General features: G+C 48.6%; 6 protein-coding genes across 7 annotated transcripts; 4 read left to right on the plus strand and 2 right to left on the minus strand.

Moving 5' to 3' along the window:
• Positions 1-15,247: 15,247 nt before the first annotated feature.
• On the plus strand, positions 15,248-24,569 carry nceh1a (neutral cholesterol ester hydrolase 1a). 2 transcript variants are annotated; one of them, XM_084450983.1, is made up of 5 exons: positions 15,248-15,468; positions 18,064-18,304; positions 18,549-18,618; positions 20,369-20,540; positions 23,237-24,569. In XM_084450983.1, the coding sequence occupies exons 1-5, from the start codon at positions 15,328-15,330 to the stop codon at positions 23,858-23,860; spliced, it is 1,248 nt and encodes a 415-aa protein (XP_084307109.1). In that variant the 5' UTR covers positions 15,248-15,327; the 3' UTR covers positions 23,861-24,569. The 2 variants fall into 2 exon arrangements, with proteins under 2 accessions (XP_084307109.1, XP_084307110.1); XM_084450984.1 differs by lacking the exon at positions 15,248-15,468 and adding an exon at positions 16,433-16,596.
• Positions 24,570-28,262: 3,693 nt separating this feature from the next.
• On the plus strand, positions 28,263-32,779 carry LOC311319699 (tumor necrosis factor ligand superfamily member 10-like; the record flags this gene model as incomplete). The annotated part of the gene is made up of 6 exons (XM_084451301.1): positions 28,263-28,387; positions 28,999-29,121; positions 29,347-29,389; positions 29,697-29,792; positions 30,824-31,053; positions 32,570-32,779. Exons 1-6 carry the CDS (start codon positions 28,271-28,273, stop codon positions 32,777-32,779), a joined length of 819 nt encoding a protein of 272 aa, XP_084307427.1. The 5' UTR covers positions 28,263-28,270.
• Positions 32,780-34,646: 1,867 nt separating this feature from the next.
• LOC311319630 (E3 ubiquitin-protein ligase MSL2-like) lies at positions 34,647-44,973 on the minus strand. The gene is made up of 3 exons (XM_084451210.1): positions 43,561-44,973; positions 40,449-41,842; positions 34,647-35,999 (listed from the first exon to the last, which is right to left on the minus strand). The coding sequence occupies exons 1-3, from the start codon at positions 43,700-43,702 to the stop codon at positions 35,688-35,690; spliced, it is 1,848 nt and encodes a 615-aa protein (XP_084307336.1). The 5' UTR covers positions 43,703-44,973; the 3' UTR covers positions 34,647-35,687.
• A 537-nt stretch (positions 44,974-45,510) lies between these two features.
• pccb (propionyl-CoA carboxylase subunit beta) lies at positions 45,511-49,960 on the plus strand. The gene is made up of 14 exons (XM_084450970.1): positions 45,511-45,753; positions 45,920-46,039; positions 46,144-46,212; positions 46,364-46,420; positions 46,606-46,719; positions 47,042-47,152; positions 47,563-47,671; positions 47,771-47,891; positions 48,020-48,101; positions 48,279-48,402; positions 48,631-48,839; positions 49,103-49,201; positions 49,319-49,418; positions 49,527-49,960. Exons 1-14 carry the CDS (start codon positions 45,520-45,522, stop codon positions 49,646-49,648), a joined length of 1,671 nt encoding a protein of 556 aa, XP_084307096.1. The 5' UTR covers positions 45,511-45,519; the 3' UTR covers positions 49,649-49,960.
• Positions 49,961-50,247: 287 nt separating this feature from the next.
• Positions 50,248-113,460, minus strand: stag1a (STAG1 cohesin complex component a). Its single transcript, XM_084451101.1, has 32 exons — positions 113,326-113,460; positions 77,656-77,909; positions 77,061-77,181; positions 76,447-76,599; positions 76,065-76,161; positions 74,683-74,759; positions 73,977-74,181; positions 73,009-73,160; positions 72,814-72,887; positions 72,234-72,357; positions 71,973-72,151; positions 69,365-69,472; positions 69,117-69,231; positions 68,856-68,973; positions 68,446-68,549; positions 68,017-68,109; positions 67,771-67,860; positions 67,467-67,670; positions 67,176-67,246; positions 66,809-66,977; positions 66,180-66,272; positions 58,152-58,326; positions 57,427-57,569; positions 57,207-57,308; positions 56,864-57,012; positions 56,233-56,361; positions 55,818-56,020; positions 55,407-55,572; positions 55,126-55,242; positions 52,130-52,244; positions 51,846-51,926; positions 50,248-51,524 (listed from the first exon to the last, which is right to left on the minus strand). The coding sequence occupies exons 2-32, from the start codon at positions 77,682-77,684 to the stop codon at positions 51,501-51,503; spliced, it is 3,780 nt and encodes a 1,259-aa protein (XP_084307227.1). The 5' UTR covers positions 77,685-77,909; positions 113,326-113,460; the 3' UTR covers positions 50,248-51,500.
• A 23,739-nt stretch (positions 113,461-137,199) lies between these two features.
• On the plus strand, positions 137,200-139,916 carry LOC311319425 (solute carrier family 35 member G2-like; the record flags this gene model as incomplete). Its single annotated transcript, XM_084450985.1, has 2 exons — positions 137,200-137,278; positions 138,537-139,916. The coding sequence occupies exon 2, from the start codon at positions 138,567-138,569 to the stop codon at positions 139,914-139,916; it is 1,350 nt and encodes a 449-aa protein (XP_084307111.1). The 5' UTR covers positions 137,200-137,278; positions 138,537-138,566.
• Positions 139,917-144,179: the final 4,263 nt, after the last annotated feature.

Raw genomic sequence — 144,179 nt, forward strand, 5'->3', positions numbered from 1 at the left:
GATGACCTGCCTACCTAGCCGTGTTATTTATGAGCATCCTGTTGGAGCAGGGAGCAAGCTGGCACATGAAACAGACAGGTGATGATCAGCATGGCTTACTTCTCTGGCTTGTCAAAAGATGCCTTAGTGAACACGTGTGTGTGTGTGTGTGTGTGTGTGTGTGTGTGTGTGTGTGTGTGTGTGTGTGTGTGTGTGTGTGTGTGTGTGCGCGCGCTAAGCAGCTCATCTTCAAAGTACAGGAATGGGAGCCAGAATGAAAGAGTGAGACCAATGAGGATCCCTCACACCAGTACCACCCAGAAACCCTGGACCCCTCACACCAGTACCACCGAGAACCCCTGGATCCCTCACACCAGTACCACCCAGAACCCCTGGACCCCTCAATCAATCAATCAATCAAAGCTTTATTTATATAGCGCATTTCATACCCAGAGGCAACACAATGCACTTTACAGAGAACAAGGGAGGTGGGCAGACATCCCACCCCTACATATTCCAGAGGGAAGCAAAAAAACAGTAATCACCCGGGGGCCAGATAAGTGAGCTGTAAAAATTCTTCCCTGACCCCTCTCAACGAGGCGATCGAGCAAGCTCCTGGAGTATGTTTGTCTACCGGCTAAGAACATTTATAGAGCAATAAATAACATTAAATTACATTTTCAGAGTAAGAGAGGCTAATAACATCATAGGAGAGACATAGCAAACATTGGTGTATGTCTGTGTGTGCATAAATGTGCCTGGGCCCAGATAGAGGCAGGGGTCAGGGGTAGGATCGGGGTAGGAAAAGGATACGGACCCGGGTTAGGGTGAGGGGAAGGGGATCTGAGCCCAGGACTGGTGTATGTCAGTGTGTGTGTGAGTGTGCCTGGGTCCAGGTAGAGGCAGGGGTCAGGGGTAGGGTGGGGGTAGGAAGAGGATACGGACCCGGGTTAGGGTGAGGGGAAGGGGGTACTGGGCCCAGGCCTAAGGCCGGAAGTGGACTGTTGTATGTCTGTGTGTACGTGTGTGTGTGTTAACTAATTTGCTACGACATCTGCAGCAGACACAGGGGTATCTATCGGACTCAGGGTGGTCTGCTGGCGACAGTGGGGCATCCACTGGACCTGGTTAGAAGATAGGAGGGAGAGAGAGAGGCACTAGGGAGAGGGGAGGCAGAACAGGGTTAGTAGCACACGCAGTGGCGATTTTAGCATGGCATTTCTGGAGGGGCAGTTTTATATTATGTCACCATCACAAGAACTAAAGGTAGCGAATTAGTCTACGGTAGGTACATCAGAGCAGAGGCTACAACACACAAAGATAACGACACATTAACACACGCAGAGTAGGCTAATTAGACCCATAAGAGAGCGCATGCCCGGTCCAGGGTTCTGAAAGTGACAAGTGTGCACCCATCAGACCTGGGCACTACGCATAACCTATTAGTACTCCACTTACTGTATATCACAGCCAAATAGTCTACTAGAGTGAAGGCGCACTGTCCACATTAGTCCCCCTCACACATCGTCTCAAAAATGCACCGAAAAATGCCTGGGTTCAGTGAGTTCGCTGACTCGTCGTGACCACGCAAAACCATTTCACACTTCCCACAGAGTTTAATAAAAGTGATCAGCCTCCCCAGAACATACCGATTCTCCTCGGTCTGTTTGTTGTGCTCCGCGATGGAACGGCGAAACGCATCAGAGCTGTGCCTGGACGTTGAGCTGCCCCAGTAAACCCAGCTTCATGGCACAGTTCAGATGGGACGCAGAGCTTTCATGCTTCGCGGTTCTTTCTGACAGATGTTTAATGTCTTTGAATCCAGACGATGCCCAAACAGAGTTTCCACCAAAAAGAATACAAGGGAAACCGAACAGCGCACTTTTCGAGGTGCTAGCAGTTAGCCACTTCTTTTTCTCAAACCATTCCTGTTTGAAGGTACGGGTTACCTTATCTCCAGCCTGGAGCAGCACCAATTCTTCTGGTCGTATGGCCCTAAACGTTTTATTTCCAGTTTCTCTTCAAGTTTCAATGTACTAAACCGCACATTCAACAAATAATCTACACTATTCATTGTTGCACCTGAAAACACTTTTAATCTCTACAAAACTTTAGCTAGCAGCATTGGCTAACGTAGATCGACAATGACCCAGTAGTTCAACTTTGATCAACGTTGTTTCATTATTCCCTGGCTAAACCTGTTGCCAGGTAGATTTCGTAGGGGCAGAGACTTTTCTGCCCCTCCACCCAATGAAATCTGCGTGATATTTTTTCACATTACTCCCGACCACATTGTCGCTATAGCAACAGTAGGGGAGAACGCTTCGGTGCCCCTCTGCCGAGTCAGAGCAGTCTGTGACACACTCATACAAAGGGAATTACTGCAAAACAGCACTATACATAGTGTCAGTCAGGTTTATTATATTTATACATGCTATTTTCACCACTGAATCACTATTTTGTATTAATTATAAATTAGATTTTTCCGAAACACAGTTGTAGGCTAAGATGCATCTTGCACAACAGCGCCCCACCTGGTGGGGCACTGCCCCACCTGCCCCTAATGTAAAATCGCCACTGAGCACACGGAACCATATATAGAGCAATACATTACGTCAAACTACATTTTCAGAGCAAGAAAGGCTAAGAGCATCATGGGAGAGGTGTGGCAAACACTAATGTGTGTCTGTGTGTGTGTGCGTGCCTGGGCCCAGATAGAGGCAGGGGTTGGGGTAGGGTGGGGGGTAGGAAAAGGATACGGACCCGGGTTAGGGTGAGGGGAAGGGGATCTGAGCCCAGGACTGGTGTATGTCAGTGTGTGTGAGTGTGCCTGGGTCCAGGTAGAGGCAGGGTCAGGGGTAGGGTGGGGGTAGGAAGAGGATACGGACCCGGGTTAGGGTGAGGGGTAGGGGGTACTGGGCCCAGGCCTAAAGCCGGAAGTGGACTGTTGTTTGTCTGTGTGTACGTGTGTGTGTGTTAACTAATTTGCTACGACATCTGCAGCAGACACAGGGGTATCTATCGGACTCAGGGTGGTCTGCTGGTGACAGTGGGGCATCCACTGGACCTGGTTAGAAGATAGGAGGGAGAGAGAGAGGCACTAGGGAGAGGGGAGGCAGAACAGGGTTAGTAGCACACAGAGCCATATATAGAGCAATACATTACGTCAAACTACATTTTCAGAGCAAGAAAGGATAAGAGCATCATGGGAGAGGTGTGGCAAACACTGATGTGTGTCTGTGTGTGTGTGCGTGCCTGGGCCCAGATAGAGGCAGGGGTTGGGGTAGGGTGGGGGGTAGGAAAAGGATACGGACCCGGGTTAGGGTGAGGGGGAGGGGATCTGGGCCCAGGACTGGTGTATGTCTGTATGTGTGTGAGCGTGAGTGTAGGTGTGCCTGGGTCCAGTTAGAGGCAGGGGTCGGGGGTAGGGTTGGGGGTGGGAAAAGGATACGGACCCGGGGTAGGGTGAGGGGAAAGGGAACTGGGCCCAGGTCCAGGCCTAAGCTGGATGTGGACTGGTGTGTGTCTGTGTGTACGTGTGTGTGTTAACTAAGTACTACAACATCCACAGCTGACACGGGGGTATCTATTGTCTGCGGGTGACAGTGGGGCATCTACTGGACCAATGTATACAGAGGATTCACAGGTAGGTTTGAGGCTGCCTTTCTGTGTCTCAAGTTCCTAGCTAGTGATTGTAGGCTAGGTCAAAAAGGTATGTCTTGAGGTCTCGCTTGAAGACCTCCGTTGTTTCGGCCCTTCTTAGGCACTCCGGTAGGGTGTTCCAGAGGTTGGGGGCATAGAAACTAAAAGCTGCCTCTCCGTGTTTCTTGGTCCTGGCTTTTGGAACTGTTAAAAGTTCAGTACCTGAGGATCTGAGTGATCTGTTGGGCATGTACTTAACAAGCATGTTTGAAATATATTCTGGTGAGTGATTGTGGAGAGATTTATAGACTAGTAGTAGTATTTTAAAGTCTATTCTAGAGTTGACTGGTAGCCAGTGTAGTGATTTTAAGGCTGGTGTGATGTGTGCCCTTCGTCTAGTCTTAGTGAGGACTCGTGCTGCAGCATTCTGTATCATTTGTAGCTTTGAGATTGCTTTCTTTGGTAGGCCTGATAGTAGAGCATTGCAGTAGTCCAGCCTGCTTGTGATGAAAGCATGCATTAATCTTTCGGTGTCAGCCTGAGAGAGAAAGGGTTGCACCGTGGCAATGTTCCCCTCACACCAGTACCACCCAGAACCCCTGGACCCCTCACACCAGTACCACCCAGAACCCCTGGACCCCTCACACCAGTACCACCCAGAACCCCTGGACCCCTCACACCAGTACCACCCAGAACCCCTGGATCCCAGAACAGATGAGCGCTCTTTGGACTGAGCAGAGCTGCAGACTCTAGGCCAGCTAAACCATCACCTATTTGGGAGGATCAGTCTCCATGGTAACTCAAGCTGATCATACAAACAGAGTCCGCTGTCCATCATCTCCACACACCCCTACTGCCTGAACACAGCCCTGTCATCAACACACACCCCTACTGCCTGAACACAGCCCTGTCATCAACACACACCCCTACTGCCTGAACACAGCCCTGTCATCAACACACACCCCTACTGCCTGAACACAGCTCTGTCATCAACACACACCCCTACTGCCTGAACACAGCCCTGTCATCAACACACACCCCTACTGTCTGAACACAGCCCTGTCATCTCCACACACCCCTACTGCCTGAACACAGCCCTGTCATCAACACACACCCCTACTGCCTGAACACAGCCCTGTCATCAACACACACCCCTACTGCCTGAACACAGCCCTGTCATCAACACACACCCCTACTGCCTGAACACAGCCCTGTCAGCTCCACACACCCCTACTGCCTGAACACAGCCCTGTCATCAACACACACCCCTACTGTCTGAACACAGCCCTGTGCCACTCCTCCATGCCCCCCTTCTCCTCCTCTCTCTCTCCCTCTCTCTCTCCCTCTCTCTCTCCCTCTCTCTCTCTCTCTCTCTCCCTCTCTCTCTCTCCCTCTCTCTCCCTGGTGCTGTGGTGGTTTTGGGGGGTTTCTCAAACTGGGTGTGGTACATACTGTACAGTGAAGTGAAAATACTGAAGTGATTATCTGTTGATCTCTTAAACACGTTTTCTGAAAATATCTATGTTCTTTTGCTAACTCTTTGAGACCTTCGACTTCTTTCAGATACAGAGATAGACGGTGTGTGTGTGTGTGTGTGTGTGTGTGTGTGTGAGACAGCGCGAGCATGTGTGAGAGAAATTGTGTGTGTGTGTGTGTGTGTGTGTATGTATTTAGGCATATGAGTGACAGATATAGAAGGAGGTGTAAAGCTGTTGAGAATGATATGACCTGCACATATGAATCCTCCTCACCCTTTTAACCTCCCTTTAGTCCCCCTGACTCTATGTCCTCTCCTCTCTCCTTCCCAGGGTGCATCTGGAAGCAATGAGCAGCCGTGCTCCATGCGTGGACCTGCTTCTTCCGGGCAGGAAGCCTGCTGTGTTGACTCTGCAGGCTGAAGACCACAGATTCACTCCAGCGCTTCACAAATACCACCCTTCTGAATGCACCAATCCACAGGGAGACATACATTCTCAGACAAAACCCCACCCACACACACACGCACACACACACACACACACGCACACACACACACACACGCACACACTATTTCTCTCACACGTGCTCGCTCTCTGTCTCACACACAAACACACACACACACACACATATACACGGTACAGTTGGTGTATGCACACACAGGCATAGGCCGTTGAGAAAGGAAAAACGGCATCTCTGGCTCATGAGTTTTTACTCATGTTAAGTGACTGTTAGCGATATTTCAGTCAGTGACACTGGAGAGCCCCCCCCCCCACCCCCACCCCAGACAGCCAGGAGACGCCTAGCCAAGACACACACACACAGGGGTGGGAGATGGGGGAAGGGGGGGCTGGGGGGGAGCTCCTAAATTTGGGCAGGAGGAGAAAATGGGAATGCGTCTTGAGTCTCACTGACGCCCATCTGGGAGTCACGGCTGACATCACCATCTACAAGCACCCCACAACACAGGCTGATCCTCTCTCTCTCTCTCTCTCTCACACACACACACACACACACACACACACACATATATACACACACTCTCCCTCACACACACACACACACACACACACACACACACACACATATATTTGGCCCTTGCTCGGCCCCCTGCTTGCAGAGATGATATTATTTTCTATTAAGGAGGGTTGATTTTTGAAAGATGTCAACACTGCCTTGATATCCTTGCTTCTTAAAAAAGGCAAGGATCCGACAGAGTGTGCTAGTTAGAGGCCCCTCCCACTCCAAAACGCTGGCTAGGCCCCTCCCACTCCTAAACGCTGGCTAGGCCCCTCCCACTCCTAAATGCTGGCTAGGCCCCTCTCACTCCTAAACGCTGGCTAGGCCCTTCTCACTCCTAAACGCTGGCTTAAAGATCTACGTGTTAGCTAGGCGCCTTCAAGTTCACATGACGAAACTAGTGCACAGCCATCAGACAGGCTTTATAAAATCCAAGCTGGCCGCTGACAATGTAAGGAGGCTCTTGCATGTCATAGATGGTGCTCAAAATCTACCTCCCAGCTGCAGTTCTCTCACTTGATGCGATGAAGGCCTTCGAGCGCCTAGAATGTCCCTTTTTGTGGTCGGTACTCTTGGCAATGGGGTTTGGCGTCCCTTTTACTGACCAGGTCAAGGTGTTACAGTGTATAATAACCCAGCAGCCATGGTGCTTACAGTCAAGGCATGCTCCCCAGGCAGGGCTGTCCTCTAAGTCCTTTGCTGTTGGCTCTGTCTCTCGAGCCGCTGGCGGTGACCATTCGTCAGTCACCCACGTTATCCCCAGTCTCTTCTATTAATGGAATGTTATATGCTGATGATGTGCTATTGTACATGGACAATGCCGTACAATGTATCCCACGAATACTGTCTATTTTTGATCGATATGGTCAGCTTTCTGGGTTTAAGATAAATTGGCAGAAATCTGCTTTGTTGCCGCTGAACCAAACCTTGGTTAAAACCTTTACATACATGGAGAGAGATGTTTGGCTCCGCCCAGCGGCCGCTGGCGGAGGGTATATTTTCGGTTGTGTGTATTATTTCGTTCGTTCATTCATTTGTTTTTTCATTCGTTCGGTCACATAGCAGGATTATACAAACTACCAGAGCGATTTTAATTAAACTCGGTGGAGGGGTGTAGCATGGGCCAAGTTAGAACACATTAACTTTTGGTGCAGATCAGAATTCACTGGACGGATACACAAATGAAAAGAAAAAAACCTTTGCAATACTTGGACCGGCTTCCTTCCCTTTATATCTACTTCTCCTGAAGAGTTTACTATAGTGCCGGTGGCCGAGCGGTAATGGACCAGTCTAGCAACACGTCGGCCCGGGTTCCACTTTTCATATCAACTCTTTTTTTCCTGTTTACGCCCAATATTGTCTTATGTTTCTATGCATGTAAAACAAAATCATATCTGACTCATGAAAAACAAATCAGATAAACACTGTATTAGGAAAAGTTACATTTTCCTGGATCCTGTGGTATGCGGCAGTGGCTAGTTGCAAAACTAGAATGGAGAAGTAAGACGCCTCCTTCCCTCCACTAGTCTGGGGGTCCACCTTGGGCAAGTGGTAGTACCCCCGCCCCCCTACCTGGGGTTACAGGCAAAAACCCTGATGACAAAACAACCTAAAGGAAAGAGACCCGGCCCGGAGGAAGCCCGGGGCCCTCGTCTGGAGCCAGGCCCAGACGGAGGGCCCGCATGCGAGCGCCTGGTGGCCGGGCTTACCACGGAGCCCGGCCGGGCCCAGCCCGAATAAGCAACGTGGAAGCACCATCTCCTCCTCCATCGTCCCGTGGACCCACCACCCGCGGGAGGAATTGTCGGGGTCGGGTGCGCTGCCAACTAGGTGGCGGTGAAGGCGGGGGACACCGACGGACCGGACCCGGGCGGCAAAGGCTGGCTCTGGGGACATGGAACGTGACCTCGCTGGGGGGGAAGGAGCCGGAGCTTGTGAGGGAGGTGGAGCGATACCAATTACACCTGGTGGGGCTAACCTCCACGCACAGCACCGGCGCCGGAACCAAACTCCTGGATAGGGGTTGGACCCTGTTCTTCTCCGGAGTTGCTCACGGTATGAGGCGTAAGGCAGGTGTGGCTATACTAGCTAGCCCCCAGCTGAGCGCCTCTGTGCTGGAGTTCACCCCAGTGGACGAGAGGGTCGCCTCCCTGCGCCTTAGGACTGTGGGGGGGGGGACTCTGACTGTGGTTTGTGCTTATGCACCGAACAGCAGTTCAGAGTACTCAGCCTTCCTGCAGACCCTGAGTGGAGTCCTTTTGGGGGCTCCTGCAGGGGACTCCAGTGTCCTACTGGGGGACTTCAATGCACACGTAGGCAATGATGGAGAAACTTGGAGGGGCGTGATTGGGAGGCATGGCCACCACGATCTGAACCCGAGTGGTGTTTTGTTGTTGGACTTCTGTGCTTACACATTCATGTCCATAACAAACACCATGTTCGAACACAAGGATGCCCACAAGTACACCTGGCATCAGAACACCTTAGGCCGAAGGTCGATGATCGATTTCGTTATCGTATCATCTGATCTGAGGCCATGCGTTTTGGACACTCGGGTAAAGAGAGGGGCAGAGCTGTCCACTGATCACCATCTGGTGGTGAGCTGGTTTCGATGGCGGGGGAAACTTCTGGACAGACCTGGAAAACCCAAGCGTGTAGTGAGGGTGAACTGGGAACGTCTGGAGGAAGAGCCTGTCCGGAGACATTTCAATTGCCACCTCCGGCGGAGCTTCTCAGGCATCCCTGTGGAGGTTGGGGACATCGAGCATGAGTGGTCGGTGTTCAAAGCCTCCATTGCTGAAGCTGCGGCTGGGAGCTGTGGCCTGAGGGCCATAGGTACCTCAAGGGGCGGTAACCCTCGGACACCGTGGTAGACAGCGGTGGTGAGGGAAGCCGTCCGACTGAAGAAGGAGGCCTTCCGGGTTATGTTAGCCCGGGAGACCCCAGAAACAGTTGCAGGGTATCGACTGGCCCGGAGGGCTGCGGCTTCGGCCGTGACCAAGGCAAAGCAGCGGGTGTGGGAGGAGTTCGGAGAAACCATGGAGAAGGACTTTCGGTCGGCACCAAAGTGTTTCTGGAAGACCATCAGACACCTCAGGAAGGGAAAGCGGGGGACCATCCAAGCTGTATACAGCAAGGAGGGGACACTGCTGACCTCAACTGAGGAGGTTGTTGAGCGTTGGAAGGAGCACTTTGAGGAACTCCTGAACCCGACTAATCCACCCTCTACGATCGAGGCAGAGCCGGAAGATGATGGGGGGTCGTCAATGTCCTTGGAGGAGGTCACTGAGGTAGTCAAACAACTCCACAGTGGCAGAGCCCCAGGGACTGATGAGATCCGTCCAGAAATGCTGAAGGCGCTGGGTGTAGAGGGGCTGTCTTGGTTGACACGCCTCTGTAACATTGCGTGGAAGTCTGGGTCAGTGCCGAAGGAGTGGCAGACTGGGGTGGTGGTCCCAATATTCAAAAAAGGGGACCAGAGGGTGTGTGCGAATTATAGAGGCATCACATTACTCAGCCTCCCAGGGAAAGTTTACTCCAAGGTGCTGGAAAGGTGGGTCCGGCCGATAGTCGAACCTCAGATCGAAGAGGAACAATGCGGATTTCGTCCTGGTCGTGGAACTACCGACCAGCTCTTCACTCTCGCAAGGATCTTGGAGGGGGCGTGGGAGTTTGCCCAACCTGTCTACATGTGTTTTGTGGACTTGGAGAAGGCTTACGACCGGGTCCCCCGAGAGGTCTTGTGGAGGGTTATGCGGGAGTATGGGGTGAGGGGGTCCCTACTTAGGGCCATCCAATCCCTGTACACCCAGAGCGAGAGCTGTGTCCGGGTCCTCGGCAGTAAGTCGTCTTCCTTTCCGGTGGGTGTTGGCCTCCGCCAGGGCTGCGCTTTGTCACCAATCCTGTTTGTGATTTTCATGGACAGGATATCGAGGCGTAGCCGGGGGGAGGTGGGTTTGCAGTTCGGTGAGCTGGGGATCACGTCACTGCTTTTTGCAGATGATGTGGTCCTGATGGCATCAGCTGCCTGCGACCTCCAGCACTCTCTGGATAGGTTCGCAACTGAGTGTGAAGCGGCTGGGATGAGAATAAGCACTTCTAAATCTGAGGCCATGGTTCTCAGCAGGAAACCGGTGGCCTGTCTGCTCCGAGTAGGAAATGAGTCCTTACCCCAAGTGAAGGAGTTCAAGTATCTGGGGGTCTTGTTCACGAGTGAGGGAACCATGGAGAGGGAGTTTGGCCGGAGAATCGGAGCAGCTGGTGCGGTTCTGCAGTCGCTTTACCGCACTGTTGTGACGAAAAGAGAGCTGAGCCAAAAGGCAAAGCTCTCGATCTACCGGTCTATCTTCGTCCCCACCCTCACCTATGGTCATGAAGGATGGGTCATGACCGAAAGAACGAGATCACGGATACAAGCGGCCGAAATGAGTTTTCTCTGGAGGGTGGCTGGGGTCTCCCTGAGAGATCGGGTGAGAAGTTCAGTCATCCGGGAGAGACTCGGAGTAGAGCCGCTGCTCCTTTGCGTCGAAAGGAGCCAGTTGAGGTGGTTCGGGCATCTAGTGAGGATGCCTCCTGGGCGCCTCCCTAGGGAGGTGTTCCAGGCGTGTCCGGCTGGGAGGAGGCCGCGGGGTAGACCCAGGACTAGGTGGCGGGACTACATCTCCGCACTGGCCTGTGAGCGGCTAAAGATTCCCCAGGCAGAGCTGGTTGATGCTGCTAGGGAAAGGGATGTCTGGGGCCCCCTGCTGGAGCTGCTGCCTCCGCGACCCGACCCTGGATAAGCGGATGAAGATGATGATGATGATGTGGTATTAGCCTCCATATAAATCATAAGCTACCTGCACATCTGGGCTGAGGTTTTGCCCCTTGAGTGTCAGCTTTCACTAACTATGTGTTCTTTTTTATTTGAGTGTTGAAGCAAACGAAAAAAAAACAGTATTATCCGTCACATAGCAGGATTATACAAAAACTACCAGAGCGATTGGAACATCCCACAAACTATTTTCTACTAAATGCACTCTGATATAAAAAAAAACAGGGACAGTCAAACACTGATGCTTTCTTATCTATTTTTTTTTTATTGTTATCAACTTACACATTCATGCGCGGAAACCTGTGCTCTGAGAACACTTTCTAGTCTTTACTTCTTCTGATAGGCTTATGCATTGCCTGGTAGCCGAGCGGTTAAGGCGTTAGTCTCATTAATTTTTATTGCGGGTTCGAGCCGCGAGGAAGATTTTTCTTTAGAGAACGTTGGCTCTTTACAATGAGGAATCGTCAGCTTTAGATATCATCTTAGATATCAACTTTATTTATTTGCTGTTTAAGCAACCAATATAAGCTTATGTTTCTATGCATGTAAAACAAAATAATATCTGAGGATTACACAAAAACTACCAGAACGATTTTCATGAAACTCGTTGGATGGGTGTAGCATAAGCCAACTTCAAACCCATCCAAAAGACATGGACACTGGGCTAGTGCCCCTCGACCCCTCCCAGAGACATGGACACTGGGCTAGTGCCCCTCTACCCCTCCCAGAGGCATGGACACTGGGCTAATGCCCTTCTACCCCTCCCAGAGACATGGACACTGGGCTAGTGCCCCTCTAACCCTCCCAGAGGCATGGACACTGGGCTAGGGCCCCTCTACCCCTCCCAGAGACATGGACACTGGGCTAGTGCCCCTCTACCCCTCCCAGAGACATGGACACTGGGCTAGAGCTCTACCCCTCCGAGAGGCATGGACACTGGGCTAGTGCCCCTCTACCCCTCCCAGAGGCATGGACACTGGGCTAGTGCCCCTCTACCCCTCCCAGAGGCATGGACACTGGGCTAGTGCCCCTCTACCCCTCCCAGAGACATGGACACTGGGTTAGTGCCCCTCTACCCCTCCCAGAGGCATGGACACTGGGCTAGGGCCCCTCTACCCCTCCCAGAGACATGGACACTGGGTTAGTGCATGTCCTTTTTACCCCCCAGAGGTTGAACACTGGACTTAATTTCTGTATGTAGTTTTGTAACGTATGTCTTCTGTTATTGTCTATAATGGCTGATTGAAAAAATTACACAAGTACACAAGTATGTTCAGTTGTGTTCATACATGACCACCTCACCACCACCCACCACACCACTATCAGTTACCCCACCTAAAAGCTTACTCTTCAATGATGCAAGTGTGCTATATTTATAATGAGGAGAGAGTTTAACCATTTCAACTTGATGACACCAACAAAATGCATTAATGGGCAGAGCCCTGTGCTCTCTGAGCACCGTTTCTAGTTTTCCTTCGATTCAGACAATGGTTAAACATAACTATGGTAAGGGTTAGGGTTAGGGTTGGGTTAGGGTTACAGTGGAGGTCAGCTTTAAGGGCTAATGGTGTTCCTTTGCAAAGTCCTCTAGCGCCACACCTGATGCATAACATTCTACACACCACTAGAGGGTAGAGTGGTCTTGTTTGCAAATTTGACTAGTACATTTCACAACACGCTTACAGACCCCTGGCATTGGATGCGATATGGAGGGCCGATATCCCAGATCTGGATCCGGAGTTTGATTGGGATGAAGTTTGGTCCAACATACCAATCCCTTCTAGGAGTCCTGACCATCAGCACATACATTATAATTTTATACTTAGAGTTTACCTCACACCCAGGAAGCTCTGTTTAATGAACACAATTGCTGATCCGAGCTGCACTCTATGTGATGTGAAGGCTGATGGTACTTATTTACATATGTTCTGGGAATGTCCTTCAATGGTCATGTCCTCCAATGGTCAGATTCTGGGAGATTGTTACCTCTAACCGTTCAGAGTTATACTAACGTGCCTCACTCACCTGTTACACTCATTGTAAAGGACATGTCTGGCCTGGGCTTACCCTTGATCAAAAGGCCTGCAGTATTAGCCGGGCTCACAGCGACGAAGCGCTGGAAGCCTCCCCATCGCTCTCACGTAGGTCTGGGTTCACATCTAGACAGACAGCCTGGGCGCATGGGGCGAAGGAGCCAATGACAGAGATGTGGATTTCACTCTCTGTGAACCTCAAAAGCTTATTAGGATAACTGTCTAAAGGGGGGTAGTCTGGAGTGGGGGATGGGGGGTGTCACTTTTTTCTTTTTTTGGGGGGGGGGGGGGTGGGTCTTGTGATGTTTTGTATTGTATTGTATGCACTGTTATTGATTGTACTATTTGCTTAATAAAATAAAAATGTGCTAACAAAAAAACACATACATTCAGGTCCTTGTGGCGGGTAGTGAGGGCGGAGCCGGAGGAGAGTGCTGATTTGACGTGGTCCAGTGGCGCTCGTCTCTGTTTGGGAAAAGCAAGGTGGGAGAGGGGGGGCAGATCCTCATCAGTCTCTGCTTGTTTACATTTCCACTGGACCTCTCCAGGGATGGACAGATTAAAACTACAGCATAGGAAGAGATTGGGAGAGAGAGGAGGAGAGAGGAGAGAGAGAAGGAGAGAGAGGGGAGAGAGAAGAGAATGGGGGGAGAGAGAGAGAGGAGAGAGGAGAACAGGGTGGGGAGAGAGAGAGAGAGAGAGAGAGAGAGAGAGAGGAGAACAGGGGAGAGAGGGAGCACAGGGGAGAGAGAGAGAACGGGGAGAGAGAGAATGGGGGGAGGGAGGGAGAGAGAGGAGAACGGGGGAGAGAGAATGAGGGGAGGGAGGGAGAGAGAGGAGAACGGGGGAGAGAGAGAATGAGGGGAGGGAGAGAGAGAGAGTCTAGATACAGAGCTGGCTGATGGGGTCTGTTAGGAGGGTTCAAGCAGCTGTAATTTTGGGGGTTGAAGTCCAGCCCAGATGCCCTATAGCCAGCTGGTGGCTAAATAAGACCATGTCCAGACTCCAGACAGCTGGACTCCAGACACACCCGTACGGTCCAGAACTCGTCCAGGAACAGAGCCCAGCCCAGTTCTACTGCTGACACAATCTCAGAAGATGCTATAGTCAGAACCTTTTGTAACAATGTAGAACCCTCTGAAAAATAATCCAACTAAAAATTTAAGAAAAAATAATCTGGACCTCAAGGGGTTTTTATTTGGCCACGCATGACACACACACACACACGTGAGTGAAGGCAACACAGCACACACACACACACACACACACACACACACACACACACACACACACACACACACACACACACACACACACACACACACATCTTCGGTGGTCGCAGGTGGAAATTGGTCCCTCCCACCCAGGCTCTCCTCCTCTAGGGGAACAGGGGGCAGCCATTGTTCAAGTGCTCAGTCCAGGTCCTGGTCAGGGGGACCGGACTGAAGAGCATCTGTTCTTCTGCATGTTTTTCGTATTGGGTTCTTTTGGGAGGAAACCCTTGCGAACACCGGGAGAACATGCAAACTCCACACAGAAAGGCCCGGAGACCTTTTTGCTGATTCACGTGAGCGATTTGGTTCAGTGTCTTGCTCAAGAACACTTCGGCACAATGCCAAGACCTGGGATCGAACCGGGGACCTTTTCAGGTCAGAACAACACATTATGGAGCTGAAAGGAATTCTACTGTATGTGGATCCGGTCTTCTATTGTTCTAAATAGTTCTACATAGCAGCAGGACCTTGTTTGAGTGAGTTCTGGTTGGAGTGATCTGGTGCCAGCCCTGCCAGATTTACAAATGGATCCCAGTCAAAGCCAGAGAGAGGTCATCAGTAGCCACTGACATCAAAGCCTGTTATTGACTCCACACAGCGCTCCAATTCCCACCGGTGTGCAGCCGACCTGGGCACCATTACATGACAGCTTAGCATAGCGGTTAAGGCGCTAATCAGCGACAGCGGCCCCGTCTGAGGCAGAGTGGAGTGTGTAGCCTATTCGCTGCGAGAGGAGCCCCCCTGGTTAAATAATAATACCCTTATTCCTGACAAATCCTGCAAGAATGATTTAGAAAGACGCCAGGATTACAGAGGGTCTCATAGTCTGCCCGGGGAAAAAGTGGATTTTTCTAAATGACGTGCCTTAGGGGCTACATCGATAAAAAGGCAAACAGCTCCCCTCGATGGCGATTCGGTTCAACTACAGCGTAACTGGAATGAACTACTCTACCCAGGCGCCCTGACCGCAGTGTGACTCGTGGGGTAATTTGTGGCCACAGCCACAACCTCTTGTGATTGTCATTGTCATCCTGGACGTCCGTGTGAGCTGTTCTTGCATTCGGACAGAGAGAACAGCCGAGCTGGAAACATGCAGCTGTCATCTGTCGCTGTCACGCTGGTATTCACGGTGGCCGTCGCTTATTACGTTTACGTGCCGTTACCTGCTGCGATCACGGAACAGTGGAAGTTGATGCTTCTGGATGCCGGGTTACGTTTCAACTTGCAAGTGGTGAGAAGACTGATGCTGTAGCCTACTCAGTAACTAACTACAGCTAGCCCTACTCAGGCGGGGGATGCGCTGATGCTGTCGCCGGGGCGCAGGTGCAGCAGCTGGACTGAACTCTTCCTCCGCACCGCCCAGCCGACTGCCCCTGTCTGACAGACCTGCGGCAGTTCAGTGGCTACGTTTCATTTACTAATTGTGAAACTAACGAGGAATTGAGTTAAAGTGTGTGTGCGCGCGCGTACGTGTGTAGCCACTCAGAAAATGTAAATTAATCTAACGTCTGAATGTTATGATTACGATTCATTGTAGTTCATCTGAACTTTCACCCACTTTCATAGCATTTTTCCTGCTCTCTATCAATCTCTATCTCTCTCTATCTCTGTCTCTAGATATTACATAACTAAGTTGACTAAACACAATATGTTGCAATGTTCGGCGAGAGTCACGGTCCTAACCATAGTAAATCATCTACTTTATAGGGTGAGAGGGCTATGTTCATATCAGGACAGACCAGACAGTCGTTGAAAGAGATGGGAAGCGAAAGGCTGGTGGCTGTTCCCTGTGTGTGTGTGTGTGTGTGTGTGTGTGTGTGTGTGTGTGTGTGTGTGTGTGTGTGTGTGTGTGTGTGTGTGTGTGTGTGTGTGTGTGTGCGTGTGTGTGTGGAATGGTGAACTCTGTGCTTACTTCTCCTCCCTGTCGCTTGGCCTCCATCCTGAAGTCCTTGTTGAAACTTGTGGGAGAGGTGAGGAGAGAGAGGAGGAGGGGAGAGGAGAGGAGGGGGGGGTGAGGAGAGGAGAGGAGAGGAGAGGAGAGGAGAGGAGAGGAGAGGAGAGGAGAGGAGAGCAGCGGTTTAGGAGGGGTGAGGGAGAGGTGACGAGAGAAGTGGAGGAGGGGAGAGGAGAGGAGGGGAGAGCAGCGGTTTAGGAGGGGTGAGGGAGAGGTGAGGAGGGAGAGGTGAGGAGGGGAGAGGAGAGCACGTTGCTACACAGCCCCTAGGAGGTCACAGACCAGACCACGTTCCAGCTCTCTGGGCCGGCTGCTGGAGCTCCTCTGCCCTGTCAAGGTCCCAGAGCTCCAGGGTGAGCGCTGTTCTGCGCCCGGGGAGCAGGCGACAGACAGACAAACACACAGGCAAGGCTAGTTTATTTGTTCAGCACATTTCAGCAACAAGGCAATTCAAAGTGCTTTTCAAAGTGCATTAAAAGCATCAAGACAAAGTGCAAGAAAAACATAAAAGGTCATATAAATTGAAACGTAAAAAAAATGACATTTAAAACAAAATGCAGGAAAAATAATATACAGGAATAAAAGTTACAGTGCAGTGTATGAATGAATAATTATTTGATTTAATAAAAAGCAGCAGCAAAAAGAAAAGTCTTCATTATTGATTTAAAAGAACTGAAGAACTAAAAGAAGAGTTGCAGCAGACCTGCAGTTTTCTGGAAGTTTGTTCCAGATATATGGAGCATACAAACTGAACGCTGCTTCTCCATGTTTTGTTTTAACTCTGGGGACAGAAAGCAGGCCTGTGCCAGATGACCTGAGAGGTCTGGATGGTTCATAACATAGCAGCAGATCAGAAATATATTTTGGCCCTAAACCATTCAGTGCTTTGAAAACCAACAGCAATTATTTGACAGACAGGAAGCCAGTGTAAGGACCTCAGAACTGGAGTGATGTGATCCACTTTCTTAGTCTTAGTGAGGACTCGAGCAGCAGCGTTCTGAATCAGCTGCAGCTGTCTGATCGCTTTTTTAGAGAGACCTGTAAACACACCATTACAGTACATTTCTCCAGATCCAGCTGAGGAGACATAAATCCTTTAATCCTTGATATATTCTTCAGGTGATAGTAGACTGACTTTGTAATTGTCTTAACGTGACTGTTGAAATTCAGGTCTGAGTCCATGACTACACCAAGATTTCTGACTTTATTTGTGGTTTTTAGCATTACTGATTGGAGCTGAGCGCTGACTTTTAATCGTTCTTCTTTGGCTTCAAAGACAATTATTTCAGTTTTATCTTTGTTTAGTTTAAGAAAGTTCTGGCACATCCAATTGTTGATTTGTTCAATGCACTTACTCAGCGCTTGTATGGGATTATTGACCCCTGGTGATAGGAGGGGACATCCTTCACTGGGTGATAGGGCAGTCGGACAGACAGACAGACAGACAGACAGACAGATGGACAGGCAGGTTTCTAGGTGACAGGACAAGCATATTTCCAAAGTGTTGTTGCCAAAGTCAGTAGCCTGAAACCAACATGTTTCTCAAGAGCCTAGACTAGTAGCATGTTTTTTATTGAACCCCCCCCCCTCCTCTAGACTAGTAGCATGTTTTTCATTGCCCCCCCCCCCCTCCTCTAGACTAGTAGCATGTTTTTCATTGACTCCCCCCTCCTCTAGACTAGTAGCATGTTTTTCATTGACTCCCCCCTCCTCTAGACTAGTAGCATGTTTTTCATTGACCCCCCCCTCCTCTAGACTAGTAGCATGTTTTTCATTGCCCCCCCCCCTCCTCTAGACTAGTAGCATGTTTTTCATTGCCCCCCCCCTCCTCTAGACTAGTAGCATGTTTTTCATTGCCCCCCCCTCCTCTAGGCTGACGTGGTGCAGGCGCTGGGTCTGGGTCACGCCATGCTGCTGGTCAGGGGCTTCACTGGGGGCATCGAGGACGCGGGGGAGCTGTTCGGCGCCTCCGTGGTGCCCGGCGGAGTGAGGATCAGCGACACGGTCTTCGACGGCGTCCCGGTCCGCGTGTACGAGCCCGCCAGGGGGGAGGGGCCGCTGAGGAGGGCGGTGCTGTTCTTTCACGGGGGGGGCTGGGCCCTGGGCAGCGCCAGTGAGTATGGCGGGAGGGGGGGGGTTGTTTGTTTGTTTATTTTGGATGGCTTTCAGGCTAATCTTTCAAAGATTTCAAAATATAAAACAAATGGCTGCCATGATATGTGTGTGTGTGTGTGTGTGTGTGTGTGTGTGTGTGTGTGTGTGTGTGTGTGTGTGTGTGTGTGTGTGTGTGTGCGCGTGTGTGAAATGTATTCATTCTGCACTCATAGCTCCGGTCTGTGTGTCTCCCTGTCTCGTAGAGAGAGGAAGCTATCACGTGTTGGCGAGGCAGCTCTCTGAGGACCTGAACGCTGTGGTCGTGTCCGTAGAGTAAGTGTGCTTGTCTCAGCTGTGTGTGTGTGTGTGTGGTGTGTGTGTGTGTGTGTTTGTCCGTAGAGTAAGTGTGCTTGTCTCAGCTGTGTGTGTGTGTGTGTGTATGTCCATAGAGTAAGTGTGCTTGTCTCAACTTCAGCTGCTCTCTGACATCAGGTCAATCTCAAGGCTGCTAATTGAGTTATGTGCGAGTTATGTGCGTGGCTGGCTTGTTTCTGTTCAGGACTGGTAGGATGGAAGCTAGTCATGCGACTAAAATAGCTGTGAATTGAAATTACATGAAATAATGTCTGATAAATTATGATAGGTCACATGGACACATCAGTTCCAATGCTTCCAATGCTAATCCTGCACAATAAGAGCGGGATAGCCAGTTAGATCATGAGCTCACAACAACTAGCAGCAGCTTCCATAACGTTAATGGTAGCGGTCAGTGGCTAAAGCAGTTACCCAGTTGTGGACAGTGTATCCCTCTCCAGGCTACCCACCGGAGAAGACTGTGTGTCTCTAGCCTACTTGGGCTGAGTTCTGTGGTCCATGGCGTGGATAGTGGCGTGGTGGCAAAACTCCGCCCCCTCGGACCTGAGTTGGTCGGCGACACTACATTGACCTCCGGACAATCTCTATGCACCCCCCAGTGAAGACCGTGTGTCTCTAGCTCATTCAGGGGCTTAGTTGTAGGGTCTGTGGCGTGGATAGTGGCGTGGATAGTGGCGTTGTGGCGAGACTCCGCACCCCTTGGGTCACAGCCGGTCGTGGACAGTAAAGTGACCTCCGGGCAATCTCCATTCACCCACCAGTGAAAATCGTGTGTCTCTAGCTCACTCAGGGGCTTAGTTGTGGGGTCTTTGGCGTGGATATTGGCGTGGTGACAAGACTCCGCCCCCTCGAGCCAACAGGGGAGGTTTCCCCTGTCCCCTCGAGGACAGTGTACTGCTCTCTGGGCCACCCACATGCACCCAACCGTGAAAACTGTGTCTTTAGCCAACCCTCAGGGGCTGAGATGTGGGGACCGTGGCGTGGATCGTGGCATGGTGGCGAGACTCCGCTCCCTCGGGTCAGAGGCGGTGGGGGGCAGGTCAGTGATTGCCAGGCCATCCCCATGCACCCCTCATTGGAGACCGTGTGTCTTTAGCCCACTCCGGGGCCGAGCAGTAGCTGTGGAGGTGTTGTATGGAAGTTGAGGTGAGAAGCAGTAGCAGTGAGAAGCAGTAGGTGTTTGTTATAAGTACTGCTAGAACTACACTCAACAAGGAACACAGTCTATCTAAGTCTGTTGCTGCCCTCCCATGGCCGAAAACGGTAAATTCAGTCTATCTGCCTCTTGTGGTAGCAACATAGAACTGCAGGCTCTGGGACCACTGCCTCTTGTGGTAGCAACATAGAACTGCAGGCTCTGGGACCACTGCCTCTTGTGGTAGCAAGATAGAACTGCAGGTCAACAACGGGACAGAGGAAGCCAGGGAGGGAGGGAGGGAGTGACAATCGGACATTTGCTATCATTGGTGCGCTGGCTTACAGCCACGCACAAAAATATCTCATTCTGATAAATTCATTTGTGTGTGTGTGTGTATGTGTGTGTGTGTGTGTGTGTGTGTGTGTGTGTGTGTGTGTGTGTGTGTGTGTATGTATGTATGGTGTGTGTGTGTATGTATGTGTGTGTGTGTGTGTGTGTGTGTGTGTGTGTGTGTGTGTGTGTATGTATGGTGTGTGTGTATGTGTGTATGGTGTGTGTGTATGTGTGTAGGTATCGTCTGGCTCCAAAGGTGCTGTTCCCCCAGCCCTACGAGGACTGCCTGACTGCTGCCAAGCACTTCCTGTCCCCGGGGGTTCTGGGTAGCTACTCCGTGGACCCTCAGCGAGTTGCTGTGTCTGGAGACAGCGCAGGAGGAAACCTGGCCGCAGCCGTGGCCCAGCAGGTACACACACACCATACACACACCACACACACACACACCACACACACACACCATACACACACACACACACACACACACACCATACACATCATATACACACACAACATGCACACACACAGTACACACTCAGTACACACTCCATACACACCATATACACACACACCACACACAATATACACACACACACACCATACATATCGGCGGTCACTCGTCTTCAAGTATGACTGTCCTCCCTCCTGGTCCTTGTGGGTCTTTAGATGGGCGTAGAGGCAAATCCTGGATCCGATTATTCTTGTGCAATGTGGGCAGGGGAAAGTGGTGGTAGTAGTGGGTTTGGGCTGGGCTTGCTTGGTGGAAGCTCTCTCCTTCCTGTGCTTGCGTTTTTCTTCTGCAGCCTGGTGGAGTTCTTCATTGTACAGTGCATCTCCCTCACGGACAGGGTTTCTCCAGGCCCCTACAGGGTCCATTGTCGTCTGCATACTGTAGCTCTGTGATGGATACGGTGGTGGTTCGACCTTTAACCCTGAAACAGTTGATATTAAAGAGATGCCCGTCGGTTCTGTACATAACTCCGACTCCCTGTGGCAGCCGTGTCCCTGTGAGATGGAGGAGATGGAGCAATGAAGATGGAAAACAGTGATGGGGCAATGACATATCCCTGCTTAACTCCTGTGTCGTTTCATCTCCAGAGCCAGTCAGTACAGTAGCAGACATGTTGTCATGCAGCAACTCGGATGTACTTTACAGGGCAGCCAATTTTTGCCAGGACAAGCCAGAGGGCCTGACGATTGACTGAGTCAAAAGCGAGGTGAGGTCTATGAAGGCCATGTATAATGGTTGACTGTGTTCCCGGCAGTTTTCTTGCAGCTGGCGAGCAACAAAGATCATGTCCATAGTGCCTCTGTTTGGGCGGAAACCATCCTGAGACTCAGGAAGAGTGCTTTCTGACAGGGGGGTGAGTCTATTGGCCAAGACACGAGCTAAGGCCTTCCCTATGGTGGCCAGGAGGGAAATACCACGGTAGTTTCCACAGTCTGCCTTGTCTCCCTTCTTAAAGAGGGATATGACTAAGGCATCCCTCAGCTGTGCAGGGATTTCTTCCTTCTCCCATATTTTGAGGAGCAGGGCATGGATGTGTTTGAGAAGATCAGGTCCACCTTCCTTCAGGACCTCTGCTGGGATGCCATCAGGCCCAGCAGCCTTGTTGTTTTTCATCGTCCGAACAGCATCATGCACCTCTTCCAGACTGAGTGGTTCTCCCATGCTCTCAACAATGGGCAGTTGAGGGAGTTGGTCCAGGGCCTCAAACTCAGGTGTGGTGTCCCTGTTCCGGAGCTCTTCATAGTGCTCTTTCCACCTGTTTGTTATTGCCTCCTTATCTTTCATCAGCGTGAGTCTATCTTTAGAGCGAAGGGGGGTTAGGCAACAGTGGCTGGGGCCGTATACCGCTCTTGTGGCTTTGAAGAAGCCTCTGGTGTCTCCAGAGTCAGCGAGCTGTTGGATCTCTAGAGTCTTTTGAATCCACCACTGGTTCTTCAATATCCTAACCTGCGATTGTACAGCTGCCTTCTCTTTGGCATGGGCTGCTCTATTAACCTTGCAGTTGATATTATTTTGCCAGGTGATGACAGTTTGCCGCTTTATGTCAATGAGCTGCTGGATTACGGTGTCGTTCTCATCAGTCTTGATGTCTCCGCTTTTTGTGACCTAGGATGGCTTTGCAGGAGTTTAGGTTGGTAGCAGAGAGGGCCTCCCAATGCTTTTAAATATCCTCAGGATACTGGTTGGGCAGCTCTGCGCTGAGGACTGCCTGGAGCTGGTGTTGGTAGGTGGTATCACCCAGTCGCTCGATGTTAAGCTTTGGGCGGATCTGTCTTTTCTGCCGCCTTCTTTTCCACATTAAACGGATAGACATGGTGGAGCGAATGAGGCGGTGGTCAGTCCAGCATTCATCAGCACTGGTCATTGCTCTCGTGCTGAGCACATTGCGGTGGTCTTTTGAGCAGACAATGACCTAGTCAATGAGGTGCCAGCGTTTAGAGCGAGGATGCATCCATGATGTCTTGAACTTGTTCTTTTGACAGAAAAGTGTGTTAGTGATGGCCAAGTTGTGTTCAGAACACTTTGTTAGTAGCAGTAAGCCATTGGAGTTTGGTGTTTCCAACCCCTTCTCTCCCCAGCGTGCCTCTCCATAAGGTCATGGCTTCGCACGACTCTAGCATTAAAGTCTCCAAGAAGGATTAACTTGTCCTCCTTGGGGACTTTGGATAGAATTTTGTCCAGGTCAGCATAGAAGGCCTCCTTTTCTTCCTCCTATGCATCAAGAGTTGGGGTGTAGGCACTAATAACAATGGCCTTCTGACTGCTTGCAAGCAACAGGCGTATGGTCATTAGGCGTTCGTTGATGCCCACAGGAAGTTCATAAAGGTGGTTGATGAGGGAGTTCTTAATGGCATCTCCATGCCGTGGATTCGTGGCTCATCAACAGGCTTTCCTTTCCAGAAGAAAGTATATCCGCCCTTTGCCTCCTTCAGCTGCCTTTCATCAGCCAGCCACACACCATACACACACACCATACAGTACACACGCCATACACACCATATACACACACACACACCATACAGTACACATGCCATACACAATATACACACACACACACACTCTCACTCTCTCTCTCTACCGCCCTCCCGTGTCAGATCTCTGTGGACGACAGTGTGAGCGTGAAGTTCAGAGTCCAGGCGCTGATCTACCCGGTGCTCCAGGCTCTGGACTTCAACACGCCGTCCTACCAGCAGAACCAGGCCGTGCCCGTCCTGTACCGCAGCCTGATGGTCCGCTTCTGGCTGCAGTACCTGGGCGCCGACCCCGCCCTGCTGCCCCTGCTGCTCGCCAACAACCACAGCGCTCCGGGCCAGCCGGCCATCACCCCGGACACACGGGCCCGGCTGGACTGGACCGCCCTGCTGGCGCCCCAACACAGGAAACAGTACCGGCCTGTGGTGGCGGTGGCGGCGGCGGCGCGGGCGGTGCTGGAGGAGGTTCCGGGGCTGCTGGACACGCGGGCGGCGCCGCTGCTGGCGGAGCCGGAGGTTCTGGCTCGAGGCCCGCGGGCCTACGTCCTGACCTGCGAGCACGACGTGCTGAGAGACGACGGCCTGATGTACGTGAGGCGCCTACGGGACGCCGGCGTCACGGCCGCCAGCGATCACTACGACGACGGTTTCCACGGCTGCCTGATCTTTGCGTTCTGGCCGGCGTACTTTGATGTCGGGAAGCGGGCGCTCAGGGGCTACATCAGCTGGTTACAGGAGAACCTCTAGAGTGTGTATGTGTGCATGTGTGTTCATGTGTGTGTGTGTGGGGGTAAGTGCGCGCATGGACTTTCTCTGGCACGCTGACGTGTGTTCCATCCTTGCAATGTGCCATTCCACACACACACACCAGGGGGCGCTTGCCACTATTCATTTTTTCCCATTGCCAAGTACATTCAGCTTTGTACATATAAAAGTTGCATGCTTGGTGTCTCAGTGAAAGTATAGTCTACTCTACTGAGGGGGGTCGCACACTTTCTAAATCCACAGTTCAGAGCTTGAGGTGTTTTGAAGCTCTTTTGGTGGATATTCTTAGAATGCTTTGAGCAGATCCACTATGGCGCAGTAACACTTTTGCGTTCAGCACTGGATTATGCTTTTAGTCACTTGTTTTAGAAAGGAGACTTGTGAATTCTGGCAAGCAGTAGTACACTGACTACCTACATTAAATGCAATTAGTCGCTTTGGATACAAGTGTCAGCTAAATGACTGTAATGTTATGTAATGTAATACTATACAGACAGCAGAGAGAGGCTTAGACTAAATGAACCGTAGATTATCATACCTTCTTATTGCATTGCCTGGTTTTTTTTCTGACTTTGTCGGTTCTTTTTCACTATTTTAATCATGTTTTCTCTATTTCCACTCATCACTATTTTATTCACCAATATTTTAATTAACTATTTACTTTCAAATAAAAGTGTACATTTTAAACCAAGTCAAAAATATGATGGGCCTATATGTCGGCTAGTAATCTAAAGTAGAAAAGCCCGCTCCACTCACACATTCAGCACCTGAACATGCTGACGACATGCATCATGGGTGGGGGGCGACAGGTTCACTGTGCACTTGTTTTTTTAGTGATCGATTATTTTATTGTCATAAAGAGAGATGAGAAGAAAGTGACAGTCATTCTGTGAAAGTGACACCCTTACAAAGCGTATTATTAATACTCCTGTCCACCCTTTAAACTTGGCTGTTAAGAACATGTTTTTAGTTAGGGGAACAGAGCCTCGACAGGTGCCTGGATTGCGGGTCGGGACCAGAGTGTTGGTCGTTTTGGGTCATGACCATCGTATGGTCACATCCCTCATCTCTCTGCAGATCTTCCTCTGCTCTGTGCTTCGTGTTTCAGATCCATTGGTCTTTGCTCAGGTTTTGTAGTCTTACAAAATAGTCATCGTGGACCTACAAGAGGTGTGTTAAAAGGAGTCCTATTATGCTCATTTTCAACAATTTAATATAAGTCTTTGGGGTCCCCAAAACATGTCTTTGAGTATTTTTAGAGCATGCCTCTATACCCCTCTGTTGACCACAAGATCAGATTGAGCGGATTGAGCGCTTTTTCATATGCAAATGAGCTCCGCTAAGAGTAAGTTGGCAGGCTAGAAAACGAGGGCTGTTGACGGCGCTGGTGATTGGAGGTATTCAGATGGGGGCGGAATTATTATAATAGGTCCCCGACTGTGACGTAAATTGACACGGGAGATTTGAATGGCTTTCTGGGACTGACTTTTTTTTTTCTAATGTTTTAATTTCGGCTGACCACAACAAAATGACTGGGTTGTTTCACTTCATACTTTGTGTGTTAGTAGGCCCATCAGAGACTCAAATGTATATGCACTGTTTTGCAAATGTGGACCCCTTTAATAAAATATGTTTCTGGAAGTCTCTCTCTGGTGACTGACTGCAGACAGACAGACAGACAGACAGACAGACTCTACACTGCTGGAGGCCAGGTCAGAGGTCAGAGAGAGGGAGAGGAACGGATGAGAGAAGAATAGAGAGGAGGAAGAAAGGGAGACGGGAGGAGGAACAACTAGAGACTAGGAAGGAAGAACAACTAGAGACTAGGAAGGAGGAACAACTAGAGACTAGGAAGGAGGAACAACTAGAGACTAGGAAGGAGGAACAACTAGAGACTAGGGTGGAAGAAGAAGCAGTCTCTCTCCAGACAGCTCATAAATTAATATGATGAAACGTGGAAACCCACACACACAGGGCCTCAGTGTTCAGATTCTGAAGTTCAAATCATGAATAAAAGAAAGCATTCACTGTGCAAGAGTGTGTTGAATTAAAGATGTTAAACTGATCATTAAATAAATAAAATAAATTGAAAGGCATCATATAGCTCTTGCTCATTATAACTTCAGATGGAGTATTTCACTTCCCAACTACAACCACAGTCACACCCAGGCCAGATCACACACTCATGCCCTGTCCTGGCCCTAACATCTGAGCGCAACACTCCCCCCTAGTGCTACGGTTCTGAATCAGCTGGCCCTGGTCATGGGGTGGTTAATTAGAGATTTACCATTTATAAACTGTTTCAACTTCACCTGATGGTCTGGTTAGAATCGCAGCCATATTCACGTTACTTACTCCGATCTCTTCAATTATACACAGTCACACACACAAAGTCACACACACACACACAGTCACACACACACACACACACAGTCACACACACACACACACACACACACACACACACACACACACACACACAGTCACACACCAACTGTTCTGCATCCCCATCATCGTCTTGATGTTGTGCTGAGGTTCGTCTGACCCACGTGACCAGTCAACATCTGTTAATATTAGAACCTGTCAACATCACACTCTGTTAATATCACACTGTTAACATCACACTCTGTCTGTTAACACCACACTGTTAACATCACAATCATCATAACCTGACTCTAAACATCACACTCTGATAACACCATAATCTTACTCTGCAAATCACTGTGTCTCTCTAAACATCACAGTCTGTCTCTTAAACAGGCGTCAAACTCAGTCTGTCTCTGTTTGTTTGAACACCCTGATGACGGCCAACTGGCTGAAACGTTCTTTTTAATATGCAGCCACTCTGAATAAAGGCTTTTTAAAGAGCCCCCGTGGTGCCAGGACACTTTCCCCTCTTTCCTGAGCACCTGTGGCACCACACCAGAAGCGCTCAACACATTTCTCTCCGACGTCAAACTCATTCTGGAAATGAAGGGAAATTCCGTGACTATATCAAAAGAGGAACGCCTGGATAACAGCGGATGAGGGGGGCTCTGCCTCCGCAGTGTGTCCTTAAAGGGAGCCTCCTCCTCTGTCTTCCACAGAACAAGCAAGCCAATGGCAGGCGGCCAAGCTCAGCACCTGAGGGGGAAAGCACCTCCCAGTAAGGCCCGAGCTGATTGGCTGACAGCGCCTCCCTGGGATTCCACACCCGGAGAAACAACATGTCAGAGGTGAATTTCTGTCCCGAAGCGGAAAGGAACTTGGTGTGACTCTTCAAAGAACTCCGCATTCCACAGGTCAAGTGTGTGTTTGTGTGTGCGTGTTTGTGTGTGTGTGCGCATGTGTTTGAGTGTGTGTGTATGTGCAAGTGTGTGTGTGTGAGAGAGTGTGTGTGTGTGTTGCCAGGATGGGACTTTGTCTCTCAGAGTATCGGCTTGCTCACCTGGGGCGAAACAGTAGTCAGGTATCTCCGCTCCTCTCTGACAGCTGTGGGAATGTAGTGTGTCACTAACCTGAACACTTACCTGAACACTCCACGTCCAGCCCGGGACGCCTAACCTCCCACAGCGCTCCTCACCCGGACCCGGGACCAGACCAGGCCGTCACCGCTCCAGGTCTGAGCGCAACGCTGAACAGGTCGCCTCAGTATACATCATGAGAACTCTTATTAACTTGGCACACAAACCTCCATTCTTCTCTTACCGTGTGAACGTGCTGCAAGAGGATGTGTGTGTGTGCGCGTCTGCTGTAACACAGGTCCTGGCTCCAAACCAGGGTCATATCCTACAGCTCAGAAGAATGTCCTGCTCACTCACGCCCCCCAGAGGAGAGGTGGGGCAGGTGGAGGAGAGGTAGAGGGGTTATTCCGAGGAGACAGGAGGAGTAAAAAACCCACTGACGGGAGAAGGATGAGGGAGAAGTGAGAGGCTGACAGCTGTCAGCACGTCCGCGGGCTCTGGAGGTCACGCTCAGCCCCGAGCAGAGCGACGTCAAATCTCCAGAAGACGACGCATAGTCTACAACTTATGACTATAGGCTCAGGCCAAGTGGAGACGAACAAGTCAAGATACCCCATTATGCAAAAAATATAACCTGTGCATGATATCTACATTGGCGTTCAATATCACATCGCTGTGTTGAATAGCCTATCCAGGTTTCAAAGGAGACCCCCGTTCAGTTTTCGTGCAAAGTGGGCAGAGCAACTACAGGCCTACCTCAAACTCTGATAGCGGGGATGGGACATGGGAGGTGTTGAAAGACATACTTTGTCTGCACTTCCTCTCCCTGCATTCACCATAAGCACTCCTCCAACTCCCCTCTCTACAGAGGCGCGACAGCAGCCGAGCGGACACGACCGACGAACTGCAGGATTTCCCCTTTCTGTGCGGATTATCGATTATCGGTAGCATGATGCCTGTCTCCATCTCTCAGCAATGCCTGGCTTTGATAATACTGGCAGCTGTACTAGTACAGACCATCGCAGTCGCCATCAGCTTCATGTACTTCAACAGCGTTCTGGCGACGGTAAGATTAGAAAAAAGGAGGCAATCGCAGCCGAAAACTACCTTTCGGCCGCTCTGAGACTTGATCAGTTGTGCTCAGATTTGGGGTTTGTCACACCGACGCTCGCGCACATTGCGAGTCAACTTTACAGAACTGTAAAAGAATGGAGTTGGTGTGCAGTCAACTAGTCCGCTGTCTACAGCTGCTGTTATTGATTTTGGATGCATGCGTCTGAATGAGTAAAATATGATGGCTGGTAGGCTACCATGATGACTGTGGCCATGCACGCCCTATATGTGAACAACGAGTTTGGATATGGAAAAATAAGCACCCTGAAAACAAAGGAGGGGAAAGTCCTCGTGACATTAAAACGTAGCCCCACTGGCTGGGCTACATACTTTACCGGGCTTAGCCTATTATCCAAACTTTGCTTATAAGATTACTCTAGCCTACTGTATCTGTAATTAGGCATAATTAGGCTAAGTCTCAATTATATTTGATATTAATGAACAGCCTAAAGAGTTATAAAGTTCACTTTGTTAAAAATGTATAGCCTTTTTTCTTGACATCTTTACTCGTGAGGTGTATTTCTTCTGAAGGTGGTAATTAACTCGTTATTAACTGTGTTGCAGACGCAGGGAAGCTTCTCTCGGAGTGTCTCGTGTCTCATGAACGCCGATCTGCGCCCTGCGGGGGAGGAAAGCAGCGACCCCTGCTGGCTGGTCACACGACAACTCCACTACCGCGTAGAGAAGGTAGACCAACACATACCTTTATACCTTACTGACCACAATCTGCCCTACATCCTACCTCCTACACCCTACCTCCTACACACACCTTTATACCTTACTGACCACAATCTGCCCTACATCCTACCTCCTACACCCTACCTCCTACACACACCTTTGTACCTTACTGACCACAATCTGAGCGTATTTGATGGGGTTTCTCATCTGTCTCTGTGTTGTGTTGACTTGCAGACCATGGCAGAGAGGTTTCAGAGGGCAGTAGCTGCAGTGACAAGTAAGCCATGGGCCATGATGACCTGACTGTGACCTTTCACAACTACCTGTCACAACTATGACCTGTCACTCAACTATGACCTGTCACAACTATGACCTGTCACTCAACTATGACCTGTCACAACTATGACCTGTCACTCAACTATGACATGTCACAACTAAGACCTGTCACAACTATGACCTGTCATACAACTATGACCTGTCACAACTAAGACCCGTCACAACTATGACCTGTCATAACCTCATAACTATGACCACCTGTTTACCTGACATGATGGTCATGATGAAGTCACCCTCTGTTCCCCCAGATAAGGTCTCCGGGGCGTTTCCCAGAGCCACCCCCCTCCCTGGAGTGGCTGCCCATGTGACCATCAGCGTCTCACCCCAACAGCAGACAGCGGAAAGTGAGGCCATTTCTAAACCTCGTCTACACCCCTAGCTCCTATCCTCAGCTCCTACTCCTCCTAGCTCCTATCCTCAGCTCCTAGCTCCTATCCTCAGCTCCTACTCCTCCTAGCTCCTGTCCTCAGCTCCTACTCCTCCTAGCTCCTATCTTCAGGTCCTACTCCTCCTAGCTCCTATCCTCAGCTCCTACTCCTCCTAGCTCCTACTCCTCCTAGCTCCTATCCTCAGCTCCTACTCCTCCTAGCTCCTATCTTCAGCCCTTACTCCCGTACACTAGTGCCAACTGCCGGGAGGGTCGTCCTGTAGATCTGAATAGACGTGTATTAGCGATGGTCCTGCACCTGAGCCATTACTGCTCACTAACCATCCTATGGTGTCAGATCTGTGAGGAAACAGAGTCAGAGGAGAGCCCCCCTGGCCTGTCTGTCTGAGGTCCAGCAGGTCTTCATTCCCTGCCTGTGTGTGCGTGTCTGCTGGGACCATCGCTAATTTGTCCTGCTTTTTGTTTTAAATGTCTATAGTGTCTTGCTTTTTGTTTTAATGCTTTTAATGTCTCATGTAAAGCACCTTGAATTGCCCTGTGGCTGAAATGTGCTATATAAATAAACTTGCCTTACCTGTAGAATAGCAGATGTGCAGAGTTTTAACATGGGGTTGGCTAGCTCCTACACCCTACATCCTATCCCCTACTTCCTACCCCTTGCATCCTACACTCTACCTCCTAGCTCCTACCCCCTACCTTCTACCCCGTACCTCCTCCCTGGCACTGTTCCCGCTGGCCCCGCCCCTCTCCCTGCGCTGCTCCTCCCTACTTCATCTTTGCTGTGTGGTTTGTATTTAACCAGGAAGAGAGAGTCCTGGCCAAGACACAAGTATTGTTGAGCATACTGTATAACCATTGTTGAGCATAAAAACAGCTTTTGTGTATACCTGTGTGTGTACTGTATGAATCTGTCTGACTACGTGCCCGTCTTCCCATGGTGTGCGTGTGCGTATGCGCGTGTGTGTGTGTGTGTGCATGCATGTGAAGGTTTCTCCAGCAGCAGCAGGGGGTTTCTGGGGGAGCGTGTCCGGGAGTGGGAGGGCGAGAGCGTCCTGTCCTTCCTCCTGAACGTGGAGCTGAGGGGCGGGGAGCTGCTGGTGCCGCGCGCCGGACTCTACTACATCTACGCTCAGACCTACTTCAGACTGCCCCCCGGTGGCGAGGAGGGGGAGGCCAGGGAGGAGGGGACGCAGCTGGTGCAGTATATCTACAAGAAGGTGAGATTCACTAGGATGTTTTCTCTAGGATGTTTTCACTAGGATGTTTTTTCTAGGATGTTTTCTATGGATCAAATCAAATCAAACTTTATTTATATAGCGCATTTCATACACAGAGGCAACACAATGCGCTTGACAGAGAGCAATGGGAGGGTGGGCATAGGTCCCACCCCTACATATTCCAGAGGGAAGCAAAAAAAAACAGTTTCACCTGGGGGCCAGAAAAGTGAGCTGTAAAAATTCTTCCCTGACCCCTCTCAACAAGACGATTGAGCAAGCTCCTGGAAAATGTTTGTCTATTGGCTAAGAACATATACAGGGCAGTAAACATGGGCTAAATACTTCATAAGAGAGACATGACTAACAGGAGAGTGCACTAATAGTTACAGAGAAGTTGCCTACATGGTAGGCCATTATGTGTTAGCTATCACTGTAGTCTCTAATATTATATTTGAGTGAATCATATAACAAAGCACAGTAAGCACTTAGCAGAACATGCTCATAGAGAATGCAGCAAAGCAGAGGTGGGGAAACAGAAAGCCGAGAGCCAAAGTTAAACCAGGCCAGGTCAAGCCTGGCTTATGTGTGTTGGCTGGCTTGTTTCTGTGCGGGACTGGTAGGACGGTAATGTCTGATAAATAAAGATGGGTCTTGTCACCTGGACACATCAGTTCCAATGCTTCCAATGCTAATCCAGCACAATAAGAGTGGGATAGCCAGTAAGCTCATGGCCTCACAACAACTAGCAGCAGCTTCCATAACATTAATGGTAGCGGTCAGTGGCTAAAGCAGTTACACTGATGATTTCTGTAATGTTAGCTATTTTGCTGCAATGGGTTCAACTTTTGTTTCTGGATAAAGGTCATGACTTGCTGTTTTGCACTTAGGAAGCAGTAAGGACACGGTGTCACAGTAATAATATTACTTTACTTTACGTGGTTTGTCTGTAGATGACGGAGGTCCTGGTCGTTTGTCTGTGTAGATGACGGAGGTCCTGGTCGTTTGTCTGTGTAGATGACGGAGGTCCTGGTCGTTTGTCTGTGTAGATGACGGAGGTCCTGGTCGTTTGTCTGTGTAGATGATGGAGGTCCTGGTCGTTTGTCTGTGTAGATGACGGAGGTCCTGGTCGTCTGTCTGTGTAGATGATGGAGGTCCTGGTCGTTTGTCTGTGTAGATGATGGAGGTCCTGGTCGTTTGTCTGTGTAGATGATGGAGGTCCTGGTCGTTTGTCTGTGTAGATGACGGAGGTCCTGGTCGTTTGTCTGTGTAGATGACGGAGGTCCTGGTGGTTTGTGTAGATGACGGAGGTCCTGGTGGTTTGTCTGTAGATGACGGAGGTCCTGGTGGTTTGTCTGTAGATGACGGAGGTCCTGGTGGTTTGTCTGTAGATGACGGAGGTCCTGGTTGTTTGTCTGTGTAGATGATGGAGGTCCTGGTCGTTTGTCTGTGTAGATGACGGAGGTCCTGGTTGTCTGTGTAGATGACGGAGGTCCTGGTTGTCTGTCTGTGTGTGTAGATGAGCTCGTACTCAGCTCCCATCCTGCTGATGAAGTCGTCCCGCACCGCCTGCTGGTTCCAGCGCCACGAACACGGGCTGTTCTCGCTCCACCAGGCCGGCACCGCCCACCTGCAGCCCGCCGACCGCCTCTTCCTCACCGTCAGCAACGCCAGCATTGTGGAGACGGACGGGCGGGCCAGCTACTTCGGGGCCTTCCTGGTGGGATAGGGAGGGCCCCCTCGGGAGATGGGAGAGAGGCGTCCAGGGCTGTGCCTGTGAGTGGAAGTGTGGACAGTGACAGAGGGAGGCGGGGTTACAGACAGGTGGGACCGACCGAGGCCCGGCCTGTTTGTGTTTCTGGAGCAGGTGTGAACTGACAGCAGAGATGATCCCCCTATAAAACGACCCGTTCTCCGCTACGGCCGGGGAAGGTTGGACGATACCCTCAGCGCTTACCCGTCATCCTCACACACGTCTGAATGGCGTGTGTAGGCTGTCATCCAGTAATGCTGTTCTTCTGTCTGAGCTGGAGGATGTTTTTGATAGGTCAGCGCACCAGGTTGAGGACTGCTTGTTTCAGGTGTGTGTGTGTGTGTGGGGATGTCCTAAGCTTGGACTAGGCAGTGGTGTACTGGGACTCCACATTATCATGACAATCATGTTCATCATCTGGAAATACTGTACTGTTGTTTTATAACTTATCTTTTATCTGCCTTGCAGTCCACATACTGTACTGTGTGTGTGTGTGTCCCACATAATGTGAATAAAGTACAAGTGTTCATATTTGTCAGAGAACAGCAGCTTTTCTTCCTCCTCTTTCTCAACCCCCACAAAGTGCCAGTTTGCCAGTCGGGACATGAGGTCAAAATCATTTTATTTCATTTCATGTTGCACTACATTGTTTCATAATGTGGCAGTGAATGTTTCATAAGACAATATAACCGGAGGCTCTATTGCGACAAGACAGAAAAAAATAACTGGACTGTAATCAGGGTTCAAGTAATGCCCAACAGATTCCCCCAGACAGGCTGGTTCACTCAGTCCTGCTGTCCTGACAGAGGAAGGTCTAGAGAAGGAAGATCCCCCAGACAGGCTGGTTCACTCAGTCCTGCTGTCCTGACAGAGGAAGGTCTAGAGAAGGAAGATCCCCCAGACAGGCTGGTTCACTCAGTACTGCTGTCCTGACAGAGGAAGGTCTAGAGAAGGAGGCCTCAGAGACGCACGTGTCCGTTCTACCCTGAACGCCCGGTGAAGCTCAAACACCACAGAAGTGACGGTCGTGCGCCGGCGCCACGCCCAGGGACGGCTCCGGGCTCTGGAACATTTTGAGCGCAGTGGCCAGGCTCGATACTACGAGTCATGTGACGCATTTGGGGGCAAAAATACTTTTCCCCATAGACATACATAGGGAATGAAATGGCTGTTTTTCCCATAGACATACGGTACATAAGGAATGACACAGCTGAGGAAAGGAACAAAAACTATTCTGGGTATCAGTCAGTCAAAAGCTGCTCTTCTAAATATCAAGTTTTAAATAATTGGGTCCATTTTTCTTTAGAAGCCACCAAGAGCCGGAGTTTCCAGACGTTTCTTTCTCCATGTATGTCTACAGCAGTGCCGCACTGCTCTATGGGAAAGAGGGAGAGGCGGAGCCAAAAAAAAACATACTGCGCATGTGCTGTGGTTTACAGGAAGTATGATCAAAATGTTTCACGCGCTGAGAGCAACTTTCATTGGAATGAATGGGCGGCCATCTTTCAATGCCACATAGTCTTTCAGAATGCTTCCATTTGCTGACACGTGTGTGACGCCACTGAGACCTCCTTCTGCTCGTTGGTCCAGACTCCGCCTACCACTTCCTGGCCTACGGATGGAGGACCAATCAGGTGTGTCCAAACACTCCTGCGTAACCGTAGGAACAGGTTGCCCATCGGAGTGAGACTTCTGCTGGCACAGTGACTCAGTAAACAAGAAGAGTAAACCATCTCTCCCTCCCTCCATCTCTCTCACCCCCCCTCCATCTTTCTCTCCCTCCCTCCATCTTTCTCTCCCTCCCTCCATGCTCCCAACCTTCTGTATTTGACCACCAGGACAGACAGACAGACAGACAGACAAACAGATAGACAGACAGACAAACAGATAGACAGACAGACAGGGCAGACAGTGTAACACCGACACAGACAGGCCCTCTCTGAGGTCTACGAGAGCTCCAAGGTGCTTGGCCAGAAACACATGTGAAACATCTCTATCGCTCCATATCAAAAATAAGCCTCTTTAAAGTGTTAGTCAGGGACTGGTCAGTAAGAGACTCAGGACTCAACACAGAGCGTCGTCTGGATAACAGCAACCCTCCTATCTATGGCTTCGGTTGATCTACCTGACTCAGTCTCCCCACCCGTCTCTCTCTCTCTCTCTCTCTCTCTCTCTCTCTCTCTCTCACTCACTCACTCACTCACTCACTCACTCACTCACTCACTCTCACACACTCACACTCACACACTCACACACACACACACACACACGCTGTCCCCGCCTCTCTATCTGGATGTCGATGAGTGACAACACTGTACACTATGCAGGTTGTGTGTGTGTGGGGAAGGGGGGTGGGGCTGTTCATGAGGATTCAGTGGTGCTATTGCTATAGTAACCAAGAAGGGTTCTGTTATTATTTGGCCAATCCGATTAAGTGCTCCCCCCCACCAACCCAACGTCACATGCTGTCCTCGAGTACCTGCAAGAACATCCACATGACACAGCTGTCATCTTACAATACCATTTCCTGAATGAACATCTGTGTGAATCCAGTCCCCGATTCATTAAGACAAAACCCCTCCCCTGGTCACCGGGCAAGAACACAAGAGAGGGACCGTGTTGAGAGGGACTGAACACAGATGAACGCTGCGCGCGGCTGCCCCGGGGGGACTGTGATCTGATGTCACAAACACAGGGCCGCTGGCTCCGTGACGCTCACAGCGTTCCGTACGCACGGTTCTACATTCCACACAGCGGAACAGGTTCTAGTAGGACAGGACAGGACAGACCTATAGCTGCCTTAGAATGACCCTCCCTGTGGAAGGGGCACGGAGACTGTCTCGTTCGCCGATGAAGGAGGAGGACCCGGAGCTACTTCCTGCGGTCAGCAGTGGAACCCGAGGTCCAGCGTGTCTTCGTAGGCGGGGCCCGGCGGGGGGCTGGGTGCGGACAGGAAGGCGGCGGCGCCGACGACGGGCGCCCCGGTGGCCGCCGCCATGTTGATGAGGGCGCCGGCATGGACGGCGCCGGGGGGCGGGCCCCGCAGGTGGGCGGCGGCGATGCTGGTGAGGTTGATGCCGAGCGTGAGGCGGGTCTGCTCCAGGGCCTTCTCCGGCACGGCGAACGCCTCCAGCTTCTTCTCCCCGTTGGCCATGTAGGAGTTCTGGCAGCCGCGGCAGATGCAGTCCAGACACGCCTGGGGAGGGACAGACGGGGGGGACAGACAGGAGGGACAGACGGGGGGGGACAGACGAGGGGAGACAGATGGGAGAGACAGACGGGAGGGACAGACGGGGGGGACAGACGGGGGGACAGACGGGAGGGACAGACGGGGGGGGGGCAGACAGGGGGGACAGAAGGGGGGGGGCAGACAGGGGGGACAGCCGGGGAGGGACAGCCGGGGGGGGGACAGACAGGGGGGACAGAGGTTAGATTCAGAACGCAGCCCTTTCCCAGGTGCTCAGAGCCACACACGCCGGGTTGAACAGCTGATCTCTTCCGCTCCGTTAAGCTGTTGAAGAACTGAACTGTACTGAAGTAGCACCCCAGTCAGACGCTTAACACCACAGGACCAAGCCCACAGACCAGGAGCGTTAGGGTCAAGACTAGTGATAAGTACTGTCCCTCGTATCATATCAAGAGCTGTTTAGGGACAAGACGATATCGTATCATATCAAGAGCTTTTTAGGGACAAGACTAGTGATTAATACTGTCCCTCATATCATATCAAAAGCTGTTTAAGGACAAGACTAGGTAAGGGATATTTACCTCGGGGCCGGGCAATATGCTGTTTCAATGCCCTAGCGGAGGGTGTTATCAGTAACCTTCTGCGAGTGTCATTGAAACAGCATATTACCCGGCCCCGAGGTAAATATTCCGCTTATTCAACTTCTTTTCAACTGAAAACATATAAAAACATAATTATGAAAACAAAATAAAAGTATTGCTCAAATATATTTGCTTTAAAAAGTGTAGGCTAGAAGTTGCTATGGCGCACCTCAATCAATGAACAGCAACGCATCTACTGCCTGTCTGAATTAGCCTACATCTCTTTGGATGTTTTCTTTTAATGTCAAATCAATAGTCAGTTTTTCATCCCTTGCCTCTGGCCTTTAGGCTCATCTGTGCCCCTCGTAACCCCAAGCAGCCATTCAATGCATTGCGTGACTTGCAAGGCTTTATGTTAGGCTTATTAGGCTATGAATAGCCTATTATTAGCCTATTAATAATAATAGCAGTAAAAATAGCATATTTCGTTTCTGCAGCCTGATGTTTTTTTGTCGGTGACCATTCTTTGGCTACAATAACGAGGGTCAATAACGAGGGTCAAGCGGTGTCCTACAGTGGTTACAGTGGTTTCTATAGCAACCGCAAGGCTGCGTCTGATCTCTTGATTACTCCGGGTCGGCGCATTAATCTACAGCTGTGCTTAAACATCGGGCGGGATATACAGAAATAATGTATCCCTCCCAGCCAATCAGAATCAAGCATTTACAAATGAAGTTGAATAATGATTAATACTGCCCCTCGTACCAGAAACATTACGAGACCTCCATCCCTGACCAGCTGTTCCGGGGGCCCGTGGGCGTCAACTAGGGATGAGACCGTATGGATTTTTGCGGTACGGTAGCTAGTTACACGGTAGGGTTTGCGGTATTTCATGGTATACGACATTTCACCTCCCCAACACACATAAAAAAACAAGTATTTTACTTTGAAGGAACTACAGTGCAACACATGATGGAAAATACACACTATTGTAATTAAGCTCAGTTTATTAATAGCAAGCTTATATTCAACTAGAAAGTACATTTCCTGGAGAAAATGTGAGGTGGGCTAGCTGCTGCAGTTGTATGTAACAGCTACTGCTAGAACTACTACGGACAAGGCAATCTCCATGCACCCACCGGCGAAGACTGTGCGTCTCTAGCCCAATCAGGGGCTGAGTTGTGGGGTCTGTGGTGTGGACAGTGGCATGGTGGTGAGACTCCGCCCCCTCAGGTCAGAGCTGGTCGAGGACAGTGTACCCCTCTCCGGGCCACCTACCCGCCCGCACCGGTGAAGACCATGTGTCTCTAGCCTACTCAGGGGCTGAGTTGTGGGGCCATGGCGTGGATAGTGGCGTGGGGGTGAGACTCCGCCCCCTCAGGTCAGAGCCAGTCAGGGACAGTGTAGCCCTCTCCGGGCCACCTACCTGACTCAACCGGTGAAGACCGTGTCTCTAGCCCACTCAGGGGCTGAGTTGTGGGGCCCGTGGCGTGGATAGTGGCGTGCTGGTTAGGCCCCACCCCCTTGGGTCACAGCTAGTCGGGGACAGTACAGTGACCTCTGGGCAATTTCAATGCATCCACCAATGAAGACTGTGTCTCTAGCCCACTCAGGGGTTGAGTTGTGGGGCCCGTGGCATGGATAGTGGCGTGGTGATGAGACTCCACCCCCTCAGGTCAGAGCCAGTCAGGGACAGTGTACCCCTCTCCGGGCCACCTACCTGACTCCACCATGAAGACGTCCGGGCAGTATCCTTGCACCCACTGGTGAAGACTGTGTGTCTCTAGCTCAATCAGGGGCTGAGTTGTGGGGTCTGTGGCGTGGTGGCAAGACCACCACGCCACCACGAAGAGAAAGAAAGAAAGAAAGAAAGAAGGATGGAAGGAAGGATGGAAGGATGGATGGAAGGAAGGATGGAAGGATGGATGGAAGGAAGGATGAAAGGAAGGAAGGAAGGAAGGAAGGAAGGAAGGAAGGATGGAAGGAAGGAAGGATGGATGGAAGGATGGAAGGAAGGAAGGAAGCAAGGAAGGAAGGAAGGATGGAAGGATGGATGGATGGAAGGATGGAAGGAAGGATGCAAGGAAGGAAGGAAGGATGCAAGGAAGGAAGGATGGATGGATGAAAGAAAGCAGGATGGATGGAAGAAAGAAATAAAGAAAGAAGGATGGATGGATGAAAGAAAGAAAGAAAGAAAGTAAGAAAGAAGGATGGATGGATGGATGAAAGAAAGAAAGAAAAAAAGAAAGAAAGAAAGAAGGATGGATGGATGGATGGATGGATGGATGAAAGAAAGAAAGAAAGAGAAAGAAGGAAGGAAGGAAGGAAGGAAAGAAGGAAGGATGGAAGGAAGGATGGAAGGAAGGAAGGAAGGAAGGAAGGAAGGAAGGAAGGAAGGAAGGAAAGATGGAAGGATGGATGGAAGGAAAGGAAAGGAAAGGAAGGAAGGAAAGAAGGATGGATGGAAGGAAGGATGGAAGGAAGGAAGGAAGGAAGGAAGGAAGGAAGGAAGGAAGGAAGGAAGGAAGGAAGGAAGGAAGGAAGGAAGGATGGAAGGAAGGATGGAAGGAAGGATGGATGGAAGGAAGGAAGGGAAGAAAGGATGGATGGAAGGAAGGAATGAATGAATATGAATGCTACCACAATAGTCATAAAAGGGTGCCTGTACAGAGAGCATGCACGTGTCCCCAAATTCAAATCCCAACTGACACTGTGAGCATCCTCTCATTCACTTCAATGGAAAGGCATGTTGGCTTCAGACAGCTCTCTCTCAAAAAGTATAAATGTCACAGCCTAGATATTGACACCGTAGGAATCCTGAGAAAATGCTGAACATTTTAGGATATGATATGTCCATGTAGCTTAAAAACTGTAGGCATGGCGACGTGTTAGAAAAAGGGTAAAAATGCAAAATTAGCAGCTCAAAAGGTAGAGTGTGGGCCCATACGTTTCAATGGGGAGCGCAGTTGCCGAACAAATCGTCATACAGCGAAAACTACAAGTCACACGGCTTAGATACTTATATTGTACGAATCAGCACAGTTATGGGAACGTTTCGATATATAATATGTGTATGAGCTGTTAAAACTGTAGGCATAGCGACAAGTTAGAAAAAGAGTAAAAATGCAAAATTAGCAGCTCAAAAGCTAGTGTTGCCATACGTTTCAATGAGGAGCGCAGTTGCCGAACAAATCGTCATACAGCGAAAACTATAAGTCATACGGCTTAGATACTTACATTGTACGAATCAGCACAGTTGTGTGAACATTTTGATGTATAATATGTGTGTGAGCTTTCATAACTGTAGGAGTGCCAGCAGTTTACAAAATGTGTGAATATTTTCAAAGCAACTGCTGCCACCACTCTAAAAACATAAAATTTCTGAACATTCCAAAAGCATTTCAAGCAGTTTCAATAGGACAAAAAAATTAAATTTCTTAAAAACTATAAAAAATATCAAAAATCTGAATGGATCCGTTCAAGAGCTGAACGTCATGAACATTTTAAAGTTTGAATGAAGTTTCTAGCACAAAGTATGAAGAACTAGTTAACGTCCAAAAAAGCGGGGAGAATAATAAAGAAAGAAAGAAATAGTGGGAATATCACAAGTTGGGCTAGCTTCTGCAAGCTAGCCCACCTAATTACAAAATTAACTGTTGCAAGCAACTTGAAATGTGAAGTTTCAGCAGCGCATTATTGTGTAATACCGTAAACGTAATACCGTAAACACAGGGAATGTCACGGTTCTAATACCGTGGACATTTTATACCGCGTTTCACGCTTTTACGGTATACCGTCTCATCCCTAGCGTCAACCTTTAACCTTTGGGGGAGGGGCATTCAACCTTTCGGGGAGGGGCACAGGAGTCGGAGCTCACCTTGCGGTTGGAGTAGCAGGGGCAGCGCTGCCCCCTGCAGGTCAACACCGAGGGGTTCTGGGTGGCCCTGCCGCATTTGCAGCCCTTCTTCTCGGCGGGCTTCTTGTAGAGGGGCTTGGCCGGGCTGGGGGGCAGCAGGCGCTGGTCCCTGGAGCGCTCCTTGGCCTTGGGGCCCCCGGCGCGGGGCTTGGGGTGGGGCCTCTTCGAGCCCTGGTCCGAGTGCTTCCTCGCAGCCTTGCTGGAGGCCGGCGGGGGGCGGGGCGGCGGCCGGGGGGGGCTGGGAGGACCCCCGTTGGAGAGGGCTGAGTAGGCGTGGGCCGGGGGGGCGGAAGCCGCCAGCGACGGGGCGGGGGGCTGCGCGCGAGGGGGCGGGGGAGGCGAGGGCGCCGGCGGGCCCTGCAGGATGCAGGAGATGGGGAGGGGCTGGACCCGCTCCCGGTCGCTCTCCGAGTGAGAGCGCTTTCGGCTGGGGCGGCCGGGCGGGGGCGCGGGGTGGCGTGCGACGGCCTGCGTCCTCTCCGGCGGCGCGTGTGCATGCGGCGGCCTGTCCGGCTGCAGGCGTGCGTGAGCGTGCGTCCTGTTGGGGTGTGTGTGCGCGTGGCCGAGCGTCCTGTCGGGGGGCGCGTGAGTGCGAGCGTGCGTCCGGTCGGCAGGCGTGTGTGAGTACGTGTGCGTCCTGTCGGGGTGTGTGTGCGCCCCTGCGCTGGGAGGAGGAGTTTCTAGAGTCTGTAGAACCTCCTCCACGCTGAGCAGCAGCACCTCCCCCTCCTCTGCCTCCCGGCTGGCCACGCCCTCCTCCCTGAAGGAGAACGTGGCGCCCTGAGCGAGGGCATGCGGGGGTCCGGCGGCCGGCCCCGGGTCCGGCTCCTCGGCGGCGGGGGGCTGCGGCGCGACCGTCTCCTCGGGGTCGCACACCTCCAGCTCCGGGGAGCTGGGCGCCGGCTCCTCCCCCCACGCGCCGTTGCAGCCCAGCGGCCCGTTGAGACACGAGGGGGCGGGGCCCGGCTCTGCCGGGGGAGGGGGGGCGACGAGGGCGGCCGGAGCAGAGGGGGGAGGCGGCTTCCGCTCCTCGGGGGCCGGGCTAGACTCCTCCTCCTTTTCCTCCTCCTCCTCCTCCTTGGACACCAGCATCTCCTCCAGCAGGGTCATGACCTCCGGAGACCCGCCCACCTGGCTGCTGATTCGCTGCAGCAGCGGGGGGCGGGTGATGTACAGGCAGAGCTGCCGGTAGCAGTCGACCAGCAAGGAGAGCTGCCGGTTCTCCTGGAAGCAGGAGTAGTCCTTGCACCAGCTGCACGACGGCTTCAGCAGCATCTTCTGGCCCTTGCAGCCCCGGCACACGTAGTGCTGACAGGAAGAGCTGGTGGGGGCCACGGGGTCCTGGAGCAGGTTACCTGAGGGGCACAGAGTCCAGTCAAATCAAACTTTATTTGTATAGCACATTTCAGAGAGCAATGGGGGGGAGGGTGGGCATAGGTCCTACCCCTACATCTTCCAGAGGGAAGCAAAAAAAACAGTTTCACCAGACAGAAAGGATGATTAAAAGAGCCACTCGTCCACACTGATCAGTCAACCAACCAACCAATCAATCAATCAATCGTCCATCCGTCCGTCTGACCACTGTGACCAGCCTCCATCATTGATCAACATCAGCAGGTCCTCCCACACTCCAGGGGTCATTTTGTAGAGAGACAAATGTTGAGGATACTGAGACGACACCACGCCCCCATAACATTCATGTTAAGTGATAGATTTGTGAATCCTAAACACAGCTGTCTGTTGTTTGAGCAGACTGTCTAGAGCAGAACAGACTGGCTAGAGTAGACTGGCTAGAGCAGAGCAGACTGGCTAGAGAAGACTGGGTATAGTAGACTGGCTAGAGCAGACTGGTTGGGCAGACTGGGTATAGTAGACTGGCTAGAGCAGACTGGGTAGAGTAGACTGGCTAGAGCAGACTGGGTAGAGTAGACTGGCTAGAGCAGACTGGGTATAGTAGACTGGCTAGAGCAGACTGGGTAGAGTAGACTGGCTAGAGCAGACTGGGTAGAGTAGACTGGCTAGAGCAGACGGTATAGTAGACTGGGTAGAGTAGACTGGGTAGAGTAGACTGTCTAGAGCAGACTGGGTATAGTAGACTGGCTAGAGCAGACTGGCTAGAGCAGACTGGCTATAGTAGACTGGCTAGAGCAGACTTGCTAGAGCAGACTGGGTATAGTAGACTGGCTAGAGCAGACTGGCTAGAGCAGACTGGCTAGAGTAGACTGGGTATAGTAGACTGGCTAGAGCAGACTGGGTAGAGTAGACTGGCTAGAGCAGAGCAGACTGGCTAGAGCAGACTGGGTAGAGTAGACTGGCTAGAGCAGACTGGGTATAGTAGACTGGCTAGAGCAGAGCAGACTGGCTAGAGCAGACTGGGTAGAGTAGACTGGCTAGAGCAGAGCAGAGACACACTTGCTTAGCAACGCAGGAGGACAGCTGCTGCTAAGGCTCAGCCTCGGTTGCCAAGGAGACCCGGCGGAACATGACACACGTGTCAGCAGCAGCAGTACCACATTACACACACACACACACACTGTCACTCACACACACACTGTCACTCTCACACACACACACACATACACACACACACACACTCACTCACTCACTCGCACTCACTCACATACACACACACACACTCACTCACATACATACACACACACTCACACTCACACACACACACACACACACACACACACTCACACTCACACTCACACTCACACTCACACTCACACACACACACACACACACACACACACACACTCACTCGCAAGCACACACACACAGCTCTGCTCGGTTGCTGGACTAGAACGAATGATACATTTCTAATTAACTGTTTGAGATGAGGTAGCCAAAGAACAAATCTTTCATCTTAGGCTGAGAAATAAAGCTGACTTATATTCTATTAGGCTACAATATGTTTAATATACATACAACTTGACTATCATGGCATTGTACGTATAATTGTGATTCAGTTATGCATGTAATTATATAGCAAATTCCATAGAGCATAGTGAACATTCGCCGACATTTCAGTTGCAACAATAAATATTTGTCAGGCAAGCATGTTACTCACCGCACACCAGGCAGGAGAGCGACTGGCGGAAGAAGGGCAGCAGCTTGTACATCTCCGCGAAGCTCTGCTGCTTCTGCGGGTCGCACTGCAGCACGGAGCGGCAGGCGGACACGTACAGAGCGGTGGCGTTCACTGGGTTCATATCGGCACCAAGCTCGACCAGGCCCGGAGGAAAACGCACACACCGAGCCAAGACACACACCCCCGCTCGTCCAGAGACGCTGCCTTGACTAAGTCTGGTCCCACGGAGCTCGGTCGATCGCCCAATTTGTCAATGAGCGTTCGATCAATAGCTTTCAAGCCCAGCAGCTAGCATACTGCCATCCTCCTCACCGCCGGATCAAACCGCCCGTATTCAGCTAGCCAGCTAGCTAGAGACAGAGAGCATCACCAATATGCATATGCTCTCCCTTCCTCCATAGTTGGAAATACGACTGAATGATCATGGTCTGTCGTCCGGCTATGTGAAGGAAGCTAGTTAGCTAGGGAAGCTAGTTAGCTAGCTGTTAGCTACTCCAAGTGCCGTTTCCAGCTTTAATCACTTCGATCTTTGATAGCTAGCTACTACTAGCTAGTGGCAACTGCTGCACCATCGTTATTACTGGTTAGCTATGTTAATTCGCTAAATCGCCCGTTCAAATGCCTTGCGTCGCCAGATTCTGTACTTGTCGCCAGGAGAACCTCACCAAACAGCGACATTCAGCAACGCTGAACTCCTGAGCCTGTTCAGATCAGGTCCGTCACCGGGGCCACGGGCGCGCGTGGGTGCCCGTCTTTGTCTCCGGCGGCGTGTGCAGGTGGACCAACATCCCGGCTCCTCCTGACTACAAAGCAACGGTCACACGGGTCTGATTATGGTTGAATATACAAGAGCACGCATGTTTACGTCTCCCATGGCCCAGCATAATAATTCAGAGACTTCATCTGATATTTACCAAACTAAAGTTAGCCAGAACACCGGAATTACATCTGTCCCACGCGCGCTAGTCTTCATGTAAACAACACACCGCTAGCTAGCCGTTAGCTCGTTAGAGGATGTAACGTTACTTTTCAAACCAGAGGTGTAACGTTAGCCAAAGCCTTCAACCGCGGAAGGGGGAAACTACACAACCGCGTGTAGGTCGCTTGCTAGATCAGAACAGGCCCTTCAGCCAATTCGGATGCTCCAGCAAACCCTGCTGCTAGTAACTAGCTAGCTATCGGTAGCTAGCTATAGCTAGCTAGCCAACTCTCCATCCATTATCTGTTTTCCTTGCTACAGTACAGATGAGTATTTCAGGTACTCTCATTGAGCATCGGGTGGTAAACTATAGCCCTCTGGTAATTGTATGATGGGAAAAAAACGCTTAGTTGTAATAGGCTACTTTGATTTGTAAACGCAACGGCTAGAAATGCATCCATCATCATCGCCCACCTCTCTCTTCCTCCCAGTTCCCACAACAACCACCAATTCTCTCGAGAAGCAAACTCCCGCGAGAGTCTTGCAAACTAGTTACCTTGGTTACACTTTATGAATGGCGCCTAAACCTAATCCACTAGATAGCTACACAGTACATCAACATCTAAAATGGCACGAAAAGGGAGTTCCTCTTTACCACAGCTCACGTTTTCTCTAAAATATCTCCTAAACCAGATAGCTGGCTAACCGACAGAGGACGGTAAACGGGCTTCGAAACAACTGTGCAATTGTGGGGGCGTCGGTCGAATCGACCACTCACAGAGATCTCCAGCTCTTGATGTTGGTTATTGTAGTTTTCCTCTGACATTTAGGCGATGGACTACAGCTAGTCAAGTTTGCTCAACCGCACACTGTTGGAAACTTGACTGTTTTCGTCCCACCCGCACCACAATCAGCGTGTTAATGATTGGTTGTATAAAACAATACACATAAATGATTGGTCTAAATGAGTGTCTGTTTGACATGACACCCAACGCCCGTCCACCTTCAGGATCACAGCAATGGCGGCCTTCGCAGCGGTACGGAGCAGCTGTGGGCTGCTGAGCGGACTAAAGGCATCTGTGAAGAGTTTTGCACAGGTAAAGCATGGCGTGGCCGCTGCACAAAATCGTCTCCAACAGAAATGCCGGTGGTATTCCGTCAGTCACCTCTCCGTGCAGGAGAGAATCGACAAGAAACGGAGGGGCGCGCTGGTCGGAGGAGGCCAGAATAGGATTGACGCTCAACACAAAAGGGTAAATAAATACACACGTGTAAATGTACAGCACAGTAGTATACACGCTGTGGGTTTGGCTAACTTAGAGGGCAAGGTTGTGTACAAACTTGTTTCTATTGCTAGTTCGCTAGCTAGCTAGTATACCTATCTAGTTAAGCCACTGAACCGTGTACCAACCTTGCCAGGGCAAGCTGACGGCCCGGGAGAGAGTGGAGCTGCTTCTGGACAAGGAGTCCTTCGTGGAATACGACATGTTTGTGGAACACAGATGCTCGGACTTTGGAATGGAGGAGGATCGAAACAAGGTAGCATAATATCGCGGACATTTCGCCGTCTAGTGTGCGTCTGCAATGGGCAGGTCTTTGTGTTTGTAAACACGCTGAGTGCCGTCATCTCGCCCTTTCTCTAGTTCCCCGGTGACAGTGTTGTGACGGGGCAGGGTCGCATCAACGGCAGGCTGGTCTATGTTTTCAGTCAGGTCAGTTAAGAACAAAGCGCCCACAGAAACATGGAGGATCTATGCTCACGCCTAATCATGACGCACAGAACTGTACACATTTGTGACCATGTATCTATCTATCTCTCTCTCTCTCTCTCTCTCTCTCTCTCTCTCTCTCTCTCTCTCTCAGGACTTCACGGTGTTCGGGGGCAGTTTGTCTGGGGCCCACGCACAGAAGATCTGTAAGGTATGAATGACAAGACAGACAGAACTCTGTTAACATCACCGTAGTCTCACACTGTGTCATGTAATTACTGTTCACATATTGCTGCAGAATACAACACTGACACTCCCCCAGTACACCTGTGGTTGAATTGTGTGTGTGTGTGTGTGTGTGTGTGTGTGTGTGTGTGTGTGTGTGTGTGCGTGTAGATAATGGACCAGGCCATGATGGTGGGCGCCCCGGTCATTGGGCTGAATGACTCTGGAGGAGCCAGGATCCAGGAAGGGGTGGAGTCTCTGGCCGGTTACGCCGACATCTTCCTGGTGAGGGGCGGAGCCTGGGGGTTTGTCTAATGGTGAGGGGCGGAGCCTGGGGGTTTGTCTAATGGTGAGGGGCGGAGCCTGGGGGTTTGTCTAATGGCGAGGGGCGGAGCCTGGGGGTTTGTCTAATGGCGAGGGGCGGAGACTGGGGGTTTGTCTAATGGCGTAGGCTGGTGTGTTGAACACAGCAGGATCTCCTTGATCTCTCTAAACAGTTCTATCTAATATCTCTCTCTCTCCCCTCTCTCTCCCTCCCCTCTCTCTCCCTCCCCTCTCTCTGCCCCTCGCCCCTCTCTCTCCCTCCGCTCTTTCTCTCTCTCTCCAGAGGAACGTGATGGCGTCCGGCGTGGTGCCTCAGATCTCTCTGATCATGGGACCGTGTGCCGGGGGGGCCGTCTACTCACCTGCTCTGACAGACTTCACCTTCATGGTCAAGGTACGAGGCCTCCAGCCTGGAGAACGGGACGGGGGGAGGGGGTGAGCGCGTGCGTAGGACACGCCTGCGTGACGCGGCTGGTGACTCCTCCCTCTGCGGAGAGCGCCTGACGGCGCGCTGGTGGCGGGAGGATGGGGGAGACGCTGGCGGGAGGATGTGGGAGACGTTGGCGCGCCATGGCAGGAGGATGGGGGAGACGCTGGCGCGCCGTGGCAGGAGGATGGGGAAGACGCTGGGGCGCCGTGGCAAGAGGATGGGGGAGACGCTGGCGCGCCGTGGCGGGAGGATGGGGGAGACGCTGGCGGGAGGATGGGGGAGACGCTGGCGCGCCGTGGCGGGAGGATGGGGGAGACGCTGGCGCGCGGCCGGCGCTCCAGATCTCTTATTTGTGTGCATCTGTGTGCGATCAGGACACCTCTTACCTCTTCATCACGGGACCGGATGTGGTCAAGTCCGTAACCAATGAGGATGTGACTCAGGAGGAGCTGGGAGGAGCCAAGACGCACACCGCCGTGTCCGGTCAGTGTTTCCGTCGTGCAGCACACACACACACACACATACACACACACACACACACAAACTGGTGTGAGATGTGTTTCTCTCCACTCCCACTCCCAGGTGTGGCCCATCGTGCGTTTGAGAATGACATCGACGCTCTGCTGAACCTCCGAAACTTCTTCAACTTCCTGCCTCTCAGCAACAAAGACCCCGCCCCTGTCACGGAGTGCCACGATCCCAGGTACCCAATCACACAGCTCGCATGAGACGGATCGGCCAACCACACACCCCCGTTACCTTGGTCGTCTTATTCCTCTCTCCCTCTCTCTCCCTCCTTTCTCGCTCCCTCTGTCCTCTCTTCTCCTGCAGTGATCGTCTGATTCCTGGTCTGGACACCATCGTTCCACTAGAGACGACTAAAGCCTACGACATGCTAGACATTATTCAAGGGGTATGCAAAACGCACACGCACACACACACAACCACACACGCACACACACACAACCACACACACACACACCTGTACACAAATGCACTCACACAGATGACACGCAGATTAGGATGGACTAACGGCCAGGCCTACCTGTGTGGTCCCTCCTCCTCATGTCTGGTTGTGGCTCTGCTGCAGATTGTGGACGAGCAGGAGTTCTTTGAGATCATGCCGAGCTACGCCAAGAACATCGCGGTGGGCTTCGCCCGCATGAACGGCCGCACCGTTGGCATTGTGGGTAATCAGCCCAAAGTGGCGTCAGGTGAGCAGAGGGGCTGGAACAGGGGGAGGGGCTCCAGGGAGAGAACACAATGAGAGAGAGAAAGAGAGGAGGGGAGAGAGAGAGAGAGAGAGAGAGACACAGAGGGAGAGACAGAGGGACAGAGAGGGACAGAGAGAGAGAGACAGAGAGAGAGTGAAAGAGGAAGGAAGGGAACCGGTTTGTCTTTTCTTGTTGCGTGGTCTGTTAAGCGTTTCCATGTTCGGCCAGGCTGTCTGGACATCAACTCCTCTGTGAAAGGCGCCCGCTTCGTCCGCTTCTGCGACGCCTTCAACATCCCCATCCTCACCTTCGTGGACGTGCCTGGCTTCCTGCCCGGCACCGCCCAGGAGTACGGCGGCATCATCCGGCACGGCGCCAAGCTGCTCTACGCCTTCGCCGAGGCCACTGTCCCCAAGATCACCATCATCACCAGGAAGGTGTGTGTTTGCGTGTGTGCACTCGGTAAACATGCAGATGGCCTCCGACGTCGTCAGGGTGTGTGTTGCGTGTAGGCCTACGGTGATAAGGGTGTTGTGTCGTAGGCCTACGGTAATAAAGGTGTTATATTGTGTTGTGTCGTAGGCCTATGGTGATAAGGGTGTTGTCGTAGGCCTACGGTGATAAGGGTGTTGTGTCATAGGCCTACGGTGATAAGGGTGTTGTGTTGTAGGCCTACGGTGATAAGGGTGTTGTGTTGTAGGCCTACGGAGGAGCGTACGACGTGATGAGCTCCAAGCACCTGAGAGGAGACCTGAACTACGCCTGGCCCACGGCCGAGGTGGCTGTCATGGGTGCTAAGGTAGAGACACAGACACACACACACACCCACACTCACTCACTCACTCACTCACTCTCTCTCCCTGCCAGGTGCTGTATAGGGTTGTGGTGATGTGTGTGTGATGCGTTCTGTTCCCAGGGTGCAGTGCAGATCATCTTCAGAGGGAAGGAGAACCAGGCGGAGGCAGAGGCTGAATATGTGGAGAAGTTCGCCAACCCCTTCCCTGCTGCAGTTAGAGGTATGTACACTTACACACACACACACTACATTGTGTACACAAACAGCGCACACATATAACACACACACACCTGTGTGCTTCTGCATGACCCAATATGCGTTTCTCCAGGTTTCGTCGATGACATCATCGAGCCGTCGACCACTCGTAAGAGGATCTGCAGAGATCTGGAGGTGTTGGCAAGCAAGAAGCAGACCAACCCTTGGAAGAAACACGCCAACATTCCTCTCTAACGGGCGCACGCACACGCACACACACCTGGTGTCCCTGCTCCACGTTTCACTTCCTGAGGTCTCCCCTCTCTTGGTGTCTGTCTGTAAAGCTCCCTCAGAACAGACGCAGTGGACTTGCAGCGGCCATATTGGACGCACGGTTGGCAACGTTTGATTGGTGTGCCTCGCTATCATGTTGTAATAAATATGGGCAGGGAGTCTGTCGTCAATACCGACAGGACATCAGAACCCTTTCTGCCGCGTTATTCAGAACTGTGACTCTTTGCTCTATATAAAAGTCCTGTTCTTTGGTTTGTAAAATAAAGATTCTGCTTCTACAGCTGAGACTCATCCTCGTCTGCGGAGATCAGTGAATTTATAACTGATACAACGAATACACCTGCTATGACTCAAACACTAGTTTGATATGTAACTAAATGATGGTGTCTTTTTGTGTACATGTGCTCACACATGCATTCACTGCTATAATGACAATCATTGTAATGGCTGTTGAAATATCACAAAATTAAGCAAAGAACACAATTCATAAATGATTACAGATTTTATTTTCTTAAAAAGAATTTCAATAAGTTCACAAAAAAAAGCATTTTTAAGGGCAAGTGATGTCTGACGATACAGAAAGGGCCAATTGTCTCTTGATATTTACAAGCCGACCGCACCAGCCAACAGGAGCACCGATCTGGCAGGTCTCCATGGTAAAACGGCCGATATGATTGGTCTATCCTATGGAACCGAAGGCAGTGGACCAATCAGCTGCTTAGTTACACTAGGGCGCAGCCATGAAACGCCACAACTAGACTTTAGAGCATCCAGCTGACTGTCCCACTGAAACCGTCTAGACTTGAACCAATCAGATAGGAGACGGAGTCGGATATGAGCCATGGGGTATATAAGCATGTAGGCCACAATTTGGCAACGAACAAGATACATATTCAGAAAGAGCTGTACAAACATCGGACAAAAAACAAAGATCACTTGATTTAAAACTTTGTACTAAAGCTACAGAATTCAAAATACATTTTTTGTTTTTTTTGTTTGTTTTTTACTGGATTTATGTGGAAAAAACTGATTCTGTGCGGTGTTGAATGTGTAATGTGGGGGAGGAGTCTAAGGTTAGGGGGTGTGGCTCAACGCCTGTGTCCAGTGACAATACTCTCCTCTCTCTGGCCACGCCCACTACACAGAAACATCAACTCCAAACGTTCTAGAACGCTTCACAGCTGCGTGCGTGTGTGTGTGACCATCACCAACACAGCACACACACTATCATCATCATCACAGACAAGGACACAGAGGGGCTAAATAAGAATTATAAAAGATTTAGATTTAGAATATCGAGATCCTCCTCAGATGAAGCGGACCCACAAATTTGAGTGCGACACCGAAGGGGTGGTAGGACTGGAGGGGGGGGAGGGGCTGTACAGGGTGTTGGCACTGGGTCACAGGGGTGGTTCTGTGTGACGGGGGTGTGTGTGTGTGTGTGTGTGTGTGTAGGCGGACGCACTGGGGACACAAGTTCCACAGAGCCAGCCAAGACGGATCAGCCGGAAGGCTACCAAAGCTAACGCTAACAGTGCTAACTGGTCTGTGTGGGGCCCAGCGGGGAGCTCCTTCCTAAGAGGACAGGATTCACTATGATCTGATGTGGAGGACATTCTGAGGGCTTGGGAGGGATCCTCTGGCTGGTCTGGAGAGACTGGATCCCAGATAATGCCGAGCTGGAGATCCAGCTGAACCTGCGTCCATCACCGGATCCACTCCAGATCTCCTCCACCCTCTCTCTCTGCCCACAGAGGAACGCTGTGTTTGAGTCTGACGGTGTGTTGGGGTCGGGGGTCGGGGCTCTCCCAGGTCAGAACATGGGCATGGTGAATCCCTGGAACCACAGCAGAGACACGGCACGCGCTCAGTGAGGCTCAGTCATGTTTGTGTGTTTACAGCTGATCACACTCTGCTGGCGTGTGTGGGTTCTGAGAATGTTCTATGTGTGGGTTCTGAGAATGTTCTGTGTGTGGGTTCTGAGAATGTTCTATGTGTGGGTTCTGAGAATGTTCTGTGTGTGGGTTCTGAGAATGTTCAGTGTGTGGGTTCTGAGAATGTTCAGTGTGTGGGTTCTGACAATGTTCTGTGTGTGGGTTCTGAGAATGTTCTGTGTGGGAAGGTTCTGAGCGGGTTCAGAGAAGTGTGATGGACTCACCGACTCGTCCTCAATCATGGCTGCAGAGTCGAAGAAGTCCGGTCTCAGCTCCGCCCTCTCTCGCCTGTTTCTCGATGGAGGCTGGAACCACAGAAAAGAGTCAACGAGTCACTGAATGAATGAATCATAAAAGGAGGAAGAGTCGAGTCACTGAATGAATAGTCCAGCCTCCACTCATTGGGGTTTTCTCTTCAACATAAAACAAATATCTTCAGGCCAGTCAGCATCTTGTCCACGAGGCAAAAGGTAGCAGGAAGTTTGCAACAGGAAGTGATGTCACTCACCAGATCAATGACCATGGTGTCTTCGAACTCCTCGTTCATGTCTTCCAGCTGCCCTCGCGATGACATCATCACGTCCTCAAAGATGGGCTCAGCGTCATCCTCCATAAGACCCCGGCTACAACAGAGAGAGATGAGGTCTCACACACACACACACACACACACACACAGTGTACCCCAGTTCGTTGAAAAATCACTCACGGTGATTTCGAGTCGAGTGGCAAATACCAAGAGTCCTCTACCGCTACGGCATCCGGCGTGAAGCAAATCACAGTCTAACGTCTACTACCATATGATATTGCAGCATTGCTACGTTGCAATGTCGTTTACTTTTCTCTGACACAGGCAAGAATTTTTTTTTCCATATAGACGTGAAGTTATTTGACTTTACATTCTTGTTCATAGTAAAACTTTTTAAGTAATGTGTGCATGGATGAGGTGAACTCACCCTGTGATCCTTAATCATCACAGACCATAAATGGTGAAATCACTCCCACTTGTTGTGGGAGAAGGCCACCAAAATTCCCAATAGGTATGGTACACCCTTAAATGCTTATAATCCGTTATTATTTGTTATTGTTATAGTCTATTATTATAGGCCTATTCTATTATTTCCAATAGGTAGACCTATGTTATAACAAAATAACTTATATTTCAGTTACATCAAATGTTCAGGCGGTGGACAGGCGGTGGACGGCTGGCATCGAGCGTTCAGGCTCTCACCAGGGCCCAGCGGGCGTTCAGGCTCTCACCAGGGCCCAGCGTTCAGGCTCTCACCAGGGCCCAGCGTTCAGGCTCTCACCAGGGCCCAGTGGGCGTTCAGGCTCTCACCAGGGCCCAGTGGGCGTTCAGGCTCTCACCAGGGCCCAGTGGGCGTTCAGGCTCTCACCAGGGCCCAGCGTTCAGGCTCTTACCAGGGCCCAGCGAGCGTTCATGCTCTCACCAGGGCCCAGCGGGCGTTCAGGCTCTCACCAGGGCCCAGCGTTCAGGCTCTCACCAGGGCCCAGCAGGCGTTCAAGCTCTCACCAGGGCCCAGTGTTCAGGCTCTCACCAGGGCTGGTGACCAGCGACCCGCCAGGCGGCGCAGCTGAAGACGCTGGTTGAACAGAACCCCAGGCGGAGTGGCATCGCTCTGACGTTTGAGCTGCATGTCTGACAGACCAAACTGACCTGGACTGTCCCTCCAGCCAAAAACATGCTTTTGGCCTATATTGTTGAAAGCCTAAATAACTTATGCGCTATGCATATTTGGGTATTTTGGACGGCTTGGCCTACATTGTTGAAAAAGGGAAAATAACTTTGTTATGCATATTTTAGTAGGCTATATTGTTGACGAGGATATATTGTTTTGGAGGGCTGTTGTTGTTAAATGGACTGCACTTATATAGCGCTTTTCCACCTTAGCGGCACTCAAAGCGCTTTACAATGGCCTCTCATTCACCCATACACACACACATTCACACACCAATGGCGGTAGCTGCCATGCAAGGTGCTAACCTGCTCATTGGGAGCAATTTGGGGTCAGGTGTCTTGCTCAAGGACACTTCGACCTGTGGACAGTCGGAGCTGGTATTCGAACCACTGGCCCTTCGATCACTGAACGACCCGCTCTACCAACTGAGCTACAGCCGCCCCATTGTTGTTATGTTATGCATTCATAATGTGTCATGCCCTATGCATATTTTGGTATTTTGGAGGGCTAGGCCTACATTGCTGACAGCAGTAAGAAAGTGTGAGAATGAGTTTATGAAAGTGTCGACTCGATGTAATGATGAAAGTGTCGACTTGTAAATAAAGTATTGTTGAAAATAATTGATTATTTTGGTAAATAATGTCAAAATGACATAATTCTACTCTTCTGATTTAGTCCATGAAAGTGTTGATTCAATGTAATGAGCGCCTGGCTGTAACACGCTGTTCACTCCCTTGTCGTACCAGTGGCGGGGTACACTACGCTAACCCTAACCCTAACTCCAAACCTAACCCTAACCCTACACTACGCTAACCCTAACCACTATGCTAACCCTAACTCCAAACCTAACCCTACACTACGCTAACCCTAACCACTACGCTAACCCTACACTACGCTAACCCTACGCTAACCCTAACCACTACGCTAACCCTACACTACGCTAACCCTAACACTAACCCTACACTACGCTAACCCTACACTACGCTAACCCTAACCCTACACTACGCTAACCCTAACTCCAAACCTAACCCTACACTACGCTAACCCTAACCACTACGCTAACCCTACACTACGCTAACCCTACGCTAACCCTAACCACTACGCTAACCCTACACTACGCTAACCCTAACACTAACCCTACACTACGCTAACCCTACACTACGCTAACCCTAACCCTACACTACGCTAACCCTAACCCTGCAACAGAGAGAGAGGTGAGAACACACACACGCTAACCCTAACCCTACAACAGAGAGAGAGGTGAGAACACACACACGCTAACCCTAACCCTACAACAGAGAGAGAGGTGAGAACACACACACACTAACCCTAACCCTACAACAGAGAGAGGTGAGAACACACACACGCTAACCCTAACCCTACAACAGAGAGAGACACACACGCTAACCCTAACCCTACAACAGAGAGAGAGACACACACTAACCCTAACCCTACAACAGAGAGACACACACGCTAACCCTAACCCTGCAACAGAGAGAGACACACACGCTAACCCTAACCCTACAACAGAGAGAGACACACACACGCTAACCCTAACCCTACAACAGAGAGAGAGACACACACGCTAACCCTAACCCTACAACAGAGAGAGACACACACACGCTAACCCTAACCCTACAACAGAGAGAGAGACACACACACGCTAACCCTAACCCTACAACAGAGAGAGAGACACACACTAACCCTAACCCTACAACAGAGAGAGAGACACACATGCTAACCCTAACCCTACAACAGAGAGAGACACACACACACACACACACACGCAAACAGGACACACACTTACACAGTCTGCCTGACTCCCTGGTTGCTGCGCTGCTTCATGTAGTTGATGTTAGAGCGATCCTTCCTCCCCGCCTCCTCCATCTTCTGGGGGCCCAGCCACGACATCTGCATCTGAGGACTAGGTCACACACACACACACATATACAGGGTTACACACACACATATACAGGGTTACACACACACACACACATTGGGTCACGCGCACCCATACAGTCTCTCTATGAGCCAAGCTTTTCCTGTGTGTGTGTGTGTGTGTGTGTGTTGGTGTGTGTGTGTTCTTACTTGTGTACGTAGTCGTTCTCGGAGCCGGGTTCTGAGTCGGGGTCAGGCATGTGTTCCGCAGGTCTGTTCTCTCGGAGCACGGTGGAGGTGAGCTGGGGCGTCTGCAGCGCCCCCGGTGTCTGGAGGGTGTCATTACGCATCATCCACGAGCCTTCCACACTCTCCTCTGGAATCACACACACACACACACACACACACACACACACACACACACACACAAACACACACCGCAGTTCAGCAACTAGACATGTGTCGGTATAGACAGAGGGACTTGAATTGGTGAGTGTGTCTGTCTGTGTGTGTGTGTCTGTGTGTGTCTGTGCGCGTGTGTGTGTGTGCATGTGTGTTTGTCTGTGTGTGTGCGTGCATGTGTGTGTGTGTGTGCGTGCGTGCATGTGTGTGTGTACTGACCATCGATGCGTTTCTTGTGGATGGCCGGCCGGCCCTTCTTGCTGCGGACCGAGCCCGTCTTGCTGCTGGAGCCGGAGGTGACGGAGAGCCGGTCCTCGTCCCCGCCGGTCAGCAGGCTGTTCCGGTACGAGATCAGCGGCAGCCACACGTCCTCACGCCGCTCCGACATGGCCTCCGACATGAACTTCTCCAGGTACGAGTGGCTGGCAGGAGAGAGAGGGACAGGGGCAGAGGTCACACACACACACTGGGTACGTACACACACACACACACACAGGAGACACACACAGGAGACACACACTAGACACACACACACTAGACACACACACACTGGATACACACACACACAGTACACACACACACAGTACACACACAATCACACACGCAGGCAGACAGACAGAGAGGTGGTTCTTACACAGTCTTCTTGTCCTGACGCAGCAGCTTGGAGGAGAACTCGCTGAGCACCTCCAGGAAGGCCAGGTTAGGAGGAGGGAGCTCCGCCCCGCGAGGGTTCTGGTACTTAAACGCAAACTCTATACCATCCCTGAGAGAGGGGGAGAGAGAGAGAGGGAGGGAGAGAGAGGGGAGGGAGAGAGTGACAGAGATAAAAGGAGAGAAAAAAAAAGCATGAGTTCAGAGGTCAGAGTTCGCACACTCCGGCCGTGCTCCGTTCAGACCGCGAGAACAGGAAACAAAGAATCTCATCCAGGCGTATGGTGACCCCTGGCTGGTGGTATGGTGACCCCTAGCCGGGGGCCTATCTGCGTTGCAGCTGTTGTTTCCGGTCTTAGCGGATAGAGATCCCCCTGTCCAAAAACAGGCCTCCCCATAACCGACGAAGCGTTGTGGCAAGAACCTCTCCTGGAATAAGCTACTACGTGTCCATGTTTTATTCTAATTCATAGCGACTGGCAAGACTACGCTGCTTGATGCAGCGTTTGTGTGACAGGATGCCAGCGGGCTCTAGACCGGAAACCGAGCGAATAGAAACCAGGCTCTCCCCCCAGAGGGGTCTTGTGACGCGCGGAGCCGAGGTGGCGGCGTACTTGTGCAGGGTGGCGACGGCCTCCCGGGTCTTGATCTGGTCCAGGCCGAAGGTCAGGGCGAAGCGGCGCGCCAGCTCCTTGATGCCGCTGACGTGGGACGAGGTGCGGTCCAGGTTAGGACCCTGCTCCTGCAGCAGCTCGTTGAACAGCTGACGCACACACGCACACACACACGCACACACACGCGCACACACACGCGCACACACGGACATGCGCATACACACGGGTGAGAGAATTAGTGAGTGAGTCTGTGTGTGTGCGTGTGTATACGTATGAAGCTGTATGTGTCCTTTGTGTGTGTGTCCTTGTGTCGTGAGTAAAATGTCTGTGTGTATAAGCTCACCTGTTGCAGACTGAGGATGAGGGTCTTGGCACACAGGATCTTGTCCGTCTGTCTGGTCTTACTCAACGTCTCCTTGATGATGTCACCATAGTCATTATAGTACTGAAGAGAGAGGGAGGGGGGGGGGACACGGGAGAGAGAGAGCGAAGGGGAGAGACCAGTAAGATCTTTGCTGCTAGGTACCAGGAGGACCAGCAGGTCTCTCGTGACGCAGACAGACCTTCATATAGTGCTTGAAGATGTCGGCGGCCGCAGGCATGTCAACGATGTCGTAGATGATGAGTTTACTGAAGGCCGCCAGCAGGTTCCTCCTTTTGTGAAGAGCCTCGATCTTGTTGGCCTCGTCCTCCTCGTCTCCCTCTACTGTGAGAGGGTTGTGGTGAGGTAGAGAGATGGGGATTATGGATAGAGAGAGAGAGAGAGAGAGAGTAGGGACAGATTTTATTCAAACTGTGTAAATAAAAGTGCTTTAAAAGGGTCTGTGCTGTTGTACGTGAGGCCGCGGGGTATCAGTTGGATGTTAGCGCGGTATTAGCAGTGTTAGTGGGTGTTAGCGCGGTATTAGCAGTGTTAGTGGGTATTAGCACGGTGTTAGAGGGTGTTAGCGGTGTAAGCGTGGTGTTAGCGTATTAGCATGGTGTTAGTGTGGTATTAGCAGTGTTAGTGCGTATTAGCGTGGTGTCAGCGCGGTGTTAGCATATTAGCGCGGTGTTAGTGTGGTTAGAGCGGTATTAGCAGTGTTAGCGGTCTCAGCAGGGTGTTAGCGTGGTATTAGCAGTGTTAGTCATTGTTAGTGTGGTTATAGTATGTGTTAGCGGTGTCAGCGGAGTGTTCGCGTGGTGTTATTGTGGTATTAGCAGTGTTACTGTGTGTTAGCGGTGTTAGCGTACGTTAGCTGTCTCAGCAGGATGTTAGCGTGGTGTTAGTGGTGTCAGCGCATCTCACCCATGCTCTGGCTCTCGTCGTCCTGGTCGATGAAGACGTGGTCCAGGACGAAGGTGAGCAGTTCGTTCTGCAGGGTCCCGTCCGGGTTGAAGACCAGCGGCTGCAGGCCTTCGCGGCCCCCCGACACCAGCTGGTGGCTGAAGATCATCAGGAGGTCACACAGCAGCATGAACGCCTGAGGGAAAGCACACACACACACACGCACACAAACATCATCAGTCATCATCATAGTTATCATCATCATCATCATCATCACGACCATCATTGTTACAGACAATCATCAGTGTTATTATAATGATCAGAATCATCAGTGTTATTATAATGATCAGTATCATCAGTGTTATTATAATGATCAGTATCATCAGTGTTATTATAATGATCAGTCATCAGTGTTATTATAATGATCAGTCATCAGTGTTATTATAATGATCAGTCATCAGTGTTATTATAATGATCAGTCATCAGTGTTATTATAATGATCAGAATCATCAGTGTTATTACAATGATCAGAATCATCAGTGTTATTATAATGATCAGAATCATCAGTGTTATTATAATGATCAGTATCATCATGTTATTATAATGATCAGTCATCAGTGTTATTATAATGATCAGTCATCAGTGTTATTATAATGATCAGTCATCAGTGTTATTATAATGATCAGTATCATCAGTGTTATTATAATGATCAGTATCATCAGTGTTATTATAATGATCAGAATCATCAGTGTTATTATAATGATCAGAATCATCAGTGTTATTATAATGATCAGAATCATCAGTGTTATTATAATGATCAGTATCATCATGTTATTATAATGATCAGTATCATCAGTGTTATTATAATGATCAGTATCATCATGTTATTATAATGATCAGTATCATCAGTGTTATTATAATGATCAGTATCATCATGTTATTATAATGATCAGTATCATCAGTGTTATTATAATGATCAGTATTCCTCCTTCTCTTGCACATGGCTATGCCGCATTCTCTGGGCATGATAAAGCTGGGGTAACTGGTGTGTAGCTGGGGTAGTTTGCGTGTAGCTGGTGTGTAGCTGGGGTATTTTGTGTAGCTGGTGTGTCGCTCGGGTAGCTTGTGTGTAGCTGGTGTGTCGCTGGGGTAGTTTGTGTAGCTGGTGTGTAGCTGGGGTAGCTTGTGTGTAGCTGGTGTAGTTTGTGTGTAGCTGGTGTGTAGCTGGGGTAGTTTGTGTGTAGCTGGTGTGTAGCTGGGGTAGTTTGTGTAGCTGGTGTGTAGCTGGGGTAGTTTGTGTAGCTGGTGTGTAGCTGGGGTAGTTTGTGTAGCTGGTGTGTAGCTGGGGTAGTTTGTGTAGCTGGTGTGTAGCTGGGGTAGTTTGTGTAGCTGGTGTGTAGCTGGGGTAGTTTGTGTAGCTGGTGTGTAGCTGGGGTAGTTTGTGTAACTGGTGTGTAGCTAGGGTAGTTTGTGTAGCTGGTGTGTAGTTGGGGTAGTTTGGGTAGCTGGTGTGTAGCTGGGGTAGTTTGTGTAGCTGGTGTGTAGCTGGGGTAGTTTGTGTAGCTGGTGTGTAGCTGGGGTAGTTTGTGTAGCTGGTGTGTAGCTGGTGTGTAACTGGTGCATAGTTGTGTTTCGCTGGTTAGCTGGTGTGTAGCTGAGGGTTAGGGGGTAGTTGGGGTAGCTGAAGGTAGCTGAGGGTAGTTGGGGTAGCTGAGGGTAGCTGAGGGTAGTTGAGGGTAGCTGAGGGTAGTTGGGGTAGCTGAGGGTAGTTGAGGTAGCTAAGGGTAGCTGAGGTAGCTAAGGGTAGCTGAGGGTAGTTGAGGGTAGTTGGGGTAGCTGAGGTAACTGAGGGTAGTTGGGGTAGCTGAGGGTAGTTGGGGTAGCTGAGTGTAGTTGAGGGTAGCTGAGGGTCGTTGAGGTAGCTGAGGGTAGTTGAGGGTAGCTGAGGGTAGCTGAGAGTAGATTGATTGAAACCTTTATTTATACTCAGGTGAGCACTGAGGTGAGGCCACCTCATTTGCAGAGCTGCTGAGTGTACAACAAAATAGAACAACAAAACAATGTGCAGTGCACTTAGTTAAAAACAGTTACAGCATGAATCATAAAGAAATGAAATCAGGCATTTAAATTCCGTAAGGGAAGGAAGGACTTCCAGCTTTAACTTGGACTGAATGTCATTCCAGGACTTTGGGGCTGCATAAGTAAATGCTGTCCTGCCAAGTCCTGTACTAGTCCGTGGATCTTTAAGTGTGATCCAGTCACTAGAACGTGTTTGATGGGCTGGAGCATTCCTGTCCAACAGGGCAGCTATATACGGTGGCTGTTTGCCGGTCAACGCCTTGAAAATTAACAAGAGGATACAATGGTGTGTATCATACCCATCCCCAGTAATGAATCTAAGTGCAGAGTGGTACACAGAGTCCAAGGGTTTCAGGGTGGTAGCTATAGCGTGACGATAAATTACATCTCCATAATCAAGAACAGATAAAAATATTGACTCAACAACTTTGAGTCTGACAGAATCGAGGGAATATTGAGCGATTTCTGTACAGAAAGCCAACCTTTTGGCTCAGCTTAGAAGCAAGTTTCTCAATATGAGATTTAAAAGTTAACTGTTCATCTATCCACAAGCCCAGATATTTATATTCAGTGACTCTGCTAATTTGTGTACCATTTAGTGATGCTATCTGTAGACTATTGTAATCCACATTTTTTGCCCTGGAAAATATAATGAATTTAGTTTTATTAGAATTGAGAACAAGCGTAAGTTGATATAGGGCATCTTGCAAAGCAATAAAAGAGAGCTGCAAGTTTCCAGTAGCTAACTGCACAGAATCCGCCATACAATAGATAACCGTGTCATCAGCATATAAATGGGCTTGACAGGATCCATTCCAAGATGATAAAATATTGTTTATGTAGATTGTGAAGAGGACAGGACCTAGTACCGAACCCTGCAGAACTCCCTTGCCTATGGACAGAAACTCAGGCCGGACATGGCCAACTCTCACACACTGACGCCTGGATGTTAAATAGTCATGAAACCAGCTAAGGGCATTGTCATCCAGACCAATACTAGTCAGACTATGCAGTAGGAGGAAGTGATCAACTGTATCGAAGGCCTTCGAAAGGTCTATGAAAAGTGCTGCGCAATGCTTTTTATTATCCAAGGCTGAGCTAATATCATTCACAACCAGTGTAATTGCAGAGGTTGTACTATGCTGGGCTCTGAAACCAGACTGATGAGGACTAAGCACTGAGTTACTTGACAGAAAATGTTTGAGCTGATTGTTTACTAGTGACTCCAATACTTTTGCCAAACAGGGCAGCGTAGAGATCGGTCTATAGTTATCTAAATTAACTCTCTCACCGCCCTTATGTAGTGGGAGTACGCTAGCCGATTTCCACTCAAGAGGAAGCTTACCAGAGGCAACAGAGATATTAAAGATGTAGGTCAACAGCTTGACCATAACTGGAGCAGCCAGTTTGATAAAGTAATCCTCCAGGTCATCTTCACCAGTGGAACACGAGTCCTCACTAAGACTAGACGAAGGGCACACATCACACCAGCCTTAAAATCACTACACTGGTGACCAGTCAACTCTAGAATAGACTTTAAAATACTGTTACTAGTCTATAAATCTCTCCACAGTCACTCACCAGAATATATTTCAGACATGCTTGTTAAGTACATGCCCAACAGACCACTCAGATCCTCAGGTACTGAACTTTTAACAGTTCCAAAAGCCAGGACCAAGAAACACGGAGAGGCAGCTTTTAGTTTCTATGCCCCCAACCTCTGGAACACCCTACCGGAGTGCCTAAGAAGGGCCGAAACAACGGAGGTCTTCAAGCGAGACCTCAAGACGTACCTTTCCGACCTAGCCTACAATCACTAGCTAGGACCTTGAGACACAGAAAGGCAGCCTCAAACCTACCTGTGAATCCTCTGTATACATTGGTATTTATCCTGCTATGCACTGTATGTATATCAAGTAGTGTACAGAAGCTGGTTACCCTGAAACAGGCTTGTTCTGTTCTGACAGCTGTGTTGCTTCAATGGCTCAGTGTGCTACTAACCGTTTTCTGCCTCCCCTAGTGCCTCTCTCTCTCCCTCCTATCCTCTAACCAGGTCCAGAGTCAGCTGTGGAGCTGTGGATGTCATAGTATTTAGTACACACACACACACACACGTACACACAGACACACATCAGTCCACATCCGGCTTAGGCCTGGACCTGATGCTCTTAGCCTTTCTTGCTCTGAAAATTTAATTTAATGTAATTTATTGTTCTTTAAATGTTCTTAGCCATTAGACAAATATATTCCAGGAGCTTGCCCCAGGCTGCCTGTTTCAATATCTGTGTGGTCTGTATGGCTCTATGTGCTACTAACCTTGTTCTGCCTTCCCTCTCCCTAGTGCCTCTTTCTCTCCCTCCTATCTTCTAACCAGGTCCAGTGGATGCCCCACTGTCACCAGCAGACCTCCCGGAGTCCGATAGATACCCCCGTGTCTGCTGTGGATGCCGTAGCATGTCCGTAGAATGTCCTCTCTCCTATGATGCTTTTTTAGTCTCTCTTCCTCTGAAATGTAATTTAATGTAATGTATTGCTTTATAAATGTTCTTAGCCGGTAGACAAACATACTCCTGGAGCTTGCTCGATCGCCTTTGTGACGGCCCCGCCTACTCCATTTGCCTGTCTGGGTGTGTTGTGTGTGTGTGTGTGTGTGTGTGTGTGTTCAGTCTGTTCAGTGTCTGTCCTAGCAGGTTCCTGAGGTGGGCGTGGCCGTCATCAGCTGCTACCCTGGCACACCTGGGCCTGGTGTGTCAGGGCTCTACAAGAAGAGCTGGGAGCTAAGTTGCTGCCTCTCCTCCTCCCGGGGACACCGATTGCTTTGTTATGCTTTATAGTTTGAACCTGGTTTTGCACTACTCAACACTGCACTCATACACCCTTCGCTCATTCATGCACTCACTTACACCACTGATGACTGACCGCACATCCCATGTTTGATTTATGTACTTTATGTATTGTTTGAGTTTAGTTTAATTAAATCTTATTGTTAATCCTTAGTTTGTCACGGCCATACACGGCTTGGTTTGTGACAAATGGGGGCTCGTCCGCTTTTTTGTTTGTGGGGCTGATTTGGGCCGTTTGGTTCCCTTGTTAGGGTTTGGTTGTCTTTGGTCTGGTCTGCTTTTGTGTTTGGCTCACCCTGTGTTTGGGGGGGGGGATGCTTTTGGTTGCTGTGGATGCTTTTGGTTGCTTAGGATGCTTTAGTTTCTTTGGTTGTTTTGTTTGGTTGATTGGTTAATTGGCTTTTTGGTTCTGCGGTCCGGGTGGGGCTGGTTGGTGGTGATTGCATGGTGGCGTTCTGGTGTGTGGCCTGGCCTGTTGGTGGGATTTCCCCTGGTAGGCGTAGCGACGTGTCCTGTTGGTCGCGTTGGTTTGTTGTTTTAGTTTCTTATTTTTGTGTGGTGTGCGGTTGGTAGCAGTTGTCTGGGGGACACTTCCATAGCTGTTAGGTGGGTAACCAGCTTTCTGGGGGCTTGGCCAGGCTATTGGGTTTGTGTTTAAAGAGCCCGCCGCTAATCCACACGAAGACTAGGGGCTAGAGTGGTTAGCTTAGTCTGTGGCAGGCAGTCTAGGAAGTGGGGACTTTCCGCTTTCGTTGGTACGCACCAGATTAGCCTTCCTTTTGTGGTTCTGCTGTAGTTTCTTTTTTCTCCTTGGTTGATTTGTTCAGCTGGTCCATGATGGCGGCGGTTGATGCGTTTGTGGCTGCTCCGAGTGAGAGCTTTTTGGAGGGTTGTACGCTTGAACAGTTATTTAAGATTGCTGATCGGTATGAGGTGGATCTGAGTGGTCTGGCCGATAAGCGAAAGGGGGCCGTGAAGGCGCGCATCATTCTCCAGCTGGTGGAGAAGGGGGTGCTGGCTGCTACATTGGAGGCCCCTGGGCGGTCTGTTTCTCCGCCGTTGATCAGGGCGGGTCCGTTTAATGTTGGCGCTCTGTCCTTTGAGCAGCAGAAGGAGTTGCTGTTGCTCCAGTTGGCTCATGATAAGCACAAGCTACAGCTGGAGTTGGATCAGAGGATGGCTATTGAGCAGCTGCGTCGGGAGACGGAGCAGGCTAAATTGGATCTGCAGTCTGATAGATTGAGCTTGGTCAGGGACGGTAGGCTTTCCGGGGAGTTCTTGGGGGGTGGGGAGCGTTCAGTTAAGTCGTCTGATCTGGTCAGTGACTTGCGTCTTGTGCCTAAATTTAATGAACGTGACCCGGATGTGTTTTTTGCTATGTTTGAGCGGGTTGCTGTGACGCGATGCTGGTCCGATGCGGAGCGGATTTTGCTGCTGCAGTCGGTGTTGACTGGGAAAGCGCAGGAGGCGTATGTATCTTTGCACGGTGACGATATTACGTACGAGGCGGTTAAGGCTGCTATTCTCAAAGCATTTGAGTTAGTCCCTGAAGCTTATCGCCAGCGCTTTCGATCCTGGGAGAAGAGGGCTTCTCAATCGCATATGGAATTCGCAAGGGAGCTCTCTAGTCATTTTGAGCGCTGGTGTGTCCTCAAGCGTGGCCGATTTTGAGAGTTTGTGTGACCTGATAGTCCTAGAACAGTTTAGAAACTCTCTGCCCAGTGGGGTTGCTACTTATTTGGCAGAACGTAAGGTTACGACGGTTACTGCGGCCGCGGGGTTGGCCGATGAGTATGTGCTCATTCACAAGAAGCGGCCTGGCGAGCCTGTGGAAGAGCCCGTGCGTGAGGAGTGGGGCGCCAGAGCGTCTGTTGGTTTTGGGGGGTTTTCGGGGAAGGGGTCCCGGGGACCACCACAGGGTGGTGATAATGTCTGCCACTATTGCCATGGGGTGGGCCATTGGAAGTCCGATTGCCCAGTGCTTAGGTCAAGGTCGCAACGTGCTGGGGTGCAACCTACTGCTTTGGCTGCCAGCGTTTCTACTCCTGCGGTGAGGGAGGGGAACAGTTGGCGGGTGCAGGCTGGTGGGATAGGCAGTCCCAGTGACTCATACCGGCCATTTATCACCAGTGGGTTTGTGTCTCGGGTGGGTAGTGACATTAAAGTACCCGTTAAGATTCTGAGGGATACAGGGGCTGCTAACTCCTATGTGGTGTCTATTTTTATAGTCCCATGACTTGGACATTCGCCACATCGGGGGCTGTGACAATGTGGTGGCAGGCTCCTGTGTTGGGCTAGCTGAGTTTGTTTTTTGCTCGTTTTTTGTTTTGCGCTTGGGTTGCTCTGGTGACGGTGGTCTTGTAGGGACCCCGTCTTATGGGGGGAGGTGTGACGGCCCCGCCTACTCCATTTGCCTGTCTGGGTGTGTTGTGTGTGTGTGTGTGTGTTCAGTCTGTTCAGTGTCTGTCCTAGCAGGTTCCTGAGGTGGGCGTGGCCGTCATCAGCTGCTACCCTGGCACACCTGGGCCTGGTGTGTCAGGGCTCTACAAGAAGAGCTGGGAGCTCAGTTGCTGCCTCTCCTCCTCCCGGGGACACCGATTGCTTTGTTATGCTTTATAGTTGGAACCTGGTTTTGCACTACTCAACACTGCACTCATACACCCTTCGCTCATTCATGCACTCACTTACACCACTGATGACTGACCGCACATCCCATGTTTGATTTATGTACTTTATGTATTGTTTGAGTTTAGTTTAATTAAATCTTATTGTTAATCCTTAGTTTGGTGTGCGTCCCCCTCCTTTGTCACGGCCATACACGGCTTGGTTTGTGACACCTTGTTGAGAGGGGTCAGGGAAGAATTTTTACAGCTCACTTATCTGGCCCCCGGGTGATTACTGTTTTTTTGCTTCCCTCTGGAATATGTAGAGAGTGGGTCATATGCCCACCTCCCTTGTTCTCTGTAAAGCGCATTGTGTTGCCTCTGGGTATGAAATGCGCTATACAAATAAAGCTTTGATTGATTGAACACTAGTTGGGGTAGCTGAGGGTCGTTGAGGTAGCTGAGGGTGGCTGAGGGTTAGGGGGTAGGTTGAGGGTAGTTTAGGTAGCTGAGGTTAGGGTTACCTGTTCTTTCACTGGTGTGTTGACGTTGGACAGACACTGCTGGCACACGGCCAGGAACGACTTCACCACTCTCCTCAGAGCCACCAGGTCATCCTGGAGTACGTACGTACGTACGTACGCACACGCACACACACACACACACACACACACACACACACACACACACACAAACGTTCACGTACAATCTGATTAGATTAGATGCTTTATTAGGCACAAGACCAAAACTAATGGAAGTTGTGACATGCTGTAATCTAATCTAATTTGTGTAAACTACAACAACAACTAATCCTATATAATCAAATCTAAATATGAAACCAGCAGCAATGAGACACACATGCGCGCACACGTACACACACCAGTAAACCTGTTTAAAACAGCAGATGAATATGTGCCAAAGCTCATAGGATCAAAGCAGTAGGGTCAGTGAGATGAGCAGAACAGATACCAGGCTAGACCAGGACCAGGCTAGACCAGGACCAGGTTAGACCAGGACCAGGTTAGACCACGACCAGGTTAGACTAGGACCAGAACCAGGTTAGACCAGGACCAGGTTAGACTAGGACCAGAACCAGGTTAGACCAGGACCAGGTTAGACTAGGACCAGAACCAGGTTAGACCAGGACCAGTACCTTGGAGGGGGCTCCCTCGGTGATCTTGACCAGCTGCCAGAGGATGGAGTAGTGAGAACACTGCAGCGCCTGGACCGCGATCTGCTCTGGCATGGAGCCCTGCTCGATCCCCGCCTTCAGCAGCCGGTAGCAGCTCCCAAACAGGTCCCACCGCGTCAGGTCATGGGCGCTGGTAACCACACACACGCACGCACACACACACGCACACATATATATATATATACACACACACACACACACACACACACACACACACACACACACACACACACACACACAGGTCAGCATGTGCCTATTTTGAGAGAGAGAGATGAGAGGGAGAGAGAGAGAGAGAGAGAGAGAGAGAGAGAGAGAGAGGTGGTCTTACTTGTGGAAGGCTGTGAGTCTCTTGAGGGTGGAGAGAACATTATAGATGTCGTCATCATCAGCCTCTTCACCCTGCAAAACACACACACACACACTTCAAAACATCCATTTTCCACACACTGATACAACCCTACAATTGTAATGCCATATGACAAATAAACCACTTTCTTCTTAACACACACATTCACACACACCCACGACACACACACACACCCACGACACACCCATGACACATACACACACCCACGACACACCCATGACACACACACACACACTCACGACACACACACACCTCCTGCAGCAGGTCCTCCACAGAGTGTGCGAAGCGGTCGGTCATCTCGTCGATGAGCTGTGAGCGGGCGATGTCCACGCGGTTCATGATGGTGTGCTCCTCAGAGCAGAGGATGCTGTAGGTCTTGCTGCAGGCCTCCAGCACCTCGGTCTCAATGTGCTTCTCCACCACCAGACGGATCTGCTTCAGCAGCGCGTCCAGGTGCTGGGGGGAGGGGCTTAGTCACGTCTCTCTAATCATCCATAGACAATTATAAAAACTTGTTTGGCGTCACCTTTCCACACAAGCACGCACACACTCCTACCTTCTCCATCCTGCCGGCGCTGTACACATCCAGGTCAAAGAACTGTGGGATCTGCAGTAGGTTGGCCACCTTCTCTGAGTCCACCTGGTACTACACGCACGCACGCACACACCCACACGCACACACGCACGCAGACACGCACACACACACACACAAACTCAACTATGCTTCCATACAGCCAGGTGTGCATGTTCTCCCTTAAAGCCATGATAAAGTGAGAGTGTGTAATGTGTGTGTGTGCTCTACCTTGGACAGCAGCATGGGCAGGGCCATGATGAAGTGTTCTGTCAGCTTGTTCTTGTCATCTATCTGAGTCTTTCTCTCTTTTGCTGTGAGAACCTGGAGCAAGAGAGACGCATGGGGCTTAGAACACAGCTTAGAACACAGAGCTTAGAACACACAGCATAGAACACAGAGCTTAAAACACACAGCATAGAACACACAGCTTAGAACACACAGCTTAGAACACACAGCATAGAACACACAGCTTAGAACCAGATCAGTTCCTGAGTGTGTGAGAGAATGTGTGCAGGGGTGCAAACTCATCAGGGGGGGGTCCGGGGGCACACCTCCCCCTATTAAGGTCTGAACATGCAGGAGTGTGTGTGTGTGTGAGAGAGAGAGAGAGAGAGAGAGAGAGAGAGAGAGAGAGAGCGTGTGTGTGTGTGTACCTACCCTCTTGCCGGTGCCTCTGCCCACAGGTGGGTGGGCCTCAGCCGCCTGGCGGATGGTGCACACCATCAGCTCTATGAGGGCGCTCTCCTGTCGCTCAGACAACACTGCACACACGCACACACACACACACACACACACGCGCACACACACACACACGCACACACACACACACACGCACACACACACACGCACACACACACACAGCCAGGCTCACATTCCAGGACAAGTGATGAAACAGTGTGTGTGTGTGTGTGTGTGTGTGTGTGTGTGTGTGTGTGTGTGTGTATGTGTGTGTATGTGTGTGTATGTGTGTGTGTGTGTGTGTGTGTGTGTGTGTGAGAATGTTTGTGCGCGTGTAGGTGTGTGTGTGTGAGTATGTGTGCGCGCGTGCGTGCATGTGTGTGTCTCACCCTCCTCTCCCTGGACCGGCTCCTCCAGCAGTAGCTCAGTCATGCACTCCCAGTCCTTCAGCAGCTCCTGAGAGCTCTCCCACAGGGAGTCCACCAGGTAGGCCGCATGCTCGTGGAGCTGCGCACACACACACACACACACATACACACACACACACACACACCAGGACAGACGGAGCAGGATGAGTGTGTGTGTGTGTGTGTGTGTGTGTGTGTGTGTGTGTGTGTATGTGTGTGTACACGCGGGCGTGTGTGTGTTACCTCGCTCTCCAGGAAGAAGAGGACCAGCATGCGGATGAGGTTTCCGTTGGGGCTGCTGCGCCCCCTCCTCTTAGCCAGCGCCTCCTCGGCCTGAGGGTCGTGTCGGCTGAACAGCCTGGCGGGAAGGAGAGAGACGGACGGACATGTTTAGTGATACGGGTTCCAGCGCTCAGCAAGGCTCTGGAATGGAATCAGCTGACACCAGCGTTCATCTGACGCTGCAAAACTCATCTCCACCACCGACTCACTTCCTGTGCAGGAACTCCCCGGCGGCCACGGCAACCGGTCGGTGGGCGGAGTAAACCAGGTGGTACACGTTCTCGCAGTCCTCGTTGGACAGTGCGTCCTCGCTGCCCCTGGAACCGAGCCAATCACAGACAGTTACACTCAGCGCAGAGGTGGAGCCTGGTGAAGCGTGATTGGAGGGGAGCTGGCAGGTGGTCAGACTACCAGACGAGGGTGAAGCAGTTTGAGGTGTGTTTGTTCCATTGTAGTCTGACTCAACGGATGTAGGTTTGTCATTCGTTGTCACACTGCCCAATCAGTGGCGAGACTGGCGACGCAAATTAATCTGATTCAGGCCGTCGCTGCGTCCGGGGCTGGCTCCGCCCAAGACGACTGTGATTGGTTTAAAGAAATACTGCGTTTCTCCCCCTATTGCAGAATGGTAATATGTCCAGCCAGACCTGTCTCCGGCGCTGGCACAGCGTAAACGATGTGTGGAGATTAGGGCTGGGACTTTTGCCCAAAAATCATATTCGAAGTTCGTTTATTTATTAATAATAATATTCGAATATATTCGAATTATTATTAATAATATTTTTTACCATTAAATTCTTACAGAAAGACCTACCTAGGTTTTAAAATAAAGTTGTGCACATTCTGTCCACTAGTGGGCATTGTATCATAGGCAATATCGATAAGCAATGATGTTTTCAGAATGATTTTTTTATCAGATGTCTTAGTTATATCAAGATTAACTGCGAGGGGAGTCCCAGCCCAGCTGATAACCCTCCGTTGCGGGTTGGGGGGAAGCAACGGTCGGCTGGGATCCTGCCTCTCATAGTTAACCAGCAACTGGTCAGTGGACGGTACCAGGCAGCCTACGCTATGTCTGAATCAAAGAAGGTTATCAAACTAGCTGGCTAGGATCATTTAAGCATAACAATCCAACGGCTCCAACTCCCCCAAAAGAACCCCTCCACTGCACAAGCACCAACCCCAATAATAATAATAATAATAATAATAAGCACAAGCTACCGAGTGCAACGTTAGCCTTGCTAACGGAGATAATGCATTTGGAGGAGAGTTGCAGCTGGTGCTAAACGAGGCAAAGGAAGAATATTTTGTGGACTATTATCACATCCATTTCACAGTTGGGATTATACAGAAAGGTGAGGATCGAGCGTGTTGGATGACCAACTCAAATGCCTGGCTAGCTCAATATTGTTGTGAGCCGGAGCCCGTCGCTTTCACTGGATGACTCGTGAAGCATGCTTCATTTATCTCGCATACTAAACATGTTTTCGTGGAGTAGTACAGGTATGTACTAAATCGCATGTAGTAGGCGAGTTGCAGTATGTACTATATAGTATGTAATATGTACATTCGGACACGGCCCAAGCTCCTTGGTAAGGGCTGGGTAAGGGCGATCAACCTCCTTGTTTACATTTTTACTTGCTTACCGATTGGCTATTTGGATCCTGCCGTCACAGTCATACAACGACTATTTTTTAGTAACTAGTTAGTAGTTACTAGTTAAGACAACGCCTAAATTGCCGTGGTGCAACCGAAATTAGACACCAAACTAATATGCGACTAACTAGTAGCAACTAAGAGTTTAGTCAGTGTTTAGGCATGACTACATGCTTGGGTTTATGGTGCGTTCCAGGCAACCCGTAACTCGTGTTTTTCCGACGTCCTACACGTGAAAATGCTCTGGAATGGCAGTAGCCTACATCGATCTGTACGAGTTCACGGGTGGGAAGTTACGGGTTTGACTGCCATTCCAGAGCATTTTCACGTGTAGGAGGTCGGAAAAACACGAGTTACGGGTTGCCTGGAACGCGTGCTAACTAACGTCACCTCCTACAGGAGCCCAGGTGTCCAATAGCCTTGCTAATGAGCTCGCGATTGCAACTTCACCAGGCGTGAAAAACCCTCTGAATCTGAATCAAAAGCAACGTTTGCTAGCCAACACATTTACAAAAAATTATGCCTATAACAGGTTCGAATATTAAGGGCTGCCTAATATTCGTTCGAATACCAGTATTTCTGTCAATATTCGAATTATATTCGAATCCCGAAGTTCGGACTCCCAGCCCTAGTGGAGATAGGTCTGGCTATGAGAGACTAGTTCCATTGTGATCTGCTGATAACTATATCAACACCCCGCCCCCCAGGGTTTCTATGGGCAGTAGAGGAGCACAGCTACTGACTGCAGGGTGAGGTGTGTGAGTGAGATCAGGCGTGTGTGACCACTGACCAGGTGTGTGACCAGGTATGTGACCAGGTATGTGTGACCAGGTGTGTGTGACCGGGTATGTGTGACCAGGTATGTGACCAGGTATGTGTGACCAGGTGTGTGAGACCAGGTGTTTGTGACCAGGTGTGTGACCAGGTATGTGAGACCAGGTATGCGAGACCAGGTATGCGAGACCAGGTATGTGAGACCAGGTATGTGTCAAGATATATGACCAAGTATGTGACCAGGTATGTGACCAAGTATGTGACCAGGTATGTGTGATCAGGTGTGTGACCAAGTATGTGACCAGGCGTGTGACCAAGTATGTGACCAGGTATGTGTGACCAGGTGTGTGACCAAGTATGTGACCAGGCGTGTGACGGGGTACTGACTGCAGGATGAGGGTGACCAGCCGGATGGCCTCCACCGCCACGTCGTACTCCTTGTCCAGGGTCATGGACACGATGCGGTCCTTGAAGCGGTTGGTGAAGAGCTCCAGCTTGGGGAACAGCTCACGGTTGGTGTACAGGTTCTGGAGAGCCTTCAGACACTTCAGACGTACCTCCCCTTGCTACGGGACGAAGAGGGGGGGGTGACATTAAAATGTGTGTGTGTGTGTGTGTGTGTGTGTGTTCGTGTGTGTGCGTGCGTACCCTGTCGTGTAATGTCCAGCCGACGTATTTCAGGTAGCTGTCGTTGAGGAAGGCATCGCTGTACATCTTCATCCACACTCCGATCTCCTCAATACAGATGGCTCTGATCTCAGCGATCGCATCTCTGAGGACCATCATCACCATCATCATCATCATGAAAACCAAAATCATCATTTTACTTTACGTTTAGCTCATGTTTATCCAAAGTGGCAGTGGCTAGTTCCAGTGCGAACTAGAATGGAGAGTAAGATGCCTCCTTCCCTCCACTAGTCTCGGGGTCCAACTTGGGCAAGTGGTAGTACCCCCTAGCCCCCCTATCTGGGGTAACAGGTAAAAACCCCGATGGACCAAGACCTAAGAGGAAGAGAGAGACCCGGCCCGGAGGAAGCCCGGGGCCCTCGTCTGGAGCCAGGCTGGTGGCCGGGCTTACCACTATCTGAACCAGTGCAGGTGTGATGGTTGGTAGAGAGAGAGAGAGAGAGAAAGAGAGAGAGAGAGATCGAGAGAGAGAGAGAGAAAGAGAGAGAGAGAGAGACTATCTGATCCAGTGCAGGTGTGGAGGTGTGATGGTCTACTGTACCTGTAGCGGTGGACGAAGATCCCCTTGAAGATGGAGTTCATCATGTTCTCAATCTCATCCTGGTTCTCTTGGAGCTGCAGGGACCAATCACAGAGGACATTACTGACCCGTTAGACCACTACCACTACACTGTACTAGCCTATCACACCACCGGAGGGGAGCGTCCGACTCCAGCCCATCCGACCAATGGCCTACCTCCTTCCTCTTCTGTAACAGCAGTTCCAGCTTGTCATTGGCCCGCTTGCCGGCCATCTTGTTCCTCTCGGCCTCGTACTGGCGCTGGGTGTTGTCCTGGTGGATGCTCAGGTTCAGCGCCACGTTCACCAGCGCCGTCATCAGCTTCATCGCTGGGGAGGGGCGGAGACAAACAGCGTGAGAAGCATTTCTTTCTTTCTTTTAACTGAAATGTTTTTAGGTTATGTATACAACAGAAACAAAATTAAATCATGGTAAGTCATAATGTCATCTAATAATAATAATAATAATAATAATAATAAATCATTCTTACAAGGGTGAATACAGAGTGATTTCCTTAAATTCATGTGTCAAATGGTTCACAAGTCATAGATCAACCACTTCTCCCATTTTCTAACAAACATTTTCTCAGCGTGAGAAGCATTTCAACAGAAACTTCTGCTGCGCTCCGTTTGTCTGGGAAGTGGTGAGAGACGGAGAACGACGTCACCCACGAGGTCACCACGTTACAGTAGTAACAACAACAACAGCTCAGAATAACGATGGACCTTAGCTGTTTGCCAAGTCAGTAGATAACGACGCAATACGCGGTATTTTGCGCATACAAAAGAGGCCGCGAACATATCCTCAGATAACAGTTGGGGAATACTGTGCGTACGACTGATTTAAAGAGACACAAATAAGACAGAAATGCTAATAAAACAGTATTACTACGCTTCACATAGTCACACAGGGGGCTGCCATCTTGTTCACGACTTCCAGAGCTAGCGGGGGAGTCGGGAGACGTGGTACGAGTTCACGAGTCCTGAGGGGCATTCCGGTTCAAACTATGAGTACCATCGTGTGAATCACAACTTCACAGGCCAAATGGAGCGAAGCATTAGTCATCGCCATACTGAGCAAAATGGAAACACACACACAAACACACTCATTTTCTCTCCCCTCCCCCTCTCCCCTCCCCCTCTCACCTGCCAGGGTGCTGGTGTGTCTGAAGGCTCGGACCTGGGAGTCGGACAGGCCGGTGAGCAGGGAGATGACCGTGTCCATCATGTACTCGTCGTAGATGATGCTGTACTGACACTGGCGGATCAGCACGCCGATGAACTCACAGAAGTTGTAGCGGAACTTCTTCCACAGAGGCCCGGGCATGGTGAGAGGGTAGTCCCCGCTGTCCTGGGAACGCACGCACGCAGGGGGCGGAGTCACAACCTCAGCACCGGACCCATCCGTCCATCCATCTGACCACTCACTCACACATCCATCCATCTGACCATCTGTCTGACCATTCACTCACACATCCATCCATCTGACCGTCTGTCTGACCACTCACACACACATCCATCCATCTGACCACTCACTCACACATCCATCCATCTGACCATCTGTCTGACCATTCACTCACACATCCATCCATCTGACCGTCTGTCTGACCATTCACTCACACATCCATCCATCTGACCACTCACTCACACATCCATCCATCTGACCATCCGTCTGACCATTCACTCACACATCCATCCATCTGACCATCCGTCTGACCATTCACTCACTCACTCACACATTCATCAGTCCATCAGTCTATCCTGAACGGCTGTCTGATCAGTCTACTGTGTAAATGGGTGTCTGTGTGTGTGTATGAGTGTGTGTGTGTGAGAGTGTGTGTGTGTGTCGTACCTCGTCAAACTCCTCCGTCATCTTGCGGATAATCTCCGCGTTCTGCATGTTCCGGAACATCTCAATCCTCACCGTTCCTGAGCAGAGAATACAGAGCACGGTTTAAGAGAGAACACACACACGGAGATGCAGACGCAGACACACGCACACACACACTAGGGCTAGCCCGAATGTCACTTTTTAGGGTTCAAACATGCATTGCGTGAATGTAGCTCAGAGTCCGAACGTATGTTCTCAAAGAGAAAAAAAAATAGTTAATTCTATTAGGCCTACTGGTTAATAACTTTTCTTTTGTTCTGTGTAATTTCACAAGAGCCGTTGGTCCAATAGGTCACCTAAAATGTGAAAATGTTTATGCCTATTTTTTTCATGCCTATAACTATTTTGTAAATACAGTTATAATTGCCAGAAAGTTAACAAGAGCTCTCGCCAGGGGAAGAACTGGGTCTCAGACACATACAGGTAGGGCCAGCTCAAGAGCACATAGCTCAAGAGCACATACAGGTAGGGCAGCTCAAGAGCACGCAGCTCAAGAGCACATAGCTCAAGAGCACATACAGGTAGGGCAGCTCAAGAGCACATAGCTCAAGAGCACATAAAGGTAGGGCAGCTCAAGAGCACATACAGGTAGGGCCAGCTCAAGAGCACATAGCTCAAGAGCACATACAGGTAGGGCCAGCTCAAGAGCACATACAGGTAGGGCCAGCTCAAGAGCACATAGCTCAAGAGCACATACAGGTAGGGCCAGCTCAAGAGCACATAGCTCAAGAGCACATACAGGTAGGGCAGCTCAAGAGCACATACAGGTAGGGCCACTAAGCTACAAAGCCAGACAACTCTCTCTGAGCATCGTTGCACTGCCTGTCACAGTTGGTGTGTGGAACGGCCATTTCCAAGCCTCAACTTTATTCTTTCCCCAAGATCATCATCGCCACTGCATTCACTAGTGCTTTTGTTTCTTTCTTTTGACACAAACTTTATAATAACGCACCGTCGCGACCGGATGTGTTAAATGTGTTTTATGCATACATGCATTGAAAAAATAAATGGTTCAGGAATGTTCTGTTGAGGGCAGAATGCAAGAACAATAGTAATACGAACAATCGTAATAATAGGCCAACCTATCCTAAAAATAATAAACAGAATTCTGACCTGAGACACAAATTTTGAACTTCGAATGTCTGAATTGAGATTTAATTGCCAATGCAATGAACTAACCATTGAACGTTTGGGGCCAGCCCTAAATCAAGAAGCCTATTCCTAATGTCATTGTATCCAGACAATGAAGTTTTCTAATCTTTCTAATCCAGGTTACAGTAGGATACTATCCATGTACATTTAATCTTTCTAATCCAGGTTACAGTAGGATACTATCCATGTACCTTTGCAGCCAGAGCACTGGATGAAGAAGTTGATGAGGTCCAGCAGGGCGATGTCTCTGTCCTGCTTGTACGACTCTATCCAGTCATCCACCACCGACTAGAGAGGGACAGAGAGAGAGATAGAGAGAGATAGAGGGAGAGAGAGAGAGAGAGAGAGAGAGAGAGGGAGAGAGAGAGAGAGAGAGAAGAGATAGAGAGAGAGAGGGAGGGAGAGAGAGAGAGAGAGAGAGAGAGAGAGAGGGAGAGAGAGATAGAGAGAGAGAGAGAGAGAGATAAACATTAGTAACTTCTAGTCTTACACTGAGACTAGCCTGCTGACAGAAGCACGTGTGTGTTGTGCGCCCCTTCCTCTCTCTCTCATGTGCGTGTGGCGTGCTCCTACCTGCATGGCGCTCTTGCCCAGTTTGACAACCTCAAACAGTGTGACCGGGTCTCCGCCCTCTCCGTTCTGCTGGGCCACGCCATTGGCTTTCCTCCCCCTAGCCCCTCCAACCCCCTTTTCGGATGGGGACTTCCGAGGCTTCTTATTGGCTGTCTGGATGGGGGGGGGGGTCAGAACAGAGGAGACAGTAAGACAGAGACACAGGCAGGCAGGCAGGCAGGCAGGCAGGCAGACAGAGCCAGACAGAAAGACAGACAGACAGACAGACAGACAGACAGACAGACAGACAGGCAGGCAGACAGACAGACAGACAGACAGACAGACAGACAGACAGACAGGCAGACAGGCAGACAGGCAGGCAGGCAGACAGACAGACAGACAGACAGACAGACAGACAGGCAGGTAGGCAGACAGGCAGGTAGACAGACAGAGCCAGACAGACAGAAAGACAGACAGACAGGCAGGCAGGCAGGCAGGCAGGCAGGCAGGCAGGCAGACAGACAGACAGACAGACAGACAGACAGACAGACAGACAGACAGACAGACAGACAGACAGACAGACAGACAGACAGACAGACAGACAGACAGACAGACAGACAGGCAGAGTTTCTTACAGGTGGTTTGACCGGTCTGCCTCTCCTCTTCTTCCCCTTGGCATCAGCTGGGTCTTCTATCTCACTCACACTCATACTCAGACTGACCGCATCTGTGGGGCCGGACTCGTTAGAGGAGTCCCTGAGACAGAGAGAGAGAGAGACAGAGAGAGACAGAGATAGAGAGAGAGAGAGAGAGAGAGAGAGAGAGAGAGAGAGAGACAGAGACACAGAGAGAGAGAGAGAGAGAGAGAGAGAGAGAGAGACAGAGAGAGAGAGAGAGACAGAGACAGAGAGAGAGAGAGAGAGAGAGAGAGAGACAGAGACAGAGAGAGAGAGACATTAGACATAAACATTAGTAACTTAGACAGGGGAAATACAACCTCAAATATGTTATGTATTCAATAGAACAGAACACACATGGTGTGACCAATTTATGTATTTGTGCATTAGGCCATATTATACTGATATTATACTGACACAGACACACGTGCTTTGGCATGTATGCACACACACGCACACATGCATGCACACGTGCGCACACGCACGCACGCACGCACGTACACTCACACACACACACACACACACACGCACACACAAAACATAGACTACTCACTGTAGGACAGGGAGCTCTGAAGTGATCATCCTGACAAATGTGTGTGTGTCCTCGGGTTTAAGAGTGTGAGTGTGAATGTGTGTGTGTGTGAGCGTGAGTGAGAGAGTGAGAGTGTGTGTGTGCTTGTGTGCGTGCGTGCGTGTGTGTGACGTCCACAGATGGGGGTTGCAGCTGGGGAGGATCACCAGGGAGGGATCCTGGACCAGATACACTCAACACTGGAGACACAACCAGCACTCACAACCCAGCAGCCCCTGGAGAGAGAGAGAGAGAGAGAGAGAGAGTGGGGGGCGGGGGAGCGAGAGAGAGGAGAGAGAGGGAGAGATGAAAGGTATAAGATGGTTTGATAAAGTTATCCAGGTATTAAATCCACAGCATCTGACAAACTGCTGATGACCTCATTTCAGCTTTTCCTTCCAAATGTGGTCAAGTAGTTGAGGCGCGTTTGATTCGTCTTTCTTCAAATCTGAATTCGTCTGATTCTTAATTGGCCCTCCTTGGATTGGCCCATTGGTTTTAGAGCAGGGTAAATCAAAGACAGAGACATGCTCCCTCAGGAGAGGACAAGAGGACAGAGACATGCTCCCTCAGGAGAGGAAGAAAGAGAGACACCAACTGGCCACTTTGAGAACTGCAAACAGCAGTTATTGGGGGAAATATGTTCAGTTGGTGTATTCAGGGAGAAAACTAACTGATTAAGTCCCGTCATATCCACACACTTAGGCCTCTAGAACAGACTGTTACTAAAATAGATCCAAATAACTTTACTGTAAGGAGAAAATCTGCTTTACAACTTTCCAGAGAATTTGAACATCAATTCCCAAGCAGGGAGAGAGATGGATGCTAGAAGCGGACAGAGTTGGAGAAAGTTTGGTGGTAAATTTTAATTTCCCTCAAATTACATTTTTAATTTAAAGTTGAAAAAGTTGAAAACTTCACAGACAGTCACTCTCTCTGTCATGGCTCCTACACTTACCCCAGAATGCTCTGCCATCAAACATGAACCGTGGGCCAAGAAGACAGTCATAAAGACAGTGATGAGAGGGAAGCCATCAGTGGAGAATATTAAGAGAGAACCTTTATGCTAATGAGCTCAATGTTCGAAGGGCGCAGTACCGAGCCTGTCCACAAGAGGCAGTATGATCCACAAAGTCCTCTCACACAAGTCAGCCTCTAGACTGTTTAGAGGGGTTTCAGAAGGGGAAAAGTGGGTTAAAAATTAACTAAATACTCATTAAGCAACATATGTATTTCTGTGTTGTTTTGCCATTTTCCTGAGCGTGTTTGGGGTGTGTTGTGGCCGGGGTGTGTGTGAGAGCAAGCGCGTCTGTCTGAGACTGGGCCTGGATAACAGTAGGGGGCAGACTAAGAGAGTGTGTATTTAAATGTTCTCCTCCATACAGCTCCCGCTCTACGGATACAGCACAGGCTGCTGACTATCTGCCACACACACACACACACACACACACACACACACACACACACACACACACACACACACAGCCACACACACACGCCGCCTCTCTGTCTGGCTCAGTCCCTCTCTTTCTCTCACACACACACAGTCTCCCGCCCGGCAGCAGGGAGAAACACATGACTTCACTCAGGGCCTGAACAGGCTTCCACACGTCTGATATTAAAACACAGCACCACACATCTCTAAGATTACACTGATTAAGAAAGTGCGTGATTTTCCTCAGTTTAATGTTTACTGAAGGAAACACGAAAATAGACATCATGGACAAGATCAAGATTGAGAAAGTTTAAGAATGTGTGTAATTTTTCTACCAGTTAAATGAAGGTCAGGGGAGCATGTGGAGGAGCTGGTCAGACAGCAGCAGCTGTCTATAGCCCTGTCTGGGATCTATAGCCCTGTCTGGGATCTATAGCCCTGTCTGGGATCTATAGCCCTGTCTGGGATCTATAGCCCTGTCTGGGATCTATAGTCCTGTCTGGGATCTATAGCCATGTCTGGGATCTATAGCCCTGTCTGGGATCTATGGCCCTGTCTGGAATCGATAGCCCTGTCTGGAATCGATAGCCCTGTCTGGAATCGATAGCCCTGTCTGGGATCTATAGCCCTGTCTGGGATCTATAGCCCTGTCTGGATTTATAGCCCTGTCTGGGATCTATAGTCCTGTCTGGGATCTATAGCCCTGTCTGGGATCTATAGCCCTGTCTGGGATCTATAGCCCTGTCTGGGATCTATAGCCCTGTCTGGGATCTATAGCCCTTTCTGGGATCTATAGCCCTGTCTGGGATATATAGCCATGTCTGGGATCTATAGCCCTGTCTGGGATCTATAGTCATGTCTGGGATCTATAGCCCTGTCAATCAATCAGTCAATCAAAGCTTTATTTGTATAGTGCATTTCATACCCAGAGGCAACACAATGCGCTTTACAGAGAACAAGGGAGGTGGGCATACGACTGTCTGGGATCTATAGCCATGTCTGGGATCTGTAGTGTCTGGGATCTATAGCCATGTCTGGGATCTGTAGTGTCTGGGATCTATAGTGTTTGGGATCTATAGTGTGGGATCTATAGTCATGTCTGGGATCTATAGTGTCTGGGATCTAGTCATGTATGGGATCTATAATGTCTGGAATCTATAGTCATGTATGGGATCTAATGTCTGGGATCTATAGTGTCTGGGATCTATAGTGTCTGGGACCTTTAGTCATGTATGGGATCTATAGTGTCTGGGATCTATAGTCATGTATGGGATCTATAGTGTCTGGGATCTATAGACATATATGAGATCTATAGACATATATGGGATCTATAATGTCTGGGATCTATAGCACTGATGTCTACCGGCAGAGAGGAATTGGAAAGTGCTGATTATGTAACTTCCCCCGTCACACGTCACACCTCTGCTCTTCACAGATCGTTCTCTCTAACTGTTCTGAGATCAGCTCTATTCTTCATCTACCCCCCCCCCCCCCCCCCTCTCCTGCTGTCGACAGTCTACTGCACAGGTAATATCGCATTTGTTCTGTGCTCAGAGAGGAAGGGGTACACACACACAAACTACACACATACAACCACTTAAACAGGGTGTGTGCATATGTGTAGGGTGTGTGTGTGTGTGTGTGTCCTTGGGGGGACTCTGGGGCTGAATGTGAGCCAGATTCATCATTTACAATCCCTTTCCTTAATCTTGACCGACTACTGTGTGTGTGTGTGTGTGTGTGTGTGTGTGTGTGTGTGTGTGTGTGTGTGTGTGCGTGTGTATGTGTGTGCACAGCAAAGAAAGCAGCTTTAACAAGAGTCCATGAATAATTTGAGTGTCTACAATCCTGTTCTTCAGTAGAGAGAGAAAAGCTGCCAACCACATTCTCTCTCTCACACACAGACACGCACTCACCGCACACACACACACATGCACACACACGCACTCACAGGCATGCACACGTATGCACACACACACGCCTGCACACACATGCTCGCACGCACACACATGGTTGCATGCACACACACATACATACACGCACACACACATCACAGTCACAGAAGTAGGAATGTAATAAAGAGAGAGAGAGAGAGAGGGAGAGAGAGAGAGGGAGAGGGAGAGAGAGCAGACTGGCGTTGAGAGACCGGCGGCGTCGGTGCTCTCAGCCAATCACAGCCCTGGTCACTGACATTCCAGGTGGTTGTGAGGAATGTGTCTGGGTCACGTCACATGACCAGACCTTCTCTCCCAGTCTGCACAGCTGGGACACACTCTCACACTCACCATGAAACACACACACACAACCCCCCCCCCCCCCCCCCCCCCTCCCCGCTCGACTGCTGCAGCTCAGGAAAGACAGTAATACAAACCCTCATGTCCCACACCTGTGGTCTGCAGCCATGGAACCGCGTGTGTGCGCGCGCGCGTGCAACCGTGCGTGTGTGAGAAAGAGAGAGATAGATAGAGAGTTAGAGATGCAGAGAGAGATAGATAGATATATATAGAGAGAGATAGAGATATAAACAGATGGAGAGGGAGAGAGATAAAGATAGATATAGATAGAGAGAGGGAGAGATAGAGAGGGTCTGAAAGCCACTTGACATGCATGACGAGTATTCTGGGAGGCAGCCGGCGTTGCTGTGGCAACCTCTGCTGGTCATAAGCCCGGCGGGTGTCGCGGGTGTGATTGGCCGAATGTGGAAGGAAGGGGGGTGTGATTGGCTGAGTGTGGAGGGAGGGGATGTGTGATTGGCTGCGTGTGGAGGGAGGGGATGTGTGATTGGTTGAGTGTGGAGGGAGAGTGTGTGTGTGTGGGATGAGGGTTTATCAAGTAATAGATCCACTCATATCTCTACAGGGATCTAATGGGTCTCTCTGCCCCCCATGGTGTGGTCCATCCCGCCTGCTAGGCCTGTAATGACCTAGCCCGTCACCAGCTAGATCTGATGTGTTTTCATACCAAGATTAGAATTTAATGGCCGCGTCTGTCTAATGATGGGGTTTCTGGGGACTGAGATACACTGCTCACTGCACTGCACACACACGCATGCGCACACACACACGCGAGCGCGCGCACACACACACGCGCGCACAAACACACACATACACACACACGCGCGCGCACACACACACGCATGCACGCACGCACACACAACACCACCCGAGGCAAACAATTCAGACAACCAGCCTCCATAGCTTGTTTTATCATCCATCTGCCCCTGTGGAGTCACGACCTACGACATCATCCAGGTTAGCACCTCAGCCAGCTGCTTCTCAGCCCCGGAGTCTCCCTGTCAGCTGGGACTCCTGGGCTGCCTTCAGAATTGCATACTTCTACTTTTTACTACCAGTACGTATTACAGCTGTCCCTTGAAAGTATGTACTTTGCACGCAGTATGCATAGTCATAACATTGTGCCTTGAAATTTGGTCACATCCGTCGCAGTCCATGAAGCGACATTCGTGATTCGTCTACAGCTGCCGCGACTCGCACATGTTTCCCCTGCGCACAGGATTGTGGGTCAGAATAGCCAGAAAAGCCTGCTGGCCTGCATACTGCGAAATACGACCGGATGTAGTAGGACATCCTGGTATTTTTGACATACTGCATATGGCATACTATGTATTGGGACATACTACATCCTGTTTTGGCATACTATATAGTAGGATAGTATGCGATTCGCAACGCTGCCCTGAAGTCTTCCAGTCTGCTGGGGCTCCTGGAGTCTTCGGCTGCATTCCAAACCGTAAGGCTCATCCCTACACCCTATGAAGTCACTTTCCTTCGTAATGAGAACTCCGAAAGGCATGGGGAGTAGGGTTTCAAAATAACGTTCGTTTGGAATGCCCTTCACTGTCATTTTTCAGGGCTGTTGCATGTGTCAACAGCCTTTCACAAGCTATGGCTATCTTAACTGAAGCTAAACTTACTCAGAGTGGTAAAGTGATGTGTCCTGATCTCAGGCTAATATGAGCCAAAACTGCAGGGTCATCTGTGAATTTCACAATGTAATTGCATCACCTGTTTAAGCAGCTGGGTTTGACACAGCTATAGCCGATCGGCTAATCATTGCTAGTTTTGCATCCGACGTCCCATTCACATCTCAGCCAAGCAAAACTGGGTCTCAATAAGAAAATATAGCTTCGTTTTTTTGTTTTTTTTTTAAGACATTTTTTTAGGGCTTTTCAGCTTTTAATGGGACAGGACAGTTTGAGAGAGACAGGAAATGTGGGGGAGAGAGAGAGGAGTGGACATGCGGCACAGGACCCGAGCCGGGAATCGAACCCGGGTCCGTCGCGCAAAGGACTAGCCTTATGAGGCGCGCCTTACCCAGTGAGCTACCGGGGCGCCCCCAGAAAATATAGCTTCTTAAAATGTAATAAATTATCTAGCTACACCAGGCATCCAGTGATTGTTGCCTCCCTTAGATGTGTGCATGTCATCTCCCACTTACGGGCTGAAGTAGTGATGGGTCGGTCACGAACGATACGGCTCTTAAAGGACAATGCTCGTTTTTGACAACCTGGACCTTATTTACGACATATTATAAGACGTTTGACTCACCGAGATCACTTTGGTGTAGTTCGGAGGCATGTAGAAGAAATTTAAAATCCAGCGCGAGCCAGTATATCGATGTAATGGCGGTGGTCGGGGCACTTAGAATGCAGTTTCTAAAATTTTCTGCCGCGAAACGGTTGTTTTCATCAATCTGTCTTGATGAATCGCTAGTTGTGCTTACATAGAGCATAGGCCTGTTGTGGTTTTCACATACCATGATCTTTAGAAACGTCTTTCGAAACGAAATAGCTTCCTCACTTGCTCCAGCACTAATGCGCACAGCGCGCAATCGTTGCTCCAGCACGCTGTGCGCATGCATGCTGGAGCAAGTGAGGAAGCTATTTCGTGTCTAAAGACGTTTCTAAAGATCATATTACAGAGGCATGTGAAAAACCACAACAGGCCTATGCTCTATGTAAGCACAACTAGCGATTCATCAAGACAGATTGATGAAAACAACTTTGTAATTTTTTATTTTATTTATTTATGATTTGTTATTGATGTTATTTGACTGTTATGGATAGATCAAAGAAAAAATATTTTCCCACTTATCTTCTAGTGTTAGCCTATCTCTTGATGCAGGTTGTTTTGGTTTTATTGGTCCAGGTTTTAAGACATCTCTACCTGCTGTTTCTGTTCAAAAAGCTGCTGCTGTAAAGGAGACTATGTTCCCACATTGAGCTGGGAAGTGTGTTCCGTTTGATTGAGAGTGTTCCGTTTGATTGAGCGTGTTCCGTTTGATTGAGCGTGTTCCGTTTGATTGAGTGTGTTCCGTTTGATTGAGTGATTTAATCAAATAGCAATGTATAAACATGTGTAATAGTGTTTGAATGTTTTCACATTTAATCTTTTTATACCAAACATGATGTAAAATTATGGTATTCTGGACATTTTAAGGTTTAGTATAATTATATCGAATAAATTAAGTGATATAGGTCAAAACAGCGATAAATTTGGCTTAAATATGAAAGGAACAAGTGGTAAAATGAGGAGCCGTTTGGGAGCCGAAAGAGCCGTCTCTTATTGCTGAGCCAAATGATCTGGCTCACTAAAAAGAGACGGAATTCCCATCACTAGGCTGAAGCCCAGTCGAGCGAATCGCTACCTGGCACTCAGGAGCCTATTGTTGCCACTCAGTCGCTGCACTTCTCATCATTATTATTGGGGGTGATGAGAAGATTGAGCAGTGGAGGGATTCTTTTTTGGGAATTAGCCGTTGGCTTGTAGAGGCGGGATCCCAGCCAACTGATGCACTCTCCTCTCCCGCGATGGAGGGTTTAGCCGACCAAATTTTAATTAGTTGTTTAATCGCAGGGGAAAAACAGCCTTAAAATCCCAATTAGGAGCTGCACAATTATTAGACTGTCCGGCAGGAAATCATCCAATCATTGCGATCATTTTGAATGTGTAAAGAACGACCCCAAGAAGGTGACATACAAATTCTGCAAGCGAACATTTACCGATCATTAAACGAACTCAAACATGACATGATCTGAAACATGTAAGTAAACTAACTTTAGCCTGGCTAAATAGAGCGGCCATGCTAGGTGGCTATATAATTCATATAATGAATATGCTAAATAATTAATGACCTAATTTAACACAACAAATGTAATTTTACATTAACGAAATTGCTAAGTTACATATCGTCATCTTCTTAAGATAACATGGGCATAATTTGACATAGGCCATTACACTACCAGGGTAGGAACAGTGTGATCTTTTCAATTGAGGATGTAGGCAATTTGACCAGAGGTGGGCAGCATCATGAAGAGATGACAGCAAAAAATTGTTTTCCTCAAAAAATTACTTACGCCATTATTTTAAGAAGGTGACGATATGAGTGTTCGTGGGGACAGCAAACAAATGACCTAGCTTAGCCTGGGCTGGCTTCATGGTGAGAGACACGGAGCTCACTTCTCCCCGACAAACGTGTACTGACTGGTGTTCCTATCTCATAATGAGAGGACTGAGATGGGCCTGCTATCAGCCTAGTGCTGAAATGAACACAATGTTGCTCAGTGTCCTTGCTGGTTGTTGTGAGACATTCAGGCATGTGTTTGCTGCTTTTTTTTTTTAAAGTAACGACCTATATGGGAACGACTAGTCGCTTGAACTAAGGACTACTAGTCTAGCAGGAAAATCCAGGAAATCTAGGAAAATTTAGTCGGGGGCAGCCCAATACAACGTAAAAGCTAGGTTGCCAAATTGCTGTCACCTCAACATCCACCATCTTTACCTCCACCCCCAGTGACAGCACAGGGCGAGTGATAATGTTTTCGGTGGCGTGTTTGTTTATTCGTTTGTTAGTAAGATGGCACAAAAACTACTAGACCGATTTTCACAAAACAGGGAGTAGCATGGTCCAGCTTAGAACCCATCACATTTTGCAGCAGATCAGAATCACGGGCAGGTCCACAAGCCGTCCAAACACAGCCAGCTATTCACCTCCATTCATTTTTTTAGACCAGGTTTATGCTAAAACTACCATACTGATGTTCATGAAACTTGGTGGGTCAACTAACAACCCATTCAATTTTGGAGTGGATCTGAATCATGGGGCGGGTCCACAAGCCGACCCAACCCATTCACCTCCATTAATTTTTTGGACAAGGATTACGCAAAAACTACCTGAACGCTTTTCATGAAACCCTGTGGAGGGGTGTAGCATGCGCCAATTTAGACCCCATTCAATTTTGGAGTGGATCCGAATGACGGGGTGGGCCCATGAGACACCCAAACAGGGCCGGCCATTCACCAACATTCATTTTTTGGACTTGTGGAACAAAAAATTCCCCCCATTCATTGCCAATAGGGGGAATTGAAACAGACATATCATAACATGGGAATGTCACAGAGACACAGGGTTTGGACTGGCATAAAGCTCTTGACCTAACGAATGCAGAAATACCAAACATGTCCTGCTCGCACGCACATGAGTTTGACGTCGCAACTGACCAGAACCAACACAATCCAACTAACATGGAAAAGCATGTGTGCTTTAATCCCAACTTTAAAAATAAATAAACAGTTAATGTTGCCATGGTGATTTGGATGTAGTGATGCATCCTGTAATTGATTGGCTGGGTGATGAGTATTGAACCTGTGCTGGCTCTGCCAGAGGCCTGGCTGCCATGGAGGAAACACATCTTAGAATACCGTTGGGAGAGAAGGGAAGGATGGACTGAGGCCAGGACTGGGGCCAGGACTGGGGCTAAGATTGGGGCTGGGATAGGACTAAGGCTAGGACTGGGGCTGGGCTGGGCCTGGGCTAGGACTGGGGCTAGGACTTGAACTGGGGCTGGGACTGAGGCGTACTGGGGCTGGGACTGGGGTTAAGATTGGGACTGAGGCTGGACTGAGGCTGGGCTAGGACTGAGGCTGGACTGAGGCTTTTCAGTCCTGTTGTCGCATGCTCGCTCATGCCAGACAACAGTCCTTTGCCGCGCCATTCACTTCGCCGTCAAAATAAATCGGTGTCGGCCTATTTAGGAGAGGCGCTCATATTTACAAGTGTCAGATAAACATGGAACTTCACTTACCTAAGCAAAAGTCTATTTAAACAAATGCTGGGTTTTGAAGCCTCAGCGCTACCATTAAATAACTTATTTAGACGCGTTCTGTCCGAGTGAATTTATTTTTCTGAGGTAGTCTTCTTCTGTGGTGGTGGCGGTCTCTTTGAAGCTTCAAAGAGACCGCCACCACCACAGATGAAACTTCACTTACCTAAGCAAAAGGGTCTATTTAAAGAAATGCTGGGTTTTGAAGACTCGGCGCTACCATTAAATAACTTATTTAGACGCGTTCTGTCCGAGTGAATTTATTTTTCAGAGGTAGTCTTCTTCTGTGGTGGTGGCGGTCTCTTTGAAGCTTCAAAGCACCGCCACCACCACAGAAGAAGACTACCTCAGAAATAAGTTATTTAATGGTAGCGCCAAGGCTTCAAAACCCAACATTTCTTTACATAGACCCTTTTGCTTAGGTAAGTGAAGTTTCATGTTTATCTGACACTTGTAAATATGAGCGCCTCTCCTAAATAGGCCAACACCGATTTATTTTGACGGCGAAGTGAATGGAGCGGCAAAGGACTGTTGTCTGGCATGAGTGAGCGTAATGCGACAACAGGACTGAAAAGGGCTAAGCTGGGACTGGGGCTAGGCAGGTAAATCAGGGTCAACTTAAATAAAGGTTGTTGCTAACTTCACACTTCGCTCATATCCCTTACCAACCAGGCGGTTCCAACAGAGATACCAGCGGAGTTACAGACAGAGAGGAATGGACTCATCATAGCTAGCCTAGCTGCTGTACTGGGATGTGCTACCTGCTGATGAAATGGTAAAGAGCCTGAGAGGCAGAAAATGTGAAATCAACGGAAGGAAGGAAGGAAGAAAGAAAGAAAGAAAGAAAGAAAGAAAGAAAGAAAGAAAGAAATCCTAAAAGGTTTTTTTTCTTTTTGCCAGCAGGACAGCCAGGAGAGCAGCATCAGAGGAAGCTACAGTCTGGAGCCACAGCTGACCGGCTTCTGAATGGAAACAATAGTTTAGAGATGCAGTCCCTAATCCAGAGTATTCCAGTATTTTAACCAGATTAGGACTAATGTAAAACAACACACACATGCACACGCGCGCACGCACGCACGTACACACTAGGGCATTAACAGAAAAGTCGACTTGTCGACGTCAGTAGCACAAGTCAACTCCCCCGGGGAGGAGTCCACAAGTCGTGTTTTTTTTTCCCTTTCTCTCTGTTTCTGTACCTGAGATAGTCTCAACCTCAACGCCAGACTCATGAGAGTTCTTGCGCTGATACACCATGTTAGCTACGCTAACTACATTGCTGCATGCTGCTGATCTCTCTATTATGTAGTGTGTGGAGCGCGGCGATTCAACTGACAGGGAAAGCCTATGCTGGCTAGCCATATCGGAGCTAACAAGACAATTAGCAGTTTAAATTACCTTCTGATGATGACAGTGGTGACGTTCCTCACGAGTGTTTGCTTACTTAGCTACATTCGCAATACCACATGTGGACAAGTAGCGTTGATTGTCTGCTCAGTTCGCAAATTCAATTTGCACATGTGAAAGTGATAGCGACGTTCGTCAGGTTTGTCTTCTCAGCTAGTAAATCCACACAGGCCATAATTACTCCTCCTTAAATGAGCTAACGTGAGCTACACGAATGCCGCAACCAATGCACACTAGGGATGTGTTTGCTAGTTTTTGCTAGTCGTTTAAGAAATAATAGTCGATTAAACGAAATATAATAGAATTAGATAAAAATACAAATATTTATAAAAAGACTTAAATAATTAGTCACCTCATTCATTCATCTGCGCAATCCCTATTGTTTATGCTGCGTTCCTTTTGTATGGGAGCTCCGGATTTGGCGCCTATACACCCATCGTCTGACATGTGCGGTCTTTAATATTATAGTAATTTAACTTATGCTATTCAATGATCAGGGGTGCACGGCACATTGCTATTAAAGTGTGCTCATATTAATTAATGTAGCCTAATCATTTGGTTTGTGGAAGTCAAGACGTGACGGAAATCTGTGCAACAATGGGCTATGACTAGATTCCAAGAGGCGCGCTCGCTTTCACAGCCTAATTGCCGAGTTGAACTCTGAAGGAGGCAGACCATTCAATTCGCAAAACATAGGTTTATGTATACTAGTATACACCCAAGCAACTGTCACAAAGTAACCACGTGTTTTAAATAGCCAAACCAGACTTGGAGCGAGATGCGCAACGAGTGAAAATTGGCTTCCGCTGAATGTTGGTTAGAAAGATAGAGGAACTTTATCGCAGACACGCAGGTCCATATAAAACATTATATATAACACTTTCATAAATGTACAATTCGTCTAGGCTATTTTTTGCACGGTAGGCTATTATTTCTTTCACTTTATTATTTGCATCATTCTTTGTGGACTAATGTATGAATAAATTTGCCTTAGAACGTTATTGCCCTCTCTGACATCCACGGTCTTTATGTGAAATCTAGTTTTAGCCTACTGAAACATTACAGGCTATAGGCTAGACTTCTCTTCTTCAATTAAACAAAATAAATCACATTGATATCTTTGCTAAATAATAAGCTGTAAGGACAGGCTGAACTACTGTTTAGCACTGGCAAACAGTGTGACAGCCCTGTGCAATGCGTGCAAATTGGCTGCCGCTGAGTGGTTGGGAAACATCAAGAATAGTCATGCATCTTAGCTTGCATAGTTTGAGAAACATCCTCAATTTTTCTAACTAGCACTTGTAGAAACTTGGGAATCCTGTTTTTAGACTAGTCGTGTAATCGGTTACAGAACCACCGTCTAGTCGTCAGTGAAAATAGTCGCTGCGCACATCCCTGTACTGTGCGCTCACACGTATGCGTTGCTAGGCTTTGCTTCAACGTTTGACAGTGGCATGACGCTCGAAACAACAACCAATCACATTGTCCAAAATGACTTTTTTAACCAGTATAGCCTGTCATGTAGCTAGCACCAGCCAGCGATCTCTCAAAACAAGTCAAGATGGGGGTATTTTGATAAACTTATTACATTTCAAGAATCTACAGTTACTTTCTCGCCTGAAAAACTGTTAACATTTTAATAAGTGACAGTACCCGGCGTACAGACAAAATTACAACAGTTGAGTAATGGCGGCGGACGAGAGGCATGAACAACCTCTGACATCAGCGGCTCATGAATGTAACCCATTGGCTGACGGCTGCAGTAACGCTTCAAAAGATGAACTTTTCTCAACTCTCAACGCAAGCTCCGCGAGCAACGCGACACAACTGAACTACAACGCAACCACAATTCCGTTCGGCAACGCATGATGCCGCTCCATTCAAAGTGAATGAAAAGCGTCAAAGTTGAAGCCTGAAACGCATACGTGTGAGCGCAGCGTAATGCACACATTGCTGATTTACTTCAGGGGGGTATTCCACAAAGGTGGCTAAAGCCGGGCTCAGACTACAGGATTTTTGGGCCGATTTATCACCGATTCACCCCTCCCGACAATCGGAGGAGAAATCTGGTCTGGAACGTTGGTCGGGGCTGATGATCGGCCCAGATTATCTTGTAATGTGAGGGGTTTACAGATCCAATCTTATACCTCCCGATCGGCTCGCAGACCCATCGGGCGGCCCCGATAATATCAAACATGTTTGATATTTAAGATTATTACGTCCCAACTTTAGAACCAGTGGTTCGTTGCTCCCTCGGGCACGATAAGATCCTGTAGTGTGTGATGAGCTGTTATTTTCAAATCTTGCTGTGTGTGCTTGTTTGAGATGCGCAAGAAGAATATCTGTTAAGATTCTCCTTATGTGCGTGATGTAACCCGATTTCGAAATTGGTTAGGATTTTAAATATCCTGTAGTGTGAGCCCGGCATAACTGACTTCTTCACAAAGTAAAACCTGGAAAGCTATTTTTTCTTCACTCCATGTTCCAGATTTGAAGAGTTTCCAGGTTTTACTCATTGCAAAAGTCAGGCTTACTCAGTTAGCCAGCTTTGTGGAATAGCCTCCAGGCCATTATGTTATGGTGTTTTGTTGTTGTTGTTGCTGTATCTATGTAGGCTAGGCTATTCCTTCGCTGTGTAAGTGTGATGACGTCATCACACGACTTGTCGACTCGACTTCGACTTTATTGATAGATAAGTCGACCTGAAAAAATCTGAAGTCGTTAATGCCGTAGTACACACACACACACACACACAGAATTAAAAAACATACTGGCAGTCGGCCAGAAAATAAACCACCTTCACCACCACCAACAACCTTCCTGTCCATCCCTCTAATTCTCGTCTCTCTTTTAATAACTCTCACTGTCTCTCTCCTACTGTGTGAATGCAGCTTTCTAGTGTTCTGATAGCACTCTTCAACTGCTAGATTCATAGCAGGTATACCAGCTAGTGATGAACACTGATACGGTCCTCTCCGCTGCGCTCTCTAGGCGCTTTCAGACCACGATACTTTTCCCCACGAACTATGAACCTTTGGGGGTACTCACCATGTACACACCGCAGGAACCAGGGTCCACGCGGGGGTTCGCAGTGAACTAAATTCCCCCAGAAAGCCCACATTGGCAAGGTGGTACTCTTGCTGGGAGATGGTTCTTTGTGGGTGCGACAGAACATTTCTGATTCTGGGATTTATTCTCAAATGGAATAAATCCCCCACACAGAACTGCTTTCCTAGATCAATATTGTTACAACCAATCAAACCAAACATCTGCTGGGAAAACATTCCCATGGACTAGGCCTGTCATAATTATGACATAATTGTCAAACCGTGATTTTATGTCTCACCCTCCATCTTGAAGTACTGTGCTGACTAGTTGTCCCCGGTGTTCATTGACACCTTCAATGCCTCACTGGAGTCATGCCATGTACCAGCCTGCTTCAAAACCTCCACCATCATCCCGGTTCACAAAAAGGCGAAGATCACAGGCCTAAATGACTACAGACCCGTCGCCTTGACCTCTGTAGTCATGAAGGTCTTTGAGCTCCTACTCCTGGCCCATCTCAAGACCATCCAGACCCACTCCTGGACCCCCTGCAGTTTGCTTGCAGAGCCAACAGGTCTGTGGACGACGCAGTGAACATGGCTCTTCACTACGACCTTCAAGCACCTGGACACCGCAGGTACTTACGCCAGGATACTGTTTGTGGACTTCAACACCATCCTCCCGGCCACACTGGAGCACAGGCTCTTCCTACTACGAGTGCCTGACTCGGTCTGCATGTGGATCACGCACTTCCTGTCCAACAGGACCCAGCCGTAAAACTGGGGGAAGAACATCTCCGACCCCAAGTTCACCAGTACCAGCTCCCCACTAGGCTGTGTTCTTTCCCCCTACTATTCTCACTGTACACCTTGAAGCTCTTGAAGTTTGCGGACGACACCACCCTCATAGGACTCATCTCCAAGGGGGATGAGGGGTGGGGTTTTTCTTTGCACTAAACTGACTACTGCACTGACTCTTTGTAGTCCAATTGCACTGCTTTTGGCCCCGTTTGTATCACTGCACTTTACAAGTCTTGTCATGCACTGTCCTGTCCTGTCCTGTCCTTGCACTCGTCCGTTGTTGTATTGCTGTAAGCACCACAATGTCACAGTTCTTTCTTTGCACCCCGATTATGCATTTTTCAATTATTTAGACGGAGCACTTCAGCAATGTTTCCCCTACCATTGCCTTGCAAGACCCAAAAAGCCAGAAATAGCAGACCTACCACCCCCCCTGAAAAAAATACTAGGGGAAACACTATACAGTGTACTATTTCATAACGGTCGAAGTTCCATTCAGTGACTGTTGTGTAGGATAGGTTCTAGAAGCAGGCTAGTTAGCTAACAAAGCTAGCAAGTACCTAAACCAAACCAGAGGCTCTGGTCTGGGAGCTGGGACTCAACCCTCCTCTCTGCCCAGGTTATAGCTCTCTCTCTCTTCCTCTCACTCACTCAAATTATTGGCCTTTGTTGAAGTGTTAAAAACATATCAGTAGGAAGAATAGGCCTGCTGTAGTTCCCCTTTGTTTTTAACATATAAAAACACCATTGCTCAAGAACCCTTCTGTTAGCCTACCTAGAAACCTCGCACGAGGGCATGCTTTGCAAGCACCCCCCAAAAAAATCACAAACAATCATGCATGCACATTAGGTCCTCCACTCAACGTACCTCCAAAAAATGATAAGTTAACCCTTTTAGTACATTGAGTACAGTGGCAACATTGAGAATATTAACTGGATTTTTCCTGTATTACTAGAAAGCGCAGTTTCTCTGCTTTCAGGAAGTGTTGAAATGTAGGAATTTGTAATATTTTTTAGATATTTCTGAAATTTTGCCGGTGAGACGGTCGTATTCAAAGGGTAAAAAAAGAAAGAAAAGACAATTATATTGTTAATTGCAATTATTTCTGAGACAATTAATCATCTAGCAAATTTTGTAATCGTACGTGTGAGCGCAGCGTAATGCACACATTGCTGATTTACTTCAGGGGGGTATTCCACAAAGGTGGCTAAAGCCGGGCTCAGACTACAGGATTTTTGGGCCGATTTATCACCGATTCACCCCTCCCGACAATCGGAGGAGAAATCTGGTCTGGAACGTTGGTCGGGGCCGATGATCGGCCCAGATTATCTTGTAATGTGAGGGGTTTACAGATCCAATCTTATACCTCCCGATCGGCTCGCAGACCCATCGGGCGGCCCCGATAATATCAAACATGTTTGATATTTAAGATTATTACGTCCCAACTTTAGAACCAGTGGTTCGTTGCTCCCTCGGGCACGATAAGATCCTGTAGTGTGTGATGAGCTGTTATTTTCAAATCTTGCTGTGTGTGCTTGTTTGAGATGCGCAAGAAGAATATCTGTTAAGATTCTCCTTATGTGCGTGATGTAACCCGATTTCGAAATTGGTTAGGATTTTAAATATCCTGTAGTGTGAGCCCGGCATAACTGACTTCTTCACAAAGTAAAACCTGGAAAGCTATTTTTTCTTCACTCCATGTTCCAGATTTGAAGAGTTTCCAGGTTTTACTCATTGCAAAAGTCAGGCTTACTCAGTTAGCCAGCTTTGTGGAATAGCCTCCAGGCCATTATGTTATGGTGTTTTGTTGTTGTTGTTGCTGTATCTATGTAGGCTAGGCTATTCCTTCGCTGTGTAAGTGTGATGACGTCATCACACGACTTGTCGACTCGACTTCGACTTTATTGATAGATAAATCGACCTGAAAAAATCTGAAGTCGTTAATGCCGTAGTACACACACACACACACACACAGAATTAAAAAACATACTGGCAGTCGGCCAGAAAATAAACCACCTTCACCACCACCAACAACCTTCCTGTCCATCCCTCTAATTCTCGTCTCTCTTTTAATAACTCTCACTGTCTCTCTCCTACTGTGTGAATGCAGCTTTCTAGTGTTCTGATAGCACTCTTCAACTGCTAGATTCATAGCAGGTATACCAGCTAGTGATGAACACTGATACGGTCCTCTCCGCTGCGCTCTCTAGGCGCTTTCAGACCACGATACTTTTCCCCACGAACTATGAACCTTTGGGGGTACTCACCATGTACACACCGCAGGAACCAGGGTCCACGCGGGGGTTCGCAGTGAACTAAATTCCCCCAGAAAGCCCACATTGGCAAGGTGGTACTCTTGCTGGGAGATGGTTCTTTGTGGGTGCGACAGAACATTTCTGATTCTGGGATTTATTCTCAAATGGAATAAATCCCCCACACAGAACTGCTTTCCTAGATCAATATTGTTACAACCAATCAAACCAAACATCTGCTGGGAAAACATTCCCATGGACTAGGCCTGTCATAATTATGACATAATTGTCAAACCGTGATTTTATGTCTCACCCTCCATCTTGAAGTACTGTGCTGACTAGTTGTCCTCGGTGTTCATTGACACCTTCAATGCCTCACTGGAGTCATGCCATGTACCAGCCTGCTTCAAAACCTCCACCATCATCCCGGTTCACAAAAAGGCGAAGATCACAGGCCTAAATGACTACAGACCCGTCGCCTTGACCTCTGTAGTCATGAAGGTCTTTGAGCTCCTACTCCTGGCCCATCTCAAGACCATCCAGACCCACTCCTGGACCCCCTGCAGTTTGCTTGCAGAGCCAACAGGTCTGTGGACGACGCAGTGAACATGGCTCTTCACTACGACCTTCAAGCACCTGGACACCGCAGGTACTTACGCCAGGATACTGTTTGTGGACTTCAACACCATCCTCCCGGCCACACTGGAGCACAGGCTCTTCCTACTACGAGTGCCTGACTCGGTCTGCATGTGGATCACGCACTTCCTGTCCAACAGGACCCAGCGCGTAAAACTGGGGGAAGAACATCTCCGACCCCAAGTTCACCAGTACCAGCTCCCCACTAGGCTGTGTTCTTTCCCCCTACTATTCTCACTGTACACCTTGAAGCTCTTGAAGTTTGCGGACGACACCACCCTCATAGGACTCATCTCCAAGGGGGATGAGGGGTGGGGTTTTTCTTTGCACTAAACTGACTACTGCACTGACTCTTTGTAGTCCAATTGCACTGCTTTTGGCCCCGTTTGTATCACTGCACTTTACAAGTCTTGTCATGCACTGTCCTGTCCTGTCCTGTCCTTGCACTCGTCCGTTGTTGTATTGCTGTAAGCACCACAATGTCACAGTTCTTTCTTTGCACCCCGATTATGCATTTTTCAATTATTTAGACGGAGCACTTCAGCAATGTTTCCCCTACCATTGCCTTGCAAGACCCAAAAAGCCAGAAATAGCAGACCTACCACCCCCCCTGAAAAAAATACTAGGGGAAACACTATACAGTGTACTATTTCATAACGGTCGAAGTTCCATTCAGTGACTGTTGTGTAGGATAGGTTCTAGAAGCAGGCTAGTTAGCTAACAAAGCTAGCAAGTACCTAAACCAAACCAGAGGCTCTGGTCTGGGAGCTGGGACTCAACCCTCCTCTCTGCCCAGGTTATAGCTCTCTCTCTCTTCCTCTCACTCACTCAAATTATTGGCCTTTGTTGAAGTGTTAAAAACATATCAGTAGGAAGAATAGGCCTGCTGTAGTTCCCCTTTGTTTTTAACATATAAAAACACCATTGCTCAAGAACCCTTCTGTTAGCCTACCTAGAAACCTCGCACGAGGGCATGCTTTGCAAGCACCCCCCAAAAAAATCACAAACAATCATGCATGCACATTAGGTCCTCCACTCAACGTACCTCCAAAAAATGATAAGTTAACCCTTTTAGTACATTGAGTACAGTGGCAACATTGAGAATATTAACTGGATTTTTCCTGTATTACTAGAAAGCGCAGTTTCTCTGCTTTCAGGAAGTGTTGAAATGTAGGAATTTGTAATATTTTTTAGATATTTCTGAAATTTTGCCGGTGAGACGGTCGTATTCAAAGGGTAAAAAAAGAAAGAAAAGACAATTATATTGTTAATTGCAATTATTTCTGAGACAATTAATCATCTAGCAAATTTTGTAATCGTGACAGCCCTACCGTGGACAGATTGAGGTTTATACGTCTGTGATCACAACCAAAAACACTTCCGTGTTCGACTGTTCAGAGCATTAAGGGGATTTCTCAAACTAAACTGAATAAATATCACACTTAACTGCTACTCTGTGCGCAGGGGGGGCAGAGGACCTGTACCCCGCTGTGTGAACATGACCCACTATACAACAGGTAGTTCTAAGGGCTAGGGAGTTCTAGGGGCTATGGAGTTCTAAGGGCTAGGGACTTCTAGGGGTTAGGGAGTTCTAGGGTATGGTGACCAGATGACCCGATTTGACCGGGACAGTCCTGATTTCAAGCTGCCTGTCCCGAGTCCCGACAAATATCTGTCGGGATACTAAAATGTCCCAGTTTTCCACACTCACTAACAAATTGTCCCGATTTAAAAATAATAATACCATACTTGTTTTCAGCGCTTAAACCCCATTTAGATTCTCTACGATTCAAGCTGAAACTGAGACGCTTGGTGCTTACGTTCTAGAAACTAGCTGTCATCCAAGTTAACTTGAGGCCACGTGTCTGAATTTCAACACTGATTTGTCTATGTGTGTCAATCGTGTCGTTGTCAAAGCTGTTGTTATGGACGCTTGTGGCTGTCTGACAGCTGTCATGCTGCTACACATTCTAGAATCTGTCATCATGCTCACTGAAATTAAAAATCCTAACCGATTTCGAAATCAGGTTGCATCACACATATAAGGAGAACCTTAGCAGATGTTCTTTTCGTGAATCTCAAGCTTTTCTATAGACTAACTTATAACTTCCCTCTTTCTCAGAGAAGTGGCCGGCAATGAAAATGCTGCCTTTTACACACCCTGCAAGATCACTTTTACACACCCTGCAAGATCACTTTTACACACCCTGCAAGATCACTTTTTCTGTCGTGCATGGTGGGAGTGCAGACATAAAAGATAAAGTCAATAAATTGCCTACTTTGTTATGAATGCAATACATCGCTTATTTTATGTTAGCCTACAGCCTACATTAAAAATAAATAAATATATTAACATGTATACATAGCCCTATATATGGGGGGGGGGTGGGGTGTCCCAGTTTGGGGATTGCTCCTATATGCCAAGGTAAGCCTGGCATACCCATGCCAAATCCAAATAACACTTGATTTTGCGCCTTCTTTCAGTGAGAGAAGACACGAATATCGTCTTTCAGACTGTTTTTGACTTAAAACCGTCTTGTATTCTGCCATATCAGGGAAGAATTTTTACAGCTCACTTATCTGGCCCCCGGGTGATACTGTTTTTTTGCTTCCCTCTGGAATATGTAGGGGTCGTATGCCCACCTCCCTTGTTCTCTGTAAAGCGCATTGTGTTGCCTCTGGGTATGAAATGCGCTATACAAATAAAGCTTTGATTGATTGATTGATATCGCTTCCTTTTTATCTGTGTTTACTGTTTTGGTAGTGCTCCGTCACCCCCTACAGGCCTTGTGAAAATAAAGTCCACGTTACGGTCCATTGACAGCGGTCTTACTAGCTCATCATTCACTTAACATTGTAGGCCAGGTAAAAGGATTCTGGCTTACGGAATTCAAGTACCAATGAAAAATCAACCAATCAAATTAGCCCACACATACAAAACCGTGAAAAATGTTGTCATCGCGAAATGTAACCTAGTCTGTGATTTGTCAAAATGCTTAAAAGAAGTGTGCCTAGGATACGCATTGACATTTTAACATTGGGACGGTTTATCCAATCAAAACTAGTTATGATTGTCAAGCCCATTCAACGTGCATGATTTGCAAAACAGCAAGAGAAGGACTCATAAATTAAGTGGATTCAACAGGATTGGGTTGTGCGATAAGGGAGTCTTTTGTGATTAATTACGGGTTGTTAACACAGTCATGAAATGATGGAACGGATCCTCCGGGAGGGTCGTTAACATATCTCAACGAGCTATCTAGCTGTCTAACATTACTTAGTGGTTATGGTTGTACTGTATGTACACTTGGAAAAGTAAAACAGTCATTTAGAGACTTCAGAATACTCTTGTACTGCCAAATGCCCAGTTGCTTAGCTGTAATCCTTATCGACAGACGAAATGGGAGCGTTTTGAATAACATAAACAGGGAACATCATTTTATAGCTCAGAGTGATTGTAGGATTGTCAAGCGTCCGACCGAGTCCCACACAGGCGCGCATCCCACTGAGCAAAGACATGTCTAAAAGACGTCTTTTTCGGACGTCCAATGACATCCAATTAGGAGCCAGAATGAAAGTTTTTTTAGACGTTCAGATATTGAACCTGTTCTGCACGTCCACAGACGTCTTAGAGGGGTCCAAGCCAGACGTTCAATTATTGAGGGGTCCAGCAGACATACAAATGGGGTTCTGGACTGACGGACGTTATTAAGACATGATCTGAACGTCTCCCTGACGTCACGTTTGCTGGGATGGAGCCTCTGTCTCCCACTTACAAAGTCGCCTCTTGTTTCCTTATTATATGGTTTATATATATCATAAAGAATAACTTATGCAGAACAACAAATTACTTGTTAGTTACTAATGAATAGGCCTGCTAAAGAATAAATCAGCCTAATCAGCCATGTCTGCCAAAATATTGTCAATATGCAAAAAAAGGTAGGGGACCGCTGATTTACAGACTTCAGAATGCTCTTGTACTGTGGGCTTATGTGACCGTCAATTTGCGCTGTCCGCTCTTGATTTAATCAGGTTCGAGAGCGTGAGCTTGAGAAAGCAAGCGGCAGGGCCAAGCGGCAGTCCAGTGTGTTGTGTAGTGCTGCCGAACTGCCCGGTCATTTGTTCTAGTTGTGTCAGCTTAAATATTGTATTCTTAATTTAGGTTTGTGCCTCTGACAGTATTGCTCTCCTTCTCTCCCTGCGTCAACTGTCCCGTCGTGACTCCTGTTATTCTCATTTGGAAGTTGATATTAACTAGGCTATAGTATCCATAAAGATAGGCCTACTATATAGCCTATTCCTAGAGTTCTTTTCAAAAGCCTCCGGATCTGCCTATTACACTAGAACACAGCTCCGGATTTCTAGCGCCAAAACATGGCTCCAGTCGTATTCAAAGGCCTCTGGGTTTGATGTTCGTTTTGGCTGAGGTAAGCGCTCAAGGGTCCTTCTGTGCCTACAAACCTCCCGTCAGGGCATGCAAAAAATGTGCGCTGAAGCGATAGAAGCCTCTCGCTTCGCTGGCTCTTGCATACCCGGAGCCAGGACCCACCAGACACCACTGGGGGCTAGGGAGTTCTAGGGGCTAGGGAGTTCTAGGAGCTAGGGAGTTCTAGTGGCTAGGGAGTTCTAGGAGCTAGGGAGTTCTAGGGGCTAGGGAGTTCTAGGGGCTAGGGAGTTCTAGGGGCTAGGGAGTTCTAGGGGCTAGGGAGTTCTAGGGGCTAGGGAGTTCTAGGAGCTAGGGAGTTCTAGGGGCTAGGGAGTTCTAGGGGCTAGGGAGTTCTAGGGGCTAGTTCCCAGTGGGAAAAGTAGTGGGCTTTCTGGTCTGGGAGCGCCTTCTGTCTCTCTCCCGTCTGTGTGTCTGTCAGTAGTCTTATAATACACCGTTGGGACAGTCACTGTCACACTGACTGCCTGGCTAGCTCTGTCAGCAGAGGTCGTAGGTTCGAGCCCCATGTCAGGCACAGGTAGCGTCGTGTACACTTACGTTTGGCAAACATGGCCGATGTGTTTCTTTATTTAATGAGCTCTTCCACAGCTCTCTGACAGTCTCTATTTAATGAGGTCTTCCACAGGGGCACAATAGTTCCCCCTCCTCCCATGGGTCTGGGAAAGGGGGAGGGAGGGAGGGAGACGGGGGAGGGGGGCGAAGCGGAGAGCAAAAAAAAGCCTCTGTTAATAGATTTTCAATCTCACCTGTATTTCACCTATTGAGAGCGTGAGACAGAGAGAGAGAGAGAGAAACAGAAAGAGAGAATCAATTTGTCGTTCTAGCGGATAAAGCAGCACCCCCCCCCCCCCACTCTCTCTCTCTCTCTCTCTCTGCAATGGCTGCTTGCTTCACTGCAGCTGACGCAAAATGGAGCCGGGGAGAGCGAGAGCAAAGGGAGGGAGGGAGGGAGGGTGAGATGGAGGAGCAGACAGCGACAGCAGACAGGGAGAGCACCAGGGAAAGAGGCAAGGGAAAAGGAGAGGACAGGACAGGACAAGGGAGAGGAAAGGCTGTTCTTTCTCTCATCTCTCTCTCTCACCTTGGCCCAGATTCTCTCCTGAGGGGAGGACAGGAGAAATACTGAGCTTTATTAGAGCACACTGCAGGTGTGCCCACACACAGCCACACATTCACACCTCTCTCTCTCTCTCTCACACACACACACACACACACACACACACACACACACACACACACACACAGGCATCTTAAATATCCAATATCATCTCCTGACCTGATGATCTCTTCACCGTCTCAGATTACAGATTACACACCGGTCTGGTCCAGATTACACACCGGTCTGGTCCAGATTACACACACCGGTCTGGTCCAGATTACACACCGGTCTGGTCCAGATTACACACCGGTCTGGTCCAGATTACACACACCGGTCTGGTCCAGATTACACACACCGGTCTGGTCCAGATACACACACCGGTCTGGTCCAGATTACACACACTGGTCTGGTCCAGATTACACACCGGTCTGGTCCAAATTACACACCGATCCAGATTACACACGAGCCTGGTCCAGATTACACACCAGCGAGATCCAGATAACACACACCGGCCTGGTCCAGATTACACACACCGGCCAGAAAACAGATCAATACTGATCAGAATGTGTTTTGTCTTGTGTATGATGAGGTCATGGATGAACGGATGATGACGTCTCCATTTGTCCGGCACATGTTCAGTTCTTACCAACCTTTTCACCCGGCAAACCCAACCCGTCCCGTCGTCCGTCAACGGATTGATTCCATAGAGAATTAGTTGAAATTGACTGATACAAACAAGTTGAATACAAAACGAAAATGAAAAACACAACGGACTAGTGAGGCCTACAGCGCCACGACGGCGAGAGGCTAAGGGGCTGAGCCAGGCAGCCCATAATAACATCATCCCCGGGTCGGCAGCCACACGGGGAGCCATTTAATCTGAAGTGGAGGAGCAAACCTTTAATCCTAGGATGAGACTAGGAGCGTGGATGGGGTCAGGATACACCTACTCCAGCTGACTGGATTGGGGATCAGGCAGGGAGGAGTGACTCCCAGCTAGACTAGGGATAGCTGAAACACCATCCCCAATCCCCTCTGCAGGCTGCCGCCACCTTGGAGAACGAAGGGGGATATTCTGTCGGACTGGAAGCTACCGCTGGCTGTTAGTGAGTGTGGTCATTAACACTCACACTGGCCGTGTGGTCATTAATACTCACACTGGCCGACTGGCCGTTTCTGAACGCCTCAGTCCAAAGCGCTCTGCTGGCCAGAGAGAGACACCTCCTTCCACGTTCACACGGAGGTTTGAGGGGATCTTCATTCACTGTGACAACGTGAAGAGCGTTGGCAGCTCCTCAAGCCAATAAACGATCTAATCTGTATCAGCTCTGGCGTTCGATGCCTGTAGCAAGCGAGCCTGCTGTAGCTGCTGTTGGTGGCAAACATAACAGCTCCTCGGGGATCAATACTCATTTATTCTCTCATTTACACATTCAGTGAGATGACCTACTGTACTCTGCAGCGAGAGAATTACCCACAGGGCTTAGGGTTAATGACAGTGTGTGTGCGCGTGTATGTGTGTGTGCACTGCGCGCCCAGCCGTGTACACTGTTCCAACAAGCGCTCTCTGTACTTGAATTCCTGTGCAGCGGCAAGCAGGCGTAGATGAGTGTGAGGCTGAGTCCCAGTCAAGGTTTAGAGGTTTTTCCTCTGGCTGCTTGGCAGTGCCACGGTGAACACTGGGGTCCTAGCAGTGAGCGGCAGGGTCTGTCACTCTTATTACACACTCACCCAGCCTTCTTAAGTAGACTGCAAGCCAAGATCCCTAGAATATGAAAACACACACTGGCCAATATGTCCCATAAGCAAACTAAACACCACCATCCTAAGTACAGGACACAAACAGCTGAAAATAAGCACTGTGGAAAACGCTTCTCATGAAATGGCTTATCTGTGCTGTAATCACTTTATTATTGTTGTTATATTTCTTATCACAACTGGAAATCAATCAAAGCTAAAACTGCCCTGCAGCCTCGCGTTCCTGCCTATGACAATATACCAACTGGGCCAACAAACGATAATAAGATGGGAGGGGGGGGGGGGTATTGTATTTATTGTGAAGAGCAGAGCAGGCTAGTTTGGATCCATCTATAATAAGCAGTGAGCTAACTACAAGCTTGCTGTCTTAACTAGACAACCCAGTTCTTTGATACAGTGACAAGTAGATCAAAAGGAAACTTAAGAACAGCAGCAGCCAGTGAACTGATTTGACTTGTTCAATCTCCTACCCTCCCCACATGCAACACAGGACTGCTGGGATCTTCTACCCTCCCCACATGCAACACAGGACTGCTGGGATCTCCTTCCAGGACAGACCAAGAGCAGGGCTCTGCCTCCCGTTACATCCTCTTACCGCCCCATTATAATGTATCATAATGTATCATAATGTATCATAATGTATTATTATTATTGTTATTATTATTATTAGGGCTCTACCTACAATCTCATCCTCTAACTGCCCCGGTATAATGCATCATAATGCATCATAATGTATCATAATGTACCATAATGTATCATAATGTACTATAATGTATTATTATTATTGTTATTATTATTATTAGGGCTCTATCTACAATCTCATCCACTTACCGCCCCGGTATCACAGCACAGACAAAGGTCTGGCTAAGCCATCTGCTGACCTGAGAACTATTTAAATATCAATCATTAACCACTGGTGTTGGTGTTGTGTGTATGGTGTTGGTGTTGTGTGTAGCAAGTGATGTTGGTGTTGTGTGTAGCCAATGGTGTTGGTGTTGTGTATAGCAGTGGTGTCAGTGTTTTTCTTGGCTCAAAATGAGGTGGAGGTGGTACCTTTGCATGCTGGCTTGTCTGCCTAGCTATATTAATTATCTGATTTCATTGTGTTCATGGCCATCTAGCCAAGACACTGCTGTAGCTATGCAACACTATCTGTCTTGTTAGCTTTCTATTTGATATTGGCTAGCTAATGTTTGCTGGTTGATTTATTGATTTATTAGTTTGCCAATTAGCTACCAGTATGCTGGTACTTCTACTCTGACAGTAGAAGCAGATGGTAAAGATATCTGGTAATAGCCAGCTGGTTGGTTTGGGAAATGGCGTTGGCTGGCTAGCTGCATCTTCTATCAAACACTGGCTACTAGCAAGCTAACAGCAGTCAACCAGTGCAAGAAAGCAGGTCTACGCACTCTGTGTCGTGTAAACAAACCGAGCACTGATGGCAGCAGGTTGAAATGTACTCCGGTAGTATTCAGTTCCCATGTTCAGTTTTGAATGTTAAATCCCAAATAAATGGTTGAAATTCGAATAATGATGTGCAAATGTAGTTTTGTCAACTATGGTACTGCCTGCTAATAGCAGCTGTAAAGTGGTACAATTAGACCGTGAGAGCCAGTTAGCTCACAAGCTCACGACCAGCAGCAGCTTCCATAACATTAACGGTAGTTGGTGGCTAAAGTAGTAAGCTAACGTTACAACTAGGGGTGCACTGATAGATCGCCAGGTGAGCGGAATTGGCTGATTCTCAGTTGACCGGCCGCCGGCCCATCAGATACTGATTCAGTATTGGAAATTGATTTTCTATTTATTTAGGCTAAACGTTTTCTTGCACCTTTCATCTCTCCTCTAACTTGCATTAAGATGCGTAAGAAGCATCCAGGGTTTCCCCTCAGATTGTTATCAGGGTGGACATGTCAGGATATATGGTGTCGACAGTGTCGTCATAGTAAGGCATTTGTTAGTATTGGTGCATTTCTCTACACTAAGCTGAAATGAAACAAGTGCACATAAATATTAGCAATATTTTAGGGCTGCACAATTAATCGTGAATTAATCAAAATCACGATTATGACCTCCGTGATTAACTAATCGCAAAAGGCCGCAATTAATGTGATTAATAATTTTGCTTTGAATTGAGTGTGCTAGGACACGGTCAAATCACAGGTGCTTATGCTCTCTGACCAATCACATGCATTCCCGCTGAGTGCGCTGTGCGCAGCAATTTCACTGAGAAGACAGATAGCAGTAGGTCAAGACAAGTGTCACAAGAGTACCTGCAGCTGTGAGTAGTGAAAAAATTAGCGAAACTAGGTCAGTGAGTTAGTAGCAAGAAAGGGATCAACGTCCGTGATTTGGGAGCATTTTGGTTATTATATATTAATCGCATCGTCCCGTGGACCCACCACCCGCGGGAGGAATTGTCGGAGTCGGGTGCGCTGCCAACTAGGTGGCGGTGAAGGCGGGGGGCACCGATGGACCGGACCCGGGCGGCAAAGGCTGGCTCTGGGGACATGGAACGTGACCTCGCTGGGGGGGAAGGAGCCGGAGCTTGTGAGGGAGGTGGAGCGATACCAATTACACCTGGTGGGGCTAACCTCCACGCACAGCACCGGCGCCGGAACCAAACTCCTGGATAGGGGTTGGACCCTGTTCTTCTCCGGAGTTGCTCACGGTATGAGGCGTAAGGCAGGTGTATATAGCTAGCCGGAGCCATAACAAACACCATGTTCGAACACAAAGATGCCCACAAGTACACCTGGCATCAGAACACCTTAGGCCGAAGGTCGATGATCGATTTCATTATCGTATCATCTGATCTGAGGCCATGCGTTTTGGACACTCGGGTAAAGAGAGGGGCAGAGCTGTCCACTGATCACCATCTGGTGGTGAGCTGGTTTCGATGGCGGGGGAAACTTCTGGACAGACCTGGAAAACCCAAGCGTGTAGTGAGGGTGAACTGGGAACGTCTGGAGGAAGAGCCTGTCCGGAGAGATTTCAATTGCCACCTCCGGCGGAGCTTCTCAGGCATCCCTGTGGAGGTTGGGGACATCGAGCATGAGTGGTCGGTGTTCAAAGCCTCCATTGCTGAAGCTGCGGCTGGGAGCTGTGGCCTGAGGGCCATAGGTACCTCAAGGGGCGGTAACCCTCGGACACCGTGGTGGACAGCGGTGGTCAGGGAAGCCGTCCGACTGAAGAAGGAGGCCTTCCGGGATATGTTAGCCCGGGAGACCCCAGAAACAGTTGCAGGGTATCGACTGGCCCGGAGGGCTGCGGCTTCGGCCGTGACCAAGGCAAAGCAGCGGGTGTGGGAGGAGTTCGGAGAAACCATGGAGAAGGACTTTCGGTCGGCACCAAAGTGTTTCTGGAAGACCATCAGACACCTCAGGAAGGGAAAGCGGGGGACCATCCAAGCTGTATACAGCAAGGAGGGGACACTGCTGACCTCAACTGAGGAGGTTGTTGAGCGTTGGAAGGAGCACTTTGAGGAACTCCTGAACCCGACTAATCCACCCTCTACGAACGAGGCAGAGCCGGAAGATGATGGGGGGTCGTCAATGTCCTTGGAGGAGGTCACTGAGGTAGTCAAACAACTCCACAGTGGCAGAGCCCCAGGGACTGATGAGATCCGTCCAGAAATGCTGAAGGCGCTGGGTGTAGAGGGGCTGTCTTGGTTGACACGCCTCTGTAACATTGCGTGGAAGTCTGGGTCAGTGCCGAAGGAGTGGCAGACTGGGGTGGTGGTCCCCATATTCAAAAAAGGGGACCAGAGGGTGTGTGCGAATTATAGAGGCATCACATTACTTAGCCTCCCAGGGAAAGTTTACTCCAAGGTGCTGGAAAGGAGGGTCCGGCCGATAGTCGAACCTCAGATCGAAGAGGAACAATGCGGATTTCGTCCTGGTCGTGGAACTACCGACCAGCTCTTCACTCTCGCAAGGATCTTGGAGGGGGCTTGGGAGTTTGCCCAACCTGTCTACATGTGTTTTGTGGACTTGGAGAAGGCTTACGACCGGGTCCCTCGAGAGGTCTTGTGGAGGGTTATGCGGGAGTATGGGGTGAGGGGGTCCCTACTTAGGGCCATCCAATCCCTGTACACCCAGAGCGAGAGCTGTGTCCGGGTCCTCGGCAGTAAGTCGTCTTCCTTTCCGGTGGGTGTTGGCCTCCGCCAGGGCTGCGCTTTGTCACCAATCCTGTTTGTGATTTTCATGGACAGGATATCGAGGCGTAGCCGGGGGGAGGTGGGTTTGCAGTTCGGTGAGCTGGGGATCACGTCACTGCTTTTTGCAGATGATGTGGTCCTGATGGCATCAGCTGCCTGCGACCTCCAGCACTCTCTGGATAGGTTCGCAACTGAGTGTGAAGCGGCTGGGATGAGAATAAGCACTTCTAAATCTGAGGCCATGGTTCTCAGCAGGAAACCGGTGGCCTGTCCGCTCCGAGTAGGAAATGAGTCCTTACCCCAAGTGAAGGAGTTCAAGTATCTGGGGGTCTTGTTCACGAGTGAGGGAACCATGGAGAGGGAGTTTGGCCGGAGAATTGGAGCAGCTGGTGCGGTTCTGCAGTCGCTTTACCGCACTGTTGTGACGAAAAGAGAGCTGAGCCAAAAGGCAAAGCTCTCGATCTACCGGTCTATCTTCGTCCCCACCCTCACCTATGGTCATGAAGGATGGGTCATGACCGAAAGAACGAGATCACGGATACAAGCGGCCGAAATGAGTTTTCTCCGGAGGGTGGCTGGGGTCTCCCTGAGAGATCGGGTGAGAAGTTCAGTCATCCGGGAGAGACTCGGAGTAGAGCCGCTGCTCCTTTGCGTCGAAAGGAGCCAGTTGAGGTGGTTCGGGCATCTAGTGAGGATGCCTCCTGGGCGCCTCCCTAGGGAGGTGTTCCAGGCGTGTCCGGCTGGGAGGAGGCCGCGGGGTAGACCCAGGACTAGGTGGCGGGACTACATCTCCGCACTGGCCTGTGAGCGGCTAAAGATTCCCCAGGCAGAGCTGGTTGATGCTGCTAGGGAAAGGGATGTCTGGGGCCCCCTGCTGGAACTGCTGCCTCCGCGACCCGACCCTGGATAAGCGGATGAAGATGATGATGATGATGATGAATCGCAATTATTAATCGCAATTACCATTTTGAAGCAAATAATCGCAATTATTATTTTTTGTCATAATCATGCAGCCCTACAATATTTACAACACATAAAAACATATTACGGTACAAGAAAAAAAACATTTCCTGCAGAAAATGCCTGTGAATGCTGAACAGCTGAAAATAAATCGCAAAAGCATTGCTGAAAATGCATAACATTAGCCTAAAGGTGAAATTAAACTAAAAGAATAGCTACGCCATTTAGTCCACAACACAGCCTAGCTGACAGACTAAACTGTGGTTACATGTAGCTAGCTACAGCAACAGAAAATATTTTCATTTCATTTCTCACTCGCAGTCAGAAAATGTCCGCTAGCCGCGATGCAAATTTTCACTATGTTAAACTCCCTTGACTTTTGCTAAAAACAATAGCAATCTAAAAGTCCTCTATTTTTGCTATTCATTTTTTGTGGGTTTTTCAGGAAGGGTGGGAGGTCTCGTTGGGGGGGGGGGCACTCCTCCAAGGCCATGGTAGGGGAAACACTGAGCATCTATTCCTGATCATCAGCAGAGACATCTCTGTCGGCTCAGTCGTTGTGGATAAAAGCGTTAGCTAAACGACTGTAATGTAAAAGTAATGGAGAGAATGAAATGCTCTAAAGTTTGCTTGCCTACTAACACTACATGTTGTTTGATGAAGGCTAGTTTAGAGTAAGTAACGTTAGGTTATTTGCCTGATTCACCTATGGAAGATTACATGGCAAAAGGTATGCAGCAAATTACATAATGAAAAGCTTTCACTTTCATTCTTGCGTCTTTTGTGGTTTTTCAAAATAAAAGTAATCTGCTTCTTTGGGGGGACAAATCTGCTTCGCTCCGCAATATCGTGTCTGGCCTTCACCCCATAGAGAGCGATTATATGGGAGGGGGTACTTGCCTTGACAGACAAACACCTTCAGCCAATGAGCGTTCAGCAAACTTTTGCCAAATCCAGTCGGAAGTAGGGATGAGATGGTATGGATTTTGCATTAGGGTATGGTATAGTAACGGTATCTAGTTACACGGTACGGTCTGCGGTATTTCACGGTATACACACAGGTGTTTGAATAGGCTGAGTTCTAGAGCCCTACAGTGCAACACATGATGGAAAATACACACTACTGTAATTAAGCTCAGTTTATTAATAGCAAGCTTATATTAAATTACAAAATTAACTTAATCAACTTGAAATTTGAAATTTCAGCAGCGCATTATTGTATAATACCGTAAATGTAATACCATAAACACAGGGAATGTCACGGTTCTAATACCGTGGACATTTTATACCGCGGTTCACGGTTTTACGGTATACCGTCTCATCCCTAGTCGGAAAAAGAAAAACGTATTTTCCACCGAGAAACTCCGCTAGTGCATACTCTTGTTCTTGTTTAAGTGTTGTGATTAAGTCTATTTCTGCAATAACTGCACTTATAGCTGCGTTTATTCTTCTAACGTTAACGTTACCACTCGTTGCTTCAGGTGCCGCCATGTTTGTTTGGCGAGCGGCAGGGACACAAACCAATCAGGGGCTGCTTTCCCCTGTGGGGCGGGACAGCAGTTAAAACGCAGTCCCTGATTGGCCCGGTATGGTCTGGATTTTGGGATAATCGCACTGGAGGAGGCGAAGGTCAGACCGTTCTGCGTTAGTGAAACAGAATGTGAGCTTGCGAGAACGGGATGGTCGTACCAGACTAGGACAAATGCACATGTTCTAAATATTGAGGGGAACGTATCCTCTGCGTGTGGCAGCTGCATAGCAGTTTTGGAGAAGTTAATTAATAGTGATGTTTTATTATGAACATACAAATGATTTTCAATTTTCCATTAAAGAAAAGTTAAACTACATGTTTTATATGCTGTCAATTATCGCCTACTTCTTAGAAAGAATTTAGAAAATTAGAATTGGACAAAATCGGAATCAGCAGGTCAGACCAAAGAAATCAGAATTGGCCAAGAAAAGTACAATCGGTGCATCCCTAGTAACAACGATGATTCCTATAGCTATCTTGATGCTGTTTGTTCAACTTCTGTTTCTCAGATGAACTCAAACTCGCTTTCGCAGCAAAACAGCTACAAGAATCATCCTAACGTTATCTGATTGCTTTAGCCACCAATAGCTACAGTCTTCTTCACGTCTTCTGCTTCGGTAAAACACGACTGCATTGCATTGTGGTTCGTCTGAAATAAAACTCTACAAAACAGGGGCATGTGGCGGAGCCAGCGCCTATCTTTAAAATCTGGCTGCATGTGAACCTAATGTCATCAGGAGCGTAGTCGTGACTAAATGGAAAAACTGATCCACCAAAACTGTAGCTTGCCAACTCTGTGAAGTGAGTTAGCATGTAAGAAAGTCCAAGTAGCCTAAATTGCACTTTATGTGCCAAATGTGCTCACACAAATACAGGACTCGTTAGAAAAGTGGAAAGCTGTGGTCAGTGACCAAATCAGAGGCAAAATCAGCCTCCCCGAACAGCTCACCATGTGCACGGGCCAATCATCCTTGCACGCGTAAACCCCAGGAGTCTTTTCATTGGTGTGCACAAATATCAGTTTTTTTCCCCAGAAGTTTTCACCGCAGTGAGAAGCGAGAACCTCTAGTCAGATTACAATGTGGTATACAGGAGAAATTGGAGTGTACCTCCTCTGTTCACAAGAAATCGCTGTGAATTGTCGTTATTTTATAGTGGACCAAATAGTGAATGAAATTAACCGTTGAGAATTAAACTAGAAAAATGGCAGAGACACTATATAGTGCACTGTATAGGGAATAGAGAACTGTTTGGAACATAGCTCATCTCTGCTACTCGACAGGGCAGGGTATTGTGGGTAATGTTTACCTGACTATCATTGCTAATCTGCAAGGCAGGGTAACACAGTCCGCTCAGAGGCTGAGGCAGGAAACATTACCTCCAGAAGCACACGAGAAGTCATGTCACAGAATCCACACAGTACTTTCAGACTAGCTTGCCCCAGGGGTAGAGTGCTCTAAAGATAGCCTGGGCCTATGTTAAAACTATTCACTATTTCAGCGAAATTCATAAAGACAAATCATTAGGACCAATAAGCCAGTATTATCGAACAACCTAAAAATAGGAAACCTTTGACCAAACCTAAAAGCATCAATTAAGTTGTGTGCTGGAACCAGAGATATTCTGGAACATGCTCTTTCCTCCTCCATGTCAGGTCTCAGGGTTTTTCCTGGCTCAGAATGGGTCTTTGGGGGGTGATTCACATGCAATTTTGGGGGGAAACCTCTGTTTTATGCTGAGTATCCTACTAGCATATATAGGCCTGTATTCTTCACTGTCGTTCTGACTGAGCTCACTTTTCACAATAGTGGTAAATCTCCCGACATGACACAAAATGGATATGAAGACAAAATGTTTAAGATACTGATAACCTGTCTATTAATGATCTTGATTACTAGTGGTCCAAACCATGGACAATGCGAGAAAGAGTGATGGGCTGCACTTGAAACAAGCTATCAAACACATTTGGAGAGGATTTGAATTGCTATTTTTATTCTCAATTTTTTGCATTTTGGCACTGGTGATTTTCCTTTGGCTCTGGATAAAATCTCATTGGGGGGGCGCCAAAAAATCCTCTATTCAGGAAATACCCTGGGTCTATGCCCTGGTGCCTGACGACATCACTCCCATCAACCACAGCAAGAGGTCAAAGGTCAAACAGAGACTAACACCCAATAATAACACAAGAGCTCAGCTGCAATCAACACACACCCTGCTAAAGCAGAAGCACCTACAGCACCATGAGAGCTCATATCAGCTGTCACCAACACACTTCCTCCTACAGCAGCACTGTGCTACGCTCGGCTCAGCCTTGGCCTAGAACAGTGTGTACTGAGAGAGAGGGGGAGAGAGAGGGTTTTATATATGCTTAACTGCCTCTGTACCTCTTGTAACTTTGTTTTGTAACATCAACCTGCCTAATGGACTCTAGATGGAAACTAGCCTCCGGGCTACAATCTGACATATTTACATGTATTGTACACGTTCATCAATATTCACTGTCCTGATCTAAATAAACTAAATAAATAACAAAGAGGGAGGGAGAGAGAGGGAGAGGAAAGGAGAGAGGGAGGGAGAGAGGGTGGGAGGGAGAGGGGAGAGAAAGGGAGAGAGGGAGAAGGAAAGAGAAAGAGAGAGAAGGAGGGAGAGAGATAGAGATGGAGAGTGTCAGACAGCCAAGATAAGCACTCCTGTTGAAATACACTTTTACATTTTTATTTTTGCAGTCCACATGTGTTTCGGCTGACAGCAAGTGAACAACTCAATGTTAAGATAAATAAATGCATGCTTTTTACAAGGATGCGTAAAAACCAGACCAGAGTAGCTCTGTCAGCTATGCACCTGGGGTCATGGGGGGCTGCATGTTCTTCCTCACCTGTGACAGTGTGATTACTGATAACTGGATTTCAACGGTTCTCTCTCTTTCCATCCCTCCCTCCCTCCCTCCCTCCCTCCCTCTCGGCTATAAAATCACATGGCTCAGACTATTACATAACATCTTTGTTTACAACCAGGGAATGCTCTCTGAGGGCACCGTGTCTGACTGGCTCCAGGTCCAACTGTAAACAACCACAGTATTTAGCTGTAGCGAGAACACAGGGGTCAATCCTGGAGATGGGGACTGGACCGTGCTCCTGGAAGCCTGTAGGAGTGGACAGTAACTCGGGTTGGAGTTGACCCCACCTCCACAAACACGCGCACACACACACAAGCATGCACGCGCACACACCACCTTATGTAGCCAGGAAGGGGCGGGAAGGAGAATCTACACCTACCAAGGCATTTGAACAGCGGAAACATTGAAATGCACTAAAATAGCGGAAGCAATATTTGTCAATAGTTCAGTGAAGTATCCTGACTTGTAACGGAGCGAAATGCGCGAACTTGTCTTGAGCAGAGCGGCACATCCTGCCCTGCAGCCGCGCTGCATAACGCCGAACTGTCTGGAGATCTGATGTTGTCTGATACAAAGTAGCAGTTTCACAATCAATTGTTACAAGTGCGCCAGAAAACCTAAACACAGATGCAGCTAAGTTATCTCCTAAGTGTCCGCTATTCAGGGCTACCGTTCATCGACCAGAGAACCCAACATTTGCAGGCTAGTTAGTGAATAGTGTGTCACTGTACAGTGTGGTTCTGCACGCGAGACATGGTGATCTGATCACATTTACGGTTTCTCCGTGTTTCGGAGACTGAACACGTCATATCGCACGGTTGATTTGTTGACAAAAAACTCAGGCGATGTGTTAGACATTCACGGCGAAGAGGGTCGCGCTATGGCTGGGTTTCACTGGCGTTCATGCATGTTGACATGCCTAAATATACCAGCAAGCTAACAAGCTAATAGCCCTGAAAATGTAACTGGGTAAGAGAAAGCACATTCACCCCCACTAGCAGCTCTGCGCCCATCCCCCACACACCACCAGCCTCCCTGGCCACCATCTTTAATAGGCGGCCCGTCTCCCCTTCCACTGCCCCAAACATCACCAAAACACAAGAAACTCACCTGTACCAACCATCGCTGAAACAATTAAAGTCTTCCGAATTAATAAATCGCTATTATTATTTAAACCGAGAGGATTTTAATATTGAAAATTGGCTATGCGAGCTGAACCGCGCCTTTGAGAAGAGCAGCAATCCTAAACCGCCATCTGGTGGTATTTTCCTCGCTGTAATGCAGATGGAATGGCGCAGCTCGAGCCCGGGACCACAGCGCCCCCTGGCGGACACAAACCACCGCGTCGGGGGCGCGCCCTGGGGGCGAGCAGAGGGAGGGATTGTAGGACCCCGCCAACATTGCACTCGCGGGAGCGCGCTCGGAAGAGGGGAGGGTGTGTGACTGTCTGTGACTGTTTTTTGACGGTGATAAGGTAAGATGAACTTTACAGAGGAGATTTGGAGGACATCATATGTGCCCCTCCAATACTAATCAATGAACTACAACTATGGCCTCTGCAAGCATTTTTCATATTAATTTGACTGCACAGCTTCACATGCTAGTTTGTAATGGCATTATAGTTTACATGTCTGAGTAAAAACGACTGATCCATAAACACTGGTCAATAAGTATACAATAATGTAAGTATACAAAAATGCCGCTAACACCAGGGGAGTTATGGATACAGAAAACATCTTCTCAAATGCAGCGGCTGCCAATAATGGAGGATATTGAGCAGTCTGCTTTGCATCACACTTGGTCAACCCCATAATCCTCAGGCATCTGGCTACTAACCTATGGACACGGCCCAGGCTGCCAAATATAAACACAATTAGCTGACACTTGTAGCCTAGCTGTATAATGGCTTGTACCAGTGTCTCTCTCTCTCTCTCTCTCTCTCTCTCTCTCTCTCTCTCTCTCTCTCACACACACAAACACACACACAAAGGTGAATTGTACACTGAGGTAATTAAATGGCTAGATATTAGACATAATATGTTCTAATGTGAGTCTCTCAAAACTGCTGCAAGGCCTTTTACAACTGGGACAAGGCCCTTTCCAGCCAGACAAACAAACAAACACACACACACACACACACACACTCACACACAGGATGTTTCACTGGATAGCCACTCGTGTCCATGGCAACGGCAAGTAAGCGCAGAACAACTCCAACCCAGAGCTGTTGCTCTCACACACACACACACACATGACACACACACACACACACACACACACACACACACACACAGGGAGACTCTAATATAGTCAGTAATCATATTTGTTTGACCTTGTATCTTTTTATTATAACCGAAGGCAATCAATAACATATAAATCATGTGACACTCCAGATGTTAGTTGCTTTTGATAAAAGCGTCTGCTAAATGACTGTAATGTTCACGTCTCACACACACAGACAGACAGACAGACAGACAGATGTCCATACCGTGACACCTCCTTAAACCTAACCTTGACCCTAACCATATGACCCCAGAAAACCCCTCTTTGACCCCTAAGTACCACAAGGGTAGTTTTACAAATACCCCCCCACCCCCCCCCCCCCCACACACACACACTCCCATGGTCACCTGGTATCCTCTCTACCTTACTCTCATGGTCACCTAGTATCCTCCCTACCTCACTCCCACGGTCACCTAGTATCCTCTCTACCCCACTCTCATGGTCACCTAGTATCTTCCCTACCTCACTCCCATGGTCACCTGGTATCCTCTCTACCTCATTCCCATGGTAAATGGTATATGGACTGCACTTATATAGCGCTTTTCCACCTTAGCGGCACTGGTCACCTGGTATCCTCTCTACCTCACTCCCATGGTCACTCACCTGGTATCTTTTACCCAAATACATAGGATATATAGAGAGAAAAACACATCTCTTCATAATACATGAAATATGTAATACATATTCTTCTCTTCTTGAACCATCGTTGTCTTTAATTCCTTATGAATTGAGAACCACTGTCCGGGTCTGCTGAGCAGGAAACAGATTCGGACTGAGAGCCCGTAACAGTGGACACCAGGCCTCGGATCAGGGATGTGGAGCATCAGATCTAGACGACGATCAGGTCACATTGTCCTTAGAATCAGCTATCTACCTATACATAACCCTCCTGGTTTAGTGTACCACCTATACATAACCCTCCTGGTTTAGTGTACTACCTATACATAACCCTCCTGGTTTAGCGTAGTACCCTATACATAACCCTCCTGGTTTAGTGTACTACCTATACATAACCCTCCTGGTTTAGTGTAGCACCCTATACATAACCCTCCTGGTTTAGTGTACTACCTATACATAACCCTCCTGGTTTAGTGTACCACCTATACATAACCCTCCTGGTTTAGTGTACTACCTATACATAACCCTCCTGGTTTAGTGTACTACCTATACATAACCCTCCTGGTTTAGTGTACTACCTATACATAACCCTCCTGGTTTAGTGTACCACCTATACATAACACTCCTGGTTTAGTGTACCACCTATACATAACCCTCCTGGCTTAGTGTAGCACTCTATACATAACCCGGTACCACTTTACATTACAGCACGGTAATAACATAGTAATAGCCTGGTAATATATACATTACTGGGGAATTACCAACAAATTACTAGTAGTTACCAGGAGTAGTTACCATGTAGTTACTAACTAATGTGAAGGATTTTTATCCTTGGTTTAGTTAGATTGTCAAAGAACACGCTGAGTGGTCGCTCAAGCTGGTTTTAAACAAAGGCAATAGTTTATTCTATGTTACGATTCTGCAGAGTCGGACCCTAGCACAGGAAGTGAATCCCGGCAAGAGTGAAGAAGGTGAGGACAGGTCGATAGCTTATACAAAGAAAGAGGAAGTGACAGTTTCAGGGGGAAGACAGGGAAGTGATGTCACACAGGGAGGGATTTGTAGTTCTAACAGACTGATCAATGAGAACGAACTACAAAGTTTAGAACAACAGTCAATTAGGAAAACAAAACACTTTGTTGAGACTTGAAATTCATTCACAATTCCCCACTTTGTGGATTAAATATCCACAACTATAATAGAAATGAAAGAATCAACAATGTGGAATCAAATTATAAAATAGGCCTATCATAAAAATAATCCAACATCTTTGGCAAAAACCCTATTCTACACATATGGAAAGGAAGCAATCTATTTCTCCACTAGGTGGAGCATAATAAAGATTAACAAACTCCTCACCTTAATTTGGCATAAGCAAGGTAAAAAGATAACATGATTATTAATCTAAGACATCATATATTCATGACTGAGTGGGAAAAAACCTCTTTGTTTTAGAGGAAAACCCTTAAATTCAAATTAGAACCAACAGATTATGTATCAAAATATTCCAAATAGTCAATGTCAATGGCACAGACATCATTAAGATCTTGAATTGAATTAATAGTAAATTTAACTTTTTCTATCATTATTTAGGCAGCATAGGCATATCTGGAACAGCATTTAAACATACACTTAAGAATATTTTAAAAAATAATAACGATGAAAAACATACATACAAATGAAAACACATATTTGAGAATATCCAGGACTTGCAAAAGCATTCCATTTAGGAACATTATCTAAGATCTGAATACCTTTATCGTTTGCTTCATAGAATTCAATGTAGCATTTGGATCTGAACTAAACGAACAGCAGATATAGCCAGTATTATCTCTAAGTGAAGTCTATTTTGTAGCACCATCTTTTTCATGTAATCCACTTCTTTAGCTAAGGCTGAAATTACTTGGTATTATGCGATCATGTGTCATGCGTTCATGAGAGAAATAATATACTGAAACTAAATTGAAAATTCGAGACAGCTCTATGGTGTCTAGTTTGATTGCTGATGAATTCCCTGCATTTGAGTGTGATCAATCTTCTTAATCCTGGACATTACATGAGCAAGATAACATTCATATGACACTGTTGCACTTTAAAGTTGAATACGCTATTTCCCTATAGCTCAAAAATACGCCATTTGGAATGGCTCTCTGAACCTTAATTTCACATCTCATAAATATGCTTAAAACATTAATTTGTCCTAATCTATGTGTTGTATCTGAAAATATTAATACATGCTGTGATATATTGAAGAGGTCACTTCAAATTGTTTAACTCGCTTTTCAAGTTCAGCCCTGTGGATGCAATTCTGTTAGGCTTCATTTTAATACTTGGTTGATGTAGTTAGGTGCAGAGCAGTTAAACACAGTTAAACACAGTACCCTGAGAATAGTCTGGAACAGCTCTACAAAGATCAACTTTATAATTATGAATTTTCAATACTTCTATACCCACTCTAAACCAAACTCCAGTCACAGTTTCAACAGTATAAACTGGAAATCTCTGTTGCTTTCAAATCTTATATATGCAGAATGTAGTATTTTCCATTCATCTTCGTCTACCGTATAGACCCAACAGTCAAGTGGAGTGCAACATTCAAATAGGACAAACGCTTGTCCATGTTGCCATAACGATCCTGGGAAGGAGGTGACAGGCAAGGTCACTTCTTTCAATAGCTCCTCCTCAGAGGAAGCCACAGTGTGGTGGCCCATGATTGTGTTTTGCTGGAGTGGTGGTCAGAGTTGTCATCCTGACAGCAATGAGGAAAAGTAGTGCGTTATTCTTTGTCTGATTTCTCATCTGAGGAGACCAGAGAGTGAGCTTTCGCCCTGGTGGTGACACAGGATATTGCATCTTGGTTGTTGAATCCTCGGGCCGGGTGCCTCGTCCTGGTTTGGAACCAGCCTGCAGTGGCTGGCTTGTACCCACAAAGTCCTCTCTGCTAGGTCTGGGTTAGCAGCAGGAACTGGTACGGGCCCAGCCAACGGGCACTCTGGTTTCAGGTCTCTGCTCACAACCCATTGGCCTGGTTGGAAATGATGCAGGTCGGCTCTCTCAGGTCGGCAGAGACCTGTGAATCCACAGATGAGAGACAGCATAGACAAAACAGGAGAGCACCGCAGCTTTTAGCAGCGGAGTTAGCAGCCATACTACCTATGGACACAGGATCAGAGGTTTCAATAGGAGCTTGGCCTTTGCCACCATCTTAAAATATTACACATTAAGTTTCTTCTTCAGCTCTGCATCTTGTTCTTTCAACTACTTTCTAATTTCCTTCAACTACGTTCTCACCTTCAATACAACTTCCTCATCTACCTTCAATTCAACTTCTTCATTACCTTCTTCACTACTACTACTAGTCTGTTTCATTAGCAACGACCAGTTAACTTGATAACATCCTTTACTCCCCCTCTTTTTTGAAACATGATCAGGTCAGTGTGCTAATTTGAAAACATAATGAAAGCATGGAAGATGCAGTATAGGTTATGCTAACTATGAAATGAGCATTCATTCAAAATCAGAGTGAGAGGAGAATATCTGAGAGGTTTGAGCGTGGCTTAATTGATCTCGTTCAATATGTTGAGTCATGTCTCTCTGCCTTCTGGAGGAGGAAGCAGAGTTAAGAACAGTGCATCTTTGAAATGTACGGTCAACAGTTCATTCTTATTAAAGCAGCAGCCACGCTGTGTGTAGGGTTCCCCTGGAAAGAGAGCTCAGCCTTCTGCTTCCCGGTGTCTTCTTTTCAAAGCCCACCGATCACAGAAGCACTACTCGCCTACTAACGCATTCGCTTTTGGCTTGTAGTGGCCTGACTGTACATTGAGCCGAGCGCGGCGGCCTTCTCGTGGTCTTACTGCCCTATGCGACCCGACCGGCCGGTGACCCAGTCGATAGCGATCCCAGACACCGTAGTGATTGTTAGTCACCCAACTCAGAACCGACGGTCTGATCCTAATTCCACTTGTGCTATGGATATTAGAACTTCGACCGTTTTCACCAGCCTTGCCTATTCACAGAGGTCGTCTCTTACGCCCCTCTGCTTAGGTGTGGACTGTCGTCCACGTACCACACAGTGCCAACCCCTTAACGGCGACACAGTGCTGACTAGACGGTACCAGAGCAGTATGTTAATTCATACTTCCTCAGACACAGGGGCCTTCAGTCGTCTCCCCAGCACTATATCAAGATTTAACGTGCCCTTTTGGGACCTTGCGGTCCCGCTCCCGTCTGTTCAGCTCTAGGTCCAGGGGTGCCCAATCCCCCTCCCTAAGGCTGTGCCTGTGCGCTTGATATTGTAATGTGGCGGTTTTACCTCTAAGGGCTGGATGATATCAATCCCGTTGGAGTCACACCTCCGAAAACTAGTTTGCAAAACAGATCTGAGCATATTAAGTTAACATGACAATACAGTGAATTGAGTTTGAAGTTAGCATCATCTAACATAACTTTAAGTGGCAGTCATTTCAAATTATTAAAATACTTGCGGTTCCAACCGGTTTGGCATTTATCCGGTAGTCCAGGAACGTCAATTCTCTGTAAAACTCAAAACCAATGAATGTGCATCTGAAATCAGTAAAACATGAAATCTTAAACAAAACAAAATTCTCAAAATTGGGTTGTCAGACAATATGTATAAGACTAAGATATTGGCAAATATGAATATTTTCTTTTCTCTCTTACCTTTACCCCCCCCCCCCCCCCCCCCGTGTCACGTACACTCTCACTCTCCCTAGACTTTCCCTACTGAAATATCTATCTTATCTAGTCAGAATCCACCACCCTGTGGAGTATTAACAAAAGACTTTTGAAATTTAGCGTATTGTCTACATTCCCTCCGGTAATGCCCTTTGCGGTTGCAGAAATAACAACGTAGATTTGTAAACCCTGCTGTTTTGTTGTGAATATCTCTGATTATCTCCATAGCCTCCATCTTGTTTTTTCTGTACCCCCATCGGTAGTTGCTTAGTGCGAGCGATGTTGTTGAAATACCTACACTGTGCAGCTTGTCTCACAGAGTCCCTTCTTATCTCAGCTTCACATTGTTTACTTAGCAGACGGATTATTGGCAAGCATAGTTTACCAAACTCATTAACCAGATGTTCAACAGAATCAGCAGAATCTGGACGGTCAACTTGTGAGTAAGAAGCAGAAACAAAGGGATGGGGCAGAGACTGTGAAGTTTCAAAATGGTGACATGGGGTCACAGAGACACCAATTTGAGGTTGAGACACAGCAGGAGGGTATGACACAGGGGAAGTAACCCTATGGTCAATGGAAGAGGGCCCAGAGGGAGGGGTTTCAGAAGAGTAATAACCTAGGGGGGCCGTTATTTCAGACATCCTTGTTTGGGGTAAGGGGGTTCCAAAAATAGTACCAGTTAACGGTAAGGGTGTTATCTGAGATGTAGCAGGCGTAGAGGTGACAGTTGGTTGAACAGGAAGGGACGTTTGGACAGGAACAAGGGACGTGGCCTGAAACAACAAAACTCTTGTTTGGATAGGTGTCAGAACAAGGGGGGCCTCCTGTATAGGGCCAGGATTGGGGGTTGGTTGAAACAGCTCACATCTGCTTTGCAGATCATCCTTATCTGAACAAGGGACGTGGCCTGAAACAACAAAACTCTTGTTTGGATAGGAGGTCAGAACAGGAAGGGGGCCTAGCAGATCATCCCTATCTGTCCCTTCACTATTCTCACACACATGCTTTCGTGTACTAAAAGTAGCTCCCATTTTAAAAGAAAATATGAGAACAAACAATGTAATAAAAAGTTACAGAAAAAAAACTAAACACGTTCAGTCAACCAAATTACTGCTGTGCTGAGAGATACTTTTTTTTTATTTTTATAATCCTGTTATATATTTTTTTCCCAAAATGGCAGAAGCCAAAATGGTCGATCCTCAAATTGAGAGAAGAGGAACAGGAAGTCTCTCTTTTTTTTTTGTTTTTCACACAAGCAGCAAAACAGGAAGTTAACCACGTGTGCACAGAGGGTAGAAGAACTAACTAACACTTGGGCTAATCAACATGTGGATGAGGCAGCTAGCACATTGCAACAATAGAACAGAGAAGATAGTGTTGTAGCTAGTTTGGAGCAGAACAAGAACAGTAGCCTAGCTAGAATGCAGCTAGCATGAAAATCAATCACAAATGTACACAAACCAAAACCAGCATAAAACCAAAACACCCAGCATATACATGGGTTTAACAGTAAAACAGGACCTCAAATCCCAATACAAAAACAGATCTACCTTGGCGTAGACTCAAACATACAATGGACCAATATCTTAAGAAGCCTAAGCTTCACATGAAACACAAAACGCAGCCAAACACGCACATCCAAGACTACAAACAAAACGAAACAAAATAAGGATTACGTCGTAGGTACGACTACCTAGCTAACCCCCCCGGGGATTCCAAATAACCTTTCGAAGTGAAACAGCCATCTTCGTGTCGTGCTCCTTCACAACACGAGATACAGAAATAAAAAGAAATAATGAGCCTAAGACAACAAGCTCTCTCGCGCCGCGGCAACTCCCACAACGCGGATCCCAAAACAATCAAAAGAGAAGGCTTTCCGAAAGTTAAACGTTGTGCAGTACTAACACACCCGTTCTAAAAATGCACGCTTACAAAACCAACCCTGGTATATAGGTCTTTAAGCGGGCATGCGGCTCAAAAACCGACTTTAGCTAACCAGGACACGTGTGCGCAACACCGGCTCGAATAAACACTATTGTCTAAGTTATCACAGCTGAACAAAGAAAGGGACCACTCTAAACTAGGTTCAAACAACGTACCAGACCTCCAGCAAGTTCCAGGCTGACTCGGGCCTCGGGGGAAAACAGCACCAGCTAGATGTGTCCCCGAGATTGAACTCCCCCGTCCTTTGAGAAAAGCACGTCACGCGTCCGTGAATTCAGCCCAAAACAAACCGAAAGACCAGCAGCTGTCCCATTAGAACATTTTCGTCGCAAAGAACATATCTCGTCGCCATAATTGTGAAGGATTTTTATCCTTGGTTTAGTTAGATTGTCAAAGAACACGCTGAGTGGTCGCTCAAGCTGGTTTTAAACAAAGGCAATAGTTTATTCTATGTTACGATTCTGCAGAGTCGGACCCTAGCACAGGAAGTGAATCCCGGCAAGAGTGAAGAACGTGAGGACAGGTCGATAGCTTATACAAAGAAAGAGGAAGTGACAGTTTCAGGGGGAAGACAGGGAAGTGATGTCACACAGGGAGGGATTTGTAGTTCTAACAGACTGATCAATGAGAACGAACTACAAAGTTTAGAACAACAGTCAATTAGGAAAACAAAACACTTTGTTGAGACTTGAAATTCATTCACACTAATAAACCCTGTAATAATCTACACAATTACTAGGGAATTAACAAGTAATTACTATTAGTTATTGGTAGTTATTAGTAGTAGTTACCATATAGTTACTCTCCAATCCATATTTAAGGTACAATTTGTTACCTGGAAACAGATATTGTAGTTTCCATGACCTGTTTCTATGTAATTATATAGTTATTATCCTTCCTAACATCCCAATTAAGCTCATGGTTTATTATCTGGAAACATAGGTGGTCATTTATATGTAATAACATGGAATCTGAGCTGGAAAATGCAACTTTACCCGTTTCTATTTAATTATATGGTTATATTTTGTGAAACGTTTATTATAGTGAAATGAAACCTTCTCTATGAATCACTACTAGCCTGTCACAAACTTCCACAATGTAGACTATACGTATTGTTACACTAGTTGAGCCTTATATATGATAATTAATTAACATCTACTGACTCATACAGGCTACTATATGTGACAGCGGCTGGTGATTTGGTCCGCAACTCGGCAAACCCCGAAATGCGCTAGGGGGCAAAATAACTAAAAAAACTTTTTTTTTGTTTTTTTGTTTTTTTGTGTATTACCAAAGTTGAAGTTGTGAAGAACCTACTTACTATAACAGACAACAGTTTTAGGTTCAGGAAATACGTTTAATTAGTCTGCAAACTAAGCTCGTTTTTAGCTGATTTCGAGCCGGGCTTGGGGGCGGGCAGATCGATTAGCATGATTTGTTTTCATTGGCTATTGCTTCCGGGTTCTCCGCCCCCCCACCCTGCCCATAAGAACAGCATGCCGGCTGTTTGTTTACATTCTGTCCCAAGTTTACCATGGATGCTACAGCTTTTGCTAAAGAGAAGACGGGGATGGCATCCAGGACATGGAAAGAGTTTTAAGAGCAGCTTAAACTCCAGCAGAGCAGGACTCGTTCGTACACGGAGTTTATTCTTGATGACCTGTGATACAGAGATGACTGTAACAAAGCAAGTTGCTACCAAGCGAACGCGAACGACGTAGCAGATTCACACCACCGCCAAGCATTCTGCTTTGCTTTGGGGTAAGCTGATCTTTATACTATCTGTGCTGTTTACATTACATTAACGTTAGTCGTTTAGCAGAAGCTCCTTTCTAAACAAGTGACTAAGTCTAGCTAGCATAACAGGCACTAGCACTAACAAAGGCTAGCTAGCTAACGTTAGCTAACATGCTAGTTAGCTGAGCTAGCCCTTTGTTCCTTAACTAGCCAGCGTGGCAGCTAATATCGAGCTAGGTAGCTATATTATAGAGAGAAACAGAATGAGAGAGCATGAGAGCTATGGTAGTCTGACAGCTTTGTTTTTTGTTTTGGTTACAGGATGAGCAAAAAGGTGAGGATTTGCAGCTCTCCCTTGGCCCCTCCATACCAGCCAGCAAGAAGATCACTATGCACTACAGCTTTGATTTTGCACAACAGGTGAGAATACGTTCATCCTATCATGCATTAGCTAGTCTATTTAATCAACACATTCTGGTACTATTTTATCTATATGGAGTGCCAGTACTGTGGGCAATAGTTTAATGTACTTTCTTCCTTCTATTCTATTGCAGTTTTGATGCAGAGAGATCTGGCATGGTTGTGGCCAGAGAACACCGTGATGCACCGGCAGTCAAGTTTCAGCTGCTGCGCAAGCCTGATGTCCTGCCCCCCAGAGAAGGTCTTCTTGTGCAAGCCCCACCCGGACTGGACATGGCCAGACAGACGTATCTCTTTGACAAGATCAGAGAGTTCTGTTCTGATGAGGGACGAGACGTCACATGTCCCCCGCCAAACTCCACAGCAGCTCAGAACAAGACTGTCCGCTTGTAGATTCACTGCAGATCATCAGGACGGACAGCACTGCAGGAGAAAGGCCACAGCCTTTCCTGTTTTCCTGTTTGTATACTGAAGCGTTGCTTGTTCTCTTGCACAGACTTGCCCACACTTGCACAGACTGCATTGTTAGAATATTGAATACTGAGCTGAGTACTGTTGTGATTACCTTGAGTATTGAGCTGGGGACTGTTATTACTTTGTTGTACACTTGATCACAATGAACACTATGCACCTTGTCTATAAAACAGACAACTGACTGTACACTTTAACACTTAGACTGTTGCCTTTTTTTGTACACTTAACTACTTATGCTTGTACTTTATATCATGTATGTGACAATAAAGAACGTTAAATTTGAACTTCATCTTATATTGTTCTTAACTGCATTCACAACACAAGATTAATACTGACTCAAAGAGTGTGGGGTCATCAGTGAGAGAGCACCCCACTTGGCAGCCACTCAGGTAATACCCCAAGTTGACAGCCACTCTGACAGATAATGACAGATCGTCCAGTGGGGGAGTGGCTGGGGGTGCGGTTACCAGGCCATTGTTCACGCCCATTACCTGGCAGTCAGAGGTGTGAAAATGTTGGAGAACTTTGGAGGGAGATTTCTCAGCTAAGTTGATTTGGCAGTACTAGCATTCAAATAAGCATATCTTCTTCAAATATGTTCAGATTTCAATGTATGAGACCTCATTTGAAAGCTTACAATCTGCACTTTCATAATCTGTAAAAAACTGAAAAATGAAAATGCCTAGTTGAGGACCAAATTACCAGCGGCGGTCACATATATATATAACAAGTAGTTGTGTTGATAAATATGCATACTTTATTGATGTACTGGGCGAAAATGTATTCTATTTTAATTATGTTAGCTCATCGCCCGCCTGCGAGCGCCTGGTGGCCGGGCTTACCACGGAGCCCGGCCGGGCCCAGCCCGAAAAAGCGACGTGGCAACATCATCTCATCCTCCATCCCGTGGACCCACCACCCGCAGGAGGAACTGTCGGGGTCGGGTGCGCTGCCAACTAGGTGGCAGTGAAAGCGGTGGGCACCGACGGACCGGACCCGAGCGGCAGAGGCTGGCTCTGGGGACATGGAACGTGACCTCGCAGGGGGGGAAGGAGACGGAGCTTGTGAGGGAGGTGGAGCAATAGCAATTACACCTGGTGGGGCTAACCTCCATGCACAGCACCGGCACCGGAACCAAACTCCAGGATAGGGGTTGGACCCTGTTCTTCTCCGGAGTTGCTCACGGTATGAGGCGTAAGGCAGGTGTGGCTATACTAGCTAGCCCCAAGCTGAGCGCCTCTGTGCTCAGTGGTGGTTCTACGGGGTGGCACAGGGTGGAAGATGCCATCTCAGAAAAATGCCTTGCCACCCCAGTGGCCACCCTTACTGTAGGCAATGAATCTATTAATAATATTTTTTTATGTTGATTATAAATGTTGGTGATATTTCTCCGTAGTTCGTATAAACGTTTTACTCACCAGTTTAGAATGAACTTTTGTTTAGAAGTGCTGACTCTCATCCCAGCCGCTTCACACTCAGTTGCCAACCTATCCAGAGAGTGCTGGAGGTCGCAGGCAGATGATGCCATCAGGACCACATCATCCGCAAATAGCAGCGACGCGATCCCCAGCTCACCGAACTGCAAACCCACCTCCGCACGACTACGCCTCGATATCCTGTCCATGAAAATCACAAACAGGATTGGTGACAAAGCGCAGCCCTGGCGGAGGCCAACCCCCACCGGAAAGGAAGACGACTTACTGCCGAGGACACGGACACAGCTCTCACTCTGGGTGTACAGGGATTGGATGGCCCCAAGTAGGGATCCCCTCACCCCATACTCCCGTATAACCCTCCACAAGACCTCTCGAGGGACCCGGTCGTAAGCCTTCTCCAAGTCCACAAAACACATGTAGACAGGTTGGGCAAACTCCCAAGCCCCCTCCAAGATCCTTGCGAGAGTGAAGAGCTGGTCGGTGGTTCCACGACCAGGACGAAATCCGCATTGTTCCTCTTCGATCTGAGGTTTGACTATCGGCCGGACCCTCCTTTCCAGCACCTTGGAGTACACTTTCCCTGGGAGGCTGAGTAATGTGATGCCTCTATAATCGGCACACACCCTCTGGTCCCCTTTTTTTAAATATTGGGACCACCACCCCAGTCTGCCACTCCTTTGGCACTGATCCGGACTTCCACACAATGTTAAAGAGGCGTGTCAACCAAGACAGCCCCTCAACACCCAGCGCCTTCAGCATTTCTGGACGGATCTCATCAGTCCCTGGGGCTTTGCCACTGTGGAGTTGTTTGACTACCTCAGTGACCTCCTCCAGGGAAATTGACGATGACCCCCCATCATCTTCCGGCTCTGCCTCGATCGTAGATGGTGGATTAGTCGGGTTCAGGAGTTCCTCAAAGTGCTCCTTCCAACGCTCAACAACCTCATCAGTTGAGGTCAGCAGTGTCCCTTCCTTGCTGTATACAGCTTGGATGGTCCCCCGCTTTCCCTTCCTGAGGTGTCTGCTGGTCTTCCAGAAACACTTTGGTGCCGACCGAAAGTCCTTCTCCATGGTTTCTCCGAACTCCTCCCACACCCGCTGCTTTGCCTTGGTCACGGCCGAAGCCGCAGCCCTCCGGGCCAGTCGATACCCTGCAACTGCTTCTGGAGTCCCCCGGGCTAACATCCCAGAAGGCCTCCTTCTTCAGTCGGACGGCTTCCCTGTACACCCTGGGTGTTGTACAAGAGGGAGGAGAGAGGAAGACAGGGTTAGTAGCTGCACTGGGTCTTTGGAGCAGTCAGGGGGATGTCTACTGGACACAGGGTGGATACAGAGAGGCATCCACAGGACCTGTTTAGAGTGTAAGAGGGAGAGATACTAGGGAGGAGAGAGGAAGGCAGGGTTAGTAGCTGCACTGGACCTCTACAGCAAATACAGGGGTTTCTACATGTTGGATACTGTATACAGTATAATGGCGCTTTAAGGTTTGTTACAAACTACAGTATAGAGTCCTCACTCATCACTGTATATTGTATTCCAAAGTCAACTGGTCTGCTCTGTCAATGGTATGTTTTTATGTACAGTATAAACCAATTTAGGGCACTTCCAGAGATGCCCACCCACTCCCTAAGCCTGTCTAACAGGATGCTATGATCTACCGTCTCAAAAGCTGCACTAAGATCAAGCAGAACCAGAACACCACATTATCCTCTGAGGATATCATTATATCATCTAAAACTCTGAGGAGAGCTGTTTCTGTGGAGTGTTTCTTGTGAAAACCTGTTTGGAATTTGTCTAATATATATTATGGTTTTTCAGAACAGTGCTGAGCTGGTTAGCAACCACTTTTTCTAAAACCTTTGAGACAAACGGCAACTTGGAGATGGGCCCGTAGTTTTTTGGAAGGAAGGGGTCCAGGTTAGGTTTTTTAAGGAAGGGCTGGACGACTGCCTGCTTAAAATAAGATGTGATGAGCCAGATTCAAGTGAGCTGTTTATAATAGAGAGGCCAAGCAGGGGCCCACAGAGCTAATAACTTCCTTTAGCAAGGGGGTTGGTAAAATATCTAGGAGGCTTGAGGAAGATTCCATAGAGCTCATTACGTCAGCTAGGTCAGTCAGGGACATCCTGGAGAAACAACTCAAAGTAGACTGCCTGGCTGGACAGATAGGGAGGGGAGAGGGGGTAATGCTCGCCGTCACTTCAGCTACTTTGATTACAAAAAACTAAAGAAAACGATTACAGTCCTCAATGGAAAAAACAGGTACAGAGGGGAGAGGAGGGCTGACAATCGTGTTGAACAGCACTCTGGGATTTTGTTTGCTTGCGGTGATGAGATTGGCAAAATAAGCAACCTTAGCATTCTTGACCAAAACATTGAATTCCGATAAGAGTTCTTTAAGATAGAGGTGATGGACGTCGAGGTTAGTGGATTTCCACCGGCGCGCTTCTTTATGACATTTCTGTCTAAGGAAGGACTCCCCCTGGTCTCCTGAGAGGCCATTGGTCTATAATGGTATTTTACTCTGAAGTGGACAGAGTTACAGCAAGGCCAGAGAGTCTGTTGAGGTGTGTGTGTGGACGTGGACATGGCCTTCATCGACCTAACCAAAGCACTGGACTCTGTGAACCGCCAGGCCCTCTGGATGATCCTGTCAAAGTGTTGATGTCTGGAGAAGTACCTCAGGATTCTGAGGTTCCCGCATGACGCCACGTCAGCGCCAGTCCTCTGCAGCGGTGGTGAGACCCAACCTTTTAAGGTGGAAACCGGTGTGAAGCAGGGATGCATCATTGCCCCCACTCTGTTTGCAGTGTTCATTGCAGACATTTTCCACCTAATCAGTTACAGCCTTCATCCTGGAGTCCAGATCATTTACAGAACAGATGGCAAGCTCTCTCTGTGTGTACTGTGACATGTTTTTGCTCTGTGTGTGTGTACTGTGACATGTTTTTGCTCTCTGTGTGTGTACTGTGACATGTTTTTGCTCTCTGTGTGTGTACTGTGACATGTTTTTGCTCTCTGTGTGTGTACTGTGACATGTTTTTGCTCTCTGTGTGTACTGTGACATGTTTTTGCTCTCTGTGTGTGTACTGTGACATGTTTTTGCTCTCTGTGTGTGTACTGTGACATGTTTTTGCGTTTTATGTCTGGATGGTCATTTTTTGTAATAATGTGTAATGTCAGGTTTTTTGTGTCTTTTAATATGTGTATCCTTCTATATTAGCTATTTTTGTAAATTCTGCAATCTTTTTCAGTGTGAACTGTGATTGTGAATTAAATAAACTCAAACTAAAAAGCTGTTCAACCTAAACCGTTTTAAGGCCAAGTCCAAGATCTCCCACACATCCATCGTGGAGCTGCAGTATGCAGATGACAACACCATCGTCACGCACAGAGAGGAAGATCTTCAGAGCATACTTGATGCTTTTTCCAGGGCATACAAACTCCTTGGTTTGGCCATAAACGTAAAAAAGACCAAGGTTCTCCATCAGCCCCCACCGGACTCCTCCACACCACCACCAAGAATAACAACTGACAGTGTCATCCTTGAAAATGTGGACCAGTTCCCCTATCCTGGAGGTCACCTCTCCTCAAGCTTGTGCTAAGCTCTGTAGAAGGGTTTTTGAGAATTTGAATTTACTGGTCTACAAGGCTGTCATAATACCCACTCCCTTGTATGGCGCAGAGACATGGACCACTTACAGCAGACACTAAGAGCCCTGGGGTCCTACCACCAGAGGTGCCTGCATAAAACCCTGCACATCTCCTGGAAAGAGAAACACACTAACGTCAGTGTGCTTGAGGAAGTGGACATCGACAGCATCGCCACTATCATCATCAAACACCAGCTGAGATGGATAGGCCATGTTGTACGAATGCCTGACACACACCTTCCAAAACAGGTCCTTTATTCACAGCTAAGTGCTGGTCAGCGCGCTCCTGGAGGTCAGAAAAAGCACTTCGAGGACAACATCAGGATCAAGGATCAACCTTCAAAAATTCCACATTAACAGCTCTAACGGGGAAGACCTTGCTCAGAACAACCGCATGGAGAAACAGCCTGTATGAAGGAGCCACATTCCCAGGAGAAACAGCCTGTATGAAGGAGCCACATTCCCTGGAGAAACAGCCTGTATGAAGAAGCCACATTCCCAGGAGAAACAGCCTGTATGAAGGAGCCACATTCCCTGGAGAAACAGCCTGTATGAAGGAGCCACATTCCCTGAAGTCAACCTCTGCCAGGCTGCCACAGTCAAGCGACAGCAGAGAAAGGAGAGGGTGACCACCAAAAAGGCTCCTCCATATCCCACCCCCAGCACCTCACATCAATGCCCACATTGTAATAGAGTGTGTTGTTCCAGAATTGTACTCTTCAGTCATCTGAGGACCCACGATAAAGACCCCACAGGAGGACCATCATACTCGGCTCCGAGTGATCGCCGATGATGATGATGATGATGTGTGTGTGTGTGTGTCTGTGTGTGTGTATACAGTATATGTTTGTGGTGTACAGTATGCATCTAGGTCGTTCACTGTCCCTCAGGTTGTGGCATGATGATATGTATTGGGCAGCCATACATGCCCTGTCTCCTTCTGTTCTGTTCTCCTTCCTCCTGGTCACTCAGTCTGTATTGGTTCAGGATCTGTCTCTGCTTTGTATCTCAGACAGTGAAGAGCTACTCTGACTATTTATATTCATGGTTTAGGGCCAGATAGCAACCACGTTTGTTTTGTGTTTTAGTTTGATTCGTCCAAATGTCCTGGGGGGGTATCCCAGCCCCCCTGCTTGAGGTACCACCTCTGACTCATTTTGAGCCAGGGAAAACCCTGTAGCAGTACAGTGTTCCAGCCAGTTCACTGACATTCTGAAATAAAATCATACATTCACAGGGTCTCATGTGGTCTCATGACACAAAATATTTTTTGGGTCTTGTTAAGGCCAAGTCATGGACTATTAGCAGAAAATCCTGAACATTTAACTATAAAAAAGTTATCTCATGCAGCTTTAACTCCACAGTCTTTGCTATAAAGTCTCTATAAAATCAGTATTCACACAGCAGAGCCAGGATATGTATGAATAATGATGTTATATGTCATAAAAACCCACCCCTGCAACACACCCCATAGCCCCTGATAGAGACAGAGAGAGAGGGAGAGAGAGAGATGTGTGTATGTGTGTGTTACCGAGAGAGGGAGAGAGATGTAAGTATGCACATGTGTATGTCTGTATGTGTGTGTGTGTGTGTGAGAGAGAGAGAGAGAGAGAGAGGGGGGGGGGGTATTGATGGGGTGCAGCAGACCCTGTCAGCTGGAAAAGTATGTCATCATATCTCTGTAGGGGACTGTGGAGTGACTGTGGGTTTATGAGTCTTGCTGACTGAGAGACACTAAATGTCACCGAGTACAAGCTCTCAAAAATACTCTGCTCTGAAACACATGTGTGTGTGTGTGTGTGTGTGTTTTAATGTATAGTATGTATGTGTGTGTGTGTGTCAGCGTGTGTGCTTCTGTTTGTGTTGTGTGTGGGTCTCTGTGTGTGTCTGCAAAACATTGCCCAATCTCCTCCATTATTGGCAGCTGCTGTATTTGGAGATGTTTTCTGTACCCATCACTCCCCTGGTGTTAGCGGTATTTTCTGTGTGCTCACTGTACATCATTATTATGTACATTATACCACCAAGATATATGTATGTGTGTGTATGTATGTGCATTGTGTCCATCCTAGAAACTTGCTTGTATATATGACTTGTGACACATGTTAAGCGACCCAACAACATGACAGCAATGGAACTATATTTGGGCCCCTGCAATGTATTTTGAAAATGTCGACCTAAATAAAGAATTCAAATGTATGTGTCTGTGTTTCTCTAAGAGCTCCAGAGAGAGCTCCCAGCCCCTCTTATCTATAATTAACATCTCCGTCCGCACAGAGAGAGAGAGGGGGAGAGAGGGAGGGGAGAGAGAGAGGAATGGAGAGAGGGAGGGAGGGAGGGAGGGAGAGAGAGAGGGAGAGGGAGGGAGGGAGAGAGAGAGGGAGGGAGGGGAGAGAGAGAGAGAGAGGGAGGGAGGGAGGAGAGAGAGAGAGAGAGAGGGAGGGAGGGAGGGAGGGAGAGAGAGAGAGAGAGGGAGGGAGGGAGGGAGGGAGGGAGGGAGGGAGAGTGTCTTCTTCTTCCCTCTCTGACTCCTCCAACTCATCAAACATCTTTGCTCTTCTTCTTCTCTCGTACTTCACCGCCTGTCTTCCTCTGGGCACCCACTGCCTCTCATTCCTCTCTCATCTCTCTCTCTCTCTCATCTCTCTCATCCCTCTCTCTCATTCCCCTCTCTCTATCTTATCCCTGTCTCTCATCCCTCTCTCTCTCATCCCTTTCTTTCTCATTCCCCTCTCTCTATCTCATCCCTCTCTCTCATTCCCCTCTCTCTATCTCATCCCTCTCTCTCTCATCCCTCTCTCTATCTCATCCCTCTCTCATCCCTCTCTCTCATTCCCCTCTCTCTATCTCATCCCTCTCTCTATCTCATCCCTCTCTATCTCATCCCTCTCTCTCATCCCTCTCCCATCCCTCTCTCTATCTCATCCCTCTCATCCCTCTCTCATCTCTCTCTCTCATTCCCCTCTCTCTATCTCATCCCTCTCTCTATCTCATCCCTCTCCCTCATTCCCCTCTCTCTATCTCATCCCTCTCTCATCCCCCCTCTATCTGATCCCTCTCTCTATCTCATCCCTCTCTCTCTCATCCCTCTCTCTCATTCCCCTCTCTCTATCTCATCCCTCTCTCTCTCATCCCTCTCTCTATCTCATCTCTCTCTTTCATTCCCCTCTCTCTATCTCATCCATCTCTCTCTCATCCCTCTCTATCTTATCCCTCTCTCTATCTCATCCCTCTCTCGATCTCATCCCTCTCTCGATCTCATCCTTCTCTATCTCATCCCTCTCTCTCATCCCGCTCTCTATCTCATCCCTCTCTCATCCCTCTCTCTATCTCATCCCTCTCTATCTCATCCCTCTCTGTCTCATCCCTCTCTCTCTCTCTCATCCCTCTCTCTATCCTATCCCTCTCTCATCCCTCTCTCTATTTCATTTTCAATTTTATTTGGAAGGGACCATGTGCAATTAAAACATAAATGTAAAAACATTTGATGCATCGCACCAGAGTTAGCCTAAGGCTAATCTGCTACTGTATCTCATCCCTCTCTCTCATTCCCCTCTCTCTATCTCATCCCTCTCTCTTTTGATTTTATGTATTTGCTGAGGGACAGCGCAAGTTAATGAACAATCACTATATGATTTATCAATACAAACAGAGATTGTAAACTAGCCAGGTTGAAGCCAGAGGCTAATTTCCACCTGTAGTCCCATGGGAAGATGTTCCCTAAAAGAAGAGAAGTACAATACTAAAAACCTATAACGTTAAATCTAAAAGCATAACATACAACAAAAACATACATCAGGATTATAACAAGATAGCCACATATCTATTAACTACTAGACTACATTTGTATATTACATATATAAACCCGGGCAGATGGAGACAGTTAATGTGTTAATGTGTGCAAGCCTGATTGGACATCTTTTTTTTTTTTAAATGTATATGATTCTCTAGGCTTAGGAGTTTATATTTGGCCATAATAGTACAGTGATGAAATGATAGAGGTTTTCTGTCGAAAACTTTCAGGGCTCGCTTGTACAGGGACTCAATGGTGTTAATAGTTGTTATTCCGGCTAGGGACCAGGTAGTCAGGCAATATTCTATCCATGAGAAGATCATCGACTCAAGGAACAGCCTAGCTGCGTCCTCCGCCAGGTTGTTTCGAATGTGCCTGAAGTTTTGGAGATTATATTTTATTGACTTTGACATCTTTTTTATGTGACTCTTAAAGGTCAAGGTGGAATCTAGAGTGTCCCCTAGATAGAACTCACAATGTCAAGCTCTTCAGAAATACACTGGAATGCGTTACGTTATGGAGGCGTTTAGTAAATAACATACAGACCGTTTTTTTTGCATTCAAAAGGAGACAGGATTCAGCCAGTCCTGAATGAGAGGACACAGGAGGCCTCCATTGGATTTCTCATTCCTCTGTCCCTATCTCATCCCTCTCTCTCTCTTTCTCCTCTCCCCATCTCATCCCTCTCTCTCTCTTTCTCCTCTCCCTATCTCATCTCTCTCTCTCTCTTTCTCCTCTCTCTATCTCATCCCTCTCTCTGTCTCATCCCTCTCTATCTCATCCCTCTCTCTCTCTATCTCATTCCTCTCTATCTCATCCCTCTCTCTCATCCCCCTTTCTTTCATCCCTCTCTCTCTCTTTCCCCTCTCTCTATCTCATCCCTCTCTCATCAGTCTGTCTCTGGTGCGTCTGCTCACAACGCTGCCTTAAATAGCGTACAGTCCTCCCGCTTGTTACCATGGTAACAATGAACATTTCCTCCTCCGGGAAACAGCCTGATGAAACACACACACACACACACACACACACACACACACACACACACACACACACACACACACACACACACACACACAATGAATAAATGTATGGCAGTGTTTTATATTGCGAGAGCAGCCGTGCTCTAAATCCTGTCTGCTGGTGGGGCAGCCATGTAGAGACATTTGAAATGATACGAGAACCCCCTGAAACCAGGCCAGGTCCACCGGATTTATGTGCGTGGCTGGCTTGTTTCTGTTCAGATCTCGTAGGATGGAAGCTAGTAATGCCACTGAAATAGCTGTGAATTGAAATGACATGAAACAATGTCTGATAAATTAAGATAGGTCTTGTCGCCTGGACACATCAGTTCCAATGCTTCCAATGCTAATCCAGCACAATAAGAGTGGGATAGGCAGTTAGCTCATGGGCTCACAACAACTAGCAGCAGCTTCCATAACATTAATGGTAGCGGCCAGTTCAGTCATGGTAACTGAACACTAAAGGATCAGTTCCCCTAGATTATTACAGAGAATGCTGGAAACTCTAGAGTATTATTCTCCACTATGGACCAGTTAATCAACACTGCCCCTCCCTCCTCCACAGCTCTCAGCACCAACATGTGAAGAACTCACACTGTTCTAGATAATCTATTAGAGCCAGTATTCCCTCTGATATAAACATAGGGGGAAATTCACATGTAGTATCACATTACCATGCATACATACATACATACATACATACATACATACATACATACATACATACATACATACATACATACATACATACATACATACATACATACATACATACATACATACATACATACAAAGGGAGAAAGTTCTACATCAGGCTTGGAGATCATGTGTCTGAGAAACATGACACCTGCTTTGGGGTTGCACAAGGGAGCTGCCTTGGTCCATTACTTACTCCGTGGTGATGAAGTGTTTTGAGAAGCTGGTCAAGGAACACATCTGCTCCTCACTGCCCAGCACACTAGACCCCCCACAGAACACATACAAACCCAACAGATCCCCAGAAGATGTGATTGCCCCCATACTCCACACCACCCTATCCCACCTAGACATGAGTAAGGGGAACATGTCGGGTTCTGTGAGACTGCTGTTCATTGACTACAGTTCAGCCTTCAACACTATAACTCCACCCAGGCTGGACACCAAGCTCAGGGTCCTGGGGAAAAGTGAAGTCCTTCAACACTATAACTCCACCCAGGCTGGACACCAAGCTCAGGGTCCTGGGAATCAGAATCTGAACACACACAAACCCACACAAACAGGTAGCCTACAAACACACACACACATAGACCCACACAAACACGTAGCCTACAAACACACACACACACAGACCCACACAAACACGTAACCTACAAACACACACACACACAGACCCACACAAACACGTAGCCTACAAACACACACACACACAGACCCACACAAACACGTAGCCTACAAATACACACACACACAGACCCACACAAACACGTAGTCTACAAACACACACACACACACACACAGACCCACACAAACACGTATCCTACAAACACACACAGACCCACACAAACACTGTAGCCTACAAACACACACAGACCCACACAAACACGTATCCTACAAACACACACACAGACCCACACAAACACTGTAGCCTACAAACACACACAGACCCACACAAACACTGTAGTCTACAAACACACACACAGACCCACATAAACACTGTAGTCTACAAATGCGCTTCCAGATGCTGCTGATAGGGAAGAGCTGGTATTGGTGCTGTAGCACTCTGAGATCAAATATACAGTACATGGAGATAAAGAGCATACGCACGCAGTCACACACACACTCAAACACACACACCACACACTCAAACACACACCACACACACTCAAATACACACATACCCCCCCCCCACACACACACACACACCTGCCCCACACACACGTGTGCACACATACACACACACACTCCAACACACACACTCACTCACTCGCACACACACACACACTGGGGTGACAATCATCAGTGTTCATAGTGGTGCTGATGGTGGTGTTTTTGTCCTTACGCATGCTCTGAAGTTCCTCTGCCCTCCTTCCTTCCCTCTCTCCTTCCCTCCCCTCCCTCCCTCCCTCTCTCTCTCTCTTTCTCTGTTTCTCTCACTTCCTCGTCGGGCTGAGAAGGAGCATCGCTCCAGAGATGTGAGTGAGAGGAAGGCTATAGGCTACTTGCCAGGATTCTATCAAGACGGTTTCTGGCACAGAGCAGCTCGGTTCCCCGAGGCGAGGACAACACTGGGTTCGACTGAGGTCTCGGTTTGAACCAGGACACGGGGGTCGCTTTGAAGTTGAGTCGACGGTTGAGTGTCGCAGAGAAATAACAGGGTGGAGAGATGATGGGTCTGTCGCCTCTCTAACCGACCAAAAGCAGATTGATGTGTTCCGTAAACGACCGCTGAGCTCGCGCTGAGTGAGTTTCATCCCGGCGGGATCCTCTTGAGACCGCAGGTGAGTTGCCGAACCTATAGGGCTAATTAGGGTGATTTTTAAGGTTAGTCTGCTCGGTTGTTAAGTCTCAGGTGACTCTGGAGATCTTGGACCCCACAAACGGGCGATCTGATCCGACTGCTGTGATTCGCCTCGACCCCACAGCTGCGGCAGCGTGGCGGGTACGCGCCTCTCGTTCCATTCATAAATTTGGCACAGTCGGTCGATATTTGGACGAGAAGGATTTTGCAGTTTTAAGATCATACTGGATGAATTAGCCTATTAGCCTACCCGTGTTTCACAGGTAGCCAGTGCCATGTCGACGCAGCAGCTATAGCCTACTACATGGGGTTGATGTGCGTCTGTGCTCGTGTGTCCGCCGGCGTCACGGGCGAGAGACCGAGATAACCTTGACGTGACACACCTACCGCACGCACGCGGCAACACGGTGACGCACGCGCGGCGCGCACTGCCGACCAGCCACCCCGCGCGACAGCACATCTGCCAGATCAGACACAGAACAGCACATCTGGTACGTTTCCGTTATGAGGGCACCGCGCACTAGTCTCACCATCTGAACAGACTCTCTGGGTGGTCGAGACTGACGGTGTTGTTTGTGAATCAGTCAGATATTCCAGTGCTAACGGAAGCACTGCAGTAGCAGGGCTGCGTCAGCCAGGTGAAATACAGCCTGGCAGGAGACAGGAGGAGCTCTGCTAACGGTCCGGAACAGAGAAAAACGGATAAATCCCTCCCAACACCTTGCATCTCCTGCCATTTGTTGTTTGTCTGTGAGGCGGTTGTTAAAATAATTGTCTGTTTCTGTCCATTTAGCTAAATTCTCTTGCTCTTGCCGTCCCCTCTGACATGGTAGAATGGTCCATAGATTACCACCACCAGGAGGGGGCGCTATTTCTGAGATTAACTCTGCATCTCCAACATAGGACCTTATTTGAAGGGGTGTGCATAAGACTGACATGACCCTGACCAACCATGAAATGGCACAGGAAGGAATCGTATAGGTCCTATATGGTATATATTGTAGTAAGTAAGTAAGCCTTTGAGAACCAATGTTTCTCGGGCTTAGTGACCCATAGGGCAGGAGCCTATCTCCTGTTTCTGTAGCATGAGGCAGCTTGATGTACAAGTCCACCCCCTGAACATGACGCTAGTATGTACACGTACAAGTGCCTGTGATGGTATATATATAGATATGGAAAAACAGCCTTGATCATCATGCAATCGGACAAATGTGACTATGTTCAATTTCACCTCACACACTTTCAAAATGAATGGTCTCAAGCCCTGTAGTGGGCATGACTCACGCATGTGCGTGTTTTGCCTCATGCGCAAACTGACTGACAGACAGACAGACACACAGACACAACCTCTCTGTTCATTGACAGGATGCTGCCAGACTGATTCCCCCTTCGGCTCCAAGAAAACCTGTCAGAACCACCGTGCTTGATCTCCACTAATCCACTACACCACTACTGTAGGAGGGACCCTGAATAGATTAGACACACTGTGAATATCAGATATCCATTCCAGAGAGAGAGAGAGAGAGACACAGAGAGAGAGACAGAGAGAGAGAGAGAGAGAGAGAGAGACACAGAGAGAGAGAGAGAGAGAGACACAGAGAGAGAGAGAGAGAGAGAGACACACGGAGAGAGAGAGAGAGAGAGAGAGAGAGAGAGAGAGAGACTGTAGCGAGAGAGAGGTAGCAGAATGAGAGAGGTTGCGTAGATACTGCATGTGTGAGTAACTCTGTTCTTCTCTCCATCCCTCAGGTGTGTGTGTGTCTGTTCAGAGGCGTAACCATGGAGTCCACCCACCTCCTGGGAGGGTCCAGGAAGCAGGTGAAGATCCACCCTCACACGGTGACGGCCCAGTACTCGGCCCCGCCCCCCTTCCCCCCGCCCGGGGACGAGGGCTACGACGACGCGCCCTCCTTCGAGGACTTCGGCTCCTTCCTGGACGCGACGTGGGACAGGAGCAGGCTGAGGGAGGGCAGGAGGTGGCCGGGGAGGACGCTGTTCGGAGGAGGGCAGGAGAAGAACAGAGACACGCCCCTCAAACCCACGCCGGCCGGAGCGGAGGAGGGCGGGGGGGGTGTCGGGGGGGGGAGGGGGTCCGGGGGAGGGGGAGTGGGCGAGCAGCTGGCCAGTTTCGGTGAGGCGTCCGTGTCTGCTTCCCGGCTGACCTGGGTGGGTCTGCTGGTGTCGGCGCTGGCCAGCGGGTGCGTGATGGTCCTGTCCCGCCTGGCGTCGGACAGCTTCGGCCTCGGCCCCCTGTTCCTCCTCTTGGTACGGTCCGCCCTCCAGCTCGTGTCCCTGGCTGTACCACTGCGGCGGGGGGAGCACGCCTTCGGCCCGGCGGGTCACCGGCTGCGCCTGGCGCTGTACGGCGTGGCATACTCCCTCTCCCTCTGCTGTGCCTACTCCTCCCTGTCTTTCGTATCCCCCGACGACGCCGCCACGACCTGGCGCCTGGCGACCACTGCTCTGACGGCGACGCTGGCCTTCCTGCTCCTGGAGGACAGGCTGGGATTGGCCGACGGGGCCGCGGCGGTCGGCGGCGTGTGTGGGCTGGGCCTGGCACTGGTACCGGACGCAGGCCAGACCGGGCCGGCCGGCGTGGGCTCAGCGGAGGAAGCGTCGGCCCGGTTCTGGAGGAGCGCGTTCGGCTGGTCCCTGGCGGTGATGGCAGGTCTGTGGATGGCCCTGGCGCTGGTGGGCTACCGCTCCCTGAAGGAGCGTGTGGGCGTGGGCGCCGCCCTGTTCGCCGTCAGCTGGACGGGCTGCCTGGCGGCCGCGGTGTCCATGGCCCTGCTCCAGGAAGGCGCAGCCTGGCCCTCGGGAGCCCCGGCCTGGCTCCTCCTCCTGGGGCTGGTCGTCTGCTCGGCGGGGGCATTCCTGGGCGTCACCCACGCGCTCGGCCGCATACACCCCGCCCTGGTCTCCGCCTCCCAGAGCGTGGAGGTCCCAGCCGCCATGCTGCTGCAGCTGGCTGTGCTGCCGCAGGCGCCCAGGGCCTGCGAGGTGGCCGGGGGCGTGGTGGTGACGCTCAGCGTGGGCTGGCTGGTGGCCAGGAAGCTCCTCCCCTCTCGCAGCAGCAGGAGGAGACAGAGGGAGGAGTACGAGGAGATCCTGGACTCACCCATCAAATAGACACACAGCTCTCTACCCGCTCTTATCTCACACACACACACACACACACACACACACACACACACACACACACACACACACACACATACACATACACATACACACACACAGTACACAGTTCACCCTCTGTCTGTCTCTCTCTCTCTTTCCCTCCCTGAGAGAACTCTGTCAGTGATGGGGCTGAGGCTGTATAAATATGGGACTGTGTATATATACAGTACTGTATAAACGGTGTGTGTATATACAGTTTGAACAGTGTGTGTATATACTGTTTGAACAGTGTGTGTACAGGTATATACTGTATGAATAGTGTGTGTATATACTGTATGAACAGTGTGTGTGTATACTGTTTGAACAGTGTGTATATACTGTATGAATAGTGTGTGTATATACTGTTTGAACAGTGTGTATATACTGTATGAACAGTGTGTGTATATACTGTTTGAACAGTGTGTGTATATACTGTATGAACAGTGTGTGTATACTGTTTGAACTGTGTGTGTATATACTGTATGAATAGTGTGTGTATATACTTTATGAACAGTGTGTGTATATACTGTATGAATAGTGTATATACTATATATACTGTTTGAACAGTGTGTGTATATACTGTGTGAACAGTGTGTGTATATACTGTATGAACAGTGTGTGTATATACTGTTTGAACAATGTGTGTATATACTGTATGAACAGTGTGTGTATATACTGTATGAATAGTGTGTGTATGTACTGTATGAACAGTGTGTGTATATACTGTATGAACAGTGTGTGTATATACTGTATGAACAGTGTGTATACTATATATACTGTATGAACAGTGTGTGTATATACTGTATGAACAGTGTGTGTATATACTGTATGAACAGTGTGTATACTATATATACTGTATGAACAGTGTGTGTATATACTGTATGAACAGTGTGTATACTATATATACTGTTTGAACAATGTGTGTACAGTATATACTGTTTAAACGGTGTGTATAAACAGTTACTGCCAGACTGGAGAACGTTGATAGCAGATGTATTTATTTTGTATGGTCCTCATTGCTGTTGGCAAAGTGCCAGTCTTGTCTCGTCTGTTAGGGTGGTCTTGTGAAGTGACATTAAAATCTTGTTGGTGTAACTTTACACCATCTACCACTTAATGCCCCGTCATCTTAAACACACACCCAATAGCCAGGAATCTCAGATTGTGTGTGTGTACTGTCTGTGTGTGTGTGTGTGTTTATTGGCATTATTTCAACGGGTGAAGTGTCATTGACTTTACTAAGCCTGCTGAGGGTCGATCAATACCATCCATCTACTGTAGCTGTTGGCAACAGAGAGAGAGAAGAGGAGAGAGGGAGAGGAGGAAGAGGAGAGAGAGAGGAGGAAGAGGAGAGGGAGAGGAGGAAGAGGAGAGAGGAGGAAGAGGAGAGAGAGAGAAGGAAGGGGAGGGGGAAGAGGAGAGGGAGAGGAGGAAGAGGAGAGGGAGAGAAGGAAGAGGAGAGAGAGAGGAGGATGAGGAGAGAGAGAGGAGGAGAGAGAGAGGAGGAAGAGGAGAGAGAGAGAGAAGGAAGAGGAGAGGGAGGAGGAAGAGGAGAGAGAGAGGAGGAAGAGGAGAGGGAGAGGAGGAAGAGGAGAGAGAGAGGAGGAAGAGGAGAGAGAGAGAAGGAAGAGGAGAGGGAGGAGGAAGAGGAGAGGGAGGAGGAAGAGGAGAGGGAGAGAAGGAAGAGGAGAGGGAGGAGGAAGAGGAGTGTGGTCTGTACTGATTGGCCAGCGCCCCCTAGCAGCAGTAGTCTGAGGAAGCTGTGATTAACAGTAATAACATGTCAACCATTAACACACTCTAGACCTCTCCTCCATCCCTCTCTCTCTTTTCTCTCCCCTCTCACTCTCACTCTCCTCCCCTCTCTGTATTTTGTTACTCATTATAATGAGTTGTGACATTTTCAAATTAGGTCAGGAAGGTAATGCTTGTGTCCAAATGTGCCCCAGATCTGCTCTGTAGTCACCCCACCCAGTAACTGCTTTATGTGGAGAAAACACACACACACACACACACACACACACACACACACACACACACACACACACACACACACAGAGTTCATGCCAAGGTCATAAACCTTCATTAGTGAACGTGAGTGTGGGATGTCACGAGTAGCCCTTTCATTACCCCCCCCCGCCCCCACCCCAACGTAACGGTTGAACTGGGTTCTGCTGCTTGATGGAGTTTCCATGGTAAGAAGAGAACAGCTCACACTCTACTAATGAGCCAGTTCTGAGTCTGGCGAAGCGTCTTCAGTCATCAGAGCAGCTTCAGGAGTTTCCAGTCTTAAACCAGCTAACAAGAGGCTGAGGCCCACTGGCTGATTACAGCAGCCTCAGACGCAGCCTGCTGTTTACACACACACACACGCACACACATATTGTACACACTGTGTGCACACGCACACACACGCACACAGGACAGGCTGTATAACAAATGCTGCTATTGTCCACAGCTTCGATGACCACATCTACACACACACACCTCCACTGTACACACTGTACACACACACATGCTGTATACACACACACACACACACACAGAGGGTGGGGCTCTATAACAAATGCTGTGCGTGTGGGAGGAGGGAGGACCACTTTCCATACGACTAATTAACACTCAACTCAATTAAAACATAATTTAAAGAGTGTTTATTGGTCCAGCTAAAACAGTTACAGTACTTACTCACTCTCCCCATGCTCTAAAGAACAGTCTTTGAGTCCCAGGTTAGTCTTAAAAAGCACAAACATTATATTATATTGTATGTGTATATACACATATATATATATATATATATATATATATACACACACATACTGTATATATATATATATTTATTTATTTATTTTTAAAGAAAAAAAAAAAGTAGTATGTGCAGAAATCCTATAATGACTTTAGTTCAGGTAATGAGATGAGCCCCCTCATACCTCCTCCCTCCCCCTCCTCTCTTCCTCCGCCATCGCTCTCTCTCTCTCTGTCATCCCTCTCTCCATCAGTCGGCTCAGCTGCGCCTGCACCTTCTGCAGCTCCTTTGCTACGGTAACCAGGGCCGCCTCCAGCCTCAGCTCGTCTGGTGGTGACGTCACTTCCTGTGCCTTCGGGCCGGCCGATTGGACGGGCTGCTTCGCTGCCGGTCCTGGTCCCGTCCCCAAACGTCCTATCGCTGTTTGTCCCGCCCTGCTAAGCCCCTCCCTCAGAGCGGGACCCGTACCTCCGTTCCCGGCCCCCGCTCGCTCTGCCCCAGCTGGCTCCACCCCTCCCGCTCGCTCTGCCCCAGCTGGCTCTGCCCCTCCCGCTGGCTCTGCCCCAGCTGGCTCCGCCCCTCCCGCTCGCTCTGCCCCAGCTGGCTCTGCCCCTCCCGCTCGCTCTACCCCAGCTGGCTCCGCCCCTCCCGCTCGCTCTGCCCCAGCTGGCTCCGCCCCTCCCGGCCGCCCGTCCTCCAGCCTGCTGAGTCGGCTGTTCAGCAGGAGGCGCTGCAGCGTGGCGTTCAGCCTCCTCTCCCGCTCCTCCCCCTCGGACCAGAGCTCCGCTAGGCCTCGCTGAAGCCTCAGGCTCGCCTGCTCCACCTGGCCCCGGCACGCCGACTCCAGGGCGGGTACACACTGCTGGCAGGTCCCTGGCCGGTCTAGCTTGGCTGCGAGGGAGGCCACGCCTCCGCAGCAGCGGTCCAGGGCCTCCAGCAGCATGCTCTGCCTCATGTGGGCGTCCTCCAGGGCCACGAACAGCTTGTCCCAGCGAGAGAGCTCTGCAGCCTGGCACGGCTTCCCCGGGGACTCCCCTGGACCAGCACAGAACCAGAACCACACTACTGAGGACCAGTGCGCACACACACACACACACACACATACACACACACACACACACACACACACACACACACACACACACACATACTGCACGTACACACAAACACACACCAGCAAAACGAACGGAGACAGCGCACAGCAAAGGTGGAATGTGAATGAGTGAATTAAAATGAATTAAAATGAATTAAAATGAATTAAAATGAATTAAAATGAATTTTGTTCTTTTTAGATTCAAGAAAAATGAGCCAGGTGGTAATAGGTAAACAAGAAGAACAGACAGAAGAAGAAGTAGAAGAAGAAGAAGAAGAAGAAAAAGAAGAAGAGGTAGAAGAAGAAGTAGAAGAAGGAGAGGTAGAAGAGGAAGGAGAGGTAGAAGAAGTAGAAGAAGCAGAAGAAGTAGAAGAAGAAGAAGAAGAAGAGGGTAGAA

Source organism: Borostomias antarcticus (assembly GCF_949987555.1).
Source record: "Borostomias antarcticus genome assembly, chromosome: 16".
Classification (NCBI taxonomy): Eukaryota; Metazoa; Chordata; class Actinopteri; order Stomiiformes; family Stomiidae; genus Borostomias; species Borostomias antarcticus.

Coding starts and splice junctions, on each gene's coding strand:
- nceh1a (XM_084450983.1), top strand. CDS start 15,328: ATGCAGCTGTCATCTGTCGCTGTCACGCTGGTATTCACGGTGGCCGTC. Junction 18,619..20,368: donor GCTGTGGTCGTGTCCGTAGA/GTAAGTGTGCTT, acceptor GTATGTGTGTAG/GTATCGTCTGGCTCCAAAGG. Junction 20,541..23,236: donor CCGCAGCCGTGGCCCAGCAG/GTACACACACAC, acceptor CTCCCGTGTCAG/ATCTCTGTGGACGACAGTGT.
- LOC311319630 (XM_084451210.1), bottom strand. CDS start 43,702: ATGAACCCAGTGAACGCCACCGCTCTGTACGTGTCCGCCTGCCGCTCC. Junction 41,843..43,560: donor GCTCTCCTGCCTGGTGTGCG/GTGAGTAACATG, acceptor TGTGCCCCTCAG/GTAACCTGCTCCAGGACCCC. Junction 36,000..40,448: donor CCTGCTACTCCAACCGCAAG/GTGAGCTCCGAC, acceptor GTCCCTCCCCAG/GCGTGTCTGGACTGCATCTG.
- pccb (XM_084450970.1), top strand. CDS start 45,520: ATGGCGGCCTTCGCAGCGGTACGGAGCAGCTGTGGGCTGCTGAGCGGA. Junction 46,040..46,143: donor TGGAGGAGGATCGAAACAAG/GTAGCATAATAT, acceptor CCCTTTCTCTAG/TTCCCCGGTGACAGTGTTGT. Junction 46,213..46,363: donor TGGTCTATGTTTTCAGTCAG/GTCAGTTAAGAA, acceptor TCTCTCTCTCAG/GACTTCACGGTGTTCGGGGG.
- stag1a (XM_084451101.1), bottom strand. CDS start 77,684: ATGATCACTTCAGAGCTCCCTGTCCTACA. Junction 76,600..77,060: donor GCAGACCGGTCAAACCACCT/GTAAGAAACTCT, acceptor CCCCCCATCCAG/ACAGCCAATAAGAAGCCTCG. Junction 74,182..74,682: donor TGACGGAGGAGTTTGACGAG/GTACGACACACA, acceptor GTGCGTTCCCAG/GACAGCGGGGACTACCCTCT.